At 44.8% G+C, this 136,451-nt stretch overlaps 1 protein-coding gene, 1 long non-coding RNA gene and 1 pseudogene across 5 annotated transcripts in view; 1 reads left to right on the forward strand and 2 right to left on the reverse strand.

The window, feature by feature from the left end:
• Positions 1-6,655, forward strand: part of LOC103094283 (uncharacterized) — an 8,643-nt gene extending 1,988 nt beyond the window's left edge. The window contains exons 1-4 of one of the 3 annotated variants that reach the window (XR_008912510.1): positions 1-602; positions 1,329-1,563; positions 1,966-2,105; positions 2,290-6,655. The exon at positions 1-602 is cut by the window's left edge and continues 1,988 nt beyond it. This is a non-coding gene — a long non-coding RNA (uncharacterized LOC103094283). The remainder of the gene's footprint in view (positions 603-1,328; positions 1,564-1,965; positions 2,106-2,289) is intronic. The other 2 variants (XR_008912509.1, XR_008912511.1) reach the window with 2 other exon arrangements.
• A 6,583-nt stretch (positions 6,656-13,238) lies between these two features.
• ZNRF2 (zinc and ring finger 2) lies at positions 13,239-31,793 on the reverse strand. Of its 2 annotated transcripts, XR_473655.3 has the most exons (6): positions 31,046-31,793; positions 18,236-18,331; positions 16,862-16,967; positions 16,141-16,215; positions 14,619-14,932; positions 13,239-14,230 (listed from the first exon to the last, which is right to left on the reverse strand). XR_473655.3 is itself a non-coding variant. In XM_001381490.4 (5 exons), exons 1-4 carry the CDS (start codon positions 31,494-31,496, stop codon positions 16,158-16,160), a joined length of 711 nt encoding a protein of 236 aa, XP_001381527.1. In that variant the 5' UTR covers positions 31,497-31,791; the 3' UTR covers positions 13,239-14,230; positions 16,141-16,157. The 2 variants fall into 2 exon arrangements, 1 of the variants encoding a protein (XP_001381527.1); XM_001381490.4 differs by lacking the exon at positions 14,619-14,932 and having other exon boundaries at positions 31,046-31,791.
• Positions 31,794-43,606: 11,813 nt separating this feature from the next.
• On the reverse strand, positions 43,607-86,191 carry LOC130454744 (mitochondrial-processing peptidase subunit alpha-like; annotated as a pseudogene).
• Positions 86,192-136,451: the final 50,260 nt, after the last annotated feature.

Raw genomic sequence — 136,451 nt, forward strand, 5'->3', positions numbered from 1 at the left:
ATCGTTGAGAGGTTGGGAGCGAGTTCGAGCTCTGCACCGATAGGTGATCGGTGTTGAGGGGTGGACCAGCCTGGATAGTGTCCAGAGTTCCTTCCAGGTCTGCATTCTAAGGCTGTCTGAGTGCTGACATCAGTTCCATTATTTTTGCATTTCGTGGTGATAGAGTCGCTTTTCTCTTAAAGCGGTGGAGGGGAAGGAAGGCCGGGGCTGGGCTTCTCTGCTCCGCTGTTATTCTTCCAGATTCCTGCCCTCTCCCAGAAGTGTGGGGTAGGAGAGTCCAGGGCAACGGAGAGGAGTCAGCAGAATCCCGATCCCCAGAAGGAATGTCTGAGAGCATTCTTGGAATTCTCCTTGTCTAGCCACTCCACAGATGCCCGGCCCAGGCCAGACTCCAGGGGGTGAGCCCCAAGACAGGCCAGGGAACTTTGTCCCGACCACCCCAGGAGCCAATGAGATGTTAGGGAGAGGCGACAATAAACCAGGTGGAGCCCTCTGGAGCACCAAGCCTGGTGGGCAGGCTGCCAGCTGTGTTTAGACTTCCTCAAGGGCAGAGTCACAGATCTGGCTGGAACCCTGGACATCGAGGAGTTCAGTCCTGGCAGGTGAGGAAAGGCATGAAAGTCTGAGCATTTTAAAACACTGACTCTGTGCCAAGCACCTGTTGGCACTGGGGACACAAATGGAAAAAGTGAGGCCATCTGCTCTCAAGGAGATCACGCCCCATTTGGGGGAGTCAGCCCATAACATGACGTTCAGGCGAAGGCTAGATAGACCCTGGTAAGGCCCACCAGTGGGGTGGATGGCAAGGCCCAGCGGTCTTTAGATGACTGAGACATTGGAGTTAATCCAGGCCCTCTGACTCTCAACCTGGCCTCAAAGAACTTGGAGGCATGTAGGGAGCACAATGATGGAGCAGTGACCTGAGTATGACTCCAGACTCTGTTGCTGAGACCCTATGCAAACTGCTGTAACCTGACTGCCTCGGTTTCCTCATTTGTAAAATGGGAGTGATAATAGTGATAACCTCCCAGATTGATGGGGAGATAAATGAGATCATTTGCAAACCTTAAAGCACCATCTAGTTGTAGTTATTATTAGTGACACTGAGATGACTCTATTCCATCAAAATTGGTTTGCTTTGCAATTCTACTTATGCATTACAAATCAGGGCTCTGCAAAGCTAATTCTGCCCATAGGCTTCAGCAGGTTGGCCAAAGGGCCCATGACCCCAGAAAGGCTCAGAACCCCTGCCCTAGCTAAGGCTCCTGTCTACTTTTATTCAGTCTGGTACTCCTTGAGGATGATTTGCATTCTCCTCTGGCTCACAGAATCTTTCTTCTGAAATCTTACCAGTCAAGTGGGAGATAGTTCTGGTTCTGGACAGCACAGATGCTCCACTTCATTCTTCTCTCTGAGAGCTCCGGGACCTTCTAGACCCAAACTGGTGAACCTTTGGCACACATGAAGGTGCATGTCAGAGAAGGCTGCTTCCCTTCCCCTTCTCTACCACGCCTGAGGACATTTCTTACATCACTTACCCCTCTGCCCAGCAGTCCAATGGAGGTGCTTCCTCTCTCCCCTGTCTGGGGTAAGGGGGGGGGGGCTCATATGGGTATGAGGATGAAATTTGGGCACTCGGTCTCTAAAAGGTTCGCCATCACTGTTCTAGACAATTTGTGATTTTCATTTCAATCTAACATTACAGTTGGGGGGTTTTACATTACTCTGGCTGAGATGAGGACAGTGGCAGCTGGGTTCAAGAATCTTGTTTATCAAAAGGCTCCAAAAGTCCTGGGTCGTCTTTTTGCTGGCTAGAGGCAACTCAGTATGGAAGGTACCATCTCCCACCTTAGCAAAGAGATGGAAAGCCCAAGAGGGTGATCCAGGTGGGAGCAGAGAGGAGAAAGATAGGTGGGTCCAAAGCAAATCTTCTTATATCATCTATCTTCTGTTTATATATTCTAGAAATCAAAGAGGCCAGCTCATCTGATAAAGGGATCATGGAATCATCTACTTAGAATTGGAGCAAACGTGGAATCCCAAGCACTTCACTTTCCTAAAGAGGAAACAAAGTTTCAGTGATAACACCAGACAAGTAGCCTTGGGTAAGATTTGAACTCAATTCTTGACTCCAAGCCCAGCATTTTATCCACATACCACCCACTTATACACACCCTCGGGCGTGGAACATCTGTTTATCCCATTTAGTGGAAATGGTAGGAAATAATCATATTTGTAACATAAATCTAGAACTGACTTTATCTAATCTGACACTCCCCCAATTTACAGATGAGGAAAGAACACCCAAGAGGTTTCAGATATTAAAATGTATCTGGCTAGCCTGTCTATGACTTCTGCACCCCGGGGTCAAGAAGCACAAAAAGTCTGATGACTTCCCCATAAAAGGTGGTGCAATACTTGAAGGCAGGTACTAGTTTCGCTCCTGTCTACTTTTATTCAGTCCAAAAGTACTCTTTCTAAGCTGACATGATCTCTGAGCCCTTTACCATCTTGGTTACTTCAAGACACTTTAGTGATGTCCCTTTCCCTTTCCTTCATTCCTTCTATGTTAAAATAAATACAATATTTATGTTTTCCCTCTGTGTGACTTTCCTTCCCCCATCCAAATTATATTTCCATATGTCTAGAAATGGAATACAACTATCTCTCTCTCCCTCCCTCTCTCTCTCTCCCCCCCTTATATACACATACACATATATATGCATGTAATATGTTCACATATGTATCACATAAAAATGCACATATAGCTTTATTTAAATTTTTGATGATCTTTTTCTTTTTTTTTTAAACCCTTACTGCTGGGAGCCATTAAAGACCATACTGTTTGACATAGTCTACGTGGAAACTGGGGACTGCAAAGCAGCCACCAGGAAGGATGGAAACACCCACTGAAACCCCCCCTAAGTAACTTTCCTTATTACTATCCCCTTATTATTGGAATTACTATGATTATTTTTCTTACTTAGTCCCAGGAAAAAAAAAGATGAGAGCAACATGCTTGCAGGGTTAATACAGATGCCCCACTCTGTCCCTCTAGGATATTACCAGGAGAGCCCACTTACAAAATTAAACCTAAGGATTCTTATATACCCACTTAGATAGGACCCTCTTTTCTAGGCATAAAAACTTCTGGCAAGTCTGTGCTCTGAATTCCCTAACCTATATCTGGGTCATGTTGATTCTACCCACTGATCCTGCCCTTAGCAACAATATTTCATATCTCTCTAGGCTTCCTGTCTGTTGTTGGGTTCCATGGAAACATGTATGTTGAGAATGAAACTGTGTGCCAAGTAGATATATGATCATGAGGGTATAAAATAAAGCCAGGCCTCAGCCAGGATGGAGCAGTTTATCCTGTGAAACCTGTGCTATGGGTTTAATGCAAAAGCTGTGTCCCATCCATCATTTTGCTGACCCCAACCCCTGTGGGAGGCTGGCCCACCCCACAGCACCTTACCTTCTGTCGTGGTATCAATAGTGTGTATTGGTTCCAAGGCAGAAGAGTGATAAGGGCTAGGCAATGGGGGTTAAGTGACTTGTGTTAAGATTAAAATTTTAGGCCAAACTGTGGCAGGTAAAAATTAGTTTTACTCTAGAAGTATTATATTTTTAGAGATTTATTTAAGATTAAGAATTTAAGAAAATACAAGTAAGAAAGCAGGTGCCTAGGTGGGCCGAGAGGCCCATTCAACCTCATTTACATCATGAGAGACATGTCTGCTTGGAAGCGGAAACAGGAAAGAGAGAAAGAACCATAGGTGGACACTCTTTAAATAATAATTTGTTCTTGACCCAGGTGAGAATCTCAGTGAGATTAGAGGGCATCTTGGGAACTAGAGCAAGGACTTCTAGGGATTGGAGTCCGGGGTTCAAGTCTCCATTTTTAAACTTGCCCAGGGTCATCAGCTGGGAAGTGTCTGTGGCCAGATTTGATCCTAGGACCTCCCATCTCTAGGCCTGGCTCTCAATTCCCTGAGCCACCCAGCTGCCCTCATTGGTAAGCAGTCTGATGGAGATTTTCCATGCATAATCACGTAGCCATATTGTGGAAGAGATCTCAAATGAACAAAAAGAAGAGAGTGAAATTTGGCATGTTTCAGTCTGCATTGGGACTCCCTCAGTTCTCTCTCAGATGAGGGCAGATGGCATTTTTCATTGAGGCTCACATCCCCAATGAGAACTCCCCTTTATAGTCAGGCAAAACAAAAGGCTCTGAGCCAAATCCAGAAATATAGGCTTCATTTGGCACTGCCCACCTTGAGATTTCCAATGACTGGGGGCTGGCAGGGCCCCTTCACCACCACCTTCCCTGAAGACACACTTTCTGGTCAGTTTTCTGAATTCTTGGCCACTTCTTCCCTTCGTCCCCGCTGGTAGCCCCATCAGCTCTTCTGGTTCTGTTTGTTTCACTCTGTACTAACTCCTAAGTTTCCCCAACCTTCTCTGAATGTTCCATATTCACCCTTTCATATAGTACAACACAATTCCATTCTTCAAAGAGCACAGCTTGTTCAGCCACTTCCTGAGAATCGCTGGGCATTCGCTTTCCTTCTGGAGATCGAGAGGAACCAGGCTGTCACATTCACTCGCTTCTTGCAGAGGAGAGGTTGAACATAAGCCGGGTTGTCTTGATTGTACCTCAGGCTCGGAAAGCTCTAGCCTAGTGACAAGGACACATCTAGTCAAAAACGCGTTGAAGTTTCCTTTTTAAAATGAGCCCATTCTCTTTTCTTTTCAATCAACCTGAGGACTCATTAAGTCAAAACAAAACCATGCACTTAAGCAGCCAAGCAAGGCATGTAACCAAGACAAAACAACCTCCCTCCCTCCTTTGCCACAGATCCCAGTGTCACCGGGAGGAAGGCGACATAAACAGTTTGGACAATTCATGGCCCACTTTGAACATGTCTCTTCCTCTGAAGCTACCGTTGATGTAATCTGATGGGCGGCTTTCTGCATGGTGCTGCAGGCTCCCCGTTCTTCTTGGGGGCAGGGACTGTCCTTTTTTTCCCATTTGTATCCCCAACGCTCAGCACATCTCTATGTCCTACTTTCCAGTAACTGCTCTTTCGAAAGGTTAATCTTGGGTGGAGGCTTCAATCAGTCTACAGTTGGAACAGGAACGAGGCAGAGCCGAACCGCAGGGCAAAATACCTAAACTCAGATTTGATGGTTTTGAGAACCGGATTCAAGAAATATTTGTCAGGCTCCTGGGGGCCCTGTTCCTGACTCCCCAGCCCTCTGCCCCCAAATAGAGGGCACTCTGCCACTTCCTGAGATGTAAAAAGATAGAATCCTTGCCCTCCGAGGGGGTGAAATGGTACACAGTCAGCACAAGATAGAAAAGGAATGGCAATCCATGGTATTAGTCAGATTGAACAAGATAAGGGAGGAAGGATGGCTAGTTCTACACACATGACCTATTTGAACAAGATGCTGTAAGAAATGGAGACTGAGAGAAACCTGAAGACTTACATGAACTGATGCAGAGAGGATGATTTGTATTCTTATGTCAATATTGTAAAAAAAGAACCATTCTGCAAGCCTTAAAAATTCTGACCAAGGAAATGATCAATCATGATTCAAGAATAAATACTACCCATCTCTGGATAGATTTGTGGATGTTATTTAATTAATTAATTTAGAGTATTTTTCCAAGGTTAGATAAATCATGTTCTTTCCCTCCCCTTCCCTCAGCCTCCTCCCATAGCTGACTTGCAATTCCACTGGGTTTTACATGTGTCATTGATCAAGACCTATTTCTATTATTATTGATATTTGCACCAGGGTGATCATTTAGAGTTTATATCCCTAATCATATACCCATCAACCTATGTGATCAGGCAGTTGTTTTTCTTCTGTGTTTCTGCTCCCACGGTTCTTTCTCTTAAGTCCCTCAGAATTGTACTGGGTCATTGCATTGCTGCTAGTAGCAAAGTGAGTTACATTTGATTGTGCCACAGTGTATCAGTCTGTGTACAATGTTCTCCTGGTTCTGCTCCTTTCACTCTGCATCCATTTCTGGAGGTTGTTCCAGTCTCCATGGAATCCCTCCAGTTCATTATTCCTTTGAGCACAATAGTATTCCATCACCAACAGATACCACAATTTGTTCAGCCAATTGAATTCCCCAATTGAAGGGCATCCCCTCATTTTCCAATTTTTTGCCACCACAAAGAGCACAGCTAAGAATAGTCTTGTACAGGTCTTTTTCCTTATTATCTCTTTGGGGTACAAACCCAGCAATGCTATGGCTGGATCAAAGGGCAGACAGTCTTTTAGCACCCTTTGGGCATAGTTCCAAATTGCCCTCCAGAATGGTTGGATCAATTCACAACTTCACCAGCAAATGCATTAATGTCCAGACTTTGCCACATCCCCTCCAGCATTCATTACTTTCCTTTGCTGTCATGTTAGCCAATCTGCTAGGTGTGAGGTGATACCTCAGAGTTGTTGTGATTTGCATTTCTCTGATTATAAGAGATTTAGAACACTTCTTCATGTGCTTATTAATAGTTTTGATTTCTTTATCTGAGAACTGCCTATCCATGTCCCTTGCCCATTTATTGATTGGGGAATGGCTTGATTTTTTTTGTACAATTAATGTAGCTCTTTATAAATTTGAGTAACTAGACCTTTGTCAGAGTTTTCTGTTATGAAGATTCCCCCCCCCCCCAATTTGTTGCTTCCCTTCTACTTTTGGTTGTATTGGTTTTGTTTGTACAAAATCATTTTAATTTAATGTAATCAAAATTATTCATTTTACATTTTGTAATTTTTTCTAACTCTTGCTTGGTCTTAAAATCTTTCCTTTCCCAAAGATCTGACAAGATTACTATTTTGCATTCACCTAATTTACTTATAGTTTCCTTCTTTATATTCAAGTCATTCACCCATTCTGAATTTATCTTGGTGTAGGGTATGAGATGTTGATCCAAACCCAACCTCTCCCATACTGCCTTCCAATTTTGCCAGCAGTTTTAATCAAATAGTGGGGTTTTGTCCCCAAACTGGGGTCTTTGGATTTATCATAGACTGTCTTGCTGAGGTCATTTACCCCAAGTCTATTCCACTGATCCTTTCTGACTCTTAGCCAGTACCATATTGTTTTGCTGATCACTGCTTTATAGTATAGTTTGAGATCTGGGACTGGAAGGCCACCTTCCTTCATTTTTTTTTTTCACTATATCCCTTGATATTCTTGATCTTTTGTTCTTCCAAATGAACTTTGTTTTTTCCAATTCAGTAAAAAAAATTTCCTGGTTGTTTGATGGGTATGACAATAAATAAATTAGTATGGGCAGCATTGTCATTTTTATTATATTAGCTCATCCTACCCATGAGGAATTGATGTTTTTCCAATTACTTAGATCTAGTTTTGTGTGGAAAGTATTTTGTACTTGTGTTCATTTGGTTCCTGTGTTTTGTCTCGGCAAATAGATTTCTAAGTATTTTATTGATAATTTTTTATATGAACTATCTTTTAAAAAAGTGTAACTGAGTACAGTTTGGGTGGTGAAGGATCCAGAAGGTCTTTCCAGGTTCCCAAATTCAAGTCCTTTGGAGGAATGCTACCTCTCTTCTACCCAAGGCAATCCAAATAATTAAGAGCCCATTGGCTGGGTTGGCCAGGTTACCGCTAAGCAAAACAAAACAAAAACAACCCCAAAACAACAACAAAAACCAACAACCAAACAGAGCAGAGTTTGAGTAGAAATCTGTTGCTATTATCTTCAGGACCATGAGCACTTCTAAAACCTTTCTGGGCAGTTTTTAGCTTCATTGCCGATGGTGGTTTCATATATACACTACACACAAGGTGGAGAAGTGATGTGTCCATTGAAAGAGTGCCAACTTGGCAACTAAGGGGCTACATGGTGACCCTGAGGACTGGCTGCCATCTTCATGTCAGTTTTTTCCTCAAGGGTAAAACTGGAGGTGTTTTGTTTTCTAGTTTCCTGAAACATCCCTACAACTTTTCCCTATTATTCTTCATAATCTCTAAATGAAGATCTGCTGATTCACTAAGTCTGGAAGAACTTCAAAGGCAGAATGTTCTCTTGGGTCTCCCCTCAAATTTGTCCTCAGCTGTATTGCAAAACGTTTGCAAAAAAAAAAATTGAGAAAAGCATTCTTCAGGCTTCCACTAATTTGAAGTTCATTTTTTTCTCTTAAACCTAGGTATGCCCTCCCTTTCCTGCCCCTCCCTACTTCCCATCTCACTTCTTTGCTTTCAGGAAAACATTTTATTATTTCCCCTGACTTCATTATCTTGGAGTTTGGGAAGGTTTTGGCCCTTCTGGATGCCTTCTGTCCTCACTTTCCCTACACTTCTCTTGGGACCATGTTCCCCTTCATCCTGGGTCTGTAATGGATGGACAAGAGGCTAAGGCAATGGAAATGACAAGGACATCCAGGACAGATCCAAAGGGCCTGGGGAGAGGGGACGCTAGCAGCTGGTCTAACACTTGAAAGGACTAAACTGAAAGGCGTTGAGCTCCTCAACTCTCCAGTCATCCCATTCCCACCTCCGCAGTCCGAGGCTGTATTTAGGGCCGTCATTGCCTTCCTACTCTGCCTACTCGTGCAGGCAGGCAGGCAGCTTTTCTTCAAGGGCCTGAATCCTAGAGTGGGAAGGAACTTGGAGCTCATCTAACCTCTGACTTAGAGGCAGATGAGGCCACCCAGATGGCTTGGTAAGCCAGTGAACTTCCTGAGGAGCCTTGTGCTGTCTGATGGTGTTCCAGTGGGAGTTTCATAGCTATTGCCTAATATTGAAACTCTCCTGACTCCCTCCCTCCTCTACCCATGACCCCAAAGGCTGTTTTCCACTTATATATAAAGACGACCAAAGTTCCCCTTTTTACCTTTACCACATTGTGTGGAAAGACCACGAGGTGCCGTAGAGATTTATATTCCGTTCTATGGACCCCCCCCCCCCCCCAGTCTCCCACATTGTTGTAGCCAGAAGCTGGATACAGAATCAAAGCAAGTCCTGGAAGGGTTACAGGAAACTATGGGGTCATTTTCAATTGTTCCCCAAAGGAACTGCCTATTTGAGCTGTTATTGTTACACAGGGACTATAGCAAGGAGCATCTTTTTTGGTTGAAATTGTCTTTTGAGTCTTAAGTGAGACACACAAAGGAATTCACGGGGCCATTTTGCTCCATATTATGCCACAATGGGTTCAAATAGGCACGTCTTTCTGTACATGCAGGTGATACACTTGAAGTGGCTTGTTTTAAAGAGTCAGTATAGAAGCACTTAGGTGGCTCTGTGTACTGAGAGTCAGCTCAAGAGGTGGGAGGTCCTGGGTTCAAACATGAATACTTCCTAGCTGGGTGACTCTGGGCAAGTCTCTTAACCTGCATTGCCCAGCCCTTACTGCTCTTCTGCCTTGGAACCAAAATACAATATGGATTCTAGCCAAGGGCTATCACTGTTGTGACCGCGAAAATACGGTTTTGAAGACTGTGAATTGCCAAAACTGTAAAGATAATTTTTAGTGTCTTGATTTTATATTAAAAATAAGTGGTCGCCATGGGAAAATTCCCAAATATGAAAATACCCAACTCAGCTGGGTTTTATGGAGATTTTAATTAATACAAATGAAGGAATTAGGAAAGGGAGATACAGAGTAAGAGGAAATAGTAGGAAAGGGCCTAGGCCAAATGGCCTAGGCCTGAGCTTTAGGAGAGACTAGTCAGTCTTTTATCCACTCACCACAAGATTTCTCCCAAGCAAAACTCCAGCTAAGTTCAGAGAGCCAGCTCCTTCACACTAACTCCAAAACTCCAACCACCCCATTCCACCTTGAGCTCCTTCCTTTTAAAGAGAATTTTCTCCTATGTCACCTTCCCTAAATTTTCACATCTACCAATCACAGTAGATGTTTTCCCCAGGACTGACCCTTCTTAGTTCACATCTTCTTTTGTTCTCACCTTCTCTGGGTAGACTAAAATTTCACCTCTTGTCCTTTGTAAGTTGCTTGACCTTTTAGTGATCAATTTAACCTTCATAGGTACTTAGCACCCTTTTGTATTAGATCTAAAAATAGACCTAGCTTAGGGTTCTTGCTTCACTACAAGTATGAGCTGGGGATTTTCATTGTTCAATCAGGAGTTTACAACTTTATCTTCCCCTAAGGCACTGTCTAAGTATGGGTGTAGTAATGTTAAAATTCCCGAATACCTGATCAAGTACCTCCATTGTTACAATAGGGGAATAGCTTAACCAAATCTTCTAAGGTATAGTCTGAGCAGTTTTAAGATTCACACCGGGTGCTAGAGTGCTAGAGGCATGGCGTACGCACTACAGTTATGGCATGGTTCTCACAGGAGAGGAGTTCCTTGGTATGATACCAAACCTAACGGAAAAAAAGGACCCAAAAATGGCTAAGTAGAAAGCAAAACTTTATTTCTTGGAAATTTTGGAAACATAAAAAAAGTTTAGGCTGCAAGTTTAAAATTCTATAATCCACGACAATGCCAAATCTATTGGCAGCACCTTTTCCTATTGGGGTTCCCACATGCTCGGCATGCATGAGCTTTGCCCATTGGGCACGATTCCTGTGGCAGGGACCAGGTTTTAGGCTCGTCTCTCCCTTTCTTCCAGCTGCTCTCACCTAGAGGTTCCGACCCAGCACGGGGGCCTCCAACAGTCACAGATGGAATCAAAATCTTTACTAAAGTGCATACTAGAATGGTCCCAGGATCTCTGGAAACTCGAGAGGGTCCTAGAGGCACGAGAACCCCTTCCCCTCCCTCTTGAGCCAACCTGACAAGGGGTCACCTTTGGCTAGGGATCACGTTTTCTTCCTTCCTTCCCATCATTTGCTTCCCCTTCCTTACTCCTGAATCCTCCCCAAGGCCCCCCTCTTCATGCAGTGATCTGCTCTCCTCTGAACTTCCTCATTTTGTCCTTGTTCTCTCCTTCTCTGCTCCCCTCCCCTGGTTCTCTCTCCACCTCTCCCTCCTCCCTGGTGGTGCTCTCATGTCTTCAGAAGTTATACTTACAAGCTCTGTGACCCATGGTGAGTCACTGAACCCGCTTGCCTCTGTTTCCCCAACTGTCAAATGACGCCAATATCAATGCCTACCACCTACCACGGGCATCGTGAACATCTAATGAGGTGATATCTGTAAAGTGCTTTGCTCAATGCCTGGCACATGGGTATGACTAATGAAGAGACGTGACTTGCCCTCTAGAACCCAGAACCCCGATTTCTCCTTCAGGGCACTTTCTGCTCCATAACATGCCCGTCTGAACACATTCAACTGGATATCCTCCTTGTTCCATGAAAACCACTCCAACTAAAACAGGCTTCCACAAAAGCCTGCAGACCTTGCCAGCATTGCGAATGGCGCTCGACAAGGTTCATTACGCATCCCTTATAGCATGGAATGTTACTAAACAACCTAAATCTAAACGTGCTCCTCCGATTGCGTCCTGGCAGGCTGTCCCAAACGCCGACCCTCTGAAGCTTCACACGTCCAACGTTACGGTTGTTTGTATGGAAGGGAACGCGGGAAGAAGACCAGACGGCAAGCATGTCGCCAGCTGTTACTGTTCATCGATACACGTCAATATGCATTTGTTTGGGTTCCGGGGTGCCATTTTCCCTCAAAAGCTACCTTCTCGTTTCTTTCTGCCTTCAAACGTTTTGATGCTTTGGCAAAGCCGGCTGGAAGAAGAGTGGACGTGGCTTCACGGTGAACCAGAGGGGGATGGGCTGTTTCTCCTTCGTTTTCCCCGCAGAGCCGAGGCCCCCCTTACCGGTACCGACGGAAGGATCAATCTCTTGGCGCACACCGAAGGCTGATGGATAAAACCGCTCTTCGGGAAGGGCTCCTCAGCTTCTCCAGCAGGGCCGTCTGACCGCTCAGCAGCCGATGCTCAGAGGGTCATTGGAGGCTGCCACGGAGGTGGGGATGCCCGGGAAGGTCTCTGGTTCTCCTCCCTCACGAGGGCCGTAGCTGGGGGAGTGAGAGGGCGTTAGGGCATGAACGTGACCCGAATGCTTCTGCTGAGCTTCCCTTGAAGGGGAGGCAGCATTTCCGAACCAATAACTTCCGTTTCCGTCGTAGCGTCGGGGCCAGGCAGCGTCCTGAGGAAGCAGCTTTCTCAGGGCTTCAAGCCGGGGATGTTGAGTTTGGGTCAGGCAAAGACTGCAGCAAGAGAGATTTGGATGGCAATTCCCTTCCAAAAGCTCGCTCGGGGTAAAGATGGGAGGTGCTGGGCCCGAATGTTCTTTGATGCTTCCTGGCGGTGTGACCCTCAGCCTAGCCCTTACCGCTCTTCTGCCTTACACGGTATTGATTCTACGACGGAAGGTGAGAGTTAAAAAGCCTAGTGAGCAGCCACCTATCCAAGGAGGAAGGAGTGAAAGGGGGAGGGGGCGCCACTCCATCCATGCTGCCGTCAAACACTCCAGGAAGGGGCGATCCCTGGAGATCTGGAAACCTCAGAATTTGCCTGCCCAAAGGGCCAAGTCTGAGTGCGCTCCCTGCGTCAAAGGGGTCGAACCCCAGCTAGGGCGACGCCACCACCCGTTCCCTTTGTTTGGTCTCAGCATCCGCTTTACTTCGGGGCAGGGTGGATGCCAGTGAGCGGAGGAAGGCTCCGAGGGAGCCGGCGCCCAGGGCCGGGGATGCTATTTGGAATGGAGTCTCACTGGCCGCACGGAGCGCTCTCGCGCGTGGCACGAAAGCCAGTGCCTTGGCCTCCCGCGCTCGTCCCCGGCGCACTAAAGGACTCCCCTGTGAAGCGAAACGCCACCGACGGTCCAGCCTGGGACCACCTTTAGGAGCAGCGCCGTGGGCTGTCCTAGGGCTCGCACACGGACGGACGCTGTGCTCGGCTCTCCCGCTTGGCCGTGGGAAGGCAGCCCAGGAGAGGCCTCCGTCCGGGCCCGCCGGATCACTTACAAGTCTCAAGTCATTTGAAAAGAAACTTTCTCAGCGTTCTGGGACACCCTCACTGGGCGCCCCACAGCTGCTGTCAGAAAGGAAGGGGAAGGCCGCCCTCCGCCCCGCCTGCCCGCCCGCCGCTGGGGGGAGGGAGGCAGCGCTCAGAAGCCAGGCGAGGGCCATTTAATGAGGGGGGCCACGGCGGCGGCCCACGATTGGCCGGCGTGGGGCGGGCGGGCACCGCCCGTGAGGGGAGGAAGGCAGGGAGAAAGAGCCCCTTTTCTCCTAGTGTAAAGCATGGAGAGGTCTTTGTGGGAACCGGTATTTATTTATTCACATAATTTCCTCCGCACATTCCCTACAGGACTGTTTAAAGCCTGTCAATGAACACACAGCACAGTGACGACACATTAATAAATTAGAAGGAACAGAATCTCCGCACTGGTTGGCAAAGGATCAAATGCTCATCTCCAGATTGCCTGGAAAACCAAAGATGCAAACTGCTAGGAATCTGCCATGCCAATTCAATTCTGATTAAAAAAAACTATAAAATGTTCTGCAAATTATCGTGAGCTCCGTCCCAACGGCATCTGAGGAACTGGAAAACGGCCCCCGGCCCTCCCCCGAGTTGTGGAGTTGTCAGTTTGCCCCCCCAGACAGGCAGACTGGAGATGGAAGTACAGAAAAGAAGGACCTGAAAACAAAAGATACCCGTTACACAGGATTCCCCGGGCCGGGCGGGCCGGCAGCACTCAGAACTGGTCCTTGGGGAGGAAGTTGCATAGCTGCACGGGGGCTGCCGCCGCGCTGCGGCCAGGGAGGAAGGAGGAGGCCTCCGCCGAGCTGGTCTCTTGGGGGCCTCCTCCTGCTCCGTCCGCCCCTCGCCTCCTTGGGGGCGGGAGGGAGGCTCTTTCCCCCGCTAGAAGGGCAGCTGGAGGCCGGCATGGCGGCTTCGGTGAGGATCGGAGAATGCAGAAACGAACGCCCAAACCCCCAATCCACTGACCGCTCGAGGGGACGTAGAAGAAGTAAATCCACTCTGAAATGAGTTCACTTTGGCGTCGGAATACAAAACGTTTACCAACAGTAACTAGGGGGAGATGAGACGGAGGGATGTGCAGCATCGTCAGAATCCCTGTGTTTGGGGCACCGAGTTCTGGGCCGTGCGAGGGTCCTGTCTGTCCGACCCCTCGCCCATCGCCCACCTCGCTGTGCTCCGGCCCTCAGACGGTTTCTGGCTGCAGGTGGTCTTCCCCAGACAGGCGGGCGTCCTCATCTTCTCCTGTGTTTTTCCAAACACCTTGAAAGACAAGAAAACCGGCTAAAACGCAAACCCGACCCGCGAGCAGACACGGTCCTCCCGGGACGCCCCCCGTGCCGCCAGCTGAGCAGCCCCTCCGTCCTCCCACCGGCCGGCTCGAGCCCCAGGAAGGCCCCTCAGGTATCCTCGTGGCTCTCTGGGTCCTCCATTCACCGACACTGTCAGACTGACAGAATGCTGTCATGCCTTCTTCACCCTCTTCCCTATGGATCCTCTTCGGAGCCTTAACCTCCCCGTGCCGGACGGGCTGCCTTAAGAAAGCTGAGAGGGACCGAGGACTGCCCGAGAAGAGCCCCTCGTCTAGGCTTGGTCACTCTCGGGGCCATCTGGGGACAGGCTCAGGGCTCTGCAGGGGCTACGCGCCTACCTGGGGCCGCCTCCGTCCATCGTCTGCAGCCGGCTGACTGAGGGGGAACAGAGGGACCTCCTCGGACAATCAAGCACCTTCTCTATGTCAACTTCTGGATTCGACGCCAGAGAGCAGCAGGGCAGAAGCCTAGCGCTCGCCCGGCTCGGGAACCACGCAGCCTCCCAGCTCAATCCTCATTTTACGGACAGAGAAACCAGCCCTCCAATGGGAGGTGAGCCCAGTCTCTGGCTCCCTGCCGCTGCCCTGCCTGGACCAGTTCTTTGGGGTCCTTGGTGCCCCCTCAGAAAAAGGCTCTGAATGTCTAATGTGAACTAGGCAGGAGAACCAAAGAAACCAATTATATGGAGATAAAAAAATGAGCCAAATTTTAAAATTGAGATGAAGAATCCAAACAGTTTGGCTTCCCTGGCAGCCCAGGGAAGGTGATGCCACTGGCAGGGCCAAAGGAATGATGCTCACTCCTTCCTTCTCTTCCCTTCCTTTCCTTCTTCCTTCCTCCCTCCTTCCCTCCTTCCTCTCTCTTCCTTTCTTTCCTTCCTTCCTCCCTTCCCATCTCCCTTCCTTCCCTCCCATCTCCCTCCCTCCCTTCCTTCCTTCCTTCCTCCCCTCCCATCTCCCTTCCTTCCTCCCTCCTTTCCTTCCCTCCCATCTCCCTCCCTCCCTTCCTTCCTTCCTCCCCTCCCATCTCCCTTCCTTCCTCCCTCCTTTCCTTCCCTCCCATCTCCCTCCCTTCCTTCCTTCCTTCCCTCCCATCTCCCTTCCTTCCTCCCTCCTTTCCTTCCCTCCCATCTCCCTTCCTTCCTCCCTCCTTTCCTTCCCTCCCATCTCCCTTCCTCCCTCCCTCCCTTCCTTCCTTCCCTCCCATCTCCCTCCCTCCCTCCTTCCTCCCTCCCTTCCCTCTCATCTCCCTCCCTCCCTCCCATCTCCCTCCCTCCTTCCTTCCTTCCTTCCTTCCTTCCTTCCCTTCCTCCCTTCCTTCCTTCCTTCCTTCCTCCCTCCCTTTCCTTCCTTCCTTCCTTCCTTCCTTCCTTCCTTCCTTCCTTCCTTCCTTCCTTCCTTTCCTTCCTTCCTTCCTTCCTTCCTTCCTCCCTCCCTCCCTTCCCTCCCTCCCTCCCTTTCCTTCCTTCCTTCCTTCCTTCCTTCCTTCCTTCCTTCCTTCCTTCCTTCCTTCCTTCCTTCCTTCCTTCCTTCCTTCCTTCCTTCCTTCCTTCCTTCCTTCCTTCCTTTCCTTCCTTCCTTCCTTCCTTCCTTCCTTCCTCCCTCCCTTCCTCCCTCCCTTCTTCCCTTCCTTCCTCCCTTCCTCTCCCTTCCCTCCCTCCCTTCCAGGCTGGGCTCTCCGGGACCAGAAGGAGCTGCCCCATCACAAGCTGGCGCTCAAAGACCAGGGCGCCTGGCAGCCATCGAGTCGGTGAAGGATTTTTCAAATTAGCCAAAAAGGAAACGACACTAAAATGGAAAATTCTGGGCTGGCTTATTTTAAAAAGAAACGCACTAGGGGAGATGGGAAAGAGCTACGTACAAACAGGAGTCGGACGCTTAATCTGAAGGGTGCTCAGGACACGACCGATTGACTTCAAACCACTCGTCTATGCAGCTGCAAAGAAAGAGCCAGAGAGTTAGGCTCCTCTGAAGCACGCGGGCGCCTTTTCTGTCGGGGGGCGCACAACAGGCCACGGGGGGCTCTTTCAGTCCCCGGGCGGGTCACGGCCCTCCTTGAGATGGGGCGAGGGGAAGGTCCTGTCAGCAGAACCCCCAAAGCCCTCTGGAGGATGGGCCGGCGAGGCGGGAAGGGCGCGGCGCCCGGATTCCCATCAGTCTAGAGGGCTAAAGGGGAAGAATGGAGGAGGGGAAGCAGAGCGGGTGGACGTGCACTCCTGGGAGAACTCCATTAGGACTGGGAGGAGAGGAGGGGATGGCTGGGGGTGGGGGGGTCACACCAGCTTCCTGGCACGGCTTAAGTAACGGGGCCTTTAACCCAGCATCTGGCCAAGTCTGATGGGAAGGTGAGAGCGATGTAAGCCAGGAGGGAGCTCCGGGTTGGACCATTCAGGTCCTCGGAGTTCCCCCGAGAGCCATCGGGTGTAGACGGCACGGAGGGGGCCTCGAACAGGGGGAAGCCGTCACCCCTGCGCATGCCGTCCATCTGCGGCCTGGAAGGTGGTCTCGGCCGGGCGGGGGAGGGGCTCCTGGAGGGAGGGAGAGTCAGAGGGGGAAGGGAGGGCCAGGCCCGTGGGACGCACCCTTTGTGGTAGATGCAGAGACAAGGCAGCCGGGCGATCGTGTCTCCCTGCAGCAGCTCTTCCAGGCAGATCGCACATTCTCCAGCATCCTTACTTAGCACATCCTCTAGAGCAAGAAGAGAAGAGAACTGAGGAGGCGGCAACGGCCACGTCCCGAGCTGCGGCCACGGGACGGCCGGGGAGGCCGCCAAGTCCAGCCCATCCCTTGGCGACAAGCCGGAGGCACACGGAGGGGGAACTCGGGGCCGCGACTCCCGCCGTCCAGCTCTCGGGACAGCCTGCTGCGGAAAGGCTTCATTTGCTTTGGCCGGATGGTCCGAGCTGGGGGCAAGAGGCGGCCTCAGCAGCCCCGGCCGAGAAGTCCTCCCTCCTCGCCCCTAGCTCTGGACCTCTGTGCCAGCCCAACACCAGGCCGGGGCAGGCCCTTTGGGGTCCTTCCTCAGTCTCGCTCCAGCTGCCCCAGAGCTGGCATTTCTGGGGCCCGCAGGCCCCCCGGCCTTCCCGACACCCTGGGGGACATGGGCTCACTGAGCCACCTCGAACCCGAGGCCTCAGAAGGGAGTAAAAATAAGGCGACCCTCCTCCAGCCCTGGCCTGAGTGAATGGCAACACCTAGTGGCCAAATGTGGCTTCGGGGACAAGGCCCTCCCCGCCTCTGGCTGGGGGAAGTCTTTGCATGGCTGGGTTTGTGGCAAATTAGTCATGCTTCTGTTCCCTTTTTTTTGAACCCTCACCTACTGTGCATCGGCTCTAAGGCAGAGGAGCGGTCAGGGCTAGGCCATGGGGGTCAAGTGACTTGCCCAGGGTCACCCAGCTGGGAAGGGTCTGAGGCCAGATTGGAACCCAGGACCTCCCATCTCTAGGCCTGGCTCTCCACCCACTGAGCCACCCAGCTGCCCCCCCCCCCTTTAACTGACCCAAGTGGAATAGCAGAATTCTGGAGTGAAAAGGGATCACCTGACTCCTTTTTAGCATCACCAGAGCAAACATTTTTAAGAACAAAGCTATGTGGGCCGCCTCTGCCTTGACACCTCCTCGTGTCCCAGGCTCTGTTCTGACCCGCAGGGCGCTTTCCCACCTAAGCCATGGCCGCCCAGGGCAGATCTACGGCACCGCAGAGCAGAGGCAAAGCGGGCTCTTCTGCATCCCCGCTGCGGGCTGAGCCCGTCCAGGCGTCCTTCAGGGCACCTCCGGCCACACGAACAGTGGCGTCTGTGCTCCTCTTCCTGCCTAACTGCTCTGGCTTTCGGGGATTCTCTGGGGGGGGAGGGGATGCGGGCCGCCCCTTTTCCCCTTAGACAGAACTTGGCCACTTGGATTTTGTTTTTCCACACACAGATCCTCCAGGCTCGCCTCAGGGAAATCGCAGCTCACCGTTATAGGTTATCCTTGGCTTGGTTAGACACATCACGAGATGTAAATCCATTTCGTCGGAAGGTACGAACTTGGAGCACACGGGGCACTTGAAACCTAGAAGGGAGAAGGGAGAGCCGTGAGTTTCCTCCCGGCCTCTGAAGCTGGGACAGACGCGGGAGGACGCCTGGAGGAGGCCAGAGGTGGAAGAAACCAACCCAGGGTGGGTGGAAGGGCCTGACACCTGGGCAATGGCTGCCCTTGACCGGCGCGGGCTTCCCCATCCCATCAGGTGATTGTGTTTAATCAATTCTGTGGCTTCAGAAGTGCACAAGAGACATCAAGAAGCACCCCCAGCCCACAGCTTTCCCCTTGATTGGAAGCTAAGTGGTGACTTTTCTGCTCCCTCCCCAGAGAAATAAGGAAACAAAGGCTCCTTAGCCTCAGGCGCTCCCTTCACACAGCGGGCTCTGAATCTTCATCGCTGGCCCTAGAACATTCCGCCACCTCTGGGCGCCATCGCCTGCTTGGCCGCCACCCACTTCTCCAGTTGTTTCCCATTCTTTGCTCCCCTCCCCCACCCCCAAGGCAGATGCTAAGGAAAAAAAGAGGGTCCAAAGAGAAGGACAGAGATCCCTGCCCGGCCTTAAGCTAAAAGGCAGCCTGGCCCTGCCGTGCCTGTTTGAAGCACTCCCCTCTCTGAGCTCTACCGCGGAGAGCCTTGGCCCAAATCTTGGCTCCTAACAGCAAATCCCTCAAACGAGGGACTCGGTAAGCGCATCAGAGCAGGCACAGACACCTAACCTGCTGCTCCAGAAGCAGGTTCCTGGCTGGCAGGAGGCAGCACGAAGCCCTGGCCCCAGAGAGGATGCTGGGAGCCCGTTCCCTGCCTGCCCATCTCCAGGCCCCCCGTGAACCCCGGGCAGGTTAGTAGAGAAGGTCAAAGACTCAAAGCAGAGGACCCCTGTGCAGCACTGATTCTAAGACAGAAGGACATGATCAAAGCCAAGCCGACACTATCTAGTAATGCATTGCCCGGCACTGTCCACCAGAGTTCCACCTGGACATTCGTGACGGAGCAGCGCCTTGGAAAGGGGTGACAGGCTCATTACCAGGACGCTGGAGAAGTCCTTCTGGCTACAGCATCCTAAGGAAGCTGTCCAGGGGCTCCGGCCATCTTCGCGAGCGTCCGTCCTGACCAGAAATAAGCCTCCATGCTCCTCTAGCTGGCCGCCTGTCTTCGCTGGCAATGCCCCTGGGTGGGGGGCCTTCAGCTCCCATGGAATGGGCAGGCAAAGAGGGCGCCTGCTGGCTCCCTGGCAAGATGCGCGGGACCCCAGCTTCGAGCCGGACGTAGGCCAACCTCCTCTTCTAACCCTACTGAAGTCCTTTATTCCTTCCTGCATGAGTATCTCATGACCCAAATGACGCCTCTCTGGTCAGAAATCCATTCCTTCTGCAGCAATGGAGGAAGTGAGCCCCCGCCCACACCCCCGGAATCCCTCTCTCCAGGCTGCTGACCCAAAGACCCGCCCACACCGAAGTATGGCAGCGCTACCGGGGCGGTAAAAAGGATAAGGAGATCGCCCACTTATTACTGGAGAACCACCAGAAGTTCATGAAATACACCGTTGGGTCCTAAAGAATACTGAAGAATTTCAGAGACACGTGAGAAACTCGCACCCGCCTACTGTCCAAAGGAACAAAAACCCAAGCCCAAGTCTGTACTCCCCACTTTGCGCCCCGCCCCCATCACTAGGACCATCACCATCATTTCTGAAGGAGGCCCTCGGGCCAAACTAGCTGAGGATGAGGCCTCCTTTGAAGGATTCTCACGGGTGTCACGACAGTTCTTGTCTTTGCCCACTGCTCTCTCCCAAATCACCCGAGGAACTGGGCCTGTTGGGGTCCCCCGTGAGTGCAGGGAGCAGGGAGGCCCACACCCTTTCCCCAAATATGCCATGAAGAGGGGATAAACACAGTGCTGTGACCCAGGGATCAGGGAGCATCCGATCTAACAAGCCGCGAACTGTTCCAGGCAGAGTTCGGACACAGGAGACAACAAGCAACCCATGCATAGGGCATAAATGCAAGCTAAGTAGGGGTGCATGAAACAAAAGCACCGGGGCCTTTTCCTCGATCATGTGGACTGGGCACGGATGGCCCTCGGCCCTGGAGAAGGAGCTCAAGGTCTCCCTTTTGGGACCCAAAGCCTGCCTGCCCTACCCTAACTTTCTAACTACCAGGAGGAAGAGTAAATCTGCTGAGGTTAATTATGTACATGCTATTACTGAGCCATGTGAAATGAATTACTTTAGCTGGGGAGGGGATAGTGATACAGCAATATTATTTTTATTTATTTGCTTGTTTATTTTAGGCCCTTACCTTCCACCTAGAACATATATGGTGTATTGGTTCCAAGGCAGAACAGCTTGCTAAGGGAGAGGCAATGCCCAGGGTCACCCAGCTAGGAAGTGTCTGAGGCCACAGTTGTACCCGACTTCCCTTCTTTGGGTCTGACACTCAATCCACTGAGCCACCAGCTGCCCTCAGCAATAATACGTTTAAAAACTGACATGTATAAGAAGCTGATAAATTTTTTTATAGGATCTGAAGGGCTTTATTTCCTTCACAATATTCTTCCATGGTTCCATGATTCATGATCCCCCCCCCCCCCCCCTGGAGTTGACAAGTAGTTCCACAGGGTTATCCATGTTCAAAACCTATTTCCATGCTATTCATATTTACAGTAGAACAGCAAAACCCCAATCCTGTCTCCATCAAACCACATGATCAGTCTTATGTTTTTCTTCTGTGTTTCTGTTCCCACATTCTTTCTCCTAAGTTTTCCTGGATTGTCCTGGATCATTGTATTATTACTAGTAGCAAAGTCCATTACATTTGATTGTGCTACAGTGTATCAGTCTCTGCATCAGTTCCTCGAGGTCTTTCCAGTTCACATGGAATCCCTCCAGTTCATTATTCCTTTCAGCACAATAATATTCCATCTCCAACAGATATCACAGTTTATTCAGCCATTCCCCAGTTGATGGGCACCCCCTCATATTCCAGTGTTTTTTTTTGCCAGTACAAGAGTGTAGCCATAAATATTTTTGTACGAGTCTTTTCCCTTATTATCTCTTTGGGGTACAAACCCAGCAGTGCTATGACTGGATCAAAGGGCAGAGAGACCCTTTGGGCATAGTTCCAAATTGCCAGTCAGAACGGTTGGACCAATTCACAACTCCACCAACATCACAACTCCACCAACAATGTTTTGGTGTCCCAATTTTGCCATATCCCCTCCAACATTTATCACTTTGCTATCATATTGGTCAGTCTGCTAGGTATAAGGCGGTACCTCAGTTGTTTTAATTTGCATTTCTCTCATCAGGAGGTATTTACAGCATTTTTCATGTGCTTATTAAGATAGTTCTGATTTCATTCTGTGAAAACTGCCTGTTCATGTCCCTTGGTAACATGTTTTAGAGACTGCAGATCCAAGTCTGAATTCCATCTCTTGTAGGGACAGATCTCCCTCCTGCTCTCCCTCTGACACCAGGTTGTTTGATTAACTCTATAAAGTTTTTGATTCTATGAGGTCAGTTAGCTGAACCAAAGATTCTTAAGTACATGAGCTACCCATATCCATTCCCAGGAAAATAAGCACTGACTGTGCCTTTGTCTTCTTCTGTGTTCACACAACAAAACAAATATTGATTTGATCCAACTTGAGTTTCTGTCCAATTAAATCAACCAATGAACGCTTCAAAGGAGGGTTGATTTTTTTCTTTATTGTAAAATTAACTCAAATCATTAATAATGAATTACTCTCATACTAGATTATAAATAAGATAGGGGTTCTGTTTTAATATTTTCATAAATGCATTAATATAATTAAATATTATTTTATCACCTCTAGAAAAAGTCTTAAGTTTTTTCAAATAGGAAATCCCTGCACTTCTCATTTGCCACCAATCACCACCTAGGTAGAGAAACTTTAGGGCCCGCTCTTGCTCACACTCCTTGCAGGCTCCCACTAGCACTTGTTTTTTCTCATATCATATTTAAAATATTAAACCCTTTTTATGTTCTAATTAATGAGCAATAGACTTTGAAATGGTGTCATTATGAAGACCAGAATTTGAAAGGTCAATTATAGAATGAGGGAGGCTAAGTGGAAAGCAGTGAAACTTTACTTTGTTTCTCACTTAGAGCAATGCCAGAAACAACTCATGGGTACCCTGAGAGCTGTAGTTTCATGAAAACTGTCTTAGTGATTCTGGAGTGATGTGAATAGGACTCAGGTCTGATTTGTACTCCTTCTTGTCTCTTTAAATTCTGATACTGGGGGCAGCTGGGTAGCTCAGTGGATTGGGAGTCAGGCCTAGAGATGGGAGTTCCTGGGTTCAAATCTGGCCTCAGACACTTCTCAGCTGTGTGACCTTGGGCAAGTCACTTAACCCCCATTGCCTAGCCCTAACCACTCTTCTGCCTTGGAAACAATACACAGAATTGATTCCAAGATGGAAGGTGAGGGCTTACAATAAATAAATAAATGAATGAATGAATGAATATATAAATTCTGGTATTTCCATTACCAAGACAAATATATGGGCCCAGTGGCTTCACCAAAAACTGCCAAATATGAGGGGTCAAAGCAGGTCTGGATTTGCTATTAAATCAGCCTCACTCCTCAATAAAAAACTAGCCCAGTCCTGAAATGAAAACCAAAGCAACAAAAATTCACTGAGGAAACATGAAGTTAAGGGAAATGAATGAAGATGACGGTGCCACACTGCTTCTCAAAGGCCCTCCCAAGGAGGGAGAAAAGCTATCTAGTGTGCAGTCAGATCACGTAAGAAAGCACTCCCCACCAAGGAGACTTAAATGCTGTGGGGAAGAGCCGGCAGAGACACCCCCTAACACAAAAGAGCCAAAAGAAAAGGCCACAAGCAAGTAAAGAAGATCACTGTGGAACAGACACGGGGTACCCTGGGAGGAGGACCCTCGCGCATCAGGTCATGTGTTAACATCCTGGGACTCCATGGGCAGGTGCGGTCTACAAAGATTTCACTAAGGTCTGCGAGATTAAAAACATCCTCATGCAGCCAAAAACTTTGTCACTTGCATTTGGTTGAAATACTGACCCTCATAATTCACTGCAGGAGGAAAGCAGAGGAGCAGGGGCAGGAAAAAAGAGGAAACCCCAAAGCAGAAGCCAGGCTTCACGAACAGATGCACCAAGAGCAACAGCCTTTGGCCACTCAGGCTCAAAATTCACTCTGGTTTACCAGCTGTTTCTATTCCACAGAAACAGAGCTGTACTAGGAGCTGAGGGGAAATTGGACGGGTTCCCGTGACTTATCCTTCCAACCAGCTGAAAGCTATCGATTGGCTATTGTCTCTAACATCACCAAATGCCACTTATTCTGGCTTTGTTCCATTAGACTTACTACATAACCAACCATGTAAATCTGTTGCCAACTTTATGGGCATTTAGGGTATGCTAATGAGGAAGCACAATCAAAAAATTAGGATTCCAGCTGAAGAAAAATGCCTTGATTTTAAATTTGGATTTTTATTTTTGTCTTTTGAACAAGAAATCAGATGACATGCAATTCTGAAGTTTCCCCATTTCACTCTCAGTTTCTAGACTATCAGAACATAAGGTATATTTTTAATATTACCCAAAAGGTCATGTTTTAGATTTTTATTTTTGTAAATCCTTACCTTCCATCTTGGAAACAATACTAGGCATTGGTTCCAAGGCAGAAGAGTGGTAAGGGCTAGGCAGTGGGGGTTAAGTGACTTGCCCAGGGTCACACAGCTAGGACGTGTCTGAGGCCAGGTTTGAACTTAGGACCTCCCATCTCTAGGCTTGGCTCAATCCACTGAGCCACCCAGCTGCTCCCCAGGTTTTAGGTTTAAAATAAGTCAGAACACTAGCAATACTGACTTTGAAAGAAATCTATCCTTTTAACTGCAATAAGAATGAGCCCACACATGGACTTTCCATATTTAAGGTTAAAACTTCAGGAACTCCTCAGGGAAACCCCAAAGGAGTCCAGATTTTCAAAATAAACTGAAGGCTGCTTATAATTCCCTACAAAATTTCTAAAACAGCCAATCTCATTTTTAATGACCCCGTAAGGATCTCAAGCAAAAACTGAACATTCACACCCAACTTCTCAGAAATGCTTTGATTTCATTTTGTCATCAAAACGAAGCCAATAGAAAATGTTTCCCCCTTAAACTAGAAGGCCAGACTTCACTCTTTGGGCTCCTTTTCCTCACACCAACTTCCCACCAAGGTTGGGTTCCAATTTAATTTCAGCCTTCATCTTTTCCCTAAGGATCAGAGACCTGGTCAGGTCACGAGCTGTAAAATGCAACAGACTATCAGGGAAGAAAAGCTGCTGGCAAAGAGGAGAAACCAAAAGAAATTACTTTCTTGGCAAGCGAGTTCTCTCTCCATGTGAGCTCCAAACGACGCCAGGTTATTTTAAGTCCCCATTAATTTTTAATTATATTTTAATAATTACTGTCTACACCTAGCAGTAGTTTTCCATGTTATGAATGATTTGGTTTTTTTAGAGCAAGATACAATTCTAATCCTGAGGGTTTCAGCAACCACATTCCTGACTTTACACAAGGGCGCAGCCCCATTTTACAGAACAAAAAGACATTCCTAAAGCAACCCATTTTTTGACAAAAACAAATCGTTTTCAAAAACGTGTGAATGGACCACAGCAGTCAATGGGTAGGAACTCCAGCATAAACTGGACAGCCAGGAGTAACCCTCATCCTACTGGCTCGGTTCTGTCAAGGCCCTTATTGCTAAAGGTCACCAATTACGCTCAGTTCATGGTTGTTTTCATGAAGTCAAATCATCGACTGTCAGAAAACCCCCAGTTTTCTGGGATGACACAATGGCAACAACTCAATCCCAGCTTCCCCCTAAAGGGCGCAGCCCTGAGGCGCCCCTGCAAGCAGGGCTGGTGGTCTGGACCTCCCTCTTCCCCAAGTCAGTCCAGTCCAAGGGAAGGCCAAGCTCCTCTGGACTTCCCTCTGCCAGCGCACGCTGGGCTTCTGGTTTTCATCTCCACAGATGACAAAGAAAGCCAAGCAGGGCTCGCCGGCCTGGTCAACGGATCCCTTCTCGATGCTGTCGCCTCACTTTCCTCTGGGGCTCCGGCCTGGCCTCCCGGATGACTGGTCCTGCAGCTCCAGTCGCCTTTCAGATGGTGGCTCTCCTCACATCCTCCAGTGGCCCACCAGCAGGCCTCGGGGACCCACGGCTCTTCCCCTGGGCCTCATGCCCTCCAGGCCACTGGGGTGGATACAGGCCTTCCATAAGTGGGCTCCTTCCTACCTTTCCAGGCTTCTAAAACCTCCATTACAGCCTCCACCCCCAGCCGACCCCAGTCCATCTCCCACCTGCAGGGACATTCAAAAGGTGGAGAAAAGCCAAGCAGAGAGGCCAGCCCAAGACAAAGGGAAGCCCAGGGTCGGGAGGGCTCTGCCTAGCCCTCTGGGGGCGGGCCCTGAATGGCCTCTCTGGGCCCCCCCAGGCCCTGAGGAGGGGGGGGGGGCTCCTCAGGGGTTCGGCCTATTAATTATTCAGAGAATTCATCAACCCTACCCAGGAGCAAAGGGCTTCTGGAGCTCCCCCAGTTCATGAAAATTTCATCACGGACACTAACCACAATCCGTACTTTAGCCACACATTCAAGCCAGGCTTTGGCAGAGGCAAGGCCTGGAGCTGCCATTTCAGCCCCCTTTCAGGTTTCCAGGTTTCATGTCAAGTCTGTATTTTTCCTCTGAGCCTCGGCCTCAGGTGCAGGAGCAGAAAAGGCCAATCCTGTAAAAGCCGAGGCCGGCTGGAGGCCGGTTCAGACTTCCCTCCGTTCCCGGAGGAGGAGGAAGGCCGAGAATGGCTCCGCTGAGGTCCCTGCCAGCTCTTTCCCCGTCTCTGGGGCACTCTTCTTTCATCCTAGATGGGGGTGTTCTGAGAAAGCTTTTTAAAGGCCGTCCCTGAGGAGGATGGAGGCAGCCGCCAACAAGGGAGCCACCGCTTCCCGGAGATCTTCCAGGGCAAGACGCCGCCGACACCGGATCTCCTGAGCCGCTCTGAAGCTCCGGGAGGCCTGGGCCCACCCCAAGTGCCTGCCCAGGGCGGGCAGCCCCCATCACGGAACCTGTTTGCCCCTCGGTCACTGGGGAGAAGAGCAGCGCCAGAGGGCCCACCGGGGACAAACATGGCCACGTGCTCCGCAGTGCCCGGCCCACAGCAAGCCCTATTGATCTACATGGGACAAAGACGGGAGGCAGGAAGGGCTTGGGGAGAGGGGCAGAGGACCGTGGGCCTCCTCCCAGGGTCAGCGCACAGCCGGACAACAGTCTGCCGGGCGTCCCCTGAACCCCTTCTGACTGTCAGCCGAGAACAAAGGAGGGGCGGCCCAAAGGGCCCCACATCAGGCCTCGGTGACAGCAAGGAGAAGAATGAAAGTGGAAGCAGAGAACGGAGAGAAACGGGTTCAGCCCTCGCCACGCTGGCACCTGCCGGGGAGGGCTGCGGACAAAGCAGCCATCCGGGGCTAAGTCTAGGTGAGGGAATGAATGGCCCTGCGGGGAAGCGGGGAGGCCCAGGGCTGCCACAGGCCACTCCAGGACAGCCAGGTGGGGCGCACGGGCGGCGGGCGGCTCCTCAGCCCCAGGCCGGCACAGGGGAGGCGCCGGGGAGTCCAGGGCTGCGGGAGGCCGCCGGGAAGGCCGCGCATGGGCACTGCTAAGGCTCCAGAGGGCGGGTGTGAGGCCGATTCCTGAGGGAGCCCAGCGCGCCGAGCTCCTGTTCCCAAACGCCCGACGGGGCCTGCCACATCCGTGACGCCACTTCTCTTGGCAGCGGTTTCTAAAGGTTCCTGGTGAGAGGCGGCTGCCGCTGGCCTGGGAAGCTTTGCCGCAGCTCCTCAGGTTTGCCAGACTTCAGGCCCACTCGGGCCCCTGGTCCATGTCCTGTTCTTAAATGCGCCTCAGCACCAGTCGCCGCCTTCTTCGCCTTGGACCGCTGGGAGAAGCTCTGCAGCCTGCAGCTCCGGGCTTTGGGGATCTGCCCTGGAGTGTAGACCGGCGGCCCCAGGGAGGCAGATCCAAACAGTCCGAGCGACTGGTCTTCCTCCAAACATGGGAAAGTTGCCCAGCAGGACGCCTGGGGGTCCAGGACAACGGTCTCCCCACGGGGAGCCCCAGGGGGCAGGGGAGCCCCAGGGGGGCACTGAAGCAGCAGCTGTGGGACAAGAAAGTCTCTCCTGGGGCTCCTTAATGAAGAGGACCTTGAGGGGATCCCCTGGCCCAGCCTGGGGCTATTTAGAGCCAATCAGCCCCCCCAAGGCCCACCTGGTCTAGGGGTCCTCCTTTCCATTTCTCCATGCTGGCTCTAGGCTGAAGCAGGGCGCCTCCACCACCCGGACAGAGCAGGGATCAGGGAGGCCCCGGCCTCTTCTGGCAGGCTGGCCAAGCCCTGCCCGAGGGAGGGATCCTGGAAGCCCAGGCCCCTGGTGCCATGGCCAGGATGGGGGAGCCACTCACTGGCCTCCGGGCCGGCTCGAATGGGGATGACTCTCAGATCCCCCATCAGCTCTGTGACCAAGGGAAGCCCGAGGCCAAACCCACATCAGGCAGCCCTCCTGCCTTAGTCAAGATCCACACAGAACGGAGGCCAGAGACTCAGCAGGGCCTAAATCCTTCCCACACTTCTTGCCCATTTTCCTTCCTAACTTCAACAGAGATCCCAGGGAGACCCTGAATGCCAACCAAAACGCCATCAAAGTCCAAAATCCCCAAAGAAGGTTCAGTGCCATGGACAGGCCCCCCTCCCCCAGCCCTGGCCCCTTTTGGGGCATTCTCAGCACTCCCAGAGGGATTACAGATGAGGAAACGGAAGGCAGGCAGGGTTAAATGACTGGCACAGGGCCACCAAGCCCAGCAGGCCACCCATGGCCCCATCTACTTGGATGGTACTTTATGGCTACCAGCCAGAGGACCTCCTGGAAGCCATCATTCAGGCCTTCCAGCGGCCTCCAGCTTCATCAGATCCACTTCTGGTCAAGCTCAGCTCTGTGGGCTGCTGTGGTTCTCCTTTTAGGAGGAAGTGAAGGCAGCAATGCCTGGGTCAGCTCTGGGCCAAGCCCTTCATAAACTCAGCCCCAGAGGGAGGTGCTGCCACTCACCCCACTTTACAGGAGGAGACTGAGGCAAACAGAGCCTTGTTCTCACTGGTTCCTTTTGGCCTCCTGCTTGCCTTTGGGTGCAATCTGCAGCTCCTTCACTCCAGTTGGACCAAACTGACCCCTGGAAGCTCCAGGCCACCCCTCCCCCCTCCATCCCCACCTCTGCTTGGCACAGGAAACAGAACCCAGCCACCTGATCTTTGGCAAAGTGGGACCCTGGAAAGCAGCCCAATAGGCCTGGGTCCAACCACTCCCAGCCCTGAGGCAGAGGTCTATCAGAGGGAAACAATCTATATTAGAGGTATCAGAGATACACATCACATAAACCAGTGGTCAAAGGAGAGGGGGGGCAGCCAGGTGCTGGAGGGATTGTGAGAAGATAGATGCACTAGTACATTGTTGGTGGAGCTGAGGGGGGGGGAGGACTATTTAGAAAGCCATTTGGAACTGCAAGGGAGAGTGCTACAAAGGGCCAGTGACACTCCAAAACATGGATAGCAGCACTTCTGGGAAGAGTGAGGAATGAGAGACTAAGCAGAGGCCTAGCACTGGTAGCAGGGACAGAGAAACCACCCCAGTGACCACAGGGTAAAGGGAAAGCCCCAAAGTCATGTGACCAAACAGAAAGGCCAAGCAGGGCACCCCTGGCATGGGGGGAGGGGGGTGTCACCTTGGGGGGGGGGGTCTCCAGGAGGTGAAGGAATGGAGATAATCAAATAAAGTAAATAAAACAGAAAAAGAACAGAAAAGTCAATAAAAACTTATAATAAAAGAGCTACAATAAAGGCTGAGTGTTTGATGAGCTCATCAGCAGTTCAATGAAAAGATCACTAAAATCTCTTTATGTCACATTCCTAGTGAAGGGCTCATCTAAAATGAAGGGGGGTGGCCCTTGGCAGCAGAATGGGTCCCCTTTCCTCTTTTTCCCCCTCATAGAAGTCCTCCCCTCCCCCCACTGTCTGCCCTTCCGGGTAGCCATTACAGTTCCTCATAAGAGTAAACTCAACTAGGCGCCTAAAAACCTCCAATTACCCTGGAGAGGAGGGCCTGAGGGGTGGGTGGGGCTGTCACCTGCTGATTGGCTCCTCCCTCGACCCCCCATTGGTTCAGCACCCTCCCTTGTGACTCCCCAATTTTGTTGTTTCCAGCTTTGGATTGGGAATGTAACTTATGTCTATTAAGGAAGAAAACACTCCCTGCACAGCCAAGTTGTCACAATGGACTCTTCTCTGTAATCAGACTCAACAGAAAAACTTGAAAAAAGGTAATTTGATGACATGAAAACAGTAACTGCCCACTTTATTCTTCTATCACTGTCTGGCTGAATTGTCCTCTAGCACGACTTCCTATAGCATTAAACCACGAGGCCAGCCACTGCGGGGTCTGACACATTTGTGGCTGTCAACAGGAAATGCATTTTCTTGTTCCAGGCAAAATGAAATGACAAAAGCTGTCCCAAGCCCAGCAAGTCACCAGGCTTCGTTTATACGGAGTGTGTGTGTGTGTGTGTGTGTGTGTGTGTGTGTGTACTTTGTGTATATCTGCTGCATACAGACTTCAGGAGAACTATTTAGGATGAGAACAGGCTTGAGCTCAGCATTTCCCTTTTGAACTTATACTCATTAGAAAACTGAAACGAAGAGCCAGCTTTATGCTAACCTCTTGTGTCGGTTACACTCAAGAGGAATAATTCAACAGGTTTTAAGATTCTTCTTCTCCCCCCCCACAAGAACGCTGGCTGGACCCACCTTCCTCCAGTTTCTTTCACACACACACAAGGCTTAGCTGTCTAGAACACCTGAGGACAACTGGATACATTTGCTCAGAGGGTGGCTTCTCTGAACCTGGTTTCAAGGGGCCGTTAAGCGTTTCGAAATGGAGCCGAATCCCACACAGGGCTATAGACAAAGGATTTTCCATTCCCCCCCCCCAAAGTATCATCCCCTAATTTTAAATCAACCCCCAACTTCCTTTTTCCACACGAGCCTTTCCTGTACACCAGCCACTTTCCCGTGTCCTTTTTAAGACATTATCTCGGTCAAAGGAACAAGAAAAAAAAAAGAGTATTTCAAGAATTTTGTTTCCAAAATGTTGGCAATACGGCTAGGAGAAGAACCATAGTGACCCATGCTCTGCTCATTCTAAAGTATGGAAGTGCAAAGGAGAAATTCCGGCGGGGGCATGAATCTTCCAAGAAAAGTGTAAAGACTCCCTCCCTCAGCCACCTGCCGGGCTTCCTCTGAGGCCGTCTCCTTCTCCCGCCCCTCCCAGCCCAAGGCTGTCAGTTTCACCCCACGGGGGGTCTCCTCAGTCTAGACATCTACCACCCCAGCGCCGGGCTGTCAGTTTCACCCCGCTGGCTAGGGGGGCTCCCATTCCAGGACCCCGACCTAGTACTACAGTACGTTTCACCCCGCGGGGAGTCTCCCCCATTTTCCTGTCCAATCACTCCGCCGCCCCCACTCGGCGCACGTGACATTTTCGGGACAGCTGCCAAAGTTCCTAGGGGGCCCCTAAAAGCCGGGGGTCCAATTCTCCCCTTCCCCTACCTGGCCGGGGGTCCAGGAACAGCGCGCACGTGCCGCGGGCGGGTACTCACCTCCAAACATGTGCGGGGAGAGGTGCGCGGGTAGCGAGCCGATGACGAGGCGGGGCCCGGCGGCGGCCGAGCGGCCCTCGTCCGAGGTGCTATTCACCGAGTCCTGTGAGCCGTACGGGCCACTGCTACTACTGCTGCTTGGTATGTGGAAAGCAGATTGTGCTGTGCGGGCAGGGCCGACACTGCTGCTCCCACTGCCGCCACTGCCGCCACTGCCGCCACTGCCGCCCAGAGAGCGGGCGCCCCCCCGGGTCCCCGAGGCCGAGCCTGAGGCGGCTGAAGCTGAGGCTGAGGCTGGGGCTGGAGCTGGAGCCGAAGCTGGGGTCGGGGCTGGGGCCGGGGGTGCGGGCGCGCGGGCCCGGGCAGCGCCGCCAGTCGGGGGTAGGTCGGAGCCCGAGTAGGCGCGGGCGCGGCCGTTGGCGGCAGCCGGAGCGCTCTGCTTGGCGCCCATGGCCGGGCCGGGCCGGGCCGGAGCCTCAGGTGGGCCGGAGCCGCCGCGCCCAGGAGCCGCCGCCGCTAGGTGAGGCCGCTGTGCCCTCCCTGGGCCTCGGCACCGCCTCCTCCTCAGCTGGGCCCAGGACGAAGAGCGCCGCCTCCGTCGCTGCTCTCACCGCCGCCTCCGCTGCTGCTCCCGCCGCTGTCACCGCCGCTGCCGCTGCTGCTGCCTCCGCCACCAGCGCCGCCGCCGCCGCCATTCTCCGCGGCCGCCGCCTCCTCCTTCTGTAGTCTCCGCCGCCCCAGGCCTGGGGGGAGGCGCCCGCCCGCCCGCCGCCGCCGCCGCCGGGCCGCCTGCCCCCCGCCCCCGGCTCCGCCCCCTCCCGAGCGACGCCCCACCCGCGACTCCCGGCAACCGCCGCCGCGCCCCCAGGAACGTGCAGCCGCCGGGGCCAAGTGCGAGGGCGGCGGGGGGGTGGTGGGAACTTTGGCCGTTGGCGTGCGAGGGAGCCCCGAGAGGGGGAAAAAATAAGGCCGTCCTGTCCATTGCCGGCTGCTGACGTCCATTCTCTTTTGGCGTCACTATTCGGTTTCCAGGAACCTACTTCTCCCCCACACTAATCTCCGACCCCCGGACTTCCCACCCCTCTGCCCAGCGAAGGTACAGTCCGCTCAGGAGGAACCAGGGCTGGCTGAGCGGCTGACGGACAGACCTCTGTCCCGCCCCTTTCATCTGCCACTCCACCCCCCCACACCCCCCCGCTCCGCCGAAGTTGAGGTACAATCCGCCCCCTAGGGCTTACCGCTGGCAGGGCGGGATGATGGACAGGCCTTTCTAGCCCCACCCCCTGCCCTCCAAGGTGAGCGGTCCTCGGACACAGTGCCCGCCCCTTCCGCGGGCCGAGCACTGATTGGCCGGAGGCCGCAGCTGGTCTGTGGCCCACCCCCAATTGGAAGCGCCCTTCCTCCGGGACCCCCCACGGCGAACACGTGGTTCTTGGTTGGGGAAGCTGCTTTTGGGAATTGCTTTGTGTGTTTTGCGGAGTGTCTGGGGATAGTGTTTAGTTTATCGGAAACTCCTCCGGCTTTGGGGCGGTGCCTTGGAAACGTAGGACGTAGGCTTTGGATTCAAATTCACACTGGGTGGAGGTAGCCGAATGACCTTGGGCGAGCCCGACCGCCCATTTTGTCTCCCCCATTTAGAGGTCAGGGGATGTCTTTCTTTGCCCCCCATCTCGGACCTGGAAACTAGTAGGCGTCTAAATAGTGCTTATTGCCCGAGCAACCCAACTCCCTTGTCAAATTAGGAGGCTGGGCTAGACGAACCCCGCAAAGCGATCTGGCGGCCACCCTGTGTCTGAAACTTGGATCCATGCCACGGGGGCATCCTGGGAGGGCCCCTGCCCCGCCCAACGGATCCTAGAACCCCATGGTTTACTCGCTTTAATTCTACGAGCGCTTATTAAGCGCCAGGCACTGTTATCTGTAAGCTAACACGGCTTCTGGGTGAGCTTACAGATAAAGTCTCATTTTGCGGGGGTCCAAAAACGAATCCGCAGGAGGGACTAGCCCGCCAGGCTCGGAGAAATGTCCGTCTCCCCCTGGGCACCTTCCCCCGGGCCCCCCAGCACTGCCCTCTGGCGCCAGGGAGGCAAGTGAAAGCCTTCCAGATCCCGGACAGGCGGGTACTCTTCTGCGTTTTCTCTCCCCGGGACCGAACGCATCCCAGCTCCTGGGGGGAGGGGAGGGCTTTTCTAGCCTGGTTCTCACCTTCGTGGGCTCGGTCCAGGCTCTTCTAAAAATCGGGGCTCAGAGCCGGACCCAAACTGCTCTGGCAGACCTTGGACGTGACTCACAAACCTATTTCCTTTAAGTGCTAATGAAAAGTTCGCGGGGATAAACTCGACCGCGTGAGCCCCAGCCGGAGCCCAGTAATCCCTTCCGCGAGCCTGCAGGTCCTCCTTGGACCCCGACTGGACACCTCCTCCCGCGGACCTGGGATCCCCCCCGGGGATTTTTAAATGGGGAGACCGGCTGCCGCTGGAGCAGGGAGGGGAGTCCAGGGTTTTGCCTCGTGACCCAGGGCCAGGCCTTTGGGACGGAAGATTTCCCTTTCCTCTTCTGTAAAGCGAGCGGGTTGGGCTGGGTGGGCTCTCTATGGGGACCCGAACCCGTGCCACAGCCCAACTCCCCGCGAGGAAGGGAGGGAGGGGGAGACCCCGAGCAGCCGAGGCTGGCCTCAGGGCAGGATCTAACGGGCAGGAAAGGAGGCTGGGCAGATGCCCTCTGCCTGGGAGAGCGCTTGGGCTTCCGTGAGGGGGAGCCAGGAGGACCGCAGCACACACGCACCAATGGGGCAGAGCCCTGTACAGGGGGTGGCTTAGCAACGAAGGAAATGGAAGGCCAAAGCGGGCACTCCAGGCGGGAGCGGCGGTGGAAGTGGGAGGGAGGGTGCCCAGTGAGTTAGACGAGGGCAGGACCAGGACATTTATCGGGAAAGGAGGGCTGGAGCCGGGCGTACAGGCTTAGGCAAGAGAGCATCAGCCCGTTCCAGCGGCCTGTCCCCGCCCAGCATCCCAGCCTCGCAGCTCTGGTTAGAGTCCTCTTCATGGTCTGTGTCAATAGAGGGCAACTTGTCCCAGGGGAGGGAGCAGAGGACCTTCCACAAGGCCTTGGGGCACCGCCTGGAAAGGGGGTGTTTGTCCAGAGACATCCCAGGCCACCGTCCACCTGGGCTACCCCGCGGGCCTCCGAGAGCCAAGATATCCTGGGCAGGCCAGAGCTGCTGAGAGCCGTCCAATTCTGTCTTTCAGTCTTCCAACTCCTTTGTGATCCCATTGGGCGGTTTCCTGGCTGAGATGTTGGGGTGTTTTGTCATTTCCTTCTCCAGCTCATTTTACAGATAGGGAAACAGAGGCAACAGGGCTTCAGTGACTTGCCCAGGGTCACCAGGAGTGTCTGAGGCTATATTTGAACTTGGGTCCTCCTGACTCTACTCTATCTGTTGGGCCACCTAGTGTAACCCTGAGCGTTAGTTTGATAAGACAAATCGAAGGCCCAACTTTCAAGTCAGCCTCCCCTTGGAAGTAGAGCTATGAAACAAGGACAATATTATTATGATTGCTCCTAGGCCCTTCTCTCCTCTCCCTTAGCTCTCTGCTCTACATTTCGAGGGAAACTTGCACCATTCCCTCCTCTCAGTGGGTATGTTTTCTCTCCCCTTTTCATGGGAGCTTCAAGAAATAGAGAGGAAAACGTTGTCCTTCCTCTTCTGATCTTCTCTTTCTCCTTTTCCAATTGGGAAGAAATGCAATTCTCAGGGTTGTTAGGCCCTCTTGCAAGGCTGACAGTTTGGCCCTTGCCAGAAGGTCTGTTACACTGAGAAAGGATCAAGAAAGGTAAGAAATGAGAAGCTGTGAATTCCTAGAGAACTAGATACACACAGGGTGCTTGACAGCAAGACCTATCCCAAGATTGGTCTCCCTTTCAATCTCATCTATATGGCTGCTGTCAAATAGGTATGTGGGGGGGGAGGAGAAGAGGGGGAAAAGAGGGGGGGAGACAGAGAGAGAGAGGAGAGAGGAGAGAGAGAGAGAGAGAGAGAGAGAGAGAGAGAGAGAGAGAGAGAGAGGGAGAGGGAGAGAGAGAGAGAGAGAGAGAGGGAGGGAGGGAGAGAGAGGGGGGGGGAGAGAGAGAGAGAGGGAGAGAGAGAGAGAGAGAGAGAGGAGAGAGAGAGAGAGAGAGAGAGAGAGAGAGAGAGAGAGAGAGAGAGAGAGAGAGAGAGAGGGGAAAGGGAGAGAGAGAGAGAGAGAGAGAGGGAGGGAGGGAGAGAGAGGGGGGGGGGAGAGAGAGAGAGAGGGAGAGAGAGAGAGAGAGAGAGAGAGAGGAGAGAGAGAGAGACAGAGAGAGAGAGAGAGACAGAGACAGAGAGAGAGAGACAGAGAGAGACAGAAAGAGAGAGACAGACACACACACACACAAGGGAGGGGGGGGGAGGAAGAGGGAGATTCGATTTCTTTGTTCCCCTTAAAAAATGTTTCCTCCCTAAACTGTGGGAGTAGAAACACCGAGGAAAAGCAACTGCCTGACTACAGCGGTTGAGGGGACATGACAGAGGAGAGACTGTAAAGGAAACCCTAATGCAAATATTAACATAGCAATGGGTTTGAATCAAGAACACATGTGATACCCAGTGGAATCACGCGTCGGCTATGGGGGGTGGGAGGGAGAAAAAGAAAATGATCTTTGTCTTTAATGAATAATGCTTGGAAATGATCAAATAAAATATTATAAAATTAAAAAAAAAAGTTTCCTCCCAAAAGTCTTTAGTGAGTCCCTCCATATGGCTTTTGGAATAATTTCTAAACTCCTCAAGTCTGGATTTTCTGGCTCCCACATCTTCCTCCAGTGAGCCTGCTAGCTAGCTGTTCCCTGTCCCCATAATTGTGCCTCCAAGCCTGTGCCCTGGTGGTGCCCTCTGCCCGGATTTCACCACTTCCTCCCCTCAGCCCAGTGGCATCATTAGCGTCTTCAGAAGCACAGCTCAGGGACTGACCTCTCTCTGGGTGGCACTCCGTCCCCTTCTCTGGGTAGAGGCCCAGCTCTCCATTCGGATGGGTTATCATCAGGGGCAGCTACTGTTTCCCTTTCCTGTGTCATGTTATGCTGAGCCCTGGGAGGCCAGTTGAATAGAACTGGCATGATTAGGAGGAGGCTTACAGACTTAATTCACTTAGTGAACATACAGGATTATATGTGTGGCATATAGGGATGATCTAGGCCAATTTCACAGCATGGTTGCCAAAACCCAGCCCTGATTCACCAAAGCTGGCTCTGAGGGCATCTGATCTGATCTGAGCAGTCCCTAAACCAGTTCCAAAGGGTGAGCCCTGCAGTCCTGGCTTCCCCAAACTTCCCCAGCCCACCTTATCTGGCTTCCCTCAGGCCATGCTGACCACCCGGACAGCCACCCCGGACGCTGCCACCTCTGTGCCCATCCTCCCTGGTTCTGGAAACAATAATCAAATCAAGTGCTTCCTACTTAGTCTGACCTAGAAGGGGCTGCTTTAAAATTGATGAGGGGAGAGAAAAGATTTGCCAGGGACAGAGCATTGCTTCAGGAAAAAACACAGCCACTCCCTCTCGGGGCTCTCCTCTGTGTGCGATGATTCATCCCACCCTGGCTACCACTCCCTGCCAGAAGGGTGCCTCCCCCTTGGGGAATAAGCTCCTGGGGGGCCCCCACTGCCCAGCACAGGGCCCAGCAACGAGTCAGTGCTTGGTAACTTGAATGACTGGCCAGCGGCTGATTGATCTGAGAGAATGAACATTCATTTGTTTCTGTTCTCATAAATAGGTTATGAAAGGAGACATGCTTTTAACATTCATTTTTAAAAATCTCTCCCTCCTGCCCCTCTCCTCCACGGAGAAGGGGAGCAATAGGATAATTCGACGTGGGTAAAGCATATTTCCACATTAGCCATGCTGCACAAAATAAAAATGAAAAGCGAGAAATAAAATGAAAAAAGTCTGCTTTGATCTGCACCCAGAATTCACTGGGGGTTTGCATCAGGGGCCCTTTGCTTTGGATCCGTGCCTCAATCATGTGGCTGTACCATACTGTTGTTCCTGGGTGCAATGTTCTCCTGGTTCTGCCCACTTCGCTTTGTGTCAGTTCAGACGTCTTCCCAGGCTTTTCTAGCACACCACAAGCCAGCCATTCCCCGGTTGATGGATATTCTCCAATTTCCATGTCTTTGCCACCATAAAGAGCTGCTGTACACATTTCGGGGCAGATTACCCAGGTCCCTGCCCCTTCCCTTTGCTCTCTTTAGACTACAGACCTCCCTGGGTAGTGCTGGGCCAGAGGACATGCACAGTTTTGTAGCCCTCTGGGCAGTCCCCAGTTGTTCTCCAGAATGGTTGGACCCAGTGAACATCTATTAAACCCTTACTGTGTGTCTGTGTAAGATATTCCACTCATTCCAATTCGATTTAATTGAATCACTCAGTAGGTGATTGACCAAGTGAAGGAAGGAGGGAATGTAATCCCGCTAGGAGGGAGCCCGATTTCATTCCATAGTTTCCCCATAGATCAGATCAGAACCCTTCTAGATGAGAGAAATAAGATGAGGTAGAGCCTGATCAGTTCAGCTTGGTGACTGGTGTAGGCAGGTGGAGTCAGGCAGACCTGAGTAGGAATGCTGATTCAAACCCAAGTTGGTGCGACTTCTCCGCCTCAGGTTTCCAGTCTTTAAAATGGGGATAATCATCACGCAGGTTGTGGGTATCCAATGAAACAGCATATGTAAAGCCCGAGCAAATCTTAAAGGCAACAGAAAATCCAGTTATTATATTATTATTATCATCATTTTCATCAGGTGAAGCTTTATTCTGGCTTCCAAGAGGCTCAGAGTGAAAAATGTGAAACCCCGGGAGGACTCTGATCAGTCCTCAGCACCCAGAGGACCAGGAACTTCTCCACACCCTGATTTGATTTGGAGATTATATCAGTCTCCAGGCAGCCCAGAGATGCTTTTAAAGCTAGAACAAAGGACTTCTGTGGGACTTAACGTGATCTGCCTCCTCCAGCTCACGCCCTTTACATAGTATTTATGAGGTGGGGAGCCCAGGACATTTCACTGCCTGTGGCCTTCTTGCAGAGTTGGGCAGATGACAATAGCCAGATCTGTCTTCAGAACCTTTTCCACTTGGCTAATCCAGGCAGGAATCACAGTGACACCCAGACAAAGCCTGGGAGCAGTAGAGGCAGCAAAAAAGAGAAGTCATTAGAGAGCTCTACATCTCACCTAGTCAGTCAACAAACATTTATTAAGGGCTTGCTGGAGCTAGATGGGCAGCCAGGTGATAGGGGAGTCAAGAAGACTCATCTTCTTGAGTTCAAATAGGGACTCAGACTTCCTGGCTATGTGACCCTGGGCAAGTCACTTAACCCTGGGTGCTGCCTCAGTATCCTCATCTAGAAAATGAGCTGGAGAGGGACATGGCAAGCTGCTCCAGACAACCTCAAAATGGGGATACATGACTGAAAAATGATTGAACAACAACAGAAGGTGCTGGCCACTGATACAAAGGGAGAAGGAAGGGAGGGAGCCCTCACATAGTGTCTGCTCTGTGCCATGGTCTCAGTGGATTTGGAGTGCCAAGTACTGGGATAGAGAGAAAGGCAAAAACAAGTCCCCAGCCCCACACAACAATCCTTGCCCTCAAGGAGCTCATATTCCAATTAGGGAGACTACCAGGGAATGGAATGGCTTGTTCTTTTGTTGTTATTCTGATGTTCTAGGAATGTCAGACTCCTGGGTGCAGTGGTTGGCCATTTCCTCCTCCAGCTCATTTTATAGATGAGAAAACTGAGGCACACCCAGTGATGTGACTTGCCCAGAGTCACACAGCTAGTAAGTGATTGAGGTCAGATTTGAACTCCTAGCCCAGTGCTCTGTACACTATGGTTCCACCTAGCTGTCTTGCTCTAGGAACATTAAATTGACTAGTAGCTAGATTGATTGGTAGGAAATCATAAGTCTGGAAAGGAAAGAAGGAACCAGATGGTGAAGAGTTTGGAATGCTTTAAAAAGCACTTTAAATGTGATCCTCGAGTTAACAGGGAGCCACTGGAGTTTGTTGAATAGAGGAATACACATGATCTAGCTGATCAAGGCTCTACGAAAGTCACTTGAGAGAATGTTGGATTTAGATTCTGCCCAGTTCTCTGATTTTCTAGATGAAAAAAGTTCTATCCAGAAAGGGGCTGTCTTCACCCAAATTAACCCCTTGGTTGGTGACCAAAGCAAGAGCCTGATTCTTAACCCAGTGCTCCATCTCCCAACTCCCGCTATTATCATAGGCTGCCTTCCCTGTGGGCAGTCTTCCTTCCTCATCTCTGACTCCAGCTTCCTTCAAGTCCTAGCTAAAATCTTGGCTTCTACCTGAAGGCTTACCCCAGCCCATTTGATCCATCTGCCTGCCCTGTTCCTCTTTTTATATAACTCTTCTATAACTTGTTTGTATATATTTGCTTTATGTAGACTCTATTTTGTAGAGAGATACGCCTGCGAGCTGCTCTATTAAACTGTGAACACCTTGAAAGCCCAGAGTGACTGGACATTTCTTTGCATTCCCAGCATGATTTTAACTGGACCTGCTTGATGACAAACTTTCTGAAGGCAGGGATTCGCTTTGGGTTCTAGTTTAGGGAGATGGTCTACTCATTGTGGACCTAGCACCATGGAGAGAGCCCCTGCCTTACAGTTTCCGCTCTCTCGCCTCATTTTTGTGACTGAGCAATAAGTCCCCCAACCCCTCTGCTAAGTGAGGGGCCAGTACCAAATGACCTACAATCCTTAGAACCAAACATTAATAATCACTTTAATGTGTAAGACAGGAAACCGGGGATCTGGCAGTGGCAATTAGAAATAGGTGTCTTACTCACACTACAGATAGGATCACAACAATGAATATTTACATAGCACTTTAAGGTTCATAAAGCAATTTATAAATATTAACTCATTTTATCTTCACAACAATCCTGGGAGATGGGTATTATTATTATCTTCATTTTACAGTTGAGGAAACTGAGGCAGACAGAAGTTAAGTGACTTAAACAGCTAGTGAGGCTGGATTTGAACCTAGGAGGTCTTCCTGACACAGTCTCTTCCCCCTCCAGTATTCTGTCCATTGCAAAACTTTCTGCCAATCTATTCCAGTCCTTCCAAAAAAGGACAAGTGAGCCCTTAACTGAGGATTTTTTTGACCTAAGGTTTCTCTGTCCCCCAAAAGCCCCTCAGAAGCATTTTATGTTACCCTGATTATTTTCATGGACTTTTTTGGCCTCTTCAAGATAACTAGCACCGTAAATCAAAAACCCCAACCTATTTCCCATCTTTCTCAGAATAATCTCCCATTCCCAAATGTTTAGAGAAAGCCCGTCAGCACCTCTTCATAAAAATAGCTCAATTCTTTCTTGCCAGCCCTGTGACTCCTGTTAGCACAAGCTAAACCGTGCCTATAGTATTGGAGTCTCTCAATTAAATCCATCGTGGCTGCCAAGCGCTCCTCCAAAAAGTCCTTGGAATATGCCCCAAACAGAACGTCAAACAGTAGCTCTTGCACCAGGGGCCAGTGTTGGGAAACATAACCACAAATTGACTTTTTAATGCAAACTCAGGTTGTTTGGGAGTGGGATGGGGAGAGGGAATCTCAAGGAGAGACCATGGACCTTGGAACCCAAAGCTATTTCATTTATTTGTTTATTTGTTTTTTTAAAACCCTCACCTTCATCTTGGAATCAATTCTGTGTATTGGCTCCAAGGCAGAAGAGTGGTAAGAGCTAGGCAATGGGGGTCAAGTGACTTGCCCAGGGTCACACAGCTAGGAAGTGTTTGAGGCCAGATTTGAATTTAGGACCTCCTGACTCTAGGCCTGGCTCTCGATCCACTGAGCTACCCAGATGCCCCTCAAAGCTATTTTAGAGAAAGAAACCTTGGTTTACCCCCCTGGGAAGGAAGTCGGAGAACTTGAGACCATTTCTGGATTATTGCTGGGGCCGCCTCTGGAACAGGGAGCAGGGGGAAGCCAAGGATGGGGAGGAACTTCCTCAGAACTGTGAATGTCTAGAGGAAGGTTCAGCTACTGTCTTAACTGATTGTTCTAAACAAGGAAGGTGTTAAACTCATTGTTTCTCCCTATAGAAACAGTACAAATGACATGACATTACTGTCCTAAATTCTAATTATCATTGTTGTTTGATCTGACTCTTCCTGACCCTCTTTTGGGGTTTTCTTGGCAGAGATACTGGAGCGATTGGCTATTTCCTTCTCCAGTTTATTTTACAGATAAGGAAACTGAGGCAAATGGGTCACCCAACTAGTAAGTGTCTGAGCCTAGATTTGAACTTGTGAAGATGTATCTTCCCAATTCCAAGCCCAGTGCTCTGTCCCTTGCATCCCTCGCTGTCCATCCTACATGCAGTTTCAGCTCTGGCCTAAAGCTTAAAACCATTTACACCCACATCATTTTCCCCCCCTCATAAATAAAGAAGTTTCTTAGTCACATCAGTCCCCACAAGGAATTGTGGAAAGAGTTCCATCTTCTTTTTAATGAAATTGCATATTGCTGGAATGATTTCATGGGGAGATTGTGGCAGAGGTCAGAACCATTCCTGAAAATAAGGGAGTTGGCAGAAAGATGAACCATGGTGCAAGGAATGGAGTGCTGGGTCTAGAGTCAAGAAGACTTGAATTCAGTTCTGGTCTCAGATACTTACTGGCCGTGTGACCCTGGGCAAGTCACTTGACCTGTTTGCCTCAGTTTCCCCATCTGTAAAGTAGAGATAATAATTATTGTGAGAACCAAATGAAATAATATTCGTAAAAGTGCTTATTATGAAAGGGTCTTTGCATTGGTTCCTCTGTGTACTTCTCCTCCGTTGCCAATTGTTTAAATGACTAGTCCTGCAAATAAACGATAACCAATAATATTAAAGCATTTTGCGTATTCCCCAACCCTAGATGGCACCAGCAGCCAAGTTCAGGGAGAAGCTTGGTCCTTTTCAAGCCACCAGAGTGCTAGACAGTCGACCCCTAAAGGACCTCTGAGGCCAGGGTGGAAATGACAAGAATGCCAGTGCTGCCCCTCCGGCCAGGGTCCTTGGAAATCAGGGAGGACAAAGGGCAGAAATAGGAGCAGCTGACCCCCTCCCCCCGGGCACTGGGGCCACCCCAGCCCAGGTGCCCTGTTCAAGTCCAGGTCTGGACTCTGATCAGCTCAGAGTAGAGCTGGATCACAGGTGGAGCCCGAGGCAGGCACTGAAGGGAGATGCTGCTTCATGATAAGGGACTTCATGGAGAGCTTTAAGATTCAGAAAGCACTTGGCTAACACCCTCCCTTAGGAGCTCCTTAGCCCAGGGGGCTGGAACTTAAAACAAATGGGCACATGCACACACAGATTTTTTGATCATAGGATTTCTCTATAATTGCTTTCCTTCCCAAACTCCGGGGCTTAATTTTGCACTTAAAAATGCTTCTGAGAAGGGGGTCCTTTGGGGGTCTAGGACACAAAATCTATAGAAACCTGGATTTCAGAGGACCTTTGGCAGAATCTATAGTTCAGCTGCCTTCTTTTATTGTGGAGAAAATGAGGTCTCGGGGAGTCAGGTGACTTGACCCACTTCATCCAGAGGCGGCTTTAAGCCCAGGTCCTAGGATCCTGGGGTAGAGAGGCGAGGGACCTCCTCCTTTTACAGATAAGGGAATTTCGGTATTGGGAGATGACTTGCTCAAGATCCCAGCGATTTGGAATGTGAGAGAGAGGTTTGGTACCATGTCCTCAGACTCCAGAACCAATATGGAGAGTCCCCAATGACCCTGTGAAGGGTCACCTCCTCCCCATTTACTGAGGAGGACACTGAGGCTTAGAGAGTTTCCCAGAGGTTTCACAGACAGCCAGTGTCTGAAGTCGAATTTGAACCCAGGTCTTCCTGACTCCCATTTATCCATTAGCCCCTGCCTCCTCATCCCTTCCCATCAAGAGCCTCTCTGAATTTAGTGAAGCGGATTCTTTGGGGAGAAGCGTAGATTCTAATCCGGGACCTCCGAGTCTTAGCTGCCTCAGAGAACCCGGCAGGGCTTTGAGAACAGGGTCCGTTCTGCGTTCTGCCCCAAGGTAGGTCCCGGGACTTCCAAGACTAAATAAATAAGATTGACGCGGATCGGGACCTTGACAGGCAGAAGAGCGCCGCCTTGTAGCCTTGGTCGAGGGATGGGCGCGGTTAGACCCAAAGCCGCTTCCTCCGCGTGGGGCTGGAGAAGGATCAGATAGGGTGGGGCTGATAGCTCCTCGGGCTCTCTACCCCGGAGGCCAGAATGATGGAAGGTTGGATCAGAAATGTCAGAGATTAACCGCACCTTGGGCGGAGGAGTGGTTCCAATCCCCACGCTGCTCCCCATCTGTGGCCAGGGGCCAGTCTATGAGATGCCCTTCCTTCTAGTTCGAAACCCTTCCATCATTCCCAGGGGTCGTGACTTGGACAAGGTCACACAGCCCATTAGCCATCCAGAGGCAGAGGCGAGGCGAGGCTGGGGGACGCCTGGAGGTCTGGCAGAGGGTCAGTGCCATAGCTGGGAGGATCGAGTATGAGGACCCGCCTGAAGGCTGTTCTGGCCAAAGGAGACTGTGGGAAGGGAGGGGAAAGGATCACGGGTTCAAAAAGTCGCCTTGCGCCGGCTTTCCAAGTCAAACAACTGCTTCTGCTCAGCTCCGTGGTAAAGGCGGGAGGGAGGCAGCACAGTGGAATTAGGGCAGGGCTTGACCGGACTTGCATGCTAGAGAAATTCCATTAACAGCTTTGGGGAGAGACTGGGTCTAGGAGAGGCTGGCAGCGAGGCTGCCCAAGAGGAGAGCAGGGAGGCAGGAGAAGGGGCGTCGGAAGAGAGAAAGGCAGGAGCCCATCCCGGGAGCAAACAGGCTGGGGTCCAGCACACTGCAAGCACAGTGAAAGAGAGGCGAGCTCGGAAGGCAAAGTGAACTGGTTTGTCGCCCAGTTGTGTCTGCCTCCTCGTGACCCCATTTAGGGTTTTCATGGCTGGTTTGCCTTTTCCTTCTTCAGGTCATTTTACAGATGAGGAAACTGAGGCATTCAGGGTGATGGGGCTTGCCCAGGGTCACATAGCTAATAAGTGTCAGAGGCTGCATTTGACCCCAGGAAGAGGAGTCTTTCTCTCACTCTAGGCCCAGCATTCCATCACTTGCCAGGGTTCCAAAGCTAGTCTCAGAGCCACCTTCTACGTGAAGACTTTGATGAACTCTTGCCTTACTCCAGGCTGTCTTGGGGTAATTTATATAATATTTATAGAAATATACTAGATATTTTATATGAATATAATATATTCATAACACTTATTTCTATAAATATATATGATTTATTATTTGTATACTATAAATTTATATAAATTAGCAAACATTTATGTTTATATATTTTATATAATATTTTTATTTTTATAAATATAATATATCGTTTGATTATTTCATACTACAAATTTATAGAATTTATGTTATTCAATACATTTGTATTTATTTATATAATATATTGTTTATGGAACTTAACTATATTTATTATTCATATACTATAAGTGCATATAATTTATTTTAAAAATATGTGTATTTACATGATTTAAATGTACATATTTATCATTAATAAAAGATATGTATATAATTCATTTTGAAAACACATGTATTTACATCAGTTAAATATATATTATTCATATAATAGAAATATATATAATTTGTTTAAAAATAAATTTAGATGTCTTTGTATAATATATTTTATTTATATAATTTCTTATTTATAGAATATCATTGAAATTTATATAATATTTACATAATATAAATTTTAAAATATGACTTAAATTTATATAATCTTTACATAATGTAATTTCAAAATATAAATAAATACACATGTAAGTGCCCATGCTTATGTGTTTTTCAAAGTGTATTTCTCTATGTGCTACTCCCTGCTGCCTCTCATCTCTTCTAAGCATCGTTCCATAAATAAGATCTTTGAATATCATAACCAATCTTTTGCAATGTTGTAGCAGCTGCCCACTTAGGCACCGTCAATGATGGGATTAGGGACTAGAGATGCTAAAGTCCAGTGGCTGCCCCTACAATTCTTCCTTGGCCTCTTGTGCCCCCTTGGTTCTGAGCTGGAATATGTTGCCATGGTTTCCTTGTGCTTTTAAAAGGCAATAAACAACTGACTTGAGAATGCCCTCTTATTATCTGCATGCTGTCCCTGGCACCATCTTCCTTGAATTGATTAGAATTGGCCTTGAATGCCCCAGGCTGATTAGGCGATTAAACCCATAATCCTTATCTCTGGTGAAAACCTAAGGGTTATGTTAACAGTAGGGAAAGTGGTTTTCCATTCACTGGGGAGACCTGGGTTCAAAACTCTCCTCCTTATTTTACTTCCTTTGTGGCGATGGGTGTACCCCAATTCTTCTCTGGGCTTCTGTTTCCTTCCCTACAAAATTGGATTTTAAACTGAAAAGTGCTCCAGTTGGGTGGGTTTCAGGACTTGGGGATGTGTGGTCTTTGGTACATCTAGCAGGAGCTGGGTAACTGTTGTGAAAGGCCACACTGACATCTAGTGATGATAAATTGCACTGCTAAAAACCCCAAACCCCAAACCCCCCCAATTGGAAATCATCCACTGTCCACTCATTCCCCAAATGCCTTTGACTGAACTGCTGAAGAAAGAACTCCTAGGCTCAGAGATCAACCAGGATCTGCTCTGAGATAACAGAGAGCTAGCTACTAGGCACCAGAAGCTGTTTAATCCCACCCTTCCATTTTACAGGTAGGGAGACTGAGGCCCAGGGAGGACCTTTAAGTGGCCAGCCCAATGCATCCTGGTAGTAGCAGACGTAGAATTGGAACCCAGGTCTTCTTCAGTGATTTGCTAGGACATAATGAGCTTTAGAGCATTCAGGGACCTCCTCATCCAGCCCCTTCATTTTACAGTTGGCCCAGGGAGGGGGGAGACTCACCCAAGGTCACACATCTAATGAATAGAGGAACCAGGGTCTGAAGCTCAGCAAGCTGACTGCCACTACCCTACAGAGCTTGAGCCAGAGCCCAACTTCTCTCAAATCTCCCTGATTTTCCATACTTCAATAAGTCCCCCCATTTAAACATTTGTAATCAATCAGGCAGCTACTACTTATAATATAATTTATTATCTATTTATTGTTATAATAAATACAAATAACAATAAATAGATAATAAATTAAAATGAATATAAATTTCATATATAATAAATAGATGCAAAGTAAAAAAGTTACTATAAATAAATAAAAAGATTATTAATCTTCTACTATGCGCAAAGCCTTGGAGATACACAGAAAGGACAAAGTCAGTTCTGGCTCTCAAAGGAGCCTACGCTAATCTAATCAGAAATTTATAGGAACCTCATGAATTTAGATGCAAGAGAACCTGAAGGAAAATAACCATTTAGAATAGGAGAGAAACCTAAACACCCACTCCATAGCTAGTTTCAGGGACAGAATAGTGGTCCATGGAGGGGGAGAGAAGTCACAGGTCTTGTTGGTCCTTTCAATAGCAGAAAGCAGGGCCAAATTATCCCTATGCACTCTTTTGGGGTGCTAAAATGGGGCTGGGAAAGTCCCTTTGCTTGGTTCCCTCAAGAAATGCCCATCCCAGCCCTCCGAAGCGGCTGGGCTACTTAGTTTGCATCCTGTGCTTTTCCTGATCCAATAAAGGTGATATTTTCAAAGAATTCTGGGTCTACAGAAGACCTCAGAAGGATTCCTTTGGCCCTCAGTGTCTTGAACAAGGATCTACTTACAGCTACCCCAAGAATATCTGGGAGTCCACTTCCCAGCAAACAAAAGGGCAATATAACCAGATTCCTAGTGGGAAGAATTCTATCTATACCTTAAGGTCTTTGTTTGGGTCAAATGCTAAGAAATGAGAAAGGATTGCAAAAGACAAACCATTCCAAATTCAGAGCATTTCCATTCTTTTCCTTCAAGCATAGGAGACTAAGATGGAGTCCAAGCATGTATTTTATATATATATATTTTTAAACTAAAAAGAAAAAAATTATGTGTATTGGTTCCAAGGCAGAAGAAGGGTAAGGGCTAGGCAATGGGGGGGTGAAGTCACTTGTCCAGGGTCACACTGCTAGGAAAGTGCTACCATATATTGAGGAAACTGAGGCTTGGATAATCTAAGTGGAATAATGATGCCGTGGTTTTCCTTCATTTTCTTTTCTTTTTTTTTCCACATCCCTCTCTTGTGATTCTGAGTCATTGACTGCTTAGACCAAAGCTCTCTTCCATAGACATCGCTCCTTGTTCCTTCCTGATCATCAGTAAGGCTTTCTGATCCAGCGAGAAGCCTCAAGGTAGGAAGATAGAGGAAGGACAGAAGTTCTGGATGCTGCGAGGGGGATGGCGGAGCCAACTTAGAGATATGAGGTGGCAGGAATGAGTCAGAAATCCAGGCCTTATTGATTACAAAGGAGCCACAGCAAAAACTCCGATCAGTGGACTACTCAGAAGGCTTATACCCGTCCAAAGATCCAAATTTAATACCACACAGGTCGGAGACATGATAGAGAAAAGAAAGTGCCTGGCTGAAGGCCAGGTCTCAGGTGGGAGAGGTAGATCAGGAAAGGAATCAAAGATGAAGCTTGGCCAGAGGACAGGCATCAGTGAGAGCTGAGATCCAAGAGTAAGAGAGGGGTGGAGCTTGCTGCGGCCCTGTATTTAATCTCTTTGATATGCAAATATACACAATACATAGGGATGATTATCATTGGTTAAGGACAAGGTATAGGCGTGGTTTCTCTTAGCCAAGTGAGCACAAAGAAACCTGTTTTCCCGCCTAACCTGGGGGAAGCTGGGGTCAAGGGTCAGAGGCTTTCCTAGCCATGTGCAAGACTGAGCATGCTCTCTTCTAAGCCACTCTGTACATACTGTTTCCCTTGCCCATAGCTAGGGGTGGACTGCTACATCCAGGATTGTCCTCTTCCCTCCTTGGGTCTCCATCCAGCTGTCCCTCATGCCTGGAATAGTCTTCCTTCTTGTCTTTGATGCTTGGACTCTCCCATCTTTTTCAGTGAAAGAGCCAGGAAGTGAATGAGATGACAATGAAGCACATTTATCTTAGCACATCCCGAGCCTTTCTTTTTAAGTCTGTCAATAATGAGCTCTAAGCAAATGGTGCAGATCAATCCTGGGCAGACAGATGGGGGACTCCAACGTGCTAATGAAATCCATCTACTTGTCAAAGAAAAGACAAAAGGGAGCTCCATCCCAGACTCCCAGTTTGCCTGTCCAACATTGATTCCTGAACGGTAACAACACTCCCAGAGAAGGTCAAAGTGTCTCAACTGATGTGAGTCCCAAAGAAAAAAGAGAAATTAATTTGGGGGGTGGGAACTAGCCATGAGGCAGACGCTAACCCCAAATGGAAAGGTTTGGGAATGATCTCTTGCCTCTCCAGGCTCCAGGAAGGGAATAATTGGAAGAAGTGGTCCACTGAAATGCCAGGCAGAGAGGATGAAGGATTTGAAATTGTTTTAGGCTGATTAAACAAGGCAGGAAAACTTTTAGGTGTCCGCTTCTCTGGTGTCTCTCTTAGCAGATGGCAGACTAATAATAAATCACATTTCTCTTCTCTCTCTGGTCCTAATACTTGGTCGAGGAGGCCTGAGAGACTGTCTGAGTGAGAATGAATGAGAAAAGAGCAGCTGTAATGAGGACGTGTCAGGGAGGGAGGACTAGAGAGCTGGCCTTTGAGAAAAGGGAGCTCTGGCTGCGAATGCTACCGCATACACGAACTGAGGATCCTGGGCAAGGAAGAAGAAATCTTCAGTTCTGGATGGAAGTGGAAGCTAGTGAGCTGACCATTCACCTGGAGAGGAACAACAAGTAGCCATTTTCAGGCCCTCGAATAGCCATGACTGCCTAGATTAATAGTCCTTGAACCATCTTGGCCAAGTCACTTAACTGCTTCATAACTCCATTTTGCCAGGCCTACAGAGACATCTCAGACTGACCACCAGAAATTGTGAGCCGAGATATTAGGGTAGACATGACTGGAATATGAATTACAAATTAAAACAGGAAAACGTAATCTTATGACCTAAAAGATGGGAGGAAGGAGTGGTATGGAAAAAGGGAAAAAGTGAGGGAGAAAAATAACTACTTATAGGACATTCAAGAATTTGAGAAATGAAAGTTTCCAACTCTGAGACCTAGAACCCAATGAGCCCTACCATTCCTGGTAAAGATATGCCCCTCCATTGTCCTATGACTACTATAATTAATAATAATAGTAACTAGTATTTGTATAGAGCTCTAAGATTTGCCAAAAAAAAATACAATTATTGGATCCTCACAAGAACTTTCAGAGATAGGCTATTATTACCCCCATTTTACAGAGGAGAAACCTGCGTCAGGGAGCAGCAATGAAGCCACTGGAAGTTAAGAATTGTGAGTCTTCTTTCTTCCAGGACTAGAGCTCGGGAAAGGTTCCCAAAGAAGGTGATGCTCGAGGTAAGTTTTCCAAAGTAACGAGAGATTCGAAGAGGTCAGTGAGACCAACACCTTTGCTTAACAGCTTAAGAAATGGAGGAAGGTCAGAGAGGTCCAAGGACTTGGCACCCAGGTAGTGGTAGGACTTGAATTTAGGTCCTGTGACTCCTGAGCCAAGGCTCTTTCTTCTTCACCATGCTGCTTTTTTTTTTTTAATGTCTTTCCTTCTTAAGCCATGGCAGTCATTAAAATGAGCAGAAGCCACCCACATGTGTGGCATCATCAGCCCCTTCTCCCCTCTCAGATTTCCAGCTCTTGTCTTTTTTTTTTTTTTTTGCTTGTATTTTCTCTGTAGCCATTGGGTAGGGAAGAGATCATCTGCATCTGGGGTAGGTGAATGAAGAAAGTGCCTGAAGCAGGCACCGAGGTAAGCATTCCTACAAGGCTACACTGGACATTCTCCACCTGCTCCAGAAAGAAGCCTTCAATCCTGGAAGCTCATTCCAGCCTGAGAATTCACACTCTGCTCCGATTTCTCCCTCTCTCTGATGTCTTCTCTTAGAAGCTCCATTTAAGGAGGATGCCCTGGCCTGCCATTCCTCATTCATCTGGAGGCTGTGCTCAGGACTTCTCCTTCCATGATCCCTGCTCAGGGCTCCTTTCTCTCTTCCCTAGCATCTCCCTTCCCACTTTTTTCCTTTTGTGTTTTGTCTTCCCCCATTAGCCTCCTTGAGGACAAGGGCAGGCTTTCTAGTTTTATTTGTAGTCCTAGCTTCCCAGGCTAAGCACAGTGCTTGGCACCCAGTAAGGGTTTAATCAATGTGGGTTGACCGACTAACTGAGGCCATCCTAAGGCAATAACCATGCCTCACTTAAAATAAGAGCCAAGATGCCTCCTGATCGGGAAGCCACCACCATTGTGGACTTAGCTGTGAATAAGGTATCAGAAATGCTGGTCAGATTGGCTGAGGCACTTGGCCATGCCCTCTGGGGACTGTATAAACAAGGTAGAAATCCACTGGTGGAATGTCTCCAAAGAGATCAAAACAAGATATCATTGCCACTTGGACATGGGCAAAGCATTTTACCGTGATTTCTCTTATTTCATCTCAGGATAACCCAGGGAGACGGCTCCTCTTTTTGAAGATGGTGGGATCAGACTCTGAGAGCTGAGAGGAACTTCTGAGCTCAGTTAGTCCAGTATCCTCCTTTTACAAACAAGGAGGTTAACCTCGGAGAGGCTGTGACTAGTCTAGGGTAACAGCTAATACAACATGGGAGATAGGATTGGAATGCAAATTTCTGAGATTTGCAAAGTTTTCCTAAGGAAGTGCTTACTTGAAGTCTACTATACTAAAGAGGTAACATCCCAGAATTTCAGTAATGGAGGGAAACTGAGAGGCCATGTAGGTCTGACTTATTCCTAAAGAACGCCTCAAATATATAATCAACAAGTGGTCATCTGGCCATAAGACTCTTCAGTGAAGGAAAGCTCATTACCTCAAGGAGCATATATCTCCACTTAGGGTCAAGAAGTTGTTCTTGGCAACCATCCTAAATTGACCTCTGCAGCTTTCACTTTGTTTTGGGGCCAAGTAGAGAGTGAATGCTGGTCTTCCTTCCTTCCTTCCTTCCTTCCTTCCTTCTTTCCTTCCTTCCTTCCTTCCTTCCTTCCTTCCTTCCTTCCTTCCTTCCTTCCTTCCTTCCTTCCTTCCTTCTTCCTTCCTTCCTTCCTTCCTTCCTTCCTTCCTTCCTTCCTTCCTTCCTTCCTTCCTTCCTTCCTTCCTTCCTTCCTTCCTTCCTTCCTTCCTTCCTTCCTTCCCTTCATTCTTTCTCTTCCTTCCTTCCTTTTTTCCTTCTCTCTTTTCTTCCTTCCTTCCTTCCTTCCTTCCTTCCTTCCTTCCTTCCTTCCTTCCTTCCTTCCTTCCTTCCTTCCTTCCTTCCTTCCTTCCTTCCTTCCTTCCTTCCTTCCTTCCTTTCTTCCTACTCTCCCTCCTTCCCCCCTTCCTCAGAGAAGGCACCAACCAACAGAAATATGTATATAAATTATGTCTTTGTGTTTATCAATTTATCAATTCTTTCTCTGGAGGTGGACATTCACAAGTTATTCTTCAAATATTAATTCTGCAGTTATATGCATTGCTTCTATTAATTTGACTCCATTATTTCATGTAGGTCTTTCCAAATTTGTTTGTTTTTCATTAACCTGATCATCATTTCTTAGGGTGCAGTAGTATTTTGTCACATAGAACATTTTCTGGCAGGGCCTCTCTTCCCCTCTCCCCCAGGAACTTCCTTATTAGTAATATTATGGATATTAGTATCAATATATTTATTTTTAATTTACTTTTACTGTCAATATAATTACATGTCATTTATTTTATTTTTAAACCCTTATTTTCTGTCTTAAACCTTTGCTTTCTGTCTTAGTAACTTTAAGACAGAAGGAGGAAGAGTAGGCAAACAGAGTGAAGAGACTTGCCCAGGATCACACAGGCAGGAAGTATCTGAAGCCAGCTTTGAACTTTAAATAGGTTATGCTTATTTTGTTCATCACTGTAATATAGGGAACACACCATTCAGCCTAAATAGTGAATTTAAGGGAAATGCTTGTGTCACCGATGAAACAAATATAAAAGCTGCCAGTCTCATGCTCCTCATACAATAGCTTTCTTCTGACGTTGGCATGAAGAAGGAGCTACACACAGGTTCCCTCACGTGTTATGCTCTCTAGGGTCTAGGGTCTGATCACATTCATTGGCAGGTCACGCCGTCTCAGCTTGCCACTTCATTCGTTGCTCTCAGTTGATTCTCTTTTGGAGATGCAGTGGTAGGCTTCTGCTTCATGGGATGAAGACCACTTGGAGTCATTCTTGAACATCAATGACTGATTTCTGGGGGAGTATGGGAGTGGGAATGGAGGTGATGAGAAGGCAGGTGTGGGCTTGGAGACAGGTGAAGGAAGGAGACGTGAGCGTGGATGCCCTCTCATACAGAAACCGCTGGGAGTCACAGACAGGACGGTCGGAAAGCTCCTGCCTGTACTCCCCCTTCCCGCTACATGGCGGGGACTAAAGTCCAGCAGGGAAGATTTAGATTTGATGTTACTCAGATGGAGACGAGGGGGGGAAACTTAGTCTCCTGGTCTTGGGCACCTCCATAGAACTGGACAGGGACACTGGTCCCTTTCTGTGGGGTGTGCTCTGGAACAGCGTGGACCTTGTTGAGATGATACAATGATCCCTACTGAGTCACTGATTACATAAAAAATAAACAGCCTCAAAGTTATGGGGAACTAAAGAAAGTGCAAGGCAGGGCAACTTGCACCTCTGCTGTTTCAAGGCTACAGAGCTGCCAATGTGTGCATTGTGCTATTCCTGCCCATAGTGGTTTCTCAGGACCTGCCGGATCCTTCGTGTGCAGCATTTTTTGCCCAGGAAATTTAATAACTACTGAAAGTATAGGAATGACACAGTCTTAATACATAGCAGTCTACCCTGCCAGCTGCATGAGTCTCCATGACAGGTGCTATAAATCCTGCCAAGGCAACATCCCACTCCAGAAGATTTGAGAATGACAATTGATTGCAAGTCACTTGTTGGACATCTGCTGCAAAAACTCATTGGGGAGACGTCCCTGTTTGGATTTTCTGCTCGGTGGCACTGGGTGGTTGCTTCTTGTTTTTGACCACTTGCCAGCCATATTCGCTTGAGAAGCTCCTGAGAGTTTCTTCCCAAAGTACTACCATCAGGTCTTTCAGTGAAGAGTTGCTTCTGCTTGTCCCAGAGGGCAGAACGAGAAACAGTCCAATCTCTCACCCCCTGAGGACTGGTACAAACAAAGGTGAAGACAGTCTGTTCTTGCCCTCAGGGAGCTTACATTCAAAGAGGAGCAGACATGCCAGCTGGATAGTGGTGGTCAGAGGGGAATATCAGTCTGGATGCTGAGCTGGGATGGTGAACGGAGCCATGGAGCAGTTAGTTCATTGTCTTGGTGCTTTCTAGAAGCTATGGTGAAGTTCGCTTTGTTATTGTTCCTACAGCAAAAGTAGGAAGTGAACAGCAGTGGGAGGGTAATATCTAATGGTCATGCAGATGACCTCGGGGGTCTTAGTGGATAGCATGGAAGCATGGTTTGGGGGCTAGATAGAGCAGATGAGGGGAGTTTGCAATCATTCACCCTTCAATCAGGATAGCTCAACCCCAGAGTAGAGTACTAAAGTTGAGGGGTTTAATTCAGCTACCCCAAGGGTAGAAGCACAAAGAATTATTGTAAGGACCAAAGGGGATCATATTTGTAAAGCTCTTAGCACAGTGCCTGGCAGAGTAAGTTCTTAATTGTCTCTATTATTCAGCCATCTAGCTACATATCTGATAGATTTCTCTTCTCTCTCTCTCTCTCTCTCTCTCTCTCTCTCTCTCTCTCTCTCTCTCTCCTCCTTCCCTCTCCCCCTCTCTCCTTTTCTCTCTCTTCTCTCTCCCCTTCTTTCTCTCTCTCCCCCCTTCTCTCTCCCTCTTCTCTTTCTCTCTCTCTCTCCCCTTCTTTATCTCTCCCCTTCTCTCACTCTCTCTCTCTCTCTCTCTCTCTCTCTCTCTCTCTCTCTCTCTCTCTCTCTCTCCATCCATCCATTTATCTATTTGTCTGCCTATTTATCTATCATTGTCTCTCTCATCTATGGGTATTCCAAGTGGACTAGCATCTCTGATGAGAGGTTTGATGAGCCCTTTTCAGGGCACCCATTCTCCTTTCGTGTCCAACTGCCACTCAGCTCTCACTTGTGGCTCCAAGAAGCTGTAGCATGCACAGTGGCCACACCTCAGGAAACTGTCTTGGCAGGTGGGTTAAACCAGGTGGAGAGTGACTGCCAGGCTTCATGCCCATTGGTGAGGCAGAGGGGTATTTACCCCACACATGTGATTACTTCCCCAGGCAGAATGGGTGGATGAAATTTGTTCTAGCTGCCATGAAGGCAGCTGAGGCAGGTACTATAGAGAACCTAGAGCTTGGTTAGACAGCCAATTAGCTAAGGTCGGCCACTGCAACATGGCCCATCACCAGTCATCCTGACTCTTCTCTTGCCACTGGACTTCAGTGACTTAATAGGATAATGACTTTAAGCAATGCTGCTACACTTAATCCAGATCATGAACAATTCAAGATAGTGGTCTATGATGTCATTGGCCATCTTCAAAAAGAAGGATAAACAACAATCTAACTGTTGGACTAGATGGTTTCTGAAGCTTCTTCCATCTCTGAGATTATGATTCTTTGACTCTCCCAGAGTTTCTCAGGAAGTCCACCAGGATTTTCCCCTCCCATTTATACTGATAGGGGTGTGACACCCAAAGAAGTCTGGAGAATATTGGTGTAATAGATAAGAATGCTGAATTTGAGGGGCAGCTGGGTGGCAGTGGATTGAGAGCCAGGCCTACAGATGGGAGATCCTAGGTTCAAATCTGGCCTTAGACTAACTGTGTGACCCTAGGCAAGTAACTTAACCCCATTGCCTACCCTTTGCTGCTCTTTTGTCTTAGAACCAATACACAATATTGATTCTAAGATGGAGGGTAAGTGTTATTTAGAAAAAAAAAAGGAAAGAAGAATGCTGAGTCTAGTGTCACAAGCATCCTGGGTTCAAATCTCAGAGCCTCTGACACTTAGCAGCTATGTACCAATAGGAAAATCAGTCACTTTAATCCTCTACATCTCAGTCTCCTAATCTGTAAAATGGGGAAATCTATAGTCCTCACTTCACAAGGTTGTTATGAGGCTCCAATGAGATAATGTAGTTAAAATCTGGCAAACCTTCTAGTTCATCATTATGATGTTTCCATTACAACAATGGAAGAATCATTAGCTGTGTGTATTTGTTTAAGAATGGAAAAGATGGTTGATATGTCTGGTATGGAAATAGCAACGAAAGATCCCACTGTAGCTAGAGAATGGCATCTGCTTCGAGTGAAAACTCACCCTGCTTTCCTCAGTTAGGTCAGAGATTCTATGCATTCCGGCCCTTATTCCCCAGTCATTCTCTCCTGCCACCTGGTCCCAGAGACATACTCAGACTTGACATCCTCCGAGGAAGCACAGCTGCCTTCCCAACTCGTCCCTCCCTGTCTTTGACTCTCCCAGATGTCATCAAGACAAGGCTTGCCCAAAAAGTGTAAGAGACAGTACAGGCTAGCCTCAGGATATCCGGCAACTGGCCAACTCGAAGGCATTCGTAAGAAGAATCAGAGAGCTGTGCTGCTTCCTGCACCTGATAAAAATGGAACAGTCTGGAATGTCTGGTGGACCTTTGGATTTCAGCATCCAGCTCAACTGTATGGTCTTCTGAGAGGGAGAAGCCCCAGATACCTTCCAGACGGATAACCCAGCAGTCGACATTCTTTGTCCTAAATTAAGAGTTTGAGTTTGGGCTATATCTTGGGAATCATTAGGATTCTTTGGCGATCCCCCCTACTATCGCCTTCCCCATTCTTTCTTTAGAGACCCATCATTATTCTGAATAGTTGCTACTACAAAACGAGCCATTTTATCTGGAGTTCTAGATATTTGAAGCTTGTCCATTTGATTCAGACAGGGTTAACCCATGCTTTGATCCTTTGGAAAGGGAAATAGCTAAGGAGAAAGCCCTTGCCCAGGACGGGAGCCATTAAGTTATCTTTCAGTGAAAAGTGGAGACTTGAAATCCTATATACCCCAAGAATTCATTTTCTTCTAAGCTATTTTTTTTCCATACCAATCCTGACAAATTCACAGCATATCTCTTAGTTATTTGGGAAGACAGAACTTAAATCACAGTTAGGAGAAAAATGAGGAATGGAGGGAAACAGAATGTCTTGATTTAGTCTGAAAGTGAACACTGACCCACGTGTCACTGGAGAAAATTCCACCTGCTGGTTAAAAAACATGAGCTCAAGTGACTTGTTTCTTTATACATTTTTATTTCAACGTGTCAATGCAAGGTAGAATGGGAATGTGGTGAATGGGTAATACCCAAGGAGGAATCATCCAAACAGCTGCTGAGTCCTATCGTTGTTGCCATTGTCGTTGAGTCTTTTCAGTCATGTCCAACTCTTCTTGACCCCATTTGGGTTTTCTTGGCAATGATCCTGGAATGGTTGGCCATTATCTTCTCCAGCTCGTTTTACAGCTGAGGAGACTGAGGCAAATAAGTTAAATAACTTGCTTAGGGTCAAACAGCTAATAAATGTTTGAGATTTGATCTGAACTCAGGTAGTCCTATCAATCATGCCCCTATAACTTCATCTTTTTCCTTCTCTAGTTGGCCATAATTTTTTGATTTTAGATTAACCTCTCATCACCTCCTGACTAGACTATTGCAACAGCTTGCTACCCAGTATCCATGACTCTGTTCTCTCTCCATCAAATCCATCCCTCAAAAGTACCAAGTGAGAGGGAGCATGGCTTAGTGGACAGAACGCTGACCTTGGAATGAGGTAGGGCTGAGCTCCAACCCCAATGCTGATGCTTCTTGGCTATGTGGTTCAACACTCTCACTTAACCCCCATTTACCTCATTTTCCTTATGTGTAAAACGAGGGGATTAGACTCTAAAGCTCAGAAATGCTGATCCAAATTGATTGTTTTGTTTAAAAAGCACAAAATTCATTGACTAATTCCACTGATGTAGAAGAGAAAATGAGAATTGTGCATGAAACTTTATCACTTCACTCTGTCTCTTTCTGCCTCAGTTTCCTCATCTGTAAAATAGAGATAATAGTAGTAACTGTCACACAGGTGTGAGAATTAAATGAAATAACATATAAAGTGCTTTGCAAACCTGAAAGGGCCTTATAAAGTTGTTTTTTAAAATAATATATTTGCTTTTCTTTTAAAATACATAATTAATTCAATACATAGTTTTCAGAGGTATTCTGCTTGTTTATGGTTCTTTCCAGCCTTCCTTTTGTTCTCTTATGTGGATTGAAAAAGGCTTTAATAATCTTTTTTATACTTTATTTTTTTCTCTATTTTTAAAAATCTGTACTTTCTTTCTTAAAATCAATACTATGTATAGAAGTATTGATACCCAGGCAGAAGAGTAGTAATGACTAGGCAATGGGGGTTAAGTGACTTGCCCAGGGTAATATTGATAGGAAGTATCTAAGGCCAACTTTGAGCCCATGACCTTCCATCTCTAGGTGTGGCTTTCAATCCACTGAGGCATCTAGCTGCCCACTCTTCTATCTTTTAAAAAGCTATAGTATTCCAATTTTCTTCTCATTTCCTGTATTGAAAAAAATTTTCCTTGTAACAAATATACATGGTCAACAAACATAAGTGGGAAGAGGAGAAAAAAGAATGAGATACAGAATTTTGGACACAGCTAATATGAGAATTTGTTACTCTTGGATAAGCATACTTAAACAATTTATTACATATTTATAATAAATCATATGTATTATATTATTGTTATATTCTTACATATAAAAATAAATAACAAAAAAAGACCGACTTCTTTCAGTGACTGTATGACCATAGACATCTCCTTCTGTGCTTTGAGTCTGTTGCCACCCTGCCAGGGAAGTGGGCAGCATGCTTTCTTGTCAGCCTCTTGGAATCATGGTTGGTCATTGCACTGATCAGGAGATTAGGTCTTTGAAATTGCATTTATGATACTGACATCACAGTATGAATGGCTCTCCTGGTTCTGTTCACTTCTCTCTGCATCAGATAAGCCAAGTCTTCCCAGGTTTCTCTGACACTATCCTTTAGAAGAATGATTATCACTTCCTTATGCCTAAGCCTGATCACATACTTTCTACTCAAAAGCCTCAAATTTTGGCTTGTAGGACAAAATGCAAACTTCTCAGACTGATGTTGAAGGCTCACATCAATGTGGCCCAAACTTTCCACTCCAACATTATTGAGCATCATTCCTCTTGCTGCCCTCTCCATTCCAGCCAATCTGGGCTACCTTGAACTCAATAATCAGACTCTTGCCTCCATGGATTTCTTCTTTGGCCATATCTGGAATGTACTTTCTGCTCACTTCTGCCATTCAGACTCTTTTTTTTCTTCAAGGTTCAACTCTGGTGCCATCTTCTTTAAGAAGCTTTCCACGCTTCCACCCAGTTTTGCATTCCCTTCCCCTTCTCAGACTTTCCCAGATGACTCTTTTTGGCATCTTCTTTGTGCCCTATGGATTATACTTATTTTTATCCATGTCAGGTCCTTCCCATTCCCTCCACCCTCAGTAGAATGTAAAATGGAAGCTCTTTGAAGGCAGGGTAATTTCACTTTGTCTTTCTCTTCAAACTAGCACAGTACCTGGTAAATATTTAACAGATATTTGTTGAATTTGAGTAAACTGAAATTTATATTTGACTTGAGAACATATTTTCCTACATACTCATCATGTCATCACCTGCCTCTTTAGCAATATTAGCTGGTGTTTGCATAGCTCTTTAATATTTGCAAAGTGTCTAGCATTTATTAATCTCACCGGATCCTCCCAACAACCAAAGGAGGCAGGTAATATTGTTATCGCCACCTTACAGATGAGGAAACTGAAGCTGAAGGAGGTTAAATGACTTGCCTAGGGTCTCCTAACTAGTAAGTGGCTGAGACAGGAACTCAACTAAGGTCTTCCTGACTGCAGGTCTATCTTATTTTGCTCCTTTCCATCCATTCTCTTAAAATCTACACATTTGGGGGCAGCTGGGTGGCTCAGTGGATTGAGAGCCAGGCCTAGAGATAGGAGGTCCTAGGTTCAAATCTGGCCTCAGCCACTTCCTAGCTGTGTGACCCTGGGCAAGTCACTTGACCCCCATTGCCTAGCCCTTACCACTCTTCTGCCTTGGAGCCAATACACAGTATTGACTCCAAGACAGAAGGTAAGGGTTTAAAAAAAAATCTACACATTTCTTTTCTATGGTTAATAGGTAAGGAAGTCCTAGACATCTGGATTTGACTGCCAGGTCTAGGGGGAGCATCTCTTATCTTCTTAAGGGTTCTTTAGAACAAACCACGAGCTTTTAGCTGGCCCCAGTGACCACCTACAACCTAGCCCAAGCTAAAACCAAATTCTCCTTCTTTTCTCCTTTGTTAAGGAAAGTAGGTAAATTTCCAAAGTTTATTGCTGATCCCAGAGATCCAGGGTGGGTCAATCATTGACTAACCAAACCAGGGCACAATAACAAGGTTGTCTGTCTTCCTGTGCCAACACCAATTCTGTCTGGGGCTCTCAGATAGCCTTTGCATTCCTGGGTCACATGAATGTAGAGGACAGGACTTTACCCTCAAAGTCTTCTATCTAACTCAGTACAGGACTGCTCGTAATTTCTTGGGAAGACCATATCTATTCTACAGTGACAACAAAGTGACCTTTGTAGAAATGGTCCAGCGATACCAGTTATTTGGGGCATGAAGTAAATGGACCCTTTTCATAAGGGGAGGCAGATGCAAAGAAGTAAACTATCTCGGTCTATGGCTAGCGATGTGGAAGTCAGTAAAATAATTCCTAATTTTCCCATTTTCATTTTCTGACTCTGTCCTCTCTAACAGTGATTTCCTTGGTGTGTGGCTCTCCAAGAATCTCAGCCTTCTCCCATGCTGGGCTATTCAGTTTAACAGCCTATGTCCCTATGTCTCTGTTCTATTTAACTTTTGGGTGTTGAGAACTGGTCCTGGTGGGATGCTGTGGTCTTTCCTTCAGGTCTAGTGCAGTATTTTACAGCCTCTCTTCTCTCCTCCTCCCCCTGACATCTGTCCTGCTTCCTCTGTCCTCAGTTCTTTGACCTGCTACCAGCCATTCAGAGCTTTGCAGCACTGGTGCTATGAGGCTGTCTAACCCTAACCCTAAATTTCTACAGCCTGGACCTGGGATCTCTACCACACTGGAAAGGGGATGAGGACTAAGGTGCAGGAGTGGGTTCAATTGCAAACCCAGACCTGTGAATCAGATTCTTGGGGCTGGTAGCATGGGAAGTAGGAGTGCTGGGGAGCTCAGTCAGGGAGCATTGGGGGGTGGGGTTGGAGGTGGGTTTTTCCCCACCTTCTTTTAGGTTCTGGGTGTCTTTAGCCATGGAGTCAGCAGCAGGTGCATGGAATTTGTTTTGGAGATGGCTCCGGAGGTAGAGTTCCGAGAAAATGTCCAGTCCTCTAGCTTCTAGCGTGGGTAAGTCATTTGACCCCCGTGGTCTAGCCCTTACCATCCCCCTGTGTTGGAATCAATCCATAGTACTGATTCTAGAACAGAAAGTGAGGGCTTAAAAAAAGATTTTGGGTTAAGGGAGAGGGAAGAGTTGAGAATAGTTCCCAGGGATGATTAAATGGGTTATGGTGTCCTCATAGGGCAGAATGAGGAGAGAGATCTCTGTTCAATGTCATAAAAATTTTTCTCTATAATTAAAATTCTCCCAGCGTTGAGGTAGAAAGTTGGGGCAGCTAGGTAGTTGGGAATAGAACATTAAACCTAGAGTCAGGAAGGCCTGAGTTCTAATCTGACCTTAAACATTTCCTAGCTGGGTGACCCTGGCAAAGTCACTTCATGCCGTTTGCCTGTTTCCTCATCTGTAAAATGAGTTAGAAAAGGAAATAGCAAACAACTCCAGTATTTCTGCCAAGAAAACCCCAAATAGGTTCACAAAGAGTCTGATACTGAAATGACTAAAAAACAACATTAGCAGATTGACTTGTGGAGAGAGTATCCATGTCAGGAATTTTTCACGTGAGTGAAATCATGGGTCCAGACCCACTTCTGGAAAATATGCACCATATATTTCTATTGTCCTCCCCTCTCCCCCACCCCCCATGGCATAAGTAGCTGTTAGGTAAATCTGCATTGGACCAAATGGGCTTTTTTCCCCATTAGCATTAGACTTTCCTTTTCTGCTCCCTCTTATCCTTCCTTCTATTTTCCATTTCTTTACTGTCTTTCTGCTCTTGTTGAAAATCCCAATGAAGGAAAATCCACTCATTTTCTTCCCAGGATTTGGCAATGCTTGAATTAGGTCCAGCTTTGGAATCCTGCTGGTCTGTGCCAACAACATCAAGGGAGATGGGAGAAGAAGATGCCATCATTATCACCAACTATAGAAATAAAGCTCTAGAATCTGGATCGATAGATGCCTCCCCCTGCCCCAATAAGTGAACATCTTGAGGGTTGTTGAACCCTAGGCTAATTGAAACTAAAGTCTGTCTCCAGAGATGGTGGTGGGGGGAGGTTAGTAAGAAAGAAGTAGAAAAGATAAACGATTTATTCTTTTATCTCAAGCGAAAATTGCTCTTTAAAAAAATCCCCATCATCTATCCTCTTTAATGTCCAAACAAAGAAGCATGTAACCAAAGGACAATTCTTTAGGCGCAGAGTCAGGTTTTTATTTTGCATCTGCCTGCTTCTTCAGAAGTCGTGTGAGGAAAGGGGGGAGTACACAAAAGGTGAAAAAGGATAAGAAGAGCATTTCACTGGGAATATATTAACGGCCAGCATCCCTTTGTGTGAATTCTTGACACATGATCAGAATACTGTTTCCATGGCAACAGGAAAAATTGTGTCTTGCCATAAAACAACCTTCTTGGTTTCAAAGATACTTATTGGACTGCAGATAGTGGGGGGGGGGGAGGCATTTGGAAAGCCAAAAGAAAGCTATTCTTGTGGTGGATTCTTGAGGGACAGAATAGTCAGGTTTCCTAAAGGTCACATCTGCCGTACCTACTCCTGCCATTTGTAGAGATCAGAGAGAAATAATCGATCATTATGCATTTATTAATCACCTCCTCTCTGCCAGGCATTGTGCTGGACACAGAGGATACAAAGGCTAAAAATGGAACAGTATCTGTCCTCAAGAAGCCTGTTGAGGGAGATGACATGTCTATCTAGACACAAAAGATAAATAGGAACAATGACCAAATAGGTTAAATGTTACCCCTACTCCTACTTTCAGGCTTCCCCGCTCCTCTCATCACTAATCAAACATTTCTTCTCCTTTAAGGTCATTCCTTCCTTTCTAAATCTTTGTTACTGTTTGTAATAGTTCATTGGGATCCCCTCCTAGACAACTCACAGATTGAATCCCTTGGTGAACATCTATCCCAGGTTTAAGATATTCTGTCGGTCCTCATTTCTAAAAAGCTTTGCTCTGAACCCCAGTCAGTGTGTTTATCTTTTGATAGTCAGCCAGAAGACATAATTAGCTCAAAAGAAAGGCATTTACTGAGGTGGCCTAGTTAACAAATTATCTCTCCTAGAAACCTGTGACTTACTTTCCCACCATATACACAGTATCCTGGGAAGGGTGTAATCCACACAGTTCCTAGTGTGAATTTCAAAACTACTCCACCCTATTCAGACCATTTTTTAGAAGATTTAGCTATTTCCTGATCAATAACAATAGAAATACTTGGAATAACAGAACCAGGTCTTGGAAACTACATTCTTCACCCTACTCAGTTTAACAAGATTAGGAAGGGCTGCAGCAAACTCAAGATTTAATTATTTGAGAATATGACCTTCAACAGACATGTGCAAAAAAAGGCAGACCTCTGGGCGGACCTAGGTCAAGCTAGAGCCACCATTGGCACATGTGAGACTACAGGAAGTAAGGTAGAAAACAGCCTCTGGAGTTCTCGGGACTTCCTGTGAGGAGGGTGAGAGTTCAGTTCAAGGCTGGAGCTTGAGGTTGGAGGAGCCCTGCAGACTGCTTTCCTTCAGATTGGTCACATGAGTGATAAGGACTGATCCCTTTCCCTGCCTTGGCTCTCCAAGGCCTTAACACCCGCTTTGGTTCAGCCTGAGCCAGAGTGGTTCTGAGTTAAACTTCTTTCCTTCTCTCCCTCTTTCCTTCTCTCCCTTTTCCCTTCTCTCTCTCTCTCTCTCTGTCTCTAATAATTTCTTCCTCCTGTTGTAATTAAAACACCATAAAAATGTGGCAGCTGACTTGAGTATTTTATTATTTGGGATTTCCCTTGGCGACCATTTAAATTTAGATTTTTTTCAGTCTCAACCATAATATTCACCCTTTATACTAGACAGAGTAGCAAAGGAGGAGAGAACATATTTGGTTAAGGCAATTTCTACTCCATGAAAAGAAACTCACTAGATATACTCACATTACTGAATGAAATCCATCCAAAGGTAAGAGGGATGTAGTTGGGTAAAATCCCAGCATTACCTGTGTCTGCGCAAAAGAAGACTTCCATATATTGAGGCCATTTCTCTCTTGTTCAGTGGTCCACATTGAGGGGTTGACACTTTAGCTCATTACGATAAATTCTCTAAGATGGATAATCCTAATTAACAATGAGGTTGGCCTGTGAGATCATATTCATGTTCTATCACAAGAGTGTGGAAAGAAGAATAGAGAGGGACTGTAGCTGAACTCTAGCATAATTTCTTTTAAGCCCTTAAGTTGTTTTGGAATTGATCCTAATCAATACCAACTAATCAATAATAAGTCTCAGTTCCAAGGCAGAAGAGTCCAGGGTTACACAGCCAGGAAGTGTCTCAGGTGAGATTTGAACCCAGGATTTCCCATAGAGGCGTGGCTCTCTATGCACTTTGCTATCTAGTTACCCAATGGCTATCATCATTTATGATTCTTTTATTAACCAACTTATTTATTAATTAACCAACTAAGAACCCTATTCTGCCTATGTCACCTCACACCCCCTCAATAAAATAAATTGATAACTAGAGGAAAAGGAAGCATGGGAAAAGAGCAGAATGCCTTGGGAGGTATTGTAATGTAGTCATTAGCATGCTAAATTGGAGATGAGGACCCAATTCTAATTTGGAGTTCAAATCTTGCCTCTGATACTAGCTATGTGATCTTGGGCAAGTCATGTCACTTTTCCCTCATTTTTCCTTATCTATAAAATGGGAATAATAATAGCACCTAGTTCAGAGGGATAATAAAAGCACCTATGTTATGAAGATCAGGAGATAAATTATATAAGATGCTTTGTAAACTCTAAAGATCTGTAGAAAGGCTAGCAATGAACACCATTTGAAATCTGAGAGTCTGGATTGGCTGCTTTACCCTGCTGAAATTTATTTGCATCTTGGTTTCCATTGTAAAAATGAGATGGCTGGACCCAATGATGACTGTGCTCTTGCCATTTTTCTTTTGCCTTTGTTGATGCTAAAGAGTCAATTTGTCAAGAAACAAGTGAAGAAACCATCGTTTCTCCAATATTAACAATAGCACTAAGTACCACACTCAGGTCATTGCCACGGAGCAGGGAGATGAATGATGTGGCTTTTCGAGTGGGAATTCTTTCTAGAATATTTTGCATTTCCTATTCTCTCAGTTTACACATTCTCATGCTTGCAGTTGAATCATAATTATAGATATGGTTAATGAGAGAATATCTTGACAATGTTTAACACGGTGCCTGGCCCAGTGTAAATGCTCCCCAAACGCTTATTCCCCCACTTTTCACTTACCCCTTATTTCCCAGCAAACACTATTTCTTAAAGGTACAAATCAGCCCTCATGAATTTTTATTTGAATTTAATTAGACAAAAACTTATGAAGCATCTGCTGTGTGCCCATAGATGTGGGGGGTACAAAGACCAAAAGCCCGAACACGGCCTGCCCTGGAGGAGAGATTGCAAGGACTCCATTGTGGCAGCAACTTGGTATTCATCAAAGCTGAGTAGTTAGAGAGAACATGGTTAATGATGTGCCCATATGCGATGTGACACGGACCATCAGGGTGATGGGGCCGCCCTGGCCAGGCGAGTCCATCCCTTGGGCTTCTTGTCTGGAAAATGAGTCACATCAGGTGACTTCCAAGAGCCTTTCTAGCTCCAGTCGGGGATCCCATCATTAGCAGCGGGTTCATGACCAAGAACTTGAAGCACCCACTCCAGCCGGAGTCGTTCGCCCTTCTCCTTTCTTGAAACAGAAAACACTGAGCCGAGCTGGGGAGGAGTGCTGGGAACAGCTGCTGACAAGTGCTTTTTAGTACATTCTTGGCTCTGCTGGATCTGGTGACTGTCTTGTGCTGGCAAGGAGCCCCTTAAAGAACTTGGAATGTTTAGCCTGGAGAAAAGGAGACGAGATTGGGAAGATGGGGGGCAGCCGGACATTGTAGCTGTCTTCAAATGCATTCAAGAGTTGACATGTGGAACAGAGAATGTCTTTGCTTTGCTTGACCTCAAGGGGAGGAACTGACTTTTTAACTTCATGCCTTCAGAATTCTTTATATATAGCACATATATGTATCTGTATGTACACATAGCATCTACATAGATGGTTATATAGTACATGTACAGATATGTATATAATTATGTTATCAAATGTGTATACATGCTATAAAATGAGTGTATACATATATGTCTACCTATCTATTCTCCCTCTCTCCCTCTCCCTTTCTTTCTCTCCCTCCCTCCTCCTCTCCTTCTCCCTCTTCTTCTCCCTCTCTCATTCCCTTTCTCCCTCCCTCCCTCCCTTTCCCTTTTCTTCTCCCTCTCTCACTTCTTCTCTCCCTCTCCTTCTTCTCTCTCCCTCTCCCTTTCCTTCCCTCTCCCTCTTCTCTCTCTCCCCTTCTCTCCCTCTTTCTTCCCCATCTTCTCTCATTCCCTCTCTCCCTCCCTTTCCCTTTTCTTCTCCCTCTCTCACTTCTTCTCTCTCCCTCTCCCTTTCCCTCCCTCTCCCTTTTCTCTCTCCCTCCCCTTCTCTCCCTCATTCTTCCCCTCCTTCTCTCTTCCCCTCTCTCCCTCTTCCTTCTATTCCTCCTCCTCCTTCCTCTCCCCCCCCCCTTGACTACCCTATGAGGTAGGGTGCCATGTCTTATTTCCATCCCCATTTTATGGATGAAAAAACTGATACCAGAAAAGGTTAATCAATTTTCTAAAGGGCACATAGATACAAAGTGTCAGAGACAAGACAGAAAGGCAGGTCTCCTGATTAAAATCAAGGTGTTGTGGGTACAGTACAATTCAATCCAGAACATTTTTAAGCATCAACTACGTTCCAAGCTCTGAGAAAACAAAGATTTTTCAATGTTGCAGCCCCTATCTCCAAGGAGCTTGCTTTCTTCGTCTGGGGGTTGGGGGGGGGAGTGCGCTGCACAAAATGTAAATAAATAAATGTAATACAAGACAGGAAGATGATAGCAAAGGAGAGCACCAAAGAGGTCTAAGAAAATAGGAGGAGGTAGAGAACCTTCCCAATGGGGGTCAAAGTGGGGATCGAGTGTGAGAAGCCATCAGCACCTCTCTCCCAGACAAATGCAGCAGCCTCCTAATAGTCTCCACAATTTCTAATCCATCCTTTGAAGAGCTGTCAAACTGGTATTACTAAAATATAGGTTAGACCATGGCACTCCCTTGGGTGCACATACAAAGGATTCCCATAGGAGTCAGCCATTCCACCTCTTTCCTGCCTGGCTGTATTTGTGAGTGGAGGCCAGAAGTGCGGTAATCCTTCTGCCTTTATCTCCCCACTCTGACGAAAGGTCACCAGTGCATGGCTCTGCTGTTGTCGTGATGGGTCTCTTCTTTCCTGCCTTACAAGGAGAGAGAATGGACTAGGCTACAGCCTTGTGAGTGGTGAAAGAAAGCTCAAGGCGAGACCATGCCAGACTAAGTGCAGATAATCCCAGTGAGGAACAAAGCCTCAAGCAACTAGCTTGGCACAGCCCAGTGGTGGGTTGGCACCAACGTGGGAGCAGCTTTGCTCATCAACGATGCCAGTTTCAGAAGGGAATTTGGTGAGGTGAGTGCTTTGTGACAATCTCTTTAAGTTGGAGCCCACTCTTTCCAGGGGCAAAGGTGATTCAGGGGAATGTACTCTTTGTTGAATGGAATATTTGTTCCTCTTTACTTGCTATATCTTCTCTTCTCAATGAATATTCCATTGCAAAAGCTAATTAAGGGGGGGGGGGGACAGGGCAGCTAGGTAGCTCAGTGGCTAGAGAGTCAGGTCTGGAACTGGGAGGTCCTGGGTTCAAATTTGACCTCAGGCACTTCCTAGCTGTGTGACCCTGGGCAAGTCATTGAGGAGAGACAGAGCTTTATTCAGAGGGACTTGACTTGTCAATCTAAATGGGATTTGGGATAAAAACTCAGATGGTATAAAGACAATATTTGCATATCTATTATGTGCTCCAATTTCTTCCTAAAATATAAGCTTCTTGAAAACATAGGTTATTTCATCTTCATCTTTGAACCCAAAGCACCTGGCAGTGTTCCTGGCCCTTGATGGGGATGAATAAATCCTTGTTGAATAAATATGACTGACAGCTGACCAAATGGGAATGGGCTGCTTAACAAGTTTATTAATGAGATAAAGGGAGTTGGAGAGAGAATTCCTGAATGGCCAGCCTAAACTATAGCCCCATTATCTTTTTTTTTTTAAACTTTACCTTCCATCTTAGAATCAATACCATGTATTGGTTCCAAGGCAGAAGAGTGGTTAGGGCTAGGCAATGGGGGTCAAGTGACTCATTGAGGGTCACACAGCTGGGAAGTGTCCGAGACCAGATTTGAACCTAGGACCTCCCGTCTCTAGTCCTGGCCCTCAATCCACTGAGCCACTCAGCTGCCCCCAGCCCCATTATCTTAAAGATTCATTCAGCATCAGATTGGTTGGAATTCAAGGCCAGGAATCACATAGACCACAAAGAGCCATCTAATGTGGAACTGATTTTTGTGCTTTCCTGGAGGTCATTGGAATTCTCATTCATTCTACATAACCAATGCAGTTTATCCATTGTGTGCCACAAGTTACCTTTTGGTACATCCTTATTAGTGTAACCTCTGGTTAGTTGCCTCAATTCCCTGTGGGTCAGGCCTGGCCAATCATTGGGGTCTTGAATATCTGGATAAAACACAGCCATTGGCCAAATTGAATGTATCAGGAACTCATTACTCTGATGAAGTCAGAAGCTGGGACCAAAAAATGTCCCAAGTACCCGTAGCCTCTGAACCTTATTTGTTTTTGTTTTGAATTAAGCTTATTTAATTTAGAATATTTTTCCATAGTTACAAGATTCATATTCTTCCCCCCCCCCCTCTCCCCGTAGCCAACAAGCAAGTCTACTGGGTTTTACATGTGTCATTGATCAAAATCTATTTCCATGTTATTGATATTTGCAGTAGGGTGATCATTTAGAGCCTACATCCCCAGTTATATCCCCATCAACCCATGGGATCAAGCAGTTGTTTTTCTTCTGCATTTCTGTTCCCACAGTTCTTACTCTGGATGTGGATAGATTTTTTCTCATAACTCCCTCAGAATTGTCCTGGATCATTGCATTGCTGCTAGTAGAGAAGTCAGTTACATTCGATTGTGCTACAATGTATCAGTCTGTGTGTACAATGTTCTCCTGGTTCTGCTCCTTTCACTCTGTATCACTTCCTGGAGGTCTTTCCAGTTCACATGGAGTTCCTCCAGTTCATTATTCCTTTCAGAACAATAGTATTCTATCACCAACAGATGCCACAATTTTAAACCTTATTTTTTTCAGGAAATCTTTCTTTGAGTTCATTGGCAACCTTATCTGAAGTGATTTCACAATTACTGAAAAGATAGGATTTGAATGCCAAGATTTCTGATCAATGCCATGACTAGTCATGATTCAGGAAGACTGGTGAAGAATGATGCTTCCCACAGTTTTCTGCTTTTTTTTTTTTTTGTAGGGGTGGAAAGAAGTGACATACTAGAGATCCAGAATGAGATAAACTCTCTCTGAGACTGCCAATTAAAGGGAAAAAATTAACTATATTTTGTAAACACATCCAGGGTCTTGTTAAAATTTATTTGTGGTTGGACTGATAATATATTATTAGGTGGTTGCCAGGGATTTAATTTCTAAATCCCAAAATGAATTACTAAAGTAAATGGAATTTATGGTAGTTACATACATAGTTACAATAGATGGAAGATATAGGGAGAGGGAGGGAGAGAGGGAGAGAGGGAAAGAGGGAGAGAGAGAGAGAGAAAAGTTGGGCCTTTCCTGGAGACTTTATGCCTCCAGAAAGGCAAGGTCACTAAGTCAGTTTTGTACTCACCAACAGTAATAGTCTAAAAGAAGTCTGGGTGTCTGTATTCCAGTCGCTTCTCCGAGTCAGTGCCTGAATGTACATCTTCCCTTCAGCTCTGAGTGACTGATCCTTCACTCCAAGCCCAGGTGACTGATTGTGTGTCCTTCAGTACTTTTTTTCTATTTAAAGACCTTTTTCTCTTATGTCACCTCCCCTAAATTTTCATGTCTACCAATCACAGCAGACGATTTTCTCCAGGACTGCCCATTCTTTACTTCTCACCTTCTCTGGTTAGATTATATCTTTTTGAGTTACTTAACATCTCTTTTGTTAAGTTCACCTTTTGTAGTTACTTAACACCTTTTTGTAGTTAAAATCTAAAAATAGATTGTAGCTTACAATTTTAGCTTCACTATAAGGGAAGAGCGAAGTACCTTCATTGTTACAATCAGGAGATAGCTAAATCCAATCTTCACAGTCTCTATTCCTTTATCTATTTATTTGGAGTGGTAAGTGGATGGTTCTTAATAATGATGAAAAAGAGGGTCAATGAAGCATAAGAACATACAAAATATATAGGGGTAAATGACCTTAGCAACATAGTGTTTGATAAACCCAAAGATCCCAGATTTTTGAATAAGAACTCTCTCTTTAATAAAAACTGCTGAGAAAATTAGAAAGCAATATGGCAGAAGCTAGGTATAGACCAATATCTTATATCCTATACCAAAATAAACTCAAAATGATATATTCATTTAGATATAGTGATACCATAACCAAATTAGGGGAACACAAAATAGTTTACCTGACAGGCCTTTGAAGAAGGGAAGAATCTATTACCAAACAAGAGATAGAGAGTATTATAAGATGTAAAATGATTAATTTCAATTACATTAAGTTAAAAAACTTTTGTACAGACAAAATGAATCTAACCAAGATTAGAAGGGAAACAATAAACTGGGAAAAAATTTTTATAATGTCTCTGATTAGGGTCTAATTTCTCAAATTTATAAAGAACTAAGTCAAATTTACAATAATACAAGCCATTCCCCAATTTACAAATGGTTAAAGGATAGGAACAAGCAATTTTCAATTGAAGAAATCAAAGTCATCAATATTCATATGAACAATATTCTAACTCCCTCTTGATTAGGGAAATGCAAATTAAAACAACCCTGAGGTACCCACCTCACACCTATCAGATTGGCCAATATGGCAGTAAAGGAAAGTGGTAAATGTTGGAGGGGATGTGCACAATTGGGACAATAACGGATTGTTGGTGGAGTTGTGAACTGATCCAACCATTCTGGAGGGCAATTTGGAACTATGCCCAAAGGACTAAAAAACTGTGCATACCCTTTGATCCTGAAATAGCACTCAAAGAACAGAAGGATATTTAGAAGGGGGTACAGACAAGCATGGCAAGGCTGGTGTTATTGGGTTTATTGAACATATCCCTGAAAAATTGCATAAGATGTAAACTCAGTTTTGAGCACAATACTTTTCCTGTTCTTTGTGCATGGAAATGAAAAAATAATGTTTGTTCAATTTGTAAACAAAAGAAAAATTCTTAAAAAAGGGAAATAAGTGATTTAAAATTAAGATTTGAAGGCTCCTTTGGAAAAATTTCTTGCTCTACTTTAAAGTAGTATGATGGGGGCATCCAGGTGGCTCAGTGAATTGAGAGCCAGGCCCAGAGACAGGAGGTCCTAGATTCAAGTCTAGCCACAGATATTTCCTAGCTTAGTGACCCTGGGCAAGTCACTTGACCCCCATTGACTAGCCCTTACCACTCTTCTGTCTCAGAACCAACACACAGTGTTGATTCTAAGATGGAAGGTGAGGGCTATTTTTTTTAAGGCAGTATGATAGCTTGCTTCTGCCCTAATTGTTGTTAAAATCCATCTTTTCCAATCATGAGTAGCACATGCAAATAACTTTTAAAAAGAAGCATTTATTACTAGTAGTGAAGCATTTTGAGAAATACAGGTATACAATATCTTCAGTTGCTTTATTTCTAGAATAGAGATAATATTGCCTGTAGCAATTGCTTCCTGGTATTATTGTGAGGGTCAAATGTGCTATAAGGTTGCTTTGTAAATCTATGTAAATACCAGCCATATCATTTGATCTTCAGAGGTGAGTTCAAATTCTATACCAGAGCCATTTGATATTTGTTAAACTCCTACTCAGAACGAGACTGGGGATTTAAAAAAGTCAAAAAAAAAGCACCATAGAAAATGAGGTCAGGGTACCTGGGTTCAAATTCTGACTTCAGGCAAATCCTTTAGCCATCCTGGCCTCAGTGTTTTCATCTGTACAACGAGGGGTGCTAGATTAGATGACCTTGCAGGTTTCCTATAGCACTAAATCTGTGATCCTATGAAACACGGTCTGCCCTCCGGTCGCTTACATTCTTTGAGTATTTGTAAAGATTGGGAATTTGACAATTCTAATTAATTCATTTCTATTCTCTAGTATAAGCAGAATTTCTCTCTTCCCTTTATTGCAAATTTTATTGCCTGGAAAGTTGAGAACTAGGACCCGTACTCAGCCCAAATGGGGAAGTGGTGCTCTCTCTCTCCTGGTTGAAGCTCCTTATTTTAGAGGCTTCCTATGCTCTTATGACTGTCAATATGAAATAATATGGCAGTCACTAAGGGTCAGGAATACCCCGCCAAGGCAAATCTTACAAATTAACCAACTTCCCTATTCTTGTAAATTCCAAGAATCTACATTAATATCATAAATATTTCAACCTCATAAATATGTATTTTGATTAGTACTAGAGAGGCCAAAGATTCCATTTACAGGCAATTGCTAATCGTTAATAAACTGAACATGCTAGAAATTCTGTCTCTCTAGGTCATCATTGATTTTCTTTTTCTTTCTTTCTTTTTTAAACCCTTACCTTCCATTTTAGTATTGATTCCAAAGCAAAAGAGTGTGAATGGCTAGGCAATGGGGGTTAAGTGACTTGCCCAGGGTCACAAAGCTAGAAAGAATCTAAGGCCAAATTTGAACCTTAGACCTCCTATCTTTAGGCTTGGCACTCTAAACACTAAGCTACTTCACTGTCCCTCATCAGTGTTTTTCAGATGTGATGAGATCAATTTAGCTAAGGTGCTGTGTATTTGGGAAACCTTGATATGCTTTAGAAATGAGGTATTCTAAGACTAATTGCTTCTTTCTTCCATACTTAGATACCTGATTTCACTGATGTGGGCATTCCTTATAAACATTTTAATAATAATAATAATAATAATATTACCTGTAGGAATCTCACAAGAGGGATTAGAAGTTTTCCAAGTATTCTGCTTGGGGTGACAGTCTCAGATTTGCAGAGCATAGTACTCTGAAGACAGAAAGTGAAGAGTTCAGAAGCCTTTTAATGAGGGTGAAAAAAGAGAATGTAAAAGCTGATGTGAAGCTTAACATCAAAAACCCTAAGATCATGGTAATTGGTCCCATCACTTTCTGGCACAAAGAGGGAGGAGAAATGGAAGCAGAGTCAGATTCTATATTCTTGGGCTCAAAGACCACTGCAGATGATGACTGCCATCATGACATTAAAAGATGTGGAAAGCTATGACGAAACCAGGCAGCATACTAAAGAGCAGAGACATCACCTGGCTGACAAAGATCTGCCTAATCAAAGCTATGGAGTGATGTATGACTATAAGGAAAGGTAAAAACTGCAGAATCAAGGCTTTACAAACTTGATGCTGAAGAAGACTTTTGAGAGTCCCTTGGACAGCAAAGAGATCAAATCAGTTAATACTTATAGAATTTACTTAATAATTAATACTTAATGTTAATACTTAAAGAAATTAATTCAGACTTTTCATTGGAAGTTCAAATACTGAAGATGAAGTTTAAATACTTTGATCACATAATGAGAAGATGGACTTCCCTGGAAAAGATACTGATGTTGGGAAAGATGAAAGGTAAAATGAGGAAAGGATGGTAGAGGACAAAATAGATAATGTCATAGAAGCAAAGGATGTGAACTTGGACTTCAAGCGATAGAAGGGGATAGAAAGACTATGCTATGGTCCATTAGGCTACCAAGAGTTGGACACAGTTGAACAACCACTTGGCTTCAAGGAGGAGCAACTAGGTGGCTCAGTGGATAAAACAATGGGTTTGGAGTTGGGAAGACCTCAGTTCAAATTCAGTCTCACTTACTGTGTGACCCTGGGCAAGTCACTTAACCCCAACTGGTAGCCCTTATCACTCTTCTGCTTTGGACCCAATACTTAATATCGATTCTAAGACAGAAGGTGAGGGTTAAAAAAAGAAAAAGAGTCATGCTGTGGTGAGCAGCAGGCTCTGAGCACTCAAATGAGTGCCCCCCCCCCCAGATGTTGTGTTCCAGGCAAGTTTCACAAGGACAGAGAGAAAGGACTTTGAGGCTGTTTCCACTATTTGGTTCTGATTTACCACATCTCCTGACTCACAGTCCACACCCCTGACACCATCCATCCATCCATCCACTGGGAAATGCTGGTTTCAGTGGCAGGCCAGGAATTAAAAGAGGATTTACTAACCGAGCTGGCAGATTTCCTGTTATGCTAGGTGGTGTCCCAGAGAGAAAGATGAATGCTCTTTTCTTCTCTTAACTGCTTTAGGATGGGGAGAAGTCAATCTCCCCGGCAAGCCTTTGACACTGGGAGGCTCCAGGTGAGGCGATTGCTTTTCCGGATTTCATCTGGAGAAACCAGCTCCTAATTGGGCAAGGGGGAAGAAGCCAGCTGCTGCTTTCAGGATTATTTAACTGCTCATCTACATTCAAAAAGGCGCCTTCCTTTAATTACAGTAAACTGCTGATTGCAACAGCAGTTGCCCTGGCCTCTCAGTGATGCAGATTGGGAAGAAACAACAAAGAAACTGGTTGTGAAATGCTGACTGCCTGGAGGGTCCTGCCTGTGCGCTGTCTTGTCTGAAGAGATGCCTGAGACAAGGGCCAGGCAGAAAACGGGGGTCTGCCTTCCCATTGTCCTCCCAGAACTGCCATTTCTGCCCTTTGTCCACAGATGAGGCAGGTTCTGTCAGACTCTGTGGAGGCAGCGATGAGTAAGATGAGCCATTCATCTGAAAGGACGACAAGGCTCTCTAGGATCTGGTTAATTGTAGATCAATGCCAGCTGATATTTACAGATACTTGGGGTGGGCAAAGCGCTTCATTGGAATCTCATCTATTTTCTATCATAGAATATTATTATCCCATTTTGCAGATGAGAAACTGAGATATAGCCAATTTATCCATAGTCACACAGGATACTCCAGAGACCAGGTCTGAGCCAAGATGGCTTCAGGTCCAGCATTCTTTCCTGGGAATATTACCATTACAATTAACTTGAAAAAAACTCTAGCTTTCCCCTAACCAAATATATATGGAGGGGGCATTGGATTGAGAACCAGGTCTAAAGACCAGAAGTCCTGGGTACAAATGTGACCTCAGAAGCTCCCTAAGCTGTGTGACCCTGGGCAAGTCACTTAACCTCCATTGCCTAGCCCTTACCTTTGTTACTAGAGCAGAAAGGTAAAGATTTAGAAATAAGAAAATGTTTTTTCATGTTTGTAATGGATAAAAGATTCCTTTTTGTGGTAGCTCACAGAGGCAACATGGGCAGAGTAGTAAAGTGCCCAGTTCCAAATTCAGGAGATTAGAGATGCCAGGCCAGCTCAATTTCTAAGTGGGGGAGATTGGGCAATTCGTTTCAACTCCTTTCCTCATCTGTAGATGCTCCCGGAACCATTCTCTAGAGATAGGTGAAGCCCTGGAGCTTTGGGACAGAGCTAGATTTAGGATTAGCCAATCGGGGCTCAGACCCAGGCTGGGCTTTTCATCCTTAACTCTCCATATAGCCACACTTTGGGCTGGTACTCACCTCTACCTTATAGAGTCCTTCTCTTCCTTCAAGACTCGTCTTCTATAAGAAGCCTTGTCTGACCCTCTCTAGCTTAGATGTATCCTGCATCCACAGATCTCCCTCCAAAGAATATAAACTTAAAAAAAATTATTAAGAAAAACCTCTTCCATTCTGTCTTAGAACCAATACTGTGTATGGGCAAAAGAGCAGTAAGGACTAGGAATGGGGGTTGTCACACAGTTAGGAAGGGTCTAAGGGCAGATTTGAACCCCTGACTTCCTATCTCTAGGGCTGGCCTCAATCCACTGAGCCACCTAACTTCCCCCAGAACATACACTTAACTAGTGACATGCCCAACACTCCCTCCCACATACCCCTTGATTTCGAAGGTCTCCCCAGCAGATTGTAGCCCAATTCCATTACAGAGTCAACGTTTACTGTTTACCAGGCATGGTGGATACAAAAACAGCAGACTTGGAGACAGAAGGGAGAAGGTGAGGGACAGGCAGCAAAGCTTGGAGAAGGCCAAGAAGCCGCAGGGCAGGGACAGGATTGGAGGAGATCAAGTGAGAGCTCACCATTCAGACCTTCTCTCTCAGTCTGCAGAAAGGCAGCTCAGGGAAGATGAGACCTTGGAGAGCGCCAGGCATCCTCAGAGCCCCATTGAGTGTATTCCCCCTGCTTCACAAGTAAGGAGCTGGACATGGGGGTCCCTGTCCATGGAAGAATGTGGAGCTGAAAAGGCACAAACCTTGAACCCTGGCAAGGTCTAGATTGCCCAGACTGGAGCTGCAGAGGAAGCCAGCGCTGAGCCCGCAGTGCTCTGATCTGCCTTAGGAAGGTTAGCAAGTTCCTGCATTGGGGACAAACACTTCTGTTCTAGAGCAGGTATCTGATCCTGAACACTATCAACGTGGAATCTGGAAGTCCCCAAACTTGTAGCTTGGAGGGATTTGGTGATCCCCAGTTTATTGAGTTGGGAGGTAGAAACCCCAGGTTTGACCTGGTCACGGGAGAGTTTTCCCCCTGAGGGAAGGTCCTACTTCCCAGGTCTCAGGCTAACAATAGACATCCTGGTAGTTTGGGTGGCAATAGCTAATCTCATCAGAGGTGAAGTATCTCTGGTGCCAAGGGTTTCTCGCCTTGGGCTAAAGTCCTCTACCTAAGTGGTCCAACCCTGGGCTAGGTTTTTCCCTTTTGCATCCTTTGAAAAGCATCAGCCCCTCACTGTTCTTCCTGTCTGGAACTCCTCATTTTCCTTTCTTACCATTGTAAAGTCAATCAACTGTCCCTCTCACCGTAAGCCCCCAGGTCACCTAGAAAGATACTTAAGCTCCCCAACTTTAAAGGCTCCTTGGAAGTGTCCAATCTAGCATGGTTGGCTTTCTCAGGGGTCAATGTCCAGAGCGGCCAGAGTTCAATCCTCGGACTCTGTGCAGTCATGTGTGCCCAGGCCTTCTATTGCACTGAACCCCCTTTTCCTTTAGTTAAAGAGTGATTTTGACTATTTAATAGTTCTGCGTTTTTTCACAGTCCATGACACCTTTCACTGTGTCCTAGAACTCCCAGACTAAAAGTGTGTCTAGGAGAAAGAAAGTGGGATTGCTTGAGGATGGACAAGTAAGTCTATTCCACTGTTTGGGAGGCCAACTCCATTAATCCAGGTTTTATGAGATAGAGTCCATTGAAGAGAAGATGCTCTATGATAGGGGCTCAGAGCTCTTCTAACTGATGTTTTTTCCAGCTCTCTCTAATCTGAGGAGCTTGAGCTGAGAGATAAAAGACCATGTGCTCTCCAAGACTGGAAAGGAGCTTGGTATTTCCCCAGTACTTTCTACCTCCTTAGAGCAGTGCAGGGAGTGGGATTTCCTTAAGATTCCCTTTCATGTAACTAGATTGGTTCGTAGATAGTAGTACTGTCACCTGCTCCTTGTTGTCTCTGGGCTTCAGTTTCCTCATCTATAAAGTGAGTGGGATAGACTAGCCCTTTTCCATCCTTCCAGCCCTCAATCTCTGATTAGGAGACAAAGAATTTGGCAAATGTCTCTTAGATAAGTTATCTCTAGGACCAGGAGCCTAGCAGGATACTGCTAAACCCCAGAGAATGAGCCTAGGTACTGCAATGATCCAAGAGAACAAAACCCAATAATGAAAAGGCATCATTACACCCCCCCCCCCTGCCCCGGGGTCTTAGTTCCCATATTTGGGATGTGGTAGGGGTGGGAGGGATAGAAGAGGGTCTCTGAGGTCCTTTCTAATCTAGGTCTGTGCCTTCCACTGAGAAACATTCTATTACCACCTTGGTATAGGAGCACCTTCCCCTAGGGAATTCCAGAAGATGTCCAAGTTCTCCATCCCACTGTTTCCTGAGAAATAATCTGAAAAATGGTTGTTTATTTTTAAAAGGTGATTCAACAAAAGGGTTATGAAATATTAAGACTTAATGAGAAAAAGTTTGTATGAAGTATAGAATTATTCTGGTTAATTGTCACCATGAAAGAGTAGCCAGTTTTTTAAACCAATCACCCTCAAAACTTTGAAAACACATTGAGTCCTTAAAGGTATAAGTGACCCTGAGGACTGCCTCATACTTTGAATTAGGTAGATTTATACTTTTTAAACATCTAAAAGTTAATATTGGTTATGACTTTTCATTATTCTAAATGTTTACCAATCCAAACCAAACAAGCATTTCATATCTAAAGAAAAAGATGGTACACAGAATCACAAATCTCTCTTTGACTTTTCTTCATTTCTACATAATTGATCCAGTCCACCCTCACCACCTCACATAGGATATCATCATGGAGATCAACATGATCATATAAAATAATTAATTATAATATGTATATAAATAAATATATAATATATAAAATAAAAACAAAAATAATTAATTAATTTAAAATTTATATTTTACCTTTTTGCTCACTTTCTGGAGGTAACATTCTCTGTTTATTCTTCAAGTATAGCTGTGTATAATGAACTCCTGGTTCTACTCATTTCACTGTTCATTCTCTCATAATTCTTTCCAGGTTTTAAAAAAATCAGAACAATTTGCCCAGCCATTCCCCAATAGATGGACATCCCCTCCATTTTCAATTCTTTGCCATTATTTTTACAGTTTGGGTGAGTCAGGTAGGAGAGAGAGAAAAGATGTCACCTGCTCCCAGCATTCAGAGAGAGAACAACTCCACTCCCAGAGAGAATCTGCCCACTCCCTCAGATTAACTGCCACATAAAAACTGTTATACCTCCCCCATACACTGTCAACATTTGAAACTGACTCTCTTGTCTCAGATCTGTTTCAAACCCCAATTCTTTCTCAAGCTAGCTTCTCCACTTCCTACTTCTAAACTAATGTAAAAGTACTTATTTCTAATATCATCCTTATAGAAGAGAGCTGCTATCAATATTTTGGAGCATATAGGTTCCTTTCCTCTTTCCTTGATCTTCTTGGGAAACAAACCCAGCAATGGTATTGTTGTCTCTGAGGGTAAACACAATTCTGAATTGCTGTCCTAAATGGTTGGATCCATTCACAGCTGGACCAACATGACTTTAATAAAGAGATTATTCATATGGAAAGATTTTGGCATTTTCCCAGGTTTTAGTCTATCATAAGAAGATTCCATAAAGCACCTGGACAGGTGAGCATCCAAGAGGGAGAAAATGGAATACATGGGATGAGGCTTGGCAAACCTATTACCAGGAATGGAATCCTCTCATGCTCTACATGGGAGACATAACTGCTAAGACACTGAGTTTCTAGTTTGCTGACATCATTAGTCTGGGCATGGTAGAATGCAGGAGATGATAAATGAACTAAGATATTTGAAGCTCTCTCTGACTTGATATGGTTCATACATCCTATATCGGTAAAGCCCATCCAGGCAATCTCCTCCTTGATGGAGGGTCTGGAGTCTGGACCAGAAGGAAGGTCAAAACACTAGATCAAGGCGCATTCTCAGCTCATGCCTATATCTAGGAAGCTGGCTGTTTTTTCCTGCAGGTACCAGGCCATTGATAAGATGACAGGCTGCCATAATCAATGCCCCTTTTGCTCCTTTTTCCACAGTGGCACAGGTTGTAGCCTGTCATAGCAGGCATCTCATGTTCTAGTCTGGTCCCCAATAAACCAGGCATATTGAATGATTGGTTTTCACCTTCTCTAGGTGTCTAGTTAGCAGACATATAGACTCCCATTTCATTTCTGGCCCTTGTGCCTTTTCATGGTTATGGATGCCCTCCCCTGGCTTCCTTCGAAGCTCAGAGCATACATACATCACCTCCCACGAGGGACATTTCCTGATCACCACAGGTTTTTCCCTAATAAAACAAACTTTCAGAATGTAGAGGTGGATTTGCATTCTTACCATTGCTATATCCAACTAGGTGTAGTCACAGGGAAACTATGAAAATAACCTGCCCTAGCCAGGCAGGAGAAATCCTACACCCTTTCTTTCTCCCTTCTTCTTAATTTCTTTCCACTATATTAATTAAAATTACCATAAATTTCCAGCTGACTGGGGTATTTTATTTGGGATATCCCATGGTGACCAATAATTTAGTTTAGGTCACAATGCTAAAATTATCCTTTACAGTACATACATATATACACATGCTTATAAATATGCCTCAACTACTTTACTACTACTTGATTTTTATCCTTTGTCAGAAATGTTTACGTTTGAGGCTTCTAGAAGATAAAGTTTGGAGAGTAAAAGAGGAAGGAATCAGCCTGAATTCCAAGAGGGCTCAGCCAAGATGCCTGAACCTGAATTAGCTCAAGGGCAAACTCATCGCCAAAACCCAGACAAATAGCTGCCACCACGCCAACATGTCAGAATGCTTAGCACACTGCCAGCCAGAGCCACCTCTCGGGGGAAAGAGCCCAATGAGAGGAAGCCCCACGAAAAAACCTAGATGATTGTACCTCACTTTTCTGCATCTCCTCTGCACCAATCATAGCCTAAGCTTGTTTAGGACAGCCCAGGGGTCTGTCAGCTGTTTCTGAGTTGTCAATTTCTCTATCAAAGGCCACCCTCCTAAAACTCAGTATGGTTACAGACATTCCCGATTTTGTTAGACAAAGTAGGTAGAGTAATGCAAAGTTCCCAAGACATCCCTGATTTTGTTAGAATAAGCATCTTCATTGTTACAAATCAGGAGATAGCTAAATCCAATCTTCACAGTACATAGACATATACACATGTGTATGTGTGCATATATATCTATTTGGGAAGAGACAGAGGTAGAAACAGACAGAAGCATCAAAGAAACTATAACAAATTGTGTGGAGTTGTACAAAAATCGGTAGAATGAAGGCATATACATTGAGTCTAATTTGAGACCAAAAAAAATGCTAATCATACATTTGTTAGTTTCTGTTCACCTATGTGATCTCCTATGTAAAATAATATAGGTTTTAGGTGAGAATTATTCCTTAATTTATATATTTGCAGATCTTTGATGCGAACATTAATAATTTAAGACCTTTTCATAAAAGCAGAAATTGAACTCACTTCCTCTCATACAGAACCAAATTGGGATGGTTGGCAAAATTTGGCCTGGACTCTTGTTTGCCAAATCTTTAGCAGAGGAGATATGGAGTTATGAGATTATCAGAGACAAGATTATCTAGTCAGGATATCTTGGCTGGTTTTCTTGGCAACCAGTTTTTCTCATCAGAAACCAGGGGCCTCTCTAGCCCTTGAATTTCACATTCTACTTCATTACAATTAAATCTTACCCAGTGATGTCAATTGTTTTCTATTTTTTGATATCTAAAGCTTACATGTGTAATTTTTCCCCGTAGTCCTTAAGAGTTCAGTTTCTAATCACACAAAATATGTCAATAATGAGAGGTTCATAAAGATTCCTTTGCCACAACTCCAACTCAGTCCAGGTTAAAGTTCTACTAAAAGGATTACTCCTTAAGGGACCAGCAGAAGTTATACGATGCAATAGGGGGCCAGGAGAAACTCTGGAGCCAGGAAAACAGATGCACAAATAGAAGCTGCTACTATACCAAAGGGTCAGAACCCAGAAAGAAAGGCTATTCGGACCATTTGGGCAAGAAGAGCATTGGCACAGATGCTGAATTCTTGAGATCTTTCTACTCTCTCATTCCATGGCAATCCTGCATATCCTTTGGGCTTCTTTGTAGAACTGGAAACCTTCCCTTCTGGAAATGGAAAGGTTTTTTTCTTCTTTTAAAGAAATATAATTTGTTTCCCTTTAAAAAACAATGTTGGGGGCAGCTGGGTAGCTCAGTGGATTGCGAACCAGCTCTAGAGATGGGAGGTCCTAGGTTCAAATCTGGCCTCTGACACTTCCCAGCTGTGTGACCCTGGACAAGTCACTTGACCCCCATTGCCTAGCCCTTTCCACTCTTCTGCCTTGGAGCCAATACACAGTATTGACTCCAAGATGGAAAGTAAGGGTTTAAAAACAAAAAAAACAAAACCAATGTTAACCTCAAAACTTTGCTAGTTAGCCTACTTGTTGAAGAAGGCAGTTGAGAGGAAATTGAGAAGGAACTGATTGGCAAAATAATTCAGTGTTAGAATTTGGTCTCAAAAGGAAGGAGGCCCTAAAAGTTGCAGAAGGGAAGAAAAGGTTCCTGTGCACTGAGCCAAGGCTTGCTGACCACCTATTAAAATATGGTCAAAGGAATTCTTCTTCTGCCTTGACTTCATGGTCTCTCAGGTTCCTTTCAGCACTAGAAAGGATCATGCTTTTAAATCACCCAGACAAGAAAGGATCTCCTTATGTAGCAGCCAAAATCAATAAAGCTAAAGATTTATTAGAAAGTCAAACTAAGAAATAAAATTAACACACTGATCATTTTAGGTTATTAAACATTTATTCCAATGGCCATCACAATTAATCTTTTTTATTTTTTAAAATTTTATTTAATTGATTAAGAAATTTTTTCCATGGTTACATGATTCATGTTCTTTCCCTCCTCTCCTCCCCCCCTCCAGTAGCCCACATGCAATTCCACTGGGTTTTACATTTGTCATTGATCAAGACCTATTTCCATATTATTGACATTTGCAATAGGGTGATCGTTTCGAGTCTACGTCCCCAGTCCTATCCCCACTGAACCATGTGATAAAGCAGTTGTTTTTCTTCTGTGTTTCTGCTCCCACGGTTCTCTCTGATGTGATTAGCATCTTTCTCCCAAGTCCCTCAGAATTGTCCTGGATCATTGCATTGCTGCTAGTAGAGAAGTCCATTACACATATCCACATAATTGACCATATCAACAAGCAAACCAACAAGAACCACATGATTATCTCAATAGACACAGAAAAAGCCTTTGATAAAATACAACACTCATTCCTATTAAAAACACTAGAAAGCATAGGAATAGAAGGGTCGTTCCTAAAAATAATAAACAGTATATATCTAAAACCATCAGCTAATATCATCTGCAATGGGGAAAAACTAGAAGCCTTCCCAATAAGATCAGGAGTGAAACAAGGATGCCCATTATCACCTCTACTATTTGACATTGTATTAGAAACACTAGCAGTAGCAACTAGAGAAGAAAAAGAAATTGAAGGTATCAAAATAGGCAATGAGGAGACCAAGCTCTCTCTCTTTGCAGATGATATGATGGTCTACTTAAAGAATCCTAGAGATTCAACCAAAAAGCTAATTGAAATAATCAACAACTTTAGCAAAGTTGCAGGATACAAAATAAATCCACATAAGTCATCAGCATTTCTATATATCTCCAACACAGCTCAGCAGCAAAAACTAGAAAGAGAAATCCCATTCAAAATCACCTTAGACAAAATAAAATACCTAGGAATCTACCTCCAGAGACAAACACAGGAACTATATGAACATAACTACAAAACACTCTCCACACAACTAAAACTAGACTTGAGCAATTGGAAAAACATTAACTGCTCATGGATAGGACGAGCCAATATAATAAAAATGACCATCCTACCCAAACTTATTTATCTATTTAGTGCCATACCCATTGAACTCCCAAAAAATTTCTTTACTGATTTAGAAAAAACCATAACAAAGTTCATTTGGAATAACAAAAGATCAAGGATATCCAGGGAAATAATGAAAAAAAAACACATATGATGGGGGCCTTGCAGTCCCAGACCTTAAACTATATTACAAAGCACGGGTCATCAAAACAATTTGGTACTGGCTAAGAGACAGAAAGGAGGATCAGTGGAATAGACTGGGGGAAAGCGACCTCAGCAAGATAGTATACGATAAACCCAAAGATCCCAGCTTTTGGGACAAAAATCCACTATTCGATAAAAACTGCTGGGAAAATTGGAAGACAGTGTGGGAGAGACTAGGAATAGATCAACACCTCACACCCTACACCAAGATAAATTCAAAATGGGTGAAAGACTTAAACATAAAGAAGGAAACCATAAGTAAATTGGGTAAACACAGAATAGTATACATGTCAGACCTTTGGGAGGGGAAAGACTTTAAAACCAAGCAAGACATAGAAAGAATCACAAAATGTAAAATAAATAATTTTGACTACATCAAATTAAAAAGCTTTTGTACAAACAAAACCAATGTAACTAAAATCAGAAGGAAAACAAATTGGGGAAAAATCTTCATAGAAACCTCTGACAAAGGTTTAATTACTCAAATTTATAAAGAGCTAAATCAATTGTACAAAAAACCAAGTCATTCTCCAATTGATAAATGGGCAAGGGACATGGATAGGCAGTTTTCAGATAAAGAAATCAAAACTATTAACAAGCACATGAAGAAGTGTTCTAAATCTCTCATAATCAGAGAGATGCAAATCAAAACAACTCTGAGGTATCACCTCACACCCAGCAGATTGGCTAACATGAGAGCAAAGGAAAGTAATGAATGCTGGAGGGGATGTGGCAAAGTAGGGATACTAAATCATTGCTGGTGGAGTTGTGAATTGATCCAACCATTCTGGAGGGCAATTTGGAACTATGCCCAAAGGGCACTAAAAGACTGTCTGCCCTTTGATCCAGCCATAGCACTGCTGGGTTTATACCCCAAAGAGATAAGGAAAAAGTCTTGTACAAAAATATTCATAGCTGCGCTCTTTGTGGCCAAAAATTGGAAAACGAGGGGATGCCCATCAATTGGGGAATGGCTGAACAAACTGTGGTATATGTTGGTGATGGAATACTATTGTGCTCAAAGGAATAATAAAGTGGAGAAGTTCCATGGAGACTGGAACAACCTCCAGGAAGTGATGCAGAGCAAAAGGAGCAGAACCAGGAGAACATTGTACACAGAGACTAATACACTGTGGTACAATCGAAGGTAATGGACTTCTCCACTAGTGGCGGTGTAATGTCCCTGAACAATCTGCAGGGATCTAGGAGGAAAAACACTATGCATAAGCAGAGGACAAACTGTGGGAGTAGAAACACCGAGGAAAAGCAACTGCTTGACTACAGCGGTTGAGGGGACATGACAGAGGAGAGACTCTAAACGAACACTCTAATGCAAATATTAACAACACGGCAATGGGTTTGAATCAAGAACACATGTGATACCCAGTGGAATCATGCGTCGGCTATGGGGGGTGGGGGAGGAAAAGAAAATGATCTTTGTCTTTAATGAATAATGCTTGGAAATGATCAAATATTATAAAATTAAAAAAAAAAAGAAGCAGCTCTGGCAACAAAAAAAAATCACAGGTGTATGTTCTAGGTTCATCGTGAGCATGGACATACGGTGTGTCTTGGCTCTCAAGCTCTACCTCACCCATAGCTCCATCCATTAAAATAAATTCCCTTGTAATGATCTCTACCATTTCTAGAACCTGTCTAGGATCAGCACTAGCATGAATACACAAGAGACCTGTATCTTCATAAGTGGGGATAGGAGGTTGCATTCTATATCCAATGATGCCTGTTGAGTTAAGAGTCTGGTGAACATGCTTTTTCCTGGTCCACCAGCTGAAAAAGAACCTCCTCCTCCCATCATCACAAGCAAAGGGGATGAAATCTTCCTCCAAAAAAGAGCAGCTCTCCAGTCCTCTCATGACATGTGAGTTCAGGAAGTGATGTGGGCCCCAGACTCCCATCCGACATGTTTCCTTCTACCTTGATAATCCCTCCGGCATCCTGTGCAATAAATCTGTCAACATCCTTGGCCTGGCCACCACTCCAAACTGGATCTGTTCCAAGGAATATTTGCTGGCACCCTCCGCCAATTGCTCATGTTCTAGCCCTCCACCAGCCAGTACCATGTGGTCAGGGGTGTAGTAGTTTCTCAGGTATGAATGGATCAATTTTGGGAATATTTTCTGCTGGACAAAAACAATGCAAGCCCCGTATTTTCCCTGTATGTGGCTTCATGAATCATTTCTGTGAGTAGCAGCTCTGGATCGGGCCTCATATTTAGGTCCTTTAATTTAAACGGGGCAGCCCTTCGAGTCATTTCAATTTCTTCATCTTGATGTCTGGCAATCACAAATGCCCCCATGCTTTTCCAAGGTAAGAGAATTCCATCTTTGCTAACAAATCTGGCTGTAGACCAAAATGCCAGTTTTCCCAAAAAGTGAGTGATTCTACTACTATATTTTGCTTCATGTCGCAATCCTGAATAATTAGAATGTCTACTGTACAAAATTGTCCAGATTTAGGTTGAAAGGCCACACGAAGTCCATTCTCCAGAGCTGAGACTTTGGTTTAAAATTTTTCCTGTCCATCAACTGTTGCAAAAACAGGTTTGGGCACTCCAGGTAGAGGAGAAGAAAGAGGAATGTTGTGGTACGCATTGCTACTACTAAACCCTCTGTATGAGGTCAACCCAAACCTCAAAGGAGAGCAGTATCAGATCCTTCATCCCTGCAACACAACTCTTCCAGCAGCTTTCTGATCATTTTAAATTATATTTATAAATATATATTATTACATATGTATTAAATATATGTATATTTTAAAATATATATCAATTACTTTATGTATAGGAGACCTAATGTTTTATAATAAATAACTCTTTTTTTAAACCCTTACCTTCCGTCTTAGAGTCAATACTGTGGGAAGTGGGAAGGGCTAGGTAATGGGGGTCAAGTGACTTGCCCAGGGTCACACAGCTGGGAAATGGCTGAGGCCAGATTTGAACCTAGGACCTCCCATCTCTAGGCCTGGCTCTCAATCCCCTGAGCCACCCAGCTGCCCCCAATAAATAACTTTTTTATTGATAAAAAATACTTCAGTGTTAGACCCAAGTTCTGTCTGGGATTCAGTTCTTTTTTAAATGAGAGATGATTGTTTTGATAGTGTCTCGACAAATTCGGCCTCCTGGATTTTGATCTGATGCTAAGGGTTCAATCAAAGGCTATCTTCAATACCAGAAGAAGCCTAATTGTATACCGTCCCTTTTCCTGACAATCATGAAGCTTTGTTATCAACCTTTGGTACTCTCCAGAAGGAGTCGCCCAGGTAGAAGCCTCTGCTTCCTTAATACGTATTATAGGGTTCAAACTACTGCTGGCAGAATCCAGCTCTGTATGGCCACCTATATATAGACCCTAGTCGTAACTCTTCTAGACCTGGCATGAATCTTAGCAAAGTTGACCTGGTTCTGCCATGGGATCCCCTTCTCATGCTAACAAAGTATGGTGGAATAATCAATTCAATACTCCTTAGAGCAGCATGCCATAGTCTTGGTCATGCCTGAGGAAAGTCAGAATGTTGTCCAAGGGGGCCATGATGTTTGATGGAGAGGTCCACCAAGATGTCATTAATCAAATGCACATTGGTTGCCATATTGTTGCTGTTGAGTCATGTACAGCTCATGATCCCATGGACCACAGGACACCTGAGCCTTCTGTCTGCCACTATTTCCTTAGTAACGCATTGGACATCTTCCAAAATGAGGGGCTCATTCACTAGTTAATGCTAAAGGCATAATTGGGATTAGCCATATCCAGTCTGTAAGAGAGGATGTCTTCTACTTGCCCTTAGCTTAGCCAAGGTCATATGTCCCTTTTGAGCCAGCCTGTCACAGATCCATGATCCTTTGGCTTTAGACAGGAAGACCCCATAACCATGCCTGTGGACCTATAAATGGGAGACGTCCTCCAGGCTTTGGAAGCAGAAAAGGTCACCTTCCTGCTTGGTAAACAAACAGAAAAGGTTTCTGATGATTAACCAAACAAGTTGAATAAATCTATTTTAACACTCATTTGAGGGTCAAGTCCATAGCATAGTGGATTAAGTATTGAATGTTGGACATGGGGTTCAAGTTCTATCAGACACTTACTTGTTATATGGCCATGGACAACTAGACCCTCATTGGTGAAAGGCAATCCATTTTTTTAAAGCTCTTACCTTCCATCTTAGGAAGACTATTGTGGGTTGGTTCCAAGGCAGAAGATCAGCAGGGCTAGGTAATGGGGATTAAGTGGCTAGGAAGTATCTGAATCCAGATTCAAACCCAGGACCTCCATCTCTAGGCCTGGCACTCTACTCACTGAGCCACATAGCTACCCATAAAGGCAACCCTTTTACACCTCTTAACTCACAATCCCACTCATCAGCGTTATGCTTCCATACCCTCCCATGGCTCTCCTCCTACACTCTCAGTTGAGAGTCATGCCTCAGATGTCATTGAAAACATTTTGAGGCCATTCTCCCTTCTCTCTTGTTACATCACTCTTTACTTTTACCCTCCCACCCCCTCCCCCCCAGTCGAGACAGTTCCTCTAGCCAAAGCTAACACATCTACAAGCACAGGGGATTCCATTCCATGCCATTTTATCCAGTAGATTGCCATGCGACTCGCCTCCACCCCCACACTCCCCGTCTTTCATCTCCATCTACTAGCTATTTCTCTGCTGCCTACAAACACGTCCATGTCTCTCCCAACCTGGAAGACAAAAAGACTCACTTGGTCCATCCATCCCCTCTAGACATCATCCTCTCTCTCTCCTACTTATCGTGACCAAGTCTCTTGAGGTCATCTAGAATGTCTCAACTCATGGCAATCTGGCTTCCAGACTCACTCAACTTCCTCCAAAGTGACGGAGCTCCTAACTTCAGTCTTCCTCCCTGTCTTCTCTGTAGCTTTTGATGCTCTCCTTGATACTCTGTCCTCTCTAAGTTTTCCTGATGCTGCTCTCTCCGGGTTCCACTCCTACCTGTTGTTAGGCTACTCCTTCTCAGTCTCCTTTTCTTCATTCAAGTGAAGCTCACTAATCATGGGTGTCTTTCAGGGCTCTGTCCAGGACCCTTTTCCCTCTGTACTATTGTTCTTGGTAAAGGTCACCCACTGCATCCTGGGCCCTTCCTGGTCATCCAGATGTTTGTCCTGTCACATGACAAGAGATAGTGAGGCTGATGACTTTGTGCAACTCATTACCCCATGATGTTATTGGTCCAAACAATAGCATTTCACTTGGTAATCTCAGTGGCTCCTAAGGAGTCTTTTTTTAAAAAACATTCTTACCTTCTGTCTTAGAATTATTACAAAGCATTGATTCCAAGGCAGAAGACTGGTCAGAGCTAGACAATAGAGGTTAAGTGACTTGGTCAGGGTCACACAACTAGAAAGTATCTGAGGTCAGATTTGAACCCAGGACCTTCCATCTCTAGGCCTGGCTCTCTATCCACTGAGCTTCTCCCATCTACCTTAGTTTTTTTTTTCCCCAAGAATCAAATGAGATAACATGGGTAAAGCACTATGTTAAGTGCCCCGTTATAAGTGACCAAGTAACAACTTTGGTCCTTTGATTCTATATCTTATTGTTTCTACTGTCCCCATGAATCTCCCCCACACAAGGATTTATCTACAGACAGCAGTTTTCAGTTATTATGAAGCAATTATAATCATGGGATTGAGATAGCTAGTCAGTTCTTCCATGGATGAAGCCCTCCTGCAATTCTTGGCATTGTCAGAATCTTTTCTTCTAGTTAAAGAATTGGTGGTGGACTAGGATTGGCTCTAGGACTCTTGTTCCTTAGACTCTTGGAATCCCTTGCTTCCTTCCCAGGGCAGCTCCCATGACATTTCTGATGAGGTTGTAGCTGTTTTTCTTCCACCCTTTCTTCCCCTTCTGTCTCTGTCTCCCTCCTCTCCCCCTTCTCTGTTTCTCTCTCCCTTCTGAAGTTCTCTCTACATTTACTTCTACTCTACAAACAATTCTCCTACAAATCATTCCTAAGAACATGGTCGCCACATCATATTTCCAACATATTCACCCAACACCATTAAGGGACCTGGTGCTTAGCTCCCTTCTTTAATCTGGAAAATAGCTCATTGAGAGCTAATGCCTCCTGATCTTCCAAAAACAAACATTACCCAAGGCCTGAAGCCATGCCTTTTATGCCAGGGTATTTGCTCTTCCCAGTAAATAAAAAGGGAAATTAATACCTCAAAGGATCAGGTGACATCCTGGCTACAGCCACAGAAGATCCTTCTCGCTCTGATATCATCCTCATAGTCCCAGCATCCCAGAGACTTGACCAAGTGGTCCCCTAGTATCCAGAAAAAGAAAGCCCGGAGCCAGGCTGGTAAGGGACATAATTTCATCTGGGGCTCTGAACCTGCCCCAAGGAGGATAGAGTGGGGTCAGGCAATTCCCAAAATTTCCTCTCCTCATTGTTTGAAGAATCAGAGATTCTGCTCCACTGGGAGATAGACCTTAGCTCCTGAGGAATCAGGGATTGTCATGATACAGTAAGTGCCTGAAAGGAAGAGGACACACACACCTACCTAGGCAAGTCACCAAGAGAGAAGCACAGGACAGAGGAGTTTCTAGGGCGTACAGCCAACCTAGCTGCAACCTTCCCAGAGGCTGATGACGGACCACAAACCAAACCTCACTCCACACACCAGCCCAAAGGCAGCTCTTAAATAGTCTCTTTTCACCAATTAAGGTCAATCAACCCCCTCAGCCTCAGCTGTTTCCCCTAAGAAAGAGAGCAGTGGTGGGAACTCTACCCTAAATCTGCGTGGGCAACATCTGTGTTCACTCTTTCCTTTCCAAACCCATTAGCACCTCCAGCTCCCCACTTGTACTAGAGCCTCTCCAAGGTCCTTTGTGTATGGAACATCCTCTGATTCTAGGCAGGTCCCTGATTTCACTTACCTCCTCAAAATCATATTCCAAGGTGAAGAACCAGTCCTTGGATTAGACCTGCTGGTAAAGCACAGGAATGGGTTAAAATGGGGGAAATAGATGAAGAAAGATAAACAAAGGGGAGTCGGGCAATGGATGTCAAGACCAATTGTTGGGGTCAGAGGAAGGCAGATTTCATTGTGTTTGTGGCCAGCAAAATGTAAGTTCCTTGCGGGCAGGAAGTGTTTTATTTTTCTCTTAAAGTCATCCAGAGCTCCTTAATAAATGCTCTAGAATTCAATTCAATTGCACAAGCATTTATTTTTCTATGAGGATTTGATTTAAGTATTTTGTTAGTAGAAAAAAAAGACACTTGTAAAAAAGGCAGATTGATATGGCCCCCTAAATGGCTTGTGTGGAAAAAAAAAGTTAGAATTAGGGATTCATGAATTGCCAAGTTTCTCAAGATATTCGTTTTTAGTCTTCAGGAAAAACGTGGAATTTAGTAAACAAAATCTGTTGGCATTTCATAGCTTTGATACCTTCCAGCAGAAAGTCAGACTCAGTCAATTATAGGAATTAGCGGAATCTGGGTCTCAAGCTGAAAGGGGTCTCTGAGGCCCTCTGAGAGATTGGGACTTGTCCAAGGTCCTGGAGTTAGAAAGCACTGGATTTGGGATGAGTCAATGAGCCTTGATTTCTTCTGCCCCTGCTTTGGGTCAGGCACTGTGTTCAGCACTGGGGACTCAAAAATCAAAATGAAATAAGCTCTGTTCTTCAGGACATCACCACTATCTACCATTTCTATGGCGCTTTGAGGCTAGGAGAGGACTTTAGAAATATCTTCTTCCCCCTTTAGCTTGGCAAAGACCCTGTGAAGTCGGTCCTGTTATTATGTCCCATTTTACAGCTGGGGAAACCAGGTTGAGAGAGGTTGTGACTTACCCAGGATCAACAGCTCAGACTCTTTCAAACCTCTCTGCTCCAGAAATTGGCTTGATGTTTTATGGATGACATCCAGGCTTCAGGCAATTTTTCAAAGCTAATCTGAACACAGCTCCTTGATCACTCACGTGGCTTGGATGAGATGGGAGTCAACAACTCTATTCCTTCTTGTGAGATGGAGGCTGCCAAACCTTACCAGCTGTCCTGCCTTTATCTGGTCTATTGACCTACTAAGGACCTCTGCCCCATCAAGATGCCCACATTTTCCCATCCATCCTGTAGTGGAACATTCTTTTATGTGCCATCTTCCACTAGATAGAAAGTACGCTCCTTGAGAAAAGAGACTCAAGTTTTTCCTGTTGCATCCCCAGTCCTTAACACTGAGCCTGGCACATAGCAAACAGTAAATGCTCATTCATTCATGCCTCAGCTGGTGCCACTTTCACTATGAAAGTCTTCCCTGATTCCTCTCAAACAACAATTTTCTCTCCTTCTCCTCACAGGTTCCTAATGAACTTCCTTTGAGTCTCTCCTTGGCTCCTTTCACATTCTACAATCATTGTTTTTTGTTTGTTTGTTTCTAGGAGAATGTAAACTCTTTGAGAACCAGGACTGGGGCATTTTTCACCTTCCTCTCCAATACCTGACAAAGCCTTTCACTTTCACTTAGCAAGTCTTTTATACATACTGTTGAATGAATGAATAAAGGCATTCCTCTTCTTCCACTCCAGAACTGTTCTGTCTTCTCTTTTCCATGCTCTCTCTCTCTCTCTCTCTCTCTCTCTCTCTCTCTCTCTCTCTCTCTCTCTCTCTCTCTCTCTCTCTCTCTCTCTCCCCCCTCCTCTCTCTCTCTCCCCCCCTCCTCTCTCTCTCTCTCTCTCTCTCTCTCTCTCTCCTCTCTCTCTCTCTCTCTCTCTCTCTCTCTCTCTCTCTCTCTCTCTCCCCCCTCCTCTCTCTCTCCCCCCCTCCTCTCTCTCTCTCTCTCTCTCTCTCTCTCTCTCTCTCTCTCTCTCTCTCTCTCTCTCTCTCTCTCTCTCTCTCTCTCTCTCTCTCTCTCTCTCTCTCTCTCTCTCTCTCTCTCTCTCCCTCTCTATCTTCCCCTTGCTTTTCCCCTCCAGCCACTTTTAAAGACTATCTATGCTGATTTCCATCTTTTTCAAGTTTTTCTCCTTGTCTCTTCTGTCTCCTGTTACTTCTTTTGCCTTTGACACTGAAGTGCTGGTCTTTTCTATACCCAATCAGGCAGTCATGACATTCTCCTTCTTCCTCACACCAATTTAGACTGTGTCTAGGTAATTTTGCTACTGAGGCAAGACTATAAACTTTTGTCCCTCATCCAGAGGGCATAATAAGCTTGAGAAAAAAATGCCTTGAAGAAAGGGACCAGACCTATGATTTCACTGGTACAGAAAACAAGGAATTCCTGGGTGATGAAGCTCCATCTGTTCATGCAAACTGGTCCCTTCTGGGTACTTTCTAGACTAGAGACTTGTCTAGGGCCCAGAGAGGTAACTGACTTGCCCAAGGTCACAGAGACATTATGTGTCAGAAGCATATTTCACCTATTTTTCTGTACACCTTAGCTTTGTGAACCCAATTCAATAACCTCACTTGCCTTAGAACTCTGTAGCACATTTCCCCCTTTTCTTGAATACTTTTAGAAAAGTGATCATTTCTTTTTTTTAACATTCATTTAAAAATTTTTGAGTTTCAAATTCTCTCCCTCTTGAGAAGGTGAGCAATATGTTCTCAGTTATGCATGTGAAGAAGTCATGTAAAAAAGATTTCCACATTAGCCATGTTGAAAGAAAAGAATAGCAAGAAAAACAAAGTGAAAAAAATTCTGGTTCAGAGTGCACTCAGCCATTGGGTTCTCTGGAGGTGGAGAACATTTTTTGTGAAGTCCTCTGGAATGATCTTAGCTCATTGTATGATTCTGAGACAAATTAAAGCATGTTGGGCACCAGACTGTTAGTGCTGGCTATTTAATTAATTGCCAAGGATAGAGGCCATCTAGTGCCACCCACACCTTTTACAGAGGGGGAAACTGAGACTCAGACATTCAGTGATGTGCAGGAGGCACCAGCTAAAATGAATTACCATCTAATACTTAATACCTCGAGCCTGGGCTTGAGTTCCAGGCCTTCCATCTCTGAGGCCAGTGAACCACAGTTTCTAGAGCATTTCGTTTCAACTGGAAGGGACCTCAGGGGCTGTCTGGTTCAACACCCTCATTATAAAATGTACCCAATGGTGGTCCAGAGATCTCCGTTGGGTGTATTCATTCGTGCTCGGCTACTTCTTCCCTGATGTCTGTAAGCACACCTAAAGGGAGCCTCCCTGAGCCCAAGGATGGCCATTAGGAACGTTCATGAGTGGTAGAAGAGCCACGTGGAGGGTGAGAGTAGCCTGACTTCTGAAACCTGCTGAACTACCCAACAGGGGTGAGCAGAGCCGCCAATGATGGCGGGAGGACCGGTCCAGGTGCCAGTCATTACGCCGTGGGCAGCAATTATAAACGCATTCTGTACATTTCAAAACTCCAGCAGCAGCTCCCCAGGACCAGGCTTTTCCCACTGCTGGTGTTGATCCTGGACGTGTCAGGACACGGATGACATTCTTTGGTTGCCACTCAGAGGCAGGTTGAAACAAGGCAAAGGTATCCAGCGGTAGCTTCTACACGAGACGGTTTCCTTTCCAGCTTAGGTGTGAGTTCTGTAGCTCAGCCTGTGGTTTCCTGATTTAGAAGCTAAGCCCAGCCAGCATGTCCTGTTTGTGCACTCTCAGGAAGAGGGAAGGGCTCTAAGGACCCCTGGCTTAGACATCCGCGCATCTGTGAGGCCAAGGGAGCAGGAGCTCAGTCCGCGCCAGAGCAATGATTCCGAGGATTCCTCCTCTTGTCGTGGCCTTTTGAGGAGCTATACGTACCTCTGGAAGTGCCCCAAGTTCTGCTTTGAGATTGGTTTGCATGTGGATAAAATTGTAATCATTTAAAAAATGGAATTTTCCTGAAGAAAATTGAGTACATCATCTCGTGTGATCCTTCCCTTCTGAGGGAATGGAATTGAGCAAAGCCTCTGATCTACTCCCAAGTTAGCAAATCGACCAGTATTTAGTGAGGGACTACTGTGTGCCAGGCACCATGCTAAGTGCTTTACAAAGATGACGTCATTTGACCCTCAAAATAACTTTGAGAGATAAGTGCTGGTATGCTTGCTATTTTACAGCCCAGGAAATGGAGGCAGAGAGAAGTTCTGAGACTTGCTCAGGTTCAGACACAGCATCTGAGGCTGGGTTTCCAAGGCTTCAAATATGGCCTCAGACATGTCCTAGCTGTGTGACCCTGGGTAAGTCACTTAACCCCCATTGCCTAGCCCTTATCTCTCTTTGGCCTTGGAACCAATGCTTAATAACAATTCTTTTTTTTTTAAAACCTTACCTTCCATCTTGGAGTCAATACTGTGTATTGGCTCCAAGGCAGAAGAGTGGTAAGGGCTAGGCAATGGGGGATAAATGACTTGCCCAGGGTCACACAGCTGGGAAGTGTCTGAGGCCAGATTTGAACCTAGGACCTTCCATCTCTCAATCTGGCTCTCAATCCACTGAGCCACCCAGCTGCCCCCCCTTAATATCAATTCTAAGATAGAAGATAAGGGTTTGGAGAAAAAAAATCTGTGCTCTCTGGTGGGAATACAAAGATAAGCATCAAGAAAGGCGGTCCCCGCTTTCAAGAAGCTTACATTTCATGGGGGAATGAGAAATAAAAAGGAGTCTAAAAATGAGGGAATATATTCTTGAGGGATGGGGCAATGGAGCCCAGAAAGCAAGGAAGACATGGCTGGTTGGGCACTTGCCTTAAAGTGAAGGTTTTCTGTGGGATCCTGCATGCCTTTCTGTGCCTGTACATATGCTGCGGATAAGAGACTGAAAATGGTGCCATCTCTGCCCTCCAAGAATTTTTATTCTACCATGACACGTCCACAGGGAAGTACCATACAAGCTACGAGAAGGGGGGAGTCCAAAAAGACTCAAGCCAAGTGCTCAAGGAATATTGGAGGAGGGATGGGTCAGCGTCAGGCGTGGGGAAGCCAGTCCAGGATGCCCAGCCTAGCCTCAGATCAGGAACATTGCAGGCATACAGATAACCTGGACTATTTCATCATGTGGCCCATATAATTGGAAAATGGGGTACTGGAGGGGGATTGCTGCTCCCAAATCGGATAACCTTCTGAGACAGACACTAGCAATCATCACCCCAAATATGGGGGCCGAGCAGAAAAGACTTCCCCTTGCCTGGAGTCCTGATATGTTCAGTGAAGCCTGGACCCCCATGACTCAGGAGTTCTGAGCTTGTTCCTATCAGTGAGGCATCTCGTCACCACACCTTAATGGTGAGCTAAGAGGCTGGCTAGCAGCCCAGAAGAGAGGAATCAGCCCAGAGGCTGATAGCAGCAGCAGCAGCAGCAGCAGCAGCAGCAGAGATCTGGAGATAAATGGAAGGATGCTGGAGCAAAAGAGCCCAAGAGAGAGCAAGACAGGGAACATCCAAGGGTAGAACTGCAGTGCCGGAGGTAAGAGTTCCCTGTCCTGTCCATGACAGTGACCTGCCCAGACATGCTGCCCTCATTCATGACCCCTTTGTATGTCTGCTCTTCCCCCTGGGTTGAATCCATTAGACTGGAAGCTGCCTGAAGGCAGGGATTATCTTTGGGCTCTTAGCACAGTACCTGTCTCACAATAGGTACCCATTAAAAATTTTTTTTTCCAAACCCTTATCTTCTGTCTAAGAAGTGACATTAAGTATTGGTTCCAAGGCAGAAGAGAGATAAGAGCTAGGCAATGGGGGGTTAAGTGACTTGCCCAGGGTCACACAGCTAGGACATGTCTGAGGCCATATTTGAACCCAGAACTTCCTGGCTCTCTATTCAAGGAGTTACCTAGCTGCCCTTCCTAATGATATCTCTAAAATAAAAAAAAAAAGGAGAAGTTGAGAAAGAGAACTCTGGAGTAAGGGAAGAAGAGAGTGAGTTTAGTTTGGAGTGTGCCCAGTTTGAAGTTGTGGCATCATTCTCAGAATCTCCTGATGCTGAGGGGTCTCACTTGTTTGTGTTTTTCTTTCCTCAGATTATCTGGTAATTATTCTCTTCATTTATGCCCATATAAGCTCCCTGAGGGAAGGGATGTTTCTTCCACCCCCACCCCCCTTTGTATCCACATCCCCCAACACACATATACTTAACTGAATTGAATTGAATTAAAAAAAAATCCAAAGACCTGATTTATTGTGTCTCCTATTGGCAGCAGGACCTGGAGAATGTTGTTCACTGGTGAGGGTGGAAGAGTTGTTGGATCATGAACATTCAGAAAAGCAAGAAGCACCTAGGTAGTTCAATGGATAGAGAACCAGGCCTAGAGAAAGGAGGTCCTGGGTTCAAATGTACCTCAGACCCTTCCTAGTTGTGTGGCCCTGGGCAAGTCACTTGGCCTCCATTGCCTAGTCCTTGGAATCAGGGCTTCTGCCTTGGAATTCTTCTGCTTTGGTACCGCTACACATATTGATGCTAAGTCAGAAGGAAGATTGCTTTTTGTTCTTTTAAAGAAAGAAAAGCAAGTAGTGGACAGAAAGGGCCACTCTAGTGGCGCCATCATGTCTCCTCACTGTGCTTCTTTCTTTGATAGGATGTCCAGGCTGGGAGAGCACAGGAACACTGGAGATCCAGTTTACCCACATTTTTAGAAAATCACTTGATATGCTGTTCTCGTGGGAAGATGGACAGATGCAGGCACATCCAAGTGCATTCAGAGAGGGTTGAATGGCTGGTGCCGAGGAGTCATCATTAAAGGTGCAATGCTTGGTCCCTTGATGTCTAACAGCTTCATCAGTTACTTTGACAAGACATAGATGCCACCTTTTCATATCTGCCAAGAAGCAAACTTGGGGGGCTGCATCAGAGTCACAATCAATCAATCATTCAGTAAACATTTATTAAGCCCCTACTATGTGCCACACATTGTGCTAAGCTGAGGATCTGAAGAGAGGCAGAAAGCAGTCCTTGCCCTCAAAGAGCTTCTGCTCTAACGTGCAAATAGATACAAGAAGGCTTATACTGGATAAACAGGGGAAATTACCAGAAGGAAGGCACTGATCTTGAAGGGTGAGACTATGAGCTCAAACCAGTAAGGTTTATATTCGTATTTAACTCCCACTACTTGGGCAGCTTCATTTCATGCTCCTCTGTGGTCCAGCTGAATTAGACTGGAAGCTCTTCTCCAGATCTGACCTGCCATCTACCATCTCCCATCCTTTGCCCAGGCAGCCTCTTCCCCTCAATTCTCCTGGCTGTAAGCATTGAACTGGACATCCAGTATTAAATAGCAGTTGAGATAATTTTCATTACTTTCCTGAATTTGAATCCTGCCTCAGAGGCTTACTAGCAGTGTGACCCTGGGCAGGTCACTTAGCCTCTCAGACCTCAGTTTCCTCATCTGTAAAATGGAGGTAATAATAGCATCTCCCTTACAGGGTTGTTGTGAGCACTATGAGATAATGTTTGTAAAGTGCCTTCCCCATAGAAAGGCCAGCTATTGTTATAGTATCCACCCTCTACCCTCCAATGGTCTATCATCTCTTTGGGGAGCTGTTTGCTGGGGGCCCCTCTTGTTCCTCTGACTTTCCCTTTGGACCCCCGTCCTTAACATTTGATGGAGCAGGAAGCCTTCACAGGGCTGATAAAACTCCTCAGGGCATGGCTGGTGCCCCTCTGCTCTCTGGAGCCTGTATTTGCCTTATCGGTCATTAGAGTGGGGTTCCAGATACTTCTGCTACTACTCTCACTCTCACTACCACCACTACTCCCACCGTTACTCCTCCTCCTCTTATATTACTACTGCTGCTGCTGCTGCTGCTATCATCACTGTTACTATTACTCCTCCTCTTCCTACTATTACACTACTATCACTACTACTACTTCTGTTACAACTACTTTTTAAATAGCACTGCAAGATTTTCAAAGTTTTGTACATTTTAATCTCATTTGATTTTCTTAACAAGGTAGCATAACACAGCAAGGTAGATGCTGTTGTTACCCCCATTTTACAGATGAGGAAACTGAGACTAAGGGGGGTTTAGTGACTTGCCTTGCTAGTCAAGTGTTTGGGACGAGACTTAAATTCTCCTTTCTCCCTGCAGGTCCAGCAAGTGGGCTGTGGAGCTTCCTAAAGGGAGCTGGACATTCCAGGGCTCCCTTCTATTCCTGGTGCCTCTCTCTACCCCATTAACAAGAAGAATAGTTCTGTTTCAACATTTCCAGGATGTGCGGTTCCTTGGAATGGGCATCCTCAAGATGGTTCATAGATAAAGAAAGTGAAAGAATTTCTAGAAACATGCTTGGGGAGCCGAGATTGGAATCTCCCTAAAAGCACGAGGGTGGGGTCTCTGGTCAATTTGAACCAAATGCAAATTTTTCATCTGATTCTGTCTCCTCCTCTGCCTGCTTCTCTAGTCTGGCCAAGCTTTTAGCCTCTTTGGCTGGATGCTGTCCTCACTGGCTTTGAGCCTGCCCCTGGGTAAATCCCTAATACTATCACCATCTCAGGAAGGCACCTTCTAAGGCAGAGACTAACTCCTTCCATGCAGGCGGCCAGCTTGTCTCACCTCCTTCTGTCCTTGAAGGAGCCCCTGCACCCAATGCACCCTACAGTCACTTCTGCCCTGGGTCAATCCCAGCTCTTCTGCCCTTGGTCTCCTAGGTGCACCAAACCTTGGGCTTTCTGGATCCCCTCAGTCACTGGACCAATGGCTTTTCTGCCCCTGGAGCATGGAAGCATAACTATGCTTCCTGCCATACCCACTTCTTGTTCAGTCATTTCAGTCATGTCTGACTCTTTGTGACCCCATTTGGAGTTTTCTTGGTAAAGATACTGGAGGGTTGCCTTTGCCTTTCTCAGCTCATTTTACAGATGAGGAAACTGAGGCCAAAAGGGTTAAGTGATTGTCCCAGGTCTCATATAGCTAACAAGTGCCTAAGGTAGGATTTGAACTCAGCTCCTCCTAACTCCAACCTGGCATATCTGCCAAGCTGCCCTACACTCTAACACATGTTTATTGAATTAAACTAAATGTGGGAACTGCAGTTTACCAAAGCTTGTCCAAAGCCACAGGACTAATAAACAGCAAAGCTGGATCTGGATCTCAGCTCTAAAATGAAGACATGAGACGAGGAGAATTCTTTGAGAGCACAGACTGTCTCACCCCCAGCCCTCTTCTTACAGTAAGCACTTGGGAACTGGTGCCACGGTGCACTGACTGTTGGACCTGGAGTCAAGAAGACCCGAGTTGGAATTCAGCCTCATACCCTTACCAGCTATGTTCCCATGGACAAGTCATTCCTCAGTTTCCTCATATATAAAATAGGAATAATAATAGGTTATTGTGAGAATCCCATGCGCTAATCATTGCAAAGTTCTTGGCAAGGGGCCGGCACAGAGTCATGGCTCCATCAATATTAGCTATTACTGTTACTAAATACTTTTCACTTAGTTATTCTGATTCTAGGTCTATTGAGCTGAAGGTGGTTTCGTGGAGGGTCCTTAATTGAAGCAAACACATTAATCTCAGGTCTGGGGACTGCCAATGAAGTCTCAGAACATGCATGCTCAGCTGGATCTTGGGAGAAGGGGAAGGCGAGAAGAGCCTGGTAGGATGAGCTCCAGGACAGCCAGAGCCCAGACACCTCAGCTGGGGTGACTGGGGCTAGATATGTGCTCAGATCTGATTGGGTATTTTCTGAGATCTGGGTCAAACCAATTCAGAGTCAATCCAGTGGATTCAGTCTTTTCAATTCTTTGTTTTAATCTCAGGGAAAGTCTGTAATGAGATGAACTAAAATAATGTTCTTGCCCAGCATTTTTCTTTTCTCTTCAAGGGCATCTATCATTTCACTGCTATGGGGCAGTCCCAGAGGAAATTCCCTCCATCATTATTAGACTGGGGTGAACAGTTCTACAGTTTGTAACCTTAGAAAATTTCCTAGGGTGCTTACTAAGAAGTTACATGACTTGTCCAGGGTCACACAGCAAATGGGACATAGATATAAAAAAAAATTAAGCTGAATCAAATGGAATAAATAACTTGAGGCTCAGCCTCTAAGGAGATAGGTTGTCTAACCCAGAAGGCTGAAATAGGAACCAAATAGGAAAGAAATGCGAGCTCTTGTTATTTTCCCAGACTTGACTTTGAACTTCCTCTCCCAGTGAACATTTGGCTGGCAGGCTCTGCAGATAGAGTTCTAACAGGTTCTGATGCCCATCGGCCTTTCTCTTGTTAATTGCCAGATCCATTTAACTGTGAAATAGCATCCTGGGGGCTGGACTCAGAGCCAGAAAATCCCCAAAACAAAGGGTGGAAAATCCACTCTCCCTCTGTGTGGGCAGACCACAAGTAACCTGATCTCTCTTCTTATTCCTTTGTTTAATCATCCAGGCAGTCCGAATCTCCTAGGCACCTACTTATTTGCAAGGGGTCTGGCACTTAGAATAGGAACCCCTGAGGGCAGGGGCTGCATTTCCCCGGTTCTTTGTCTTCCCATCCCTTAGCATCTGGCACAAGGTAGGCTTCTAATACATGTTTGTTGATTGGTTGATTGATTGATTGTTTCTGAGTTCTGGTGGGCTGTTTTTCTTTAGAGATTCAGATCCAAAATGTATTTTAAAATAAAATTATTTTTATAACTTTTTAATTATGTAGAGAGGAAGAAAAGGGAGACAGAAGCCCAATCTGCTCTATGTGGATCCTTCTGGAAGGCAACTAATAGGGTCTGGAATGCCACATGTAGCCTGTTTCACCCAGTTCCAATCACACAAGCATTTATTGTTTACTCTTCTTGGAGGGTGGGTGTGGGGGTGGGGGAGGGAGATACAAAGACTTAAAGGAAAAGTAATTCCTGTTTGAACAACACAAAAGCAACAACAACAATACTAAATTAAGGTTCCACACACACATAACCTTACCTCCAGTTTTAGGATTGACACTAAAGAATCAGCTAGGTGGCTCAGTGGATAGAAAGACTCATTTGTGAATTCAAATCTGACCTCAGACTCTTTATTAGTTGGATACCCCAGACAAGTCATTTAACCCTATTAGCCTCAGTTTCTTCATCTGTAAAATGTGCTGAAGAAGGAAATGGCAAACCACTCCAGTATTTTTGTCCAGAAAACCCCAAATGGGGTCAGACACCACTGAAATGAAGACAAAATAATCCCTACCCCCTGCTCTTGGTCTCATCCTCTTCAGCCCAGAAGGACAAACCAAAAACCTCCTCTATATGTCACTCCTTCAGACACTAGAAGACAGTGATCATGTCTCCCTTGAGAATTCTTTTTCCAGGCTAAACATTCCCAGTTCCTTAGACTGACCCTCTTATGACATAGTCCTTACAGAATATCACAATGCATTTTGGGAAGGTTCAGATTGGTGGTTTTTAAAGGGACACCCCCCAACATATTCATAGAGAGAAGTTTGAGACATTAAGACATTCAATGACTTTCTCAGAGTTCCATAGGAAATAATAATAAAAACAATAGTAATGTTTCTATAGTGCTTAATATGGTCTAGAAATGGGCTATGTGCTTTACAGTCATGTCAACTTGGAAAAACACAGAACTGAAGTAGACAAAACCTATAATCCAGGTCTCCCCAGAAGCCTAGAGGTCTCCCTGGGGAGCATTAAAGGCTCAGGCTCAATATAAGCCATGGTTAAATTTATGACAGTAGAAAATTCCTCCCCAATAATAATGAAGTAACCCCATCCCACAGTAACTCTATGTGTAAAGGGAACCTCTTCCTCCCAGAGTCATGAACTTTCTGTTCCTCTGAGCCAGCTCTAGGAGCATGACCCGGAACTAAGGGTTCTGGGTCCCAATCAGAGAGACTTTGATTAGTTCCTGAGATGTGATAGACCACCCAATCAAAGTCTCTCTGATCTGGTGTGCAATGGTCTATCACATCTCAAGAACCAATCAATGTCTCTCTGATCTAGACACAGCTAAGAGCACAAACATCTGCTTCTGTAACATATTGCTTGCTTGCTTCTGCCAAACCCTATAAGGGGATATACATGTAAGGATTTGTTTGAAGCTACTAATCCTTTCCTTTGGCGCTCATGCCAAAGGAAGATTTCCTGTCCATCTGAACTTCTATAAATTTTGTACTCTTACTTAGGAGGGCGCCCTGGCCAGTAATAAAGGTTCCTCTAATTCAAACTTCTGGGTGTCTGGATGTTGTTAATGAAGTGCTCTGCTTCAGAACCATTTAAGTAGTTAGTAAAACCCAGTCTTTAATCAGAAAAGAAATAGTGTTCAATATTTGGCCACCACACAGAGTCCAATGCCTAAAAACCACACCCTGGGAACAGTGTCTTTGGGAGGATCACCCCTTGAGTTAATTCTCCAAAGAACCATAGAACTTGGGGACTTCTAGATCTTTTGTGGAACTGAAAACAGGGAAGTATGATTGATTGGCTTTACAATGGCTACTAGGAAATGAGAAGTTCAAGAATGGATACAAAAGGGTCCAGCCCAGGTCTGGGCTACCTGGGAGAGGATTCTGATATAATGGGAAAAGGGTTAGTTAGTTAGTAGTAGTCTCTCGGTAACTGAGAATGACGATTTTCTTTGTGCACTTTCATCTGTGTTGTAGATGAGTGTGCACAAAAAACACTTGTGCATGAAGGAGATTTAAGTGGAAAAGTCGATGCACAGAGACAGTCCCACTCTCTTGGCGTTGGAAGCCTGGGTCCAGTGGTACAAAGAATCGTTACACCTGGAGACTTCCTCAGCGGCATTGGATGGCCACATTGTCTTTTGTGCTCCAACACGCCCTAAGCACTCCTAAGCACGCCCAAAGCACAGTGCTTTGCTGCGTCGCCCCCTCAGCCGTTGAACCTTCTTATTGGTTTCTTCCGTTTGTCTGTCTGTTCGGCTGAAGCAGTCTTCACATGCTGGGTGAGCAAAGCCCTGGTTCACCAGGGGTAGATGACCCGATGGCTACCCTCAGAAGGTTTAGACCGCCTGTTGAAGCCATTGCTTCGACATTTAATTAGATCCACTAGTCCCACCTAAGCTGGGATCATCAAGCACTTTAAATTCAATCTGAAACCAAGTGAGTCTGGGACCCCCCCTTAAGGTATTTTCCCAAGGGAACAAGGGCAAACTTGAGGTTCCCAAACATTATCTCATTTGATCCTAATAACAAGCAGAAAAGTTTGGATCAGAGGCAGAAATAGAATCTTATCTTACTGATTCTCAGACTAACCCTCTCCTGCTAAATGGAACTGTTCTTGGTAATCAGAATAATAATGTTTTTATTTTGTGCATTTTATTATTTAATAAAATATTTAAAGTCTTTTGAACTTAATTTTAAAATTTAAAATTTTTACATTTTAAAACAAAATTTATTGTTTTATACATTATATTAAGCATTTATATGGTGCTTTAAGGTTTGTAATGCACTTTATCAGTATTCTTTCATTTTATACTATAGCAGCTTTGGGAGAATGCTCTTTTATTATCCTCATTTTACAGGTAATGAAACTGAGACAGGCAGAGGTTAAATGACTTGTCCAAGATCATATGGCTAGTAAATGTCTGAGGCTGCCCTTGAACTCAAATCTTTCTTGACTCCAAGCCTAATGTTCTCTCCACTGCACCAACGAGTTCTCCCCATGACACTTAATAAATGAGCTTGCATTGAGTCAAATCTTGGCACTATCATTTTGTAAATTCAATTTTACTTTATTTTCAGTTCTAAATTCCCTCTCTTCCATCTCTTTATCTGTCACCTCCCTCCCCTCAAAAGCAAGAAAAGCGACATCTATTCCCAACATGTAGAGTCAAGCAAAACAAATTCCTTATTAGTTATGTCCAAAAAAGCTTTCCTCAATCTGCCTGGAGTTCATCACCTCCCTTTCTGGATTACCAACATCTAATGTTTGTGAAAGAACAGGAATAATAACAGTGTCACAGATTCCAAAGTTCATGGGATGTGAGGACTGGAAGACATTCTCCAGGTCAGCACCTTCCAGCTGTTGGGTATAGTGGGAAGAGGATTGTCCTCAGAAGCCTGGGTCTGTGTCTCAGCTCTGTCCCTTTCTCCCTATGTGACACTAGGCAAGTCACTTTCACTCCACAGGCCTCAGTTTCTTCATCTGTAAAATGAAAAGGTTGGATGAGATGATTAAGGGAGTCCCTCCAGCTCTAAATCTATGGTCTCATGGGCCCACTTCCTTATTGGGTTTGATGGATCCAAAGCTGGGGAATTTGGATGGTTGGTTGTTGTTCTTTGTACTCAAAGGGGACCAGCATGACATCATGGGTGATGTCTTAGGACTCACACATATATCGGATTGAAATGAGGCAGAGCTGCACAATGTCATTCTCTCTTCCAGAGTCATCAAGTCTAGTGGCAAGACAAGAGCCAGGATGGCTGGGGAGGGCCTGGGATGCAGTGGATGGCCATGGCCTCTTCCAAGTCTCACCAAGCGCTCAGCTGCCTTTATGGCCATTGGAACATGACCATTTGCATCCAGCCACTCTGCCAGGTGCCTCTGAGATGATGGCTTCTTGAGCCCGGTTCAGGGCTGTTCATTCACCTTTAGCGTCCATCCACCCCCCAGTTCTCACCTGTGGCTCCAGATGTGGCATCCTTCCAGGAACCTCCAGCATCCTTCCCTGTGCTAAGCTCCTTTGAGCACTGAGGAAACTGAGGGAGGGAGCGATGCAGGGATGTGCTTCCCACACAATTGACATCTGGAATCTTTTTCTTCAAGAATCCAGAGCCTGTCAAAGATGTCTCCCTCCTCTTGACATGCTTCTCCAGTGAAAGATGCTAAAAGGCAAATCGTATCGCCGTCAATATTGAAAGAAGAGAGCACTGAATACATCCTCATCTTCTGATTCTTTTTTTTTTTTTTGGCATTTAAATAATAGATTCCTTGTCAACGCTGGGAAGGAAGCACTACAGCTGGGCCACACTGAAGCGTAGCATTAAACGGTGATTTAATTTGAGAGCGCCGCTTTCACTTCAGTTTTCCTCCCCAAAGGAGCTCTTTTCCGCAAAGCTAATCACGAGCTCCTGATTGAGAGAGAGGGATGAGGGATGGCTGCCCGCAGGGCGCAGTGGAACTTTCTCATTGGGCTGGGCAGCTTTGCAAGAAGGAAGAGGCTCCAGCGATGCCCTGCTGGGTCTGGGAGTCTCCGGAGGGCACAGCTCATTGGTCCTTGGCGGATTCCTCCCTTGGGGCGGAGAGATGGGTTAAACCACCGGAGAGTCCTGTTTCTCCCACGAATGAGAGACGCCCCAACCTTTCCAAGCTTCCGCCTTCCCTTTTGTCCAACAAGGGGGCCTCCAAGGAACTTTGTGCTTTCCGAAGGTCTACCCGAATGCCCATCTTTAATGTCTGCCCATCTGATGTCTGGAATCTCCATCTCCGCCTCCACCTGCATCTCTGAACTTAGGAGAGGCGCCCCAACCTCGTAGGGCCACCTCATCAGAAAGGCCTGGATTCAAGTCCTGCCTGACTCACACCAGGTCCTGACCAACAGGCAGCAGTGGCTTCATTAAATCAATGCATGTTCACTTGACCCGCTCTGGCACATTGCTCAACCCCCGAGGCCACTCTGGAAGACCAGAATTGGCAGGATGTGTCGGTGGAGAGAATTTCCACACTAGAACTAACCCATCATAATGAAACCAGTGAGTATGTGTGGCTGTGTACACATATGTACATATATGTAACATACACACATATAACATGCAGAGATGAACAATATATGTACCTCTACATATGCACACACCGATTATGCATGTACCTAGACATGTAGACACACACATACCTGTATATTTAATTTGACTCAGCAAATACTTATGAAACATCTCCTGTAGGCTAGAGCCTATACAATAGTTCTAGAGAGATTTAGCACATACATGGATAATAAAAATAATCATAAAAATGGTGGTCAGCCTATGTACAGATAGAGATATAGACAAACACATACTTTAAAGTTTACAAAGCAATTATTGTAACCAAGGCATAATGTTCTAAATTGACTAAATAAATTAATAAAATAATAACAAAATAACAAAAAATAACAAAAAAATAAAAAGACAAAAGAAAGCAAAAAAAGTTTACGAAGCATTTTGCAAATGATCTCACTTTCTTCTCGTGACAATCAGGGGAGGCAGGGCAATTATATTATTCCCATTTTACAGATGAGGACATTGAGGCAGAGAGAAGTTTATGTGACTTGCCCAAGGTCACACCTCTAGTAAATATCTGGGGCTGTATTTAAACTCTATTTTTACTGACTCCAGACCCTGCTACCTATTTGCCTAAATATGAAATCCATATAAAATACATAGTGATTTCAAAAGAGGAAGATTGTTAATCTGTGGAGAGATGAGGAAAGCCCTAGAGCTGGCACTTTTGAATGAAGTTCAGAATTCTATTAGGTGAGGAGAGAAGGCTCTTGAGCCCTGGGGCGTCGTTTGTGCAAAGGATGTGAGATTAAATTCCATTTTCCTTCCTACTTCCATTTCTGACATTGACACTTGTCTACACTGGAGTGATGGGAACAGCTACAGAGTGCCCCCCCCCCCCAATCTAAATTGGAATAGCAGAATGAGATTCAGTAAGATTATTCTGACCTAGGCATTCAAGAGAGACTGCAGCCCGGCAGACGTGTCAGCAAGCCATTGTATTCATTCAGGCAGTAATGAGGACCCAGATTAAAGTGATTTTGTTGTTTAGTCATTTTTAATTTTTTCAGTTGTGTTTGCTTGTCAAAGATACTGGAGTAGCTTGTCATTTTCTTCTCCAGCTCATTTTACATATGAGGAAACTGAGGCAGACAGGTTTAGTAACTTGCCCAGGGACTCATGGCTAGTCAGGATCAGAGGCTGGATTGGGACCCATGTCCTCCTGACTTCAGGTCCAGCACTCTGTCCATTGTGCCACCTTGATGCTCAGGTTAAAGGAAGGGGAGGGGCAATAGAGAGAAGAGAATGAATGGAGGAGATATTTTGGAGGGAGAATCCAAGGGCTTTGTAAGGTAGAGGATGGGGGAATGTCCTTGAGGATGACAATCATGTCAGACTTGAGTGGTGCTGCTGGGAAGTACAGCTGCGGCGAGCCAGCATTCTTGTCCTTGGTTTCAAACAGCTGCTCCTGAGGAGGGTTAAAACTCTGAAATGATACAAATATCTCTTCATCCAGTCCGTCTCCTGGATCCTCAGAAATAGATTTCATCTGTGAACACTGCAGCTCTGTAGGGAAAACCATATGTCTATTTTGTCTCCTTCCCTCCACGGAAGGCATTTTGTCTAGAACACAGGATCTGGTCAGGAATGCTGGGACACAGAACTCACTCACCAACGGTAGGACCCAAAGCAAGTCACTTTACCTCTTGGGACTCCAACATTGTCCTGACCTTCCTCTCATAGGTGGGTACCGAAAGTGTTGTGACTCAAATCACTTGGAACAATTTGTTTTCTAGGTATGGAATAGGTTGTTTCCACAGAGAGAGATCAATGCTAATCCATAAAGAATCTTACAACAGACTGATAATGTCCTTACTGATTGGAATGCTCGCATTGAAGTCTTCTTGGGATGTAAACACTTATAGTTCACCTTCAGTGAATACAGACTAATTAAACAGAGAGAGAGGAAGAGAGAGAGAGAGAGAGAGAGAGAGACAGAGAGAGAGAGAGAGAGAGAGAGAGAGAGAGAGAGAGACAGAGAGAGAGAGAGAGAGAGAGACAGAGAGACAGAGAGACAGAGAGAGAGACAGAGAGAGAGAGAGACAGAGACAGAGAGAGACACAGAGAGAGACACAGAGAGGAGGGAGAGGGAGAGGGAGAGGGAGAGAGAGCTTCCTTTCTGGGCCCTCCCTTTCTGCTTTCTTTCTTTATTTTTAAACTTTTTTTAAATGAATAGAATTTATTTGCAGGTATCTCCCGCTCCCCCTCCTCCTACCATAGCAGGCTTCATCTGTCAAACAGACAGATATATATAGTCATGTCCACCATGTGTCCATTTTCAGTTCATTCTCTGGAGATGAACATATACAAGTTATTCTTCCAGTATTAAATCTGTAGCTACATATCATATTCTCTTGGTTCTACTAATTTTACTCTTCATGATCTCATGTAGTTTTTTCCAAATTTTATTTTATTTCATTTTATTTTTTTAATTTTAATTTTATTTTTAATAAAACCCTCACCTTCTATCTTGGAATCAATACTGTGTATTGGCTCCAAGGCAGAAGAGTGGTAAGGGCTAAGCGATGGAGGTCAAGTGACTTGCCCAGGGTTACACAGCTAGGAAGTGGCTGAGGCCAGATTTGAACCCAGGACCTCCCATCTCTGGACCTGGTTCTCCATCCACTTAGCTACCCAGCTGCCCCCAGTTTTTTCCAAATTTTAAAGAAATTAATCTGCTTAGAGTTGCATGCTGGGAGCTAAGATAGCAGAGTAAAGGATATTCTACTCCCCCTATCCCTACACACACACACACACACACACACACACACACACACACACACACACACACACACAAATCACCTCAAAACAAAAGGAAGCTGGAGGAAATTGTGCCACTGGGGGAAGAGGAGAGAGCAGCTTAGGCACCGCAGTATCTGAGAGAACTGGTAGAACTTGGACCAGCCCAACATGCTGTGACTCCACCAGAAGTAATAAAAGCCCAGAATGGGAATGAATGAGCACAGCCTGAGCCACTTCACAGGTCTAGAAGGCTGAAAACTGATAACCTCTCATGTGGCAGCAGAATCCTGAGGCTACAAGAGAGCAAAGAGGATGAACTGGTAAGCGAATCACTCCTAGGTGGGAGCAGAGTGCCTGAGGCAGCAGAGCCCAGAACGGGGACCTGTCAGAGTGGGACTAGCCCAGCACAAAACAATGGGGGAACTGGTACCAAGGAGTGCTGCATATAGCTAGACAAAATGACTGCAAACCTCTCCAGAGCGAGCCAGCAGGGCCACGTCTTCAATAGACACACCGTGAGGAACAAGGGCAGTCAGGCTTATCCCAAGTACAAGAGAAGAGTACTCCGCAAGTTTAGAGCAGTATGTCCTCTACCCAAGGAACAGAGAAGAACATCAACAGATAGATAAGGTAATGGGAGGGGGGGAGGGGGAACAACTAAAAAAATGAGCAAAAGACTAAAAAAAATCCTGACCATACAAAGTTATTTTAGTGACAGAGAAGACCAAAATACCCATTCAGAAGAGAAGAGCAATGCCAAAAAGGAAACATGTTGAACCCCTAAAAGAAAATATAAAAGGATGCCAGGCCCAAAAGAACTGGAAAAACTTGAAAAGAAGTTTTTAAAAAAAAACAAACAAACAAATAATAAGAGAATTGACAGAAAAACTCAATAGCTAGGGAAACAATTCACTGGAGAAATCATCTTGCTAAAAACCATATTAGATCAAAAGAAAAGTGAGGCATAAAAATACCTTGGGAAAAAATAACTCCTGAAGGACTAAAATGGACCAAATAGAAATGGAGGCAAAAAAAATACTGTAGAAAACAATTCTTTAAAGAGTAGGATTGGCCAAGTGAAAAAGGAAACACAAAATCTTTAGGAAGAAAATACCTCCCTAGGAATTAGAATTTCACAAATAGAAGTTAATGAAACTGTCAAACATCAGGAAATAAAAAGACAAAATGAAAAAAAAGAAAAAAAATGGAAGAAAAGTGTAAAATTTCTGGAAAAAATTGAAAATGGAAAAATAACTAACTTGAAAATATATCCAGGAGAGATAACCTAAGAGTCATTGGAATACCTGAAAGCCATGATCAAAAAAAAATCCTGGACTCCATATTATAAGAAATCATCAAGGAAAACTACCCTGATATCCTAAAACAAGAAAGAAAAATAGAAGTTGAGAGAATCCAATTACCTCCTGAAAGAGACACCAAAACAATATATCCCAGGACCATTGTCGGTAAATTCCAGAACTCCCAGGCCAAGGAAAAAATACCACACACTTCCAGAATGAAACAATTAAATATCAAGGAGCCACAGTTAGGACCTAGTAGTTTCTACATTAAAGTATCAGAAGACATGGAATATGGTATGACATTCCAAGAGGCAAAGGATCTAGGACTACAACCAAGAATTATATACTCATCAAAATTGAGCATAATCCTGGGGAAAATTTTGATGTTTAGTGAAATAGAGGAATTTCAGACTTTCCTAACCAAGAAACCAGGGCTGAAAAGAAAATTTGATGAGCAAATTTGACATTCAAGAGAAGTATAAAAAAGTAAAGTAAAAACTTAAGGTTTTGATATGATTGAATTGAATACATTCATACTTGGGAAGGTGAAAATGGAAATAATTAAGATATCTCTAATACTTGAGAAAGGTAAGTATGAAATTTACTTAAAGTATGCAAAGCATTTAAAGTATATAAGAACTGTATCACCATTAGGGCAATTAAAATGAGTATACATAGAAAGAAGGAAGGAAGCTAAATAAGATGGACTGATAGCAAAAAGAAAAGGATGGGAAAGAGTAATACATAGGGAGGAGAAAAGGAGATATAAAAGGAGTAAACTACCTCTCATTAATAGGCACATAAATGTCAAACACAATGGTGGAGAAGGTGGGGGGAGTGGCAACATTTGAAACTTACTCCATCAAAACTAGTTAAGAATGATAATAACACCCACACTCAGTCAAGGATAAGAACCTACCTCCCCCTATAAGGAAGTAGGAGTGTCAACTTGCCGGGATCCAGGAGAAAAAAAACACCATTCATAAGCAAAGGATAAACTATGGGAGTGGAAACACCGAGAAAAAGCAACTGCCTGAATACAGAGGCTGAGGGGACATGACAGAGGATAGACTCTAAATGAACACTCTAATGCAAATACTATCAACAAAGCAATGGGTTCAAATCAAGAAAACATCTAATGCCCAGTGGACTTACGCGTGGGCTATGGGGGGTGGGGGAGAGGAAAAGAAAATGATCTATGTCTTTAACGAATAATGCTTGGAAATGATCAAATAAAATATATTTAAAAAAAAAAAGGAAGTAGGAGTGTGGGGAGAATGGACAGGGAGGGATGGACAAAAAAGGAGAATGAATTGGGGGAGGTAGTTATCAAAAACAAAACATCTATGAATGGGGAAAGGCTAAAAGGAGAGAGAGAAGAAGAAATAGGGAAATAAGATGAAATAAAACACAGAATTAATAATCATAACTGTGAATGTAAATGGGATGAACTCACCCATAAATAAAAATGGAAAAGGATAGCAGAGTGGATTAAAAAATCAGAACCATACAATATACTGTCTACCAGAAACACATTTAAATTGGAAGGCACACAGAGTAAAAGTAAGAAGCTGGAGTGGAATCTACTCTGCTTCAGCTAAAGTAAGAAAAATCAGGGGGAGCAATCATGATCTCAGACAAAGAAAAAGTAAATACTGATCTAATAAAAAAAGATAAGGAAGGAAATTACATCATGATAAGAAGAACCATAGACAATGAAATAATATCAATAGTAAACATAAATGTACCAAATGGCATAGTATCCAGATTCCTAAAGGAAAATTTACATGAGTTACAGAAGAAAATAGATAGTAAAATGTTTTTAGTTGGGGACCTTAATCTTCCCTTCTCAGAAGTAGATAAATCCAACCAAAAAATAAACTAGAAAGAAGCTTAAGAGGTAAGTTTAACTTTCAAAAAAGTTGATATGATAGATCTCTGGAGAAAACTGAATGGGAGTAGAAAGGAATATACCTTTTTTTTTTCCCAGCAGTATATGTCACCTTTCCAAAAATTAATCACATAATAGGACACAAAAACCTCATATTCAAATGTAGAAAAGCAGAAATATTAAATGCACACTTTTCAGACCATAATGCAACAAAATTACACTAAAATTAATTGAAAACTAAATAATCTTATCCTAAAGAATGAATGGGTCAAAGGACAAATCATAGAAACAATCAATTTCATTAAAGAAAATGACAATGAGGTATACAACACATCAAAATTTATGGGATTCAATCGAAGCAGTCCTTAAATTCATATCTATAAATACATTAGTAAAATAGAGAACGAGCAGGTAAAATAATTGGGCAGGTATAGGGAGCTAGAGTGCCACATGGGATTCTGTAGGTTGGTGGTGAAAATATGGCGAGGGAAAAATGAAAGCACTCACATTTTGAAGTTTAGCACTTCATGATTTAATCCACACACTAACCATTACCCAACAGCTACAGTAGTTAAGATAGAATTTTTACCCTTGGGAAACTCAAAACCCACCTAACATAAGAAACTAAACAATAACAAAAATAGATTCTGAGAAGTGTTATCTTCTTAGGATTATGGGAACTCATTATTTTCTTCTAGCAATAAGCAGATGGACACCTAGAGCAAAGACCTTGATTACCTTAGGCTCTCTATCTCAAACTTGCCCTTCTCTGAGGTTGTACCCCTTGCCTAAACTTACTCAAGAATAATAGAAGGGAGGGGAACAAAGCAAGGAGAATTTAACTCTTTGTGTTCTCTACAGGCATGCAACTAAAAAAATGAGAAAAAGAATCAATTAAAAATCCCCACTTAAACACTAATTGAGAAGTCCTGAAAATCAAGGGAGAGATTAATAAACTTGAAAGTAAAAAAAAAAATTGATTTAATAAATGAGACAAAGAGTTGGTTTAAAAAAAATAGATAAACCATTTGTTAACTTGATTTAAAAAAAAGAGAAGAAAACCAAATTACCTGTGTCAAAAATGAAAAAGGCAAAATGGCAATGAAAAAGAAATTAAAACAATCATTTGGAAGTTATTTTGCCCAACCATATGCCAATAAATTTGAAGATCTAAGTGAAATAAATGAATACTTACAAAAATATAAACTATTCAGATTAACAGAAGAGGAAATAGATTACTCAAACAAACCCATCACAGAAAAAGAAATTGAACAGATCATCAAAAGAACTTCCTAAGAAAGAGGCCCCAGGGCCAGATGGATTCTCAAGTGAATTCTATAAAACATTCAAGGAATAACTATCTCTAGTACACATAAGCTATTTACAAAAATAGGGGGAGAGGGAATCTTTCCAAACTCTTTATGACATAAATATGGTATTGATACCTAAACCAGGAAGAGCTAAAACAGAGAAAGAAAGCTGTAGACTAATCTCCCTATGAACATTGATGCAAACATTTAAAATAAAACACTAGTGATTATATCACAAGAATCACATACCACCATCACATGAGTTTTATACCAGGAATGCAGGGATGGTTCAATATTAGGAAAACTATCAATATAATTGATCATACCAATGAAAAACCACACGTTTACTTCAATAGATGCATAAAAAGCATTTGACAAAATATAATATTCATTCTTTATAAAAACGTTAGAAAATATTGGAGTAAATGGAACCTTCCTCAAAGTAATAAATGGCATCTATCTAAAACCATTAGCATGCATTATCTGTAATGGGGATAAACTAAAACCCTTACCAATAAGATCAGGGGTTAAGTAAGGATGCCCATTATCACCATTCATTTAATGTTGAATTAGAAATGCTCACTATAGCAATAAGAGCAGAAAAAGAAATGAAAGAAAATAAAATAGGCAATGAAGAAACAAAGTTATCACTCTTTGCATATGATATGATGGTAAATCTGGAGAACCAACCAAAAATCTAATTGAAATAATTAACAACTTCAGCAAAATCATAGGATACAAAATAAACCCACATCAGCATTTCTATTTATCCCAAACCAAATCCAACAGCAAGAGATAGAAAAAGAAATTCCATTTAAAACAACTCTAAACAATATAAAACACCTGGGAGTATACTTACCAAAACAAACTCTGCAACTATATGAAAAAAGTTACAAAACACTCTTTACACAAATAAAGTCAGACCTAAACAATTAGAAAAAACATTAATTGCTCATGGATAGGCTGAGCCAATATAGGGAAAATGACAACCCTACCTAAATTAATTTACCTAATCAGTGCCATGACAATCAAACAAAAGTTATTTCATAGAAAAAATAACAACAAAGTTCATCTGGAAGAACAAGAGGCCAAGAATATCAAGAGAATAAATGAAAAAAAAAATATGAAGAAAGGAGGCCTGGCCATACCAGAACTCTAACTATACTATAAAGCAGTAATCATCAAAACAATTTAGTTTAGAAATCTGACTAATAAATAGAGTGGTGGATCAATGGAATAGATTAGATAACCAACACATGGCCACTAATGTCCATAGCAACTTAATATTTGACAAATCTAAAGATCTGAGCTTTGGGGGAAAGAAATCACTATATGACAAAAACTGCTGGGAAAACAGTAAAGCAGTTTTTATTATGGCAGAGATCAATCATGGACCAATATCCCATACCATATGCCAGTATAAAGTCAAGATGGATACTTGAGATAGAAATAAAGGGTGACACAATCAATATGTTAGGGGAACATGGGAAAATTTACCTATCCTAGACTTATGGATAAGGAGAGAATTTATGATCAAACAGGACATAAAGGAAATTTTAAAAAATGAAATAATTTTGATTACATGAAATTAAATTAAGAAAAATAAATTAAATGGATACAACCAAGATTAGAAGGGAAACAACAAATTTTGGGAGAACGTTTTATAGTAAATGTCTCTGATAAAAGCCTCGTTTGTCAAATACATAGATAACTAAGTCAAATTTATAAGAAAACAAAGCATTTCCCAATTGAAAATGGGCAAAGGGTATGAATAGGCAGTTCTCAAAGGAAGAAATTAAAACTACCCATAATTATATGAAAAAATGCTCCAAATCACTATTGGATAGAGAAATGTTATTAAAACATCTCTGAGATACCACCTCATACCTACCACATTGGCTACCATAACCAAAAAGGGAAATGACAAACATTGGAGGGGATGTGGGAAAATTGGGACACTAATACCCTGTGGGTGGAGTTGTAAACTGATACAATCATTCAGAGAGCAATATGGAACTAGGCTCACAGGGGTGCAAAACTATGTATACATACTCTTTGACCCAGAAATTATGCTATTGGGTCTGTATCCCCAAGAAATCAGAGATAAGTGAAAAGGGTTTACCTATACTAAAATATTTTTAGCAGCTCTTTTTGTAGTGGCAAAGAGAAACTGAGGGGTTAATTGTCTTGTCACTCAGGGAGTGGATGAACAAGTTGTGGGATATGGTTGTAGTGGAATACTATTGCACCATAAGGAATGATGAACAGGATGAGTTCAGAAAAACCAGGAAAGACTTATATGAACGGATGCAAAGTGAAGTGAGCAAAATCAGAAGAACAATGTATACAGTAAAAGAAATGTTATACATGAAGGAGACTAAAACATTATCAGCAAAGCAAGTCTCCAAGACAACCAACCACAAGTGATTCATGATGACAATAACATCAACAGCCAAAGAAGGAACCGTTGCACTCTGAGTGCAGATCAAAGCATGCCATCTTTCCTTCATAAGATTTCTACTGAATATGTGCCTTCTATCCTGACTTGAGCAATATGGAAATACTTATTACAGGAAAGTATGAGTTTAACCTATATTCCCTGCCTCAGGGAGTGGGGTGGGGAGGGAGACAATTTGAATTTTAAAAAGGCAAAAAACAATTGTCAAAAAAGTATTTTTACATGTCACTGAACACTTCTTTAATTTTAAAAATTAATTTAATTTAAAATTTAAACTTAGTTTAAAATTAAAATTTAATTAAAAAATTAATCTGCTCATTGTTTCTCATGGTACACATCCAAAACAATTTTGAAGAAAGTACTATATGTATCTTACAGCACTTTATAAGTATGAATTAGTAGCAGCATCCGAGTTCAACTTCTATCTTGGACTTAAGCTAGCTTGTGATCCTGTATAAGTCACTTAAACTCTAGGTGCCCCTGATAACTCCCCAAGTCTCTAAGTTAAAGATGAGTGCCAGTCAGCACTGATGGAGTGAGTTTCTTCACAGAGTTCCCAGAATGGCTGAAATCACAGATCTGGACTCATGAAAACGTGAGGGTTTTTGGTACCAATTTAGTGGACATCTGTCCTACTTTTGACTCCTTGAAATATTTGAGAAAAAAAGATTATACTCATTTAAAAAAATTGTGATAAAGGCAAAATGCCAACCACACAAACCCAATTACCGCCAATACTTGGTCCTTGCCAGGATGTCTGCTGTTGCTTAGCGTGGGCTGTTGTGATAGGGATCTCTGGGTGTGGTGGCAGCACAAGAGTCTCAAGAGCAAAATATGGTTGTCTGAACACATCCCTTACCTCTCAAGGGTCATCCCCCTCTCTCAACTTTGTGAGGTCCTTGGTTTTCACACATACACTCAGATACACATGGACACACACACACAGACACACACAGACCTAAATGCAGACACACACGGATGCACACTCTCATCCATATAGATACACACAGACACAGATACACAAACACACATTCCTAGCTCTACATCTTTTATTCTTGGTCATTAATCTTGGTTCCATTTGGACCTTCCCTACTCAGTAACTTCCTAGAGGAGGATCCTTTGTCTACTCAAACTTAGGAGATATCAGTTACTAATATGGAACTCATGGTGGGTTGCCACCCAGAGGTGGGAAGACAATACAAGGCTAAAGTCAGGAGAATTAAGACCTGCTCTGGATTGTAATATGATCTTTTTTCGTGGGGAGGGAGGAACAAAACAAAGCATCATCTCTGAGCCCTTCTCTGTCCTTTAGATTCTCCATCTGTAAAAATCAGATAAAATCTAAAAGTCTTCCTTGCCAATATTAGTGTTAGCTAAAAGACAAAAACATAGAATAAGACAAGCTAAGAATTTTTAGTTATAAGAAGAATTTCAAAATTCATTTAAAATTGTCTTAAAAAAATGATCTGGAGATAGAAATTCAATTGGAGTTATTCAATTTCTTACAAGGAAAGAAGAAGCGTAGATAGAATTTTAAATCATTCAGGTCCTTCCCTTGATTATTCTATTCCGCTATTTTGAAATAGTTTTATGAAATTGAAGTAAGAAATATTTTAAGGTTTTTATTATGAAAAATCATAAGCTCAGAGCAGAAGACCTCATGTGCTATATTTATATGCCTATATATGTGAGTTAGAGGGAGAAAGGGAGTGAGGATGAGAGAGCTGTATCCATGACAACCATAACATTACTCTACAATCTCATAATCATAGAATGATTGTGTTCAAGATCAGTAGTCCAATTTCTTCATTCTACAATGAGGAAAGTAACATTCATGGAGAGAAAGGGAGGTGGCCAATGAGCAACAGAGACAGAATTTATTTGATTAATCTTGTGTGAGAAAAACTCTTGCTGGGCACAAATACACACGAAGAACCTTAGGAGTTCAAGCGGGGCGGGGGGGGGGGGGGGGAAGACAATGGTTTTGACCTCTAGGTTTAATTTTTGTGTTTGCTCCGATTTTCATTTTCAATGCAAACATGAATCATTTTTGATCTCCTTAAAAGAATGCAGCTTGCAAGACCCACATAACCTTGTGGACTTCCATTGGCAGACCCTCCTGTCCCCTCAGTGTAGTTTGAGGAAAGGATCCCAGTGAATAAAACAGTCAGGAGCCTGTACTTTCTGATCCTAAGTCAGTGAGATCTCTGCCAGAGGCAAAGTCCTTGGTCATTACAAAGTAGAGGTAAAAAATTGATTTAAGGCTGAGGACTCTAGTAATCTGGAGGTAGCTATGTATGTATGTATGTATGTATGTATGTATGTATGTATTTAATTGATTAATTAAGAAAAAAGTTTCCATGGTTCCATGATTCATGTTCTTTCCCTCTTCTCTTCCCACCCCCCACCCCGCCCCCATAACCAACACACAATTCCACTGGGTTTTACATGTCTCATTGATCAAGACCTATTTCCATATTATTGATATTTGCACTAGGGTGATCATTTTAGGTTCTATATCCCCAATCCTATCCCATCAAACTATGTGATCGATCATATGTTTTTCTTGTGTGTTTCTGCTCCCACAGTTCTTTCTCTGGATGTGGATCGCTTCTTTCTCTCAAGTCCCTCTGGATTGTTCTGGATTGCCACCAGTGGAGAAGTCCATTACATTAAATTGTGCTAAAATGTATCCATCTCTAGGTACAATGTTCTCCTGGTTCTGCTCCTTTCGCTCTGCATCACTTCCTGGAGGTCGTCCCAGTTCACATGGAATCCCTCCAGTTCATTATTCCTTTGAGCACAATAGTATTCCAACCCCATCAGATACCACAATTTGTTCAGCCATTCCCCAAGGCAGCTATGTATTTAGATGACATCAGTGCCAAGGGTAAGGAATCTTGCCCTAGAGAAGAGACAAATTCCCATTTTAGTTAAGACTCAGAGAAACAGCTTGAACTTCCTTATGGGAAGAAATACCAAGAACCTTTCTCTATTAGGTATGTAAGGGTTCTTGTTTTCTAAAATCACTGGAGCAGTTGGTAAGCATTTATTAAACAATCACTATATGTTAGGCACTGTGTGCTAAGTCATGTAAATACAAAAAAAGGCAAAAACATGGTTCCTACTTTCAAGGAACTTACATTCTAATTGGGGAGACAACAAGCAAATAATTGTATATGCAAGAGATGCACAATGCAAATGAATGGCAATCTCAGAGGGAAGGCAGTGATAGTGTTAAACTAAAAAAAGAATGGTATTGCCCATTCCTCCTCCTCCTATGGGCAGGAGGCAAGGTTTAATGGAGGACTCTAGCAGAAGCCAAAAACTAGAAGAGGGAACAGGTTTGACAACCCTATGCCAAATAGCCCTAACCCTGGCAGCAAGTACCAATGACTCCTAGACCAGCAGGTGAGACCACAATCCACATGCCCAGAAGGACTAGGAATTACTGAGCAGATACTATATGCCAGGCAAGACCAGCCTGGAGCAGACCCAGGAGTTATCACCTGGAGATGACATCAGCCTTCCTTCAGTGTCAAAGGTGCGACTTGCCTCTCCATCCAAACGCCCTGGAGTTATCTTCCTGTGTTCCTTGCATATCTTCCTTTCTCTAGTTGTTCTCTAGGAGTCCATTCTCCCTTCTGATGGAGTATGTGTGTATGTGTTTTTGTGGGAGATTATGCCCCAGGTTATGGGAGGGAGGAAGCTGGTTTCAAATTCAAATCCTCATTCTCTTATTTACCAACTGTAACCTTAAACAAATTTATTCACGGAACATTGGGGATAAAATGTTGGGTTTGGGGCAGGAAGACCTGAGTTTGAACTTCACCCCATACACTTACTAACGGTGTGACCCTGTTTGCCTCAGTTTCCTCAATTGTAAAATGGAGATAATAGTAGCACCTACTTATCTCTCTCTCATTTTGTGAGGGGGTTGGTCTAGGAGATCCTGGAGGTCCTTCTAGCTCTAAATTCTCCCATACACTTACTAATGGTGTGACCCTGTTTGCCTCAGTTTCCTCAATTGTAAAATGGAGATAATAGTAGCACCTACTTATCTCTCTCTGACCTGTTTCCTCATCTTGTGAGGGGGTTGGGCTAGGAGATCCTGGAGGTCATTCTAGCTCTAAATTCCTCGATCCTCTTATTTTCAGGGCTTTTCTATTCCAGATGTGATTTCATTTGTGAGATGATTTCCCAAATGCTCGGAGACAGTCGATATTATGTACAGAACCAACACCCCAGATAGCTTTATGTAAAAGGCTAAATTAAAGCAGTTAGTCAACAAGGCAGCCCCAGAGGTGGAGGGAATGTCTGAGCTGGGCAGAAGAAGAGTGGAAGGAGAGAGAAGATGGATTCTGAAGGGGTGATCCGAGAAGCAGACCCCACGGAGACCCAGGGACGTGCCAGAAAGGCAAAGGCCTGGCGTCGAGCAAACTCAAGGATCTGTGACCCGAGAAGCAGCGGGAGTGGACGAGCCCTTTGAGCCCACATCACATGCCGGTCTGACGGCTCAGCCCCTCTCTGGGCTTCGGGGCTGCCGGGAGGAGGAAGCCGCTAACTAGACATCCAGCCACCTGCCTGGAACCAGCGAGATACCCCCAAGGAGACAGGATCGTGGCCAACAAGAGTCATGGGAATGGCCTGTCCTCATCCCTTTCTAGCAGAACCCAGCACTGGGGCCTTCCAGGACAATCTGCTGCCCATTCATCGTCCGGGGGGACCCCAGAACGTGGCCCCCAAACGCCCCTGTCTGCAAACGTGACTGTTATCTCGCCAGGTAAGAACGGCCAGAAACAGAGAGCGAGCTCCACCCGGGCAGGTAACCAAAGATGCTCAGAGCCAGGGACAGACGGCTCAATGAATGGGCCGCCATCTTCCCCGGCTTTCACTGGCCCTTTTGGATTGTGCCCTGAACAGAAGCGTAATATTGGTGGGATTCTCCACGGGAAAACTTTGTTTGGTAGACATGCGTACACATATCGGTCCTTACATCACACATGTATGCAGGCAGGTGTGTCATGCCAAGACCATGCAAGCATGCATGCATGTACATATATGTCTAGAAATAAAAATGTACTGTATATAATAACTACATATGGGTCCTGCATAAACATGCATGTGTAGGCACACACATTTATGAAGTGTTATAATATAATAAAACTATTATATTATATATAAACCTATATATTATAAATATATATATTTAATAGGCTCTATCTGCTCCTATAAATTATATATATATATAAGAATATAAAGTATAATTTGCATATATACATATACACAGTGTGTTTTATTAATTATATTATGATGATGAAATTGGGCAAGAGTAGGTGGAGAGAAATGGGTAAGAGTCCTGGGAAGGTAGAAAGGAGAAATACTTTATATGCACACACATGTAAAATAGAAACCATGTATGTATATATGCATACACAACACACATGTCTTCACATGTAGCAGCATGTACGTGTATATATACACATACATACGTAGATATAGGACAGTTCTTCTTTTATATAAATTCACATGATACAAATTTGACTCCCACAGTTCTGGGGGTCTCAGAGCCCCCTGGGGGAAAGGAAGGTCTGCAGAATGCACTTCCCTCAGGGCAGAAATGTTGACAGCATCAAGTATCCTTGTGCATCAAGTATCTTTTTGTCTTGGTTTTAGGTTCAGGGGATGATTGTGGTTAGCAGAAGAGTCTTTGCTTTGTCTGCTCCAGAGGGAACATCATTCTGGAAATCCCCAGAACTTCCCAAATATCTCTTGAGAATGAGATCATGAAGGGCAGGAGAGGAGGAAGGATGAGTCGAAGGGCTGGATTGGTGGCCAGAGAGCTTCTCTCCAGCTGTAGCCAAGCTCTCCTGAAGACCACCCAACAGCCTGGAAAGAAGAGGAGGAAGCTCCATCAGTGCCACCCACTTCTTGGCTCTCTGCTGGTCTCGATGGCCTTCTCTGAGCTGAATCTCCTGGCTGGGGGGACTCTTTAACAGTCTGCTGCTGGCAAGAAACGATCTAAAATTTTTCTCCTAATACAGATTCCCATAAAAAAGTCAGCAAGAAGGGGGTCAGATGACTTGTTTATTGTCTTAGTGATGGAGTGTTTCAGAATTCATTTTTTTGGCAAAATATGTGTGCCATGGAATGCTCAAAGCCGGAAGGGACTTTAAGATCATCCTGGGCAGCTCCAAGATTTTATTGGATTTTTTTATTCCTATTATTCTAAGCTTAGGACATTTTCAACAAAGTAAATATCCAGATACATAAACACAGTAAAGGATCAAATTACACCATAAACTCCATTATTTACAATTTGGTAAAAAATGCACATATTCATCAACTTTAATAAAATAGCAACAAAAATGTCCTGTTTAACTCTGTGTCCTTATTTGATCTCTTTTTCTTTTGTCTATTTTTCTTCAGATTTTGTTGCTGTAGTTGCTATACTTGACTATATGCTATACAAGACTATTATACAATAGTCTTGGATTCTGCTTGCTTCTCTCTGAATTACTTCCTAGAAGAACATCTCATGTTCCTGATGATGGGATCATGATGCTTTTAATTCCTCGGGTTGAAATGGTAATGAATTCTATTCAAAAACTATAACTCAGGGGCAGCTGGGTGGCTCAGTGGATTGAGAGTCAGGTCTAGAGATGGGAGGTCCTGGGTTCAAACCTGGCCTCAGCCATTTTCTAGCTGTGAGACCCTGGGCAAGACCCTTAACACCCATTGCCTAGCCTTTACCGCTCTTCTGCTTTGGAACCAATATACAATATTGATTTTAAGATGGAAGATAAGGGTTTAAAAAGACACAACCATAATTTACGTAGCCTTTCCTCTATCCTTCTAAAAATGGGTTGTTTCTAATTTTTTACTTATGAATAATATTTCTGTACAGATAGTTGTTGCTTTTTCTTTTGGTAATATATTTAGGGGAAAGTTCTGATAGTGGAACCCAAAGACAGTTTTGTAGTTTTTTTAGCATGTTACCATTTTGTTTTCCAAAAAGATGATTGATTATTTGCCCTGGCCCCACAATCATGTGCCTGTTTCTTCACAGTCCTACCAGCATTGACCATGGGAGAGTTTCCTGAGGGCAGGCTCCACTTTTTCACTTGTACTTTATAATCAACTGAACAAAAAGCATTTATTAAGCACCCACTACATGCTATAGTAAAGACACAAAAATGACATAATGTCTGCCTTTATGGTGTCTATATTCTAAGAGGAGAGCCACCATGTAAAGACAGAAGTGTCTAAAATATATAAAGAACAACTGGGGAGAAAGGAAATGCCTCATTGAAGAGGGGGCATTCCAGCTGAGCTTTGAAGGAAACCAGGGACTCTGTTGCTTTCCCTTCTCCAAAACCCATCTCAATGGCAAAGGGCATAGGATTGTCCCACGTCAGACGGAGGTTCAAATGCCACCTCCAACCTTGTTAGCCAGGTGGTCACAAGTAAGTAATTTTTCACATTCTAAGCCTTAATTTCCTCATCTGTAAAGTGAAGGTAATAATACCAGTGTAGCTATCTTGTAGGATTGTCATGAGGATCAAATAAGATAATAAATACTAAATGCTCTCTCCCCCTTAAAATTTAATATAACTGTGCCTATTGCTTTTATTGTGTCTTCCCCATCTAGGCGGCCACAGCTCACTCTAGCTTAATGTTCCCCAATATAAACATTTTAGGAGTGGGATGGAGAGGGAGAAGCATTGATATTTGTTCCAGTCTTGAAGTTGCCTACTGGCACCTATCAAGTAGCAGAGAATTTGAGAGGGTGCCATCAACTTAGAGAATTTTAAACCTTAAAAATGTTTCTAACCTTTTTGGAGGCACAGACCCCTTGGGCAGCCTGGTAAATTCTATGAATGTTTTTCTGAGAATTATGTTTTTAAACACAAAAAATAAGATTACAAAAAAAGGAATTATATTAAAATAATTATCTGTCTCTCTATAGCTACATTTAAAACAATCTCTCTATCCCCAGGTTAGAGACTCTCATTTCAAAGAGATCTTAAATGCCCCAATAAGTTCCATCTTATTTTACAGATTTGTAGCCTGAAGCTCAGAGAGGTTGGAATGACTCCAGGCATACAAGTAGTAAGTTGGGGGCAAAACAAACACTAGAACCCAGGGCTCCTGACTCCCAGTCCAAAACTCATGCCACTATTCATTGTGATACAATCAACTAACATCCGTTCATCAAGCATTAATTAGGTACCTGTTGTGTACAAGGCACTGTGCCAGGGTCTTTGGATAGAAAGACAGAAAGATAAAGGAATCTCAGCTCTCTAAAACCTTATATCATACTTGTTGCTGCTGTTGTTGTTCTTGTTATTGAAGAATTTTCCATTCATGACTCCATTTGGAATTTTCTTGGCAAAGATACCAAAATGGTTTGCCATGCCCTTCTCCAGCTCATTTGACAGATGAGGAAACCAAGGCAGAAAGGATGAAGTGACTTGCCCAGGGTCACACAGCTAGTAAATGTCTGAGGACAGATTTGAACTTAGGTCTTCCTGACTCCAGGCCCGGTGCTCTATCCACTGTGCCATCTAGCTGACCCTTACATCCTATAGTCCACAGGAAAAAGGGTTACATGAGGAGGGATACTTTGCCCAGAGTGACCAGTCTGCCCAATCTGTTGCCCAGTGACTCCAATGTTCAATGTATGGCTGGAGCCAACAAAAAAGATGATTTCATTTGACCTAAAAGATCTCTTTGCTCAGGATTCAGACTCTAGACTCTGATTTCAGCATTGAGTAGGAACAGGGCCAGGGAATCTAGCATAATGATGGTTTCTTAATGTTTGTTTCACTTGAAGGGGGCTTTCCAGATTAGTCACTTCACTGTCTATTGGTGAGTCAGGCTCCCGCCTGTCCCTGTTTTTGTCATCTCTTCCAACTTAGAAAACAGAAGGGAGAACAAAGTGGAAAACTAGTCTTTAGAGGGTAATGCTTCCCTCCCATAGAAGCAGCCTCAGTGTAAGCATTAATTATGCCAGAGAGAATCATAGACCAAGGGGAAGCATAAGAGAACCTCAGGCAGTTCCTGCTCCTCTCTGTGTATAATAGCTTTTTTTCTTTTAAGGCAGGATTTCACTTCATTTCATTTTTATTGTTCAATAATTTTTTTTTTTACTTTTTAAAGTTTTATTGCTACCTTTTGTTTTTACATGACAATTATTTACATGTTACTTTCTCTTTGTGAAGTCTCCAGGTGTAATGACTTTTTGTGCCAATGGACCCAGGCTTCCAATGCCAAGAGAGTGGGACTGTCTCTGCGCATCTACTTTTCCACTTAAATCTTCATGCACAGGTGTCTTTGTGCACAAAAACGCACAAAGACAATCGTCATCCTCGGTTCGAGAGACAACCAACTTTCTCTTTGTGAAGGGTCTCATAACAAAGTAAGACAGAGAAAACAAACAGTACAGTTATCTCATCTGAAAGTATACACACCAAGGGCAGATGTGGCTCAGTGGATAGAGAGCCAGGCTTAGAGACAGGAGGTCCTGGTTTCAAAAGTGACCTCAGATACTTCCTAGCTATGTGATGCTGGACAGTTCACCTAACCTAAACTGTGCAGCTCTTGCCTCTCTTCTGCCTTGTAATTAATACTTAGTAATCCTAAGACAGAAGGAAAAAGATTTTTATTGAGAAAGAAAGAAAGAAAGAAAGAAAGAAAGAAAGAAAGAAAGAGAGAAAGAAAGAAAGAGAGAAAGAGAGAAAGAGAGAAAGAGAGAGAGGGAGAGAGGGAGGGAGGGAGGGAGGGAGGAAGGAAGGAAGGAAGGAAGGAAGGAAAGAAAGAAGGAAAGAAGGAAGGAAGGAAGGAAGGAAGGAAGGAAGAAAAGAGGAAGGAAGAAAAGACAGGGAGGGAAGGAGGAAGAAAAAGAAAGAAAAGAGAAAGAGAGAGAAAAAGAGGCAGAGAGAGAGAGGAAGGAAGAAAGGAAGGGAATATACCATTACATATATGAAGCACCACCCATTATTTTTAAAAAATTAACCAAAATCTACTTTTTCTTTTGCCCACCCTCCTTGACCCTACTAAGGGGAAAATGTCTTACAACAACTATGCATAGTCAGAGAAGACAAATTTCCTCAATGGCAATAGACAGACATATATACATGCATGTACACATATGCACATATATATTTACATATACACACAATACCATTCTGTAAATTAAGTCTGTCACCTTTCTGTAAAGGATATTACAGATCTTTTGGAATCATAAATAGTCATTGGTAGATCACAATTCTCATAGCTTTCTAAAATTATTTTTATAGTATTATTACAATTTATTGTATAAATTGTCATTTTGGTTCTGCTTGATTGACTCTGCATCACATCATATCTTTTTTGAATTCATCTATTTCCTCATTTCTTCTAGCACTGGAATATTCCACTGCATTCCTAAACTATAACTTGGACAGCCATTCCTCCATTCCTCCACTGATGGGCATCATTGAGTTTCTAGGGATTTTTTGCCACCACAAAAAGAGATGCTATAAATATTTTTGAACACAAGGAGCTTTTCCTTATTCTTTTCCCTTATAATTATAGGCCTAGCAGTGGTGGAGCTGGATCAAAAAACATTTACTGTTTAGTAACTTTTTTTGGTATAATCCAAATTACTTTCTGGAATGGTAGGAGCCATTTACAAGTCTAACAACAATGTATCAGTGTGCCTGTTTTCCTATAGAGTCTCCAACATTTATCATTTTCTTTTTTTTTTGCCATTTTTGCCATTTTGGTAAATGGAATCTTAGAATTGCTTCCATTCAAACTCCTCTAATTACTAGTGATTTGGAGCATTTTTTCATGTGACAATAGCTAGCCTATGTTTCTATGCTCAAAAACTGCAAATCCCTATCCATAGATCATTTATCAATTGGGGAATGGATTTTTTTCCTTATAAATTTGAATAATTTCCTTATATGTTTTATTTTATTTATTTTGAATTTTTTATTTAATTAGTCAATTTAGAACATTATTCTTTGGTTATAAGAATCATATTCTTTCCCTCCTCTTCCCTACCCCTTCCTGTAGCTGGAATTCCACTGGGTTTTACACGTGTCCTTATATATTTTAGAAGAGATTTTTATCAAAGAATCTTACTGCAAAGATTTTTTCCCAGTTAATTATTTTCTTTTTAATTTGTTCAAAACCTTTTTCATTTTAGACAATCAAAAAAACTTTCCATTTGATCTCTGATGGTTCTCTCTATTCTTTAATAGTTTACAAACATCTCTTCTATCCACAGGTACGACAGATGCTTTTTCCCCATGTCCCTCTGACTTGTTTATGCTCTGACCTTCTACATCTAGGTCACCTGTCCCATCGAACTTATCTCTTAGTCTAACCCTAATGGTTTCTATACTGTTGTCCAATTTTCCCAGCAGTTTTTGTCAGACAATAAGTTTCCCAAGAGCAAGTTGATGGAGGAGGACCCGGGTTCAAGTGAAGACTTAGAGTGGGAGGAACCTTATTAGTGGCCACCAAGTCCAAGGTCCTTGTTTTACAGACTCATGGCCACAGTGACAGGCAGTGTCGTTCAATGGAAAAGGCGCTAGATTGGGAGTCAGAAATGGTCCCACAAGTAGTAAGTGTTGGGGTGGAATTTGAATCGGAGCCCTTGCAATGCCCAGTCAAAAGGGATGGACAAACTTCATTTGAAAACCAAGGACTTGGGACGCTGTGGTGACTGATGTCCCTTTCACCTTCTATGGGGCATTTCTGGGCGGGACCCTTGACCTGCTTGGGCTTCTGTGTCCTTCTCTGTAAAATGGGAGGGTTGGACCTCTATTCTGGCCACCTGGTCATCGGGGCAGCCTCCGGCCATATTGGCCACCCCCCAGCTTCTCTCAGACTAGTTTGGGGCTCTCCAGAAAGGCTCCTCCTTGTACTCCCGGCTAACTCCCGGGTCCCCAGATGGTCCTGACATCATTGTCTGGCTCTCAAATAGTCTGATCAGTGTGAATCCTTGGAGTTTATAGAGAGACGAACCAAATTAAAAAATCTAACAACCTGGGAATGTGTCTGGGGTTGCACTGCGCCATAGCAGGCATTGTGGAGCGGCAGGACGGGTGTGAGGAAGTCTATTAAAAAACCAGCCCGCCCCCAGCTCCAGAACTGTGAATTCTGTATTGAATATGGAACAGATTCATGCAGGTTTGGTCTGCATTTTAATGCCATGCGAATGCTTGATTCCTGGGGAGGGGAGGAAGGGAAGGGGTCTGGAATGAAGCACAGGGTTAAAGAGATGAGCAGGGCTGGACCCTGGGAGGACCAGAGATGACAGATGAGGAGACAGAAGGGCTGAGGCAACAACACACATCCTCAGTTTGGGGTACTTGCTAGGAAGAGGCAGGAATTTCACAGCAGTGGGACCAGAGGACCAGACGGCTTGTTTCATGTTCATTAGAGATTAGCATGATGAGGGTGGCAATGGGTGAAAGCAACAAAGCTTTGGTAGAGAGAACGCTGATGGGGTCTCCTAGATGTCCCTTGGGGAGCAGGTGGTACTTTTGACTGGAAGACCTGAGTTCCAATCTGACCTCTGATATGAGCTGGGTGACCACTTACTGGCGATGACCCCTTCGTGTACCTCATTAGGATTGATTTGGTTCTTGTTGGGTTCCTCCTTTATTAGTAACCCTGAGCACAATTCCCGGCATGTAGTAGGAGTTGAATAAATATTAGTTGAGTGGCTGACTTCAGACAACTCTACTGTGTCAGCGACAGTGTGCAAGGTACCCTGGCAGAGAAGTTCTCATGCCTGGAGTTCCCCATTCTGATGAAATCATAAGTCATGGTGATGAAATCCTCAGATCGTGTAAAGATCTGTAGATTGAACTGCGGGCAAAGGAAGTAAGTCGAAGTTATGGAACAATGACATCGCTTGTCGAGAATAGAAACACCTGGTCATGGGTTCTCAATAATCATAAAAGTGTCTGAGGAATTTGATTGGTTCCTATGAAAGTAGATTGAGAGATGGAAGGGGCCTCTGAGGTCATCTAGTCTTGCTCCTTCATTTTTCAGGTGAGGAAGTGAGGATCAGACTTGTCCATAGCCAGCCAACAATTGAGGTGAGATTTGAACCGAAGATTTTCACTATCTTTATCCACATATAGACCATCAGCCATGCTTGTTTCATCAATCAATTTGACTTAACTTTTTTTTTTTAAAGAAAGGAGAGCTCACTGGGGACTGGACTGTATCAGTGGAATAAAAAAAAGCATAAATAAAACTTTAAAAAAAGATTTTATTGAATTAGAAGACCCCTATGCCAAAGAGACAACATCACAGCAGTTCTGTTTGAACTTCTACCTCTTTAGGATTTCTATTCCCATCCCAGCTAATAGGACCTACCAGGAAGCCCTGCCAATTTCCCCTTGATGGTATATGACTAAGGGCTGGACAGCAAATTTTCCCCTAAAGGATTTTGTGCTATGGGCTCCATGAAGGCAAAGCAGTGACCTTCCAGAGTGAGATGAGTGTCCTGTTTTCTTTGCCCTTATATAGGTTGGCTCCATACAAGAAATCCCAGGGGGAATCTCCTAGGTCAATATTAATATGCTATTCTTAGTGTCTTCCTCTCCTCCTCCTCTCTTTTTAAAATTAAGTAGTGTTTGGGAAAACCCAAAACAAAATAAATAGGCTTCTAAATTCAAGCAGGAGATAGTCCCAGAATAGCTCTGACTTAAGAGAACAAAAAGTCTGTTAGTCCTTATCAAGTCCTCCCGGGGTTTAAGGCACTTCCTGCAAGAGGAGTGAGAGTGGGAAGGAAGGTCTGGGTAGGATATGGCCACCAGGAGATTAGAGAAGCCTTGAGGATCTTAGAGCTCAGTTGTCTGGAAGGGTTTGAGAAGTAAGTGGCCATTGAAGTAGACGGCCCAGCCTCTAAAAGGATAGCTAAGAGTTCAATAGGTGAAGATAGGGAGAAAGGAAAGCTGGATCAATAGAGCAGAAAGTTGGAACTATAATGGTTAAATTGGGATTTTGACTAAATAAGAGAGTTATAAAAAGTGGTCACCAGTTATTGTCCCTTAAATCAGGAAAATTATTATTGGCTTTTAACAATTTTGTTTAATTGGAATTGGAAGTCCCTGACTCCAAGAAGCTCCAAAGCTGAAAACTCCAGTCAAAAGGCCCAAAGCTCCAAGTCCAAAAGCCTCAAGGAGCTGTCCTCCAAAGAAGAACTCCAAAGGAGAAGATCCAAGGAGCAGAGACTCCAAAGAAGAACTCCCAAGGAGAAATCTCAAAGAGAAGTTCCTTAGACAGGAAGTTCAGAACTTTTGATAGTCCTTTTTCCATGTCACTTCCCATTCCTTCCCCACTTTACAGGAACCAATCACTGTCTTTCAATTTGCCTAGCACTGCCCAGGCGGTGGTGGGGGGGGTGAGCAGTGCAGTGGCCTTTGGAGTTGTCACCCACTCTAGAAAGTGATGTGTGAACTCTCATACTTAGTGACTGGTAAGGTACTAAGTAGGGGTACTTAAGTTTTTGATTGATTAACTTAAAAGTAGCTGATTGACAAACACAGAGAGTTTGATTCACTCTTCACAGAACAAAGGTCCCAAGTAGGTAAAACATAAGATTTGGTCAGGAGATAGAGAAGTCTAGCTGGGCTAAAACCCAGAGTTCATGGGACTACAGGGGGAAAGCATCATTAGAAAATGTTGAGTAGCACCAAACTAGGGTCGGCCTTCAATGCCACATGGAAGAGTTGGAACTTCATGGGCAAGAGAGAACTGTTAAATGTTATTGTGCAGAGGAGTAACCAGATCAGATCTATGCACTGTGGAGCTGTTCTAGGCTGCAGGTCCATGGGGAGAATCATGAACTCTATCTTGGGCTTGGAGTTCTCACTTTGGAATAGTGGCAATCCCCGACTGGTTTCTATGCCTGGAAGGTGGTGGGTCAAAGATGATCTGTGGCTGAGCCCCCTCCATATGTGGCCTATTAAAAGGAAGAGAGAAAGATTTGATTTCCATTTTCTTCTTTCTTTGTGCATATTACCTTGGGATTCTACCAGTTCTCTCTTAGACTTCCAAAATTGGGGTGAAGGAACTTTTTTTCCATTCTCACCTTAGGAGCAAGTCAGGAAAGGTAGGCAGGAACCAAGTTGTAAAGGCCTTTACAGGCCAAACCAAGGTTTTAGTATTTGATTTCATAGGCCACTTAGGTGTTAATGTTCAAGTGTGAAGATTAAAGATGGCGCTTGCCCCTGGGAACTACCATGGAGAGAAAGAGAGAGAGAGAGAGAGAGAGAGAGAGAGAGAGAGAGAGAGAGAGAGAGAGAGAGAGAGAGAGAGAGAGAGAGAGAGGGAGAGAGAGAGTGGAAGAGAGAGAGAGAGAGAGAGAGGGAGAGAGAGAGAGAGAGAGAGAGAGAGAGAGAGAGAGAGAGAGAGAGAGAGAGAGAGAGAGTGTGTGTGTGTGTGTGTGTGTGTAGGAGGCAGTTAGGTGGCTCAATGAATAGGCCTGGAATCAGGAAGACAATTTAAATCTGGCTTCAGACACTTATAAGCTATATGACCCTGGGGAAGTTACTTAATCTCTGTTTGCCTTAATCCATTGGAGAAGGAAATGACAAACCACTCCAGTATCTTTGCCAAGAAAACCTTATGGACAGTATGGTCCATGGGGTCACGGAGAGTCAGATATAACTGAACTGACAGAAAACAAAAAAGTTTTCTTGGGTTTCCTGGTTGGAGAATCTGAGCCAAGAGAATGTGAAAATGCTCTGAGGCCTACTTGGCTTTGAGTATTTTGGTATGAGACAGGCTTTGACATATGATGACCTGGGTTCAGGTCCTGCCTCTGAGATTGGCTGTATGGCTCTCGGTCAATGATTTAATTACTTGGTGCTCTAAGACACTCTAAGATGGTAAGTTGCAGAGAAGGGACCAGCATGGCTTGGGAGAAGAAACTTCCTCATTGGGGAGATCCCTAGACTGGTGAACTAAATCCCAGGCCCAATCCCTTGTCTCAGCCCCCTAGATGATTCCTACATGTGTTAGCCTCAACTTTTCTCTGACATTGTTAATTTTTCTGGACTTCCTTGACAGATAGACCTAAGCAGGAGCATCTTTCTTCATAAACCTGCTTTGCACAAAGGCCTGTGTCCATCTCAGGCTTCTAAACATTTTTGTTCTAACAGACTCTGGCCCATTAGTCTGTCTTTGCATATTAATCTCTTTGCCCCATTGGAGCAGCCTTCCTTTAATGCCATTAACAGCAATGGCTCAGAAAGATCAAAGAGGCCTTGTTGGGAGGAGAGGCACAGAGGGAAAGTCTTTAGTACATACTCAGCTCTGCAGATGAGGGCCAGCCTCCTGTGGATTGTATTAGAGATGGGCCTAAAATAGCCAAATCTAATTAGGGGGAGTTAGTGAACCACAGCTGAGGTGGGTGGGGGCCAGGTACCATAAACAAACTATGCCGCTGGCCGTCATGGCTGGCTAAATGAGAGATAGATTAGGGAGACCACAGGGCTGAGAATAAGGGTCCCAGGGAGAGAAGATGGAGGGGTCACAGAGGACTATAAGCTGAATGGTTAGGGGTCAGCACTCTAGTCTTATGACTAAAAAGGCCAGCTTAACAGAAGAGCCCTAACGAGTGAAGTGACCTAATGGACGTTAATCTGTGGGCAATAGAGAAGGAGCTGAACATCTAGTTACCAAGAATAATTGTGATATCTGGGTGCCAATGGATAGGAGACTGGGTTTGGAATCAGAAAGACTCAGCTTCCTGAGTTCAAATCTGGCCTCAGATACTTACTAGTTGTGTGACCCTGGGCTAGTCACTTAAGTCTGTTGGCCTCAGTTTCCTCATCTGTAAAATGAGCTGGAGAAGGAAATGACAAACCACTCCAGTATCTTTGCCAAGAAAATGCCAAATGAGGTCATGAAGAGTGAGACACAATTGAAATGACCAAACAACATCAACACCATGAATGATTAGAGAATTTGGTCACAGCCAGATGGTCATTTGTCTGTGGAATTGCTCTATCCCAGGTGAGTTCCTCTCGGACCCAGTCTGCTCAGTTGCTCTTCACCATATCTCTGGACTGCCTACTTTACCAGTCCCCCAGTTGGGTAGATAGGAAAAGAATTAGGAGAGGACAGTGTTCCGATAACATTTGGAGAACAGTATTGGGACCAGGAAGGAGAGTATCTAGGAGGAGGAAGGCAGTAAGGTCAGACATGGTAAGAAGGTCTAAACTGAATCAGTGGGCCCTTGGAGTTTAAATTCTAATTGTGCCACTTATCATCTATATAACCTCAAGTAAGTCACTGACTCAGTTTCTTAATTTGAAAAATGAGGAAGTAAGACTAAATTGCCCCTGAGGTCCAGGTCTATGATCCTATGTTTGAGAAAAGGCCATGAGATGGAGCAATTAAGGCATAACTGATGACCTTGGAGAGACCAACTTCAGTTGAGTGATGAGGTTGGTAGCTAGATTGAGTTGGAGGTAAGGAAATGGAGGCAGTTAGTGTAGATGGCTGGAGAGATGAAGGACAAGCTGAGCACCAGCTGCTCATAATGGAATAGAAATACAGAGCTGATTTAATGTGTGCCGGGGCCCCAAAGAATGTACTGCCAAAAGTGAGGGTAAACTTTCTGGAATAGATCCTAAAAATGAGATGAGAAAATGTGAAAGGGAAGAAAGATATAGGAGGACAACTTGAGGGGAGGCCAGGGTCAGTGTCAAGTGAAAGGATAAAGGAAGAATTGGGCATGTTCAGAGGCAGCAGGGTAGGAGCCAGTGAATGGGATGATCAATAGGAAAGCTCCTGGAAGCAAGGTGGGGTAGGGGGGAGTTGAAAGGCAAGGAAGAAGATGACCTTTTCCTCCAAGTTACCTTGTCATGCTTTTGTATACCTGTAATTTTGTATATTTTGTTATTTGCTCTCATTTCCAGCTTCCAACACATTCTTCTTCTTTTTTTTAAACCTTTACTTCTCTCTTAGTATCAATTCTAAACTGGGGTTAAGTGATTTGCCCAGGCTCACACAGTTTGGTAGTGGCTGAGGCCAGGTTTGAACCCAGGACCTCCTGACTCCATGCCTGGTTCTCTGTCCACTGCACCATTAACTGCCCCCCCAACACATCCTTTTAAAACCTGAATCCAGGGGGCAGTTGGGTAGCTCAGTGGATTGAGAGCCAGGCCTAGAGATGGGAGGTCCTAGGTTCAAATCTGGCCTCAGACACTTCCCAGCTGTGTGACCCTGGGAAAGTCACTTGACCCCCATTGCCTAGCCCTTACCACTCTTCTGCCTTGGAGCCAATACACAGCATTGATTCCAAGACGGAAGGTAAGGGTTTAAAAAAAAAACAAACCTGAATCCTGATGAGCTCCCTTTGCAGTCTGTTCTCCTTAGAAACATCCCCCTTTTCCTTCTTATCAGGATCAGGTGCATCTATGTTCCCAATTCTACCTTGAAATTCTCCAATCCCTCTTAAGCTAAGTTTCCCTTTTCAAGTCTCAAGACCTGATGCAGTATAGCTCAAGGGGAAAGATTCTGGCTTTGGGGTCATAGGATCTGCATTTAAATCCTGGCTCTGCCACTTGCTACTTGTGAGACCTTCGGTGAGTACTTTCATCTATCTAAGCCTTTTTTAGTTTCATCTATAAGGTGAGGAGATTGGACTAGAAGACCTTAAAGGCTCCCTTCTATTTCTAAATCTATGATCCTATCCTTCAAATCTTGGAAAACCACTATCCTTAGATTGAGTCATACCTTTTCTAGTTCTTATTCTCTTTTTTTCTTTCTTTTTTTTAAACAATATTTTATTTGATCATTTCCAAACATTATTCATTAGAGACAAGGATCATCGCTTCTTTTTCTAAGAACTCTAAGATGGCATGATTATTGCTTCCTTTGGTTCCCTTCATTTCTATCTCAGCAACAAAGCCTTCCAAACCATTCGGGGTTTGGTATATGCTCAGATCACCCAAGGTGGCATCACTCATGTATAAAATGCTGAGTACTTAGCCCAGAGAGACAAGAGAACTGTTCCCAAACATGGACAGTCTATGTTAGCCTACCTTTGGGTTGGGAGCAGTCTTTTTTTCTGTTGGCTACATAACCAGATCCATCTATATCTTTAAAACAACCTGATGAAGCACAGCCTGGATTTTTTCCAGATTTCATGTGTGAAGTTTTCCTGGACCCCAAGATACCTATGACTTGAGCCCCTGTGTCAGAGATTCCACTCCCTGTACCTAAAACTGAAAGGGATGAAGAAAAAGGCCAAAATACTAGGTCCATTTTGTAGGCTTACATGGCCTAAGATAATGAGAGGGAGAGTGGCAGCCCTCATACTCTCTCCTCTTACCACATGATCTCATTGGCTGTGAGTGAAATAGGCCTACATTTTTAAAATGTAGATAGTCCAGGCTAGGAAGCCAATAGAAATGTTCCCAACCACGTTGTAGGCCAACACAAAATTTCCACCCATGTGCCAGTTCTTCTTTTTCCCAGAACCACGTCCACAAAGTCTTCCTCATAAGTGATGCCATTTTAGGTGACCTGGACATGCATCAAATTTCCACTAAACTAGTGAGAATCAAGTCCCAAATCACAATTTCTATCTTCCTTCCTCCATCTTCTGAAAGAATAGTTGAAGTGCCAAAGTTCTATTGAAGCTCTATTATGGGAACTACTTAACCATCCCTGGGCCTCTCATTGGGATTCTTTAAACAATGCTTAGAACACCCTTTGTTAGACATGTTGTAGAGGGAATTTACATATTGTAAAGACAATCTTTGTGCAACTCTTCCTCATTTAAGTCCAATTCAAACTCAAGACATCAAACCTACAATGTCATTGATCTAATTTAAAGCAAAAGATGAACAACATAAAGGAAATTCTTATTCAGGTACAAGTTAGCCTTTATGGGGAATAGGAACATCCCATTACCATTTTATTCTGTTTGAGCCTTAGCTTTCTATGAACCTGTGTATATGTGGGAGAAGATATCCTAGAATTTTGGAAGAAATGTTTTGTACCAAATGCTCTTGCTATACCATCCTAGCAAATAACTTTGCTAAAATTAGTTAATTTTAAGTAATCCAAGTGTATTCTTTTAATTACTGAATCTGTGGTCTAATTGTTAATGGAAAGCACTCTGATGGGGGCTCACAAATTACTGTACTAGAAACCCAGACCCTTACATTTTCATAGAATTCCATGTAGAAGTAGTCAGCTGCTTTCTGGGGATTCAACTCACTAGAGCAAGTAGGAATTAGAAAAACAGGTTCAGAGGGAGTGCTAGATAAGGTACAAACCTTTATCTGTGTGAGTTAAAATGTGCCAGCAGCCTGCTACTATTTGTATTTACTGGCCAGGTGGTTTCTTTGATGGAAACATCTGAGTCCTCAAAAGCAGCCACAATGGAATGGAGTAGGACAAGCATGAAGAGTGATCCCCTAGGAGATTTCCCAGAGGCAGAGCCAAGATAGGAGAGTAGAGCAGAGAAGCTCAAAGTCACCATGAGAATCCTCT

The sequence above is a fragment of the Monodelphis domestica genome, chromosome 5 (assembly GCF_027887165.1).
Source record: "Monodelphis domestica isolate mMonDom1 chromosome 5, mMonDom1.pri, whole genome shotgun sequence".
NCBI lineage: Eukaryota > Metazoa > Chordata > Mammalia > Didelphimorphia > Didelphidae > Monodelphis > Monodelphis domestica.

Coding starts and splice junctions, on each gene's coding strand:
- ZNRF2 (XM_001381490.4), bottom strand. CDS start 31,496: ATGGGCGCCAAGCAGAGCGCTCCGGCTGCCGCCAACGGCCGCGCCCGC. Junction 18,332..31,045: donor CTCCCCGCACATGTTTGGAG/GTGAGTACCCGC, acceptor TCTCCCTTCTAG/GTTTCAAGTGCCCCGTGTGC. Junction 16,216..16,861: donor CTCTGCATCTACCACAAAGG/GTGCGTCCCACG, acceptor CTTTCTTTGCAG/CTGCATAGACGAGTGGTTTG.